At 36.4% G+C, this 115,243-nt stretch overlaps 2 protein-coding genes and 5 non-coding genes across 11 annotated transcripts; 5 read left to right on the forward strand and 2 right to left on the reverse strand.

The window, feature by feature from the left end:
• The first annotated feature begins 5,432 nt into the window (after nucleotides 1-5,432).
• On the forward strand, nucleotides 5,433-13,164 carry LOC138696429 (damage-control phosphatase ARMT1-like). Its single transcript, XM_069821395.1, has 6 exons — nucleotides 5,433-5,701; nucleotides 7,907-8,012; nucleotides 8,098-8,333; nucleotides 9,227-9,389; nucleotides 9,684-9,849; nucleotides 11,989-13,164. The coding sequence occupies exons 1-6, from the start codon at nucleotides 5,631-5,633 to the stop codon at nucleotides 12,570-12,572; spliced, it is 1,326 nt and encodes a 441-aa protein (XP_069677496.1). The 5' UTR covers nucleotides 5,433-5,630; the 3' UTR covers nucleotides 12,573-13,164.
• A 9,057-nt stretch (nucleotides 13,165-22,221) lies between these two features.
• Nucleotides 22,222-103,083, reverse strand: LOC138696430 (uncharacterized). 5 transcript variants are annotated; one of them, XM_069821398.1, is made up of 13 exons: nucleotides 102,666-103,083; nucleotides 92,223-92,462; nucleotides 74,755-74,963; nucleotides 65,314-65,503; nucleotides 62,184-62,389; nucleotides 49,259-49,440; nucleotides 45,837-45,933; nucleotides 45,622-45,727; nucleotides 40,236-40,361; nucleotides 27,682-28,026; nucleotides 23,705-24,004; nucleotides 22,846-23,004; nucleotides 22,222-22,757 (listed from the first exon to the last, which is right to left on the reverse strand). In XM_069821398.1, exons 1-13 carry the CDS (start codon nucleotides 102,928-102,930, stop codon nucleotides 22,516-22,518), a joined length of 2,667 nt encoding a protein of 888 aa, XP_069677499.1. In that variant the 5' UTR covers nucleotides 102,931-103,083; the 3' UTR covers nucleotides 22,222-22,515. The 5 variants fall into 5 exon arrangements, with proteins under 5 accessions (XP_069677499.1, XP_069677500.1, XP_069677497.1 ...); XM_069821399.1 differs by having other exon boundaries at nucleotides 27,901-28,026; nucleotides 45,544-45,727; XM_069821396.1 differs by having other exon boundaries at nucleotides 45,544-45,727.
• Nucleotides 32,968-33,039, reverse strand: TRNAS-GGA (transfer RNA serine (anticodon GGA)). The gene has a single exon. It is a non-coding gene; the product is annotated as a tRNA-Ser (tRNA).
• TRNAS-GGA (transfer RNA serine (anticodon GGA)) lies at nucleotides 34,742-34,813 on the forward strand. Its single transcript has one exon. It is a non-coding gene; the product is annotated as a tRNA-Ser (tRNA).
• Nucleotides 35,124-35,195, forward strand: TRNAS-GGA (transfer RNA serine (anticodon GGA)). Its single transcript has one exon. It is a non-coding gene; the product is annotated as a tRNA-Ser (tRNA).
• On the forward strand, nucleotides 35,505-35,576 carry TRNAS-GGA (transfer RNA serine (anticodon GGA)). The gene has a single exon. It is a non-coding gene; the product is annotated as a tRNA-Ser (tRNA).
• On the forward strand, nucleotides 35,887-35,958 carry TRNAS-GGA (transfer RNA serine (anticodon GGA)). The gene has a single exon. It is a non-coding gene; the product is annotated as a tRNA-Ser (tRNA).
• Nucleotides 103,084-115,243: the final 12,160 nt, after the last annotated feature.

A 115,243-nucleotide genomic window follows, 5' to 3' on the forward strand; every position in this document is an offset into this window, starting at 1 on the left:
AATAGTGATGAAATTTTTACCACAAGCCCACATTACCTAAAGGAAAAAGACTGTCACATGGATTTTTAAAATATTTATTATTTGCCAAGATATAAATTGATTAAGATGCAAGAAATTAATTTTTTTCTTTAAATTGGCACTCACCCAGTTTTGAATTTTTTTCTCAGTAACTAAGAAGTGCTAACTAAAAATCATGTGATAGATGTTTTATTATTGTTAGAGGAACTGTTCTATATTTTTTTTAAATTCATAATGTTAAGCGTTCATCATGCTGCATTTTTTAAATATTAATTAGTATTAATTGGTAAATAATTAATTTCTTCAAAACTAATTAAGATACATTGATAAAATTTATAGGGATGTTTTAAATACATATCAGCACTCTGTGGTAAAAATTTCAGTCCATTAGCATCACAAATGCATAATTTGAATATTTCACTTGTTCATTCCCTTAAGACGCCTTTGCCCACGAAAAAAAAATATTTTTAAATTATATGGTTAGATTCCGCATTGAAAGTACAAATAAACATATTTTTTACTGGTGCACCGTTGAAAAGAAAGTATTGAAAATATCAAATAAAGAAATAAATAGTAAGCCCGTGAACTAACCACCTGACTGTGAGACGGGACCTAGCAGAGACAAGCAAGGCCAGGAGACAAAACATGTGATATTTCGTCTAATAGCGCATAGCTGGGCTAGCTTTATCACAAGTTTTCATAAACACAGGAGTAAAGTGACGCCCAACGCTCGCTTATCTCCAGTGCGTGCGGTATATACTGCTCCGTTCAAGTCTAGGCGTGTGAAAATAATTCACTTTGTCCGCCCCTGTGTCTTGCTCTTATCTGTGTTTACGGCATCCCACTCCAGCACTTGAGCACGGGAAGGAATCGAACGTCCGTTATGCGCTCTTTCTTTGACATCACTGCTATATGCGTATTTATTATAATAAATAAATTCATAATGTACATAATATTTTAGGTATAATATGATTCATGATTGTGCTTGTTAAATAACAGTCTGTTCTGTGGCGTATTGATGATGATGATGATGATTATTATTATTATTATTATTATTATTATTATTATTATTATTATTATTATTATTATTATTATTATGTGTTTGTTACGAGTGTTGAAATCTTCATTACTGTCTTTCTGTTAATATTTTTACTTTTGAAGTTCAATCAAACCAATATTTTATGGTACAGTATTTCTGCTACAATTGTACTTGTCAACGTTTTGAATCATTTTTACAATGTAAGTTATTTAACATTCAAATATAACTTGTTCGTGGATAACTAACTGCTTCTATGCCTCTGCTAGTTATGTAACTGTTAAATATAACTTCTTCTTATGTGACTGCTATTTTGTCTCCGGCAGGAAATTGTAACCATAGACAAATGGTCATTGTGCCATCTGTTGACGATTATTGAACTACATCAAGCCGGCCTCGACTGCAAACTCTAAAGCCTATATAAAAGAGCTATCTGTTAGTATATATGTTCTAGGACAAAAGTAACGGAGACAGTTATAACAGTTACAAGAAAATAACCGTTTGTCACATCCCTGTATATACTAGACTGTATCACAGTCTAATACTTACAGTCGCGCAACTCATACGTATCAAATATGCCAACATTTGACATCTGGCGCGACAGTAGCCCTCTAGCGGCAGGCAAGTTAAAAGTGTGCACACGACATATGATAACACATCAGAAAACGGGTTTTGCGTAATTTATTTTGTATTTTTATGCTATACAGTAAGTGTATATGGTCCTTATTAATTTTACTTTAGAATCCTAAAAGAATTTCACACGCAGTTAATCTACAAGTTTCAGAAGCTAAGAATAAATGTAATTCCTTCTGCTCCTTACAACTGAATCATGTCCCTGATTACGTATCATGGTTTGAAATAATATAATTGTTCGTACGTGGACGGTTAATTCAATTCATTCCTAAATATATTTATGAATCATTGGAACTCTATATTATTTTCCTGTGAGAAGAGTCAAAATTAGTAGCTTCAAAATTGTAGGGCATATCTCGTAGGGTCCATCGCGTTGTGAACTCCTCTCCCTATTTCCTGAGAAATTAACTATTTTCCATACCGAAAATTGGGGTAAACTCGGGCGCTGAGGTAAACTTGAAAATAAAAAAGGGGAGGATTTAAACCTTAATATGATAGACATTGATTTATGAAGTTCATTATTTTTTCATTTTTTAAGAACCGGTATTTCCTTTATTATTTGAGTCACAAATAGTGCTGATATTATGGCTTAAATTTTTATGGCAAGTTTACCGCATTTTACATTACATTTCCCGTTTTCACACATAAGCTTAATTTTAACTTACCCTACAATGTATAATATGTAATTTACATGCACTTACTGTTAATATGACGTAGGTGAGAACAAATAAATGAACACAATTTTGGTGAAAAAATTGTAACTTCAATTAACTCAGAAAATGTAGGCCTAATTTTATTTTCAGAGCAGAAGTGGTGTAAGTTAAAAATGGGTAATGAGGGTTAAAGTAAACATTCTGTAAAATACAGCGCAAAGTAGCAGTTAATATTGAATTTATTTAAACTATTAGTAGACAGTGAATAGCACGAAGGATATATTAATTGCTCCTTTGTGCTGTATTTTACAGAATTTTTACTTTAAACCTCATTACCTAATTTTGACTTACACCACTTCTGCTCTGAACGGCTCAAATAATCACTAGGAATGTAAAATCAACACCAATAACAGCCATGCAAATTATTACAGAAAATTTGCTTTTTATATGAAATTTAAAAAGGCTCTTTTATTTCTTGAGAACTTAATACGTCTGCCACATGAATCCACGCCAACACATCAGAAATTTATCGACACAGTCTGGATTTATTCAAGAAGTGAATATTTTGCAAAAGGATTACAATACTCCATGAATTCTTGAAAAATTAACACCATGATTCTTATTTGAATGCAATATAACATTCAACTTTTGAAAAATATAAATAAAAAAACACGAATACAAAAATTATGGAATTACTTGCATTAAGAACTGTAGATACGTTATCCAAAATCGGAATGATTACACATTTATACATAAGATCTCTGCAAAAAAATAATATACTGTAACAGGTATTTACTTTGTTTTTATTTAAACTCTCCTTCCTGACATACAAATAGGTACCTGATAACTATAAATGTTTTATAGAACACAATAGTAGGGTACCTACAACGTGGATTATTGGTTATGACTGAGTTATGTTTTTCTCTTGGTCTTTAGGGAATCTGAAGAACGACAAATTCGGAGATTTAAACTTGTTGTTACTGCAATTTTCGTCATTGCACACATTGCCTTTATTCCGACGCATGATTAAAACGTTATTATAACATCTCGCATCCCTTTAAAGCACGTGCTGGCTGAACGAGACTGTATAAACCTTATGACCAGTGCCCTGCCTGCCGCTTGGGCGCTAGTGTCGCGAATGTTGGCAAAAAATGTGTTGAAGTTGCGCGACTGTAAGTATTAGACTGTGCCACTGCCGTCGTGACTGTGCTAATATATACAGTCGCACAACTTCAACACTTTTTTTGCCAACATTCACGACACTAGCGCTCAAGCGGCAGGCAAGGCACTGGTCAAAGGGTTGAACAGCCAGCACATGCTTTAAGGGTATGCGAGATGTTATAATAATGTTTTAATCATGCGTCGGAATAAAGGCAATTTGTGCAATGACGAAAATTGCAGTAACAACAAATTTAAATCTCCGAATTTGTCGTTCTTCAGATTCCCTAAAGACCAAGAGAAAATCATAACTCAGTCATAACCTATAATGCACGCTGTAGGTAGCCTACGTATTGTGTTCTATAAAACATTTATTAGTTATCAATTACCTATTTGCATGTCAGGAAGGAGAGTTTAAATAAAAACAAAGTAAATACCTGTTACAGTATATTATTGTTTTGCAGAGATCATGTGTAAATGTGTAACCATTCCGATTTTGGATAATGTATCTACAGTTTTTAATGCAAGTAATGCCATAATTTTTGTATTCGTGTTTTTTTTCTTCATATTTTTCAAAAGTTGAATGTTATATTGCATTCAAGTAGGGATTATGGTGTTGATTTTTTCAAGAATTCATGGCGTATTATAATCCTTTTGCAAAATATTCACTTTTTGGATAAATCCAGACTGTGTCGATAAATTTCTGATGTGTTGGTGTTGGTGTAGATTCATGTGGCAGACGTATTAAGTTCTCAAGAAATAAAAGAGCCTTTTTAAATTTAATATAAAAAGCAATCTTTTCTGTAATAATTTGCATGACTGTTATTGGTATTGATTTTACATTACCAATGATTATTTGAGCCGTTCAGAGCAGAAGTGGTATAAGTCAAAATTAGGTAATTAGGTTTAAAGTAAAAATTCTGTAAAATACAGCGCAAAGTAGCAATTAATATATCCTTCATGCTATTCACTTATTACTAATAGTTTAAATAAATCCAATATTAACTGCTACTTTGCGCTGTATTTTACAGAATGTTTACTTTAACCCTCATTACCCATTTTTGACTTACACCACTTCTGCTCTGAAAATAAAATTAGGCCTACATTTTCTGAGTTAATTGAAGTTACAATTTTTTCAACAAAGTTGTGTATTCATTTGTTCTCACCTACGTCATAATAACAGTAAGTGCATGTAAATTACGTATTATATAGGTAGGGTAAGTTAAAATTAAGCTTATGTGTGAAAACTGGAAATGTAATTAAAATGCTGTAAACTTGCCATAAAAATTTAGACCATAATATCAGCACTATTAACGACTCAAAATAATAATAAAAAATTTTGAAAAATAATGAACTTCATAATTCAATGTCTGTGAAATTAAGGTTTAAATCTTCCCCTTTTTTATTTTTAAGTTTACCTCAGCGGACGAGTTTACCCCAATTTGCGATATGGAAAATAGTTGATTTCTCAGGAAATAGGGAGAGGAGTTCACCACGCGATGTATCCTACGAGATATGCTCTACAATTTTGACTCTTCTCACAGGAAATATAGAGTTCCAATGGTTTATAAATATATTTAGGAATCAATTGAATTAACCATCCACGTACAAACAATTATATTGTTTCAAACCATGATACGTGATCAGGGCCATGATTCAGTTGTAAGGAGCAGAAAGAATTACGTTTATTTCCAGCTTCTGATACTTGTAGATTAACTGCGTGTGAAATTCTTCCAGGATTCTAAAGCAGAATTAGTAAGAACCATATACACTTATTGTATAGCATAAAAATATAAAATAAATTACGCAAAACCCGTTTTCTGATGTGTTATCGTATGTCGTGTGCACACTTTTAACTTGCCTGCCGCTAGAGGGCTACTGTCGCGCCAGCTGTCAAATGTTGGCATATTTTATACGTATGAGTTGCGTGTTATTACTGAAGACTGCTCGTTGACTGGATCCTGGATCCTCTATTCACTGGTGTTGGTGTCGTCTGCTGTTTATAGGAACAGAAAATGTGTACCAGACTATGTGAGATTTTGGTTGCAAGAGGATAAACACTTCTAAAGAAAGTTATTTGTTTATACCTGTAGTCGATTTGATATTAACGCATAGTGAAATCTAAAATAATAATGTCTTTTAATGACGAATGTATAGACGTTGTTACACCTGCGAATGCTGTACTATCAGCCAAGTACATGAGGTACCTACTTTAACGTTTCTTTTTTTTTTTTCATTATGAATAGGTGAAGGGTTATATGAAATAACAGTAAATTGCCTCTTGGATTTAATTAAACTATTTCCACACTTATTCCTGTGTGACTGCCATCCAGCTATGCTCTAAAACACCCCTCACTTTCCGGAACTGTTGGTTTCGTAAAGGTTAGATTGGAAGTGCCCATGTTATGTTAAAACAACACCATGTCACAAACACAATGCACACAACACTATGTGAATGATCTACAAGTTAAAACTACAGTGTATCGATAAAACATATAATGACCAATTATTGCAACATTTTAATAGAAATTGGGAAAATTTTAGTATACGGATTCCTCATAATTATATCTCAAAATATTAAAAAGAGCAGATTTATCTGCGTTTGTCGAATGCGCATCATCATGTTTACGAAAAGGCACTTTTCAGTGCCAATAATTTATTTTGTGTGCACAAGGTTGGAATTTTGAAATAAGAGGGAAAAGAAGGAATCCGTGTTCTGAAATTTATCCCGATCCATATCCAAAATAATGATTCCCTCTCCAACGATATTCTCTATCTTGTACTATTACTATGACACTATTGTTCCGGCCTGTGTTCAGCCACGACAATGCCATCCTATACTTCATGAGTGTTGTGCCGGTATTTCTGAATTTGTCTGTGCAGAAGAATCGCTTGCTTGGTTGTTTTATCTGAACGTCGAAAGCCAGGAATCGGATAATGTAAATTGTAAATAAGCTCTCCAAAGTTACAGTACTAACTAAAAGAGTACATTGCATTGGATAAAGCGTCAGCACGTATAGCTGAAAACCCGGGTTCGGGTCCCGGTGCCAGAGAGTATTTTTCTCTGTTCTACCCATCCTTCATCATATGGTAACGCAGAATTCATGCACGGAAATATCGTATGTACTTCGGTACGTCATAGGGTAATTTCCTAGTACCCGGTACTCATTACATAGGTCGTCTTTGTGTTTACACAGTGGTTCCTTTCTGAAAAGAAAAACGATAAAAATATTTTCTTTTGTCGGAAATGAGTACCGGGTACTAGGAAACTACCCGTCATAGTAATAGTACTACAAACAAAAGTCAACAAAATCATTCGGGTGCGCTTCTGAACAGGGGCAGCGGCATTTCCTCTAAGGTTAGAGCCCAGTTTAGGTGTGTACGTATTTATCGAAAAAAATATCATATAAACATGCGTCCTATTCTCAATATTTTCTAGCCCCCAATTTTCGATTAATATTACACACACCTAAACTGGGCTCTAACCTTACTTACTTACTTACAAATGGTTTTTAAGGAACCCGAAGGTTCATTGCCGCCCTCACATAAGCCTGCCATCGGTCCCTATCCTGTGCAAGATTAATCCAGTCACTACCATCATATCCCACCTCCCTCAAATCCATTTTAATATTATCCTCCCATCTACGTCTCGGCCTACCCAAAGGTCTATTTCCCTCTGGGCTCTAACCTTAGAGGAAATATCACTACCCCTGTTCAGAAGCATGCCCTCAAATTTAGTTTGTTTCTTTTTATTAATACCTATGTGCGGTAAGAGCCAATTTTTAGGGGTAATAACTGCATATCACCATGGATGTTCTTAAATATTCATATACGCAAATTAATGCATATTAGATGGTATATAACTCATAAATGCGACCTGATAAAGCAATTTGGATGCTTTTTCCTAATTCAGGAACTCAAATTACCTCTTAGTCACATTTTCGTCGAGGTTATCGAAAAAAAAAAAAAAAAAAGTTAAAATTTGTTGACTCATAATTGGTGGTTGTTATTGATCAGGTTGTGCAGTTCTTCCATTTGTCATATTATAACTTAATCAAGCTACATATAGTTAGATTTTTATTTCTTAAAGATCTCCAATGTAATGGAGAACTATCAGTGATCAAACTCTTGTCATTTAATGTAAGACTCCATTACTTAATTTTACTCTCCCTAGAATTTTCAACAGTAGTTTTTGTTCAATAGCTTTCTTTAAAATTAGTCTTTTCATGAATAAATGTGGAATTTGTAATAACTACCTTGTTATATTATTGTTTCTTCTTTGACTGAAAGAAGGATCAAGTAACTTACCTTTTACTTTAAAATTACATTTTATTACAGAATTTTGCTCTATGATGTGTATACTGTTATTGTATCAAGTATTATATATTATGTATATTATCATTTACAGGAGTTTTGCTTATATAACACTCAAAGATCGACTACCTGTTACCATTACGAAAGTGATAGACCATTTGGTTAGAGATAAGGAACAGATACTGAGTAAATTTGGGGAGGTAAGTGACATAAAATTGTTTTCAGTGTAACAGAACTTTACAAGAATAGTAGGCCTATAAGAAAGTTTCAAAATTATTATTTCAGATTGCGAGGGAGGAATTGAAGGAGATTATTGGTTCATTTTCAAAGTTGAAAAATGAATTGCAGACAAATAAACCATTTCAGTTGCTCAGTTCCGATAGAAAGGATGTTTGTTTATGGAATGCATATTACCAAAAGGAGACTGAAAAGGCAGGTGAAGAACCACGATGGTACCGAACTTCGTGGCTCTATTCAGAGTGTTACATGTACCGCAGGATGCAAGAGTCATTTGAACAAAGGTAATTAATTAAGCCCAGTATTATTAAGAAATTCTGCTTTATATATGTTCACATTTATATTATAAAATAAATAATATTCATTAAGTTATTTACAAAGGCATTGTTAAACTGAAACTGACGAGGCATTGATACATACTTTGAAACCGTTTATCTTTATTTCAATATGATGATTAAGTTTTCAGATATCATAAAGTTCATTCATGTTATGCATATAGCACGGGCAAAGCCGTATTTAGAGGTCCTTATGCCCCTGGACAAAAAAAAAAAAAAAAAAAAAAAAAGTAGCTTCTCTTCCATAATAAAAGATGCACAGGATTTAATTTAATTTTGACTTCTTTCACTTGCTTAAATAGAATGAAATTTTTTGCATGACCGAAATTGTAAACAAAAATGATTAGGCCTACATACTGTAAATCAGGACAGAATGACAATAGATTGTCATTTTTCAAAAAACATTAATTGAATGTACTTCATCTATAGGCTGTTGTCCTCTGTTTTTTTTAAAGACAAATTTTATTATTGCTGCTAAAATTCTTCTTGCCTTTACACTGATTACAACCCTTGTTGAAACACAATTATTCTGAAAAGATTACTTACTTCACTGTCATTCTACTCCTTAAAGTTACATGAGCTTACAAATTGGTTTCTTCAGGACCTAAAACATTATAGATCACAAGAGGCTTTCTTCTTGCTCTGTCATTGGCATACAACAATACTAGAGATATGTTCCACTTCACCTAAGTTTTTTTGTTCAAGTTTCCAGAAATTTGCTGCCTCTATAACCTGCCACTGTAGACAAGTGCCCATTTTGCCACCCCCTAAATACAGCCCTGAGCATGGGCATCAATATAACATTTAATTCATTTTTCTGAAGTAGTTATTCTTTTCTGCAGTGTCAGTATGAAAACATTTGATCCATTTCGGAAACAGAAAAGAGAAGCTTTGCTAAGTGCACTTTCTTCTGTGGTTATACTGGGAGAACATGTCCTGAAACAACTACGATTAAAAACTTCATCATCGTTAGAGATTAAAAACGAACTTCTCCGACTAGTAAAGGTGACATCTTTTTAGTGCTTTTGAGAATCTGTATAAATTAAAATATTTGTGAAATGGGGAAGGATGGACAAGTATAAATCAAGGTATTTCAATACTGAAATTTAATGAAAAATATACTTTTTGAGCCACTAATGAATTTTATAATATTTATAGAGTGGAAGTAACTTTTTATTTTCTCACCTCCCCTTCTTAGTGTACTAGAGTTTTGGAGTAGTTTATCTTTAGAATATTGATTGTGCAGTAATGATACTGTTACTCTCAGGAATGTGAAATAAAGTTTCATTTCAACAACAGGTGAATTTATGGGGCAATCAACATGATTTGTCTCTTCCTGTTGAGTCCCTCTGTTCTGAAGACCCTATTAAGAACATTGACCGGATGCAGGACTCAATTTTAGTTGATGACTCGGAATGCATATGGACAACACTAATGTCCCCTAACAGAGAGAGTGATATCGTAGGTAAGAATGACCAGAAATTAATTATTCTAATTTTACATGCTATTTCTATTTCATAGCGATGTTAAGATGGAATGGATTAGACGAGTTGTCTGTATACTACTTTTCATAGTTTTTTTTTACTCTTTCTATATTTATTTCGTCTTGTAGCTTGCTATCTTGCATTCCTGTAGGCTACAATAATCCGTCACCCTATTAATTGATCGACGGATTATCCGACTGTCTTTCTCTCATCATTTTTTTTTCTGCAGAAAAAGTATGTAAGAGCAGCTGAGTTAATCACACCACTGCCATATAACATTTCAGATACAGGAATAAAGATAATGAAAGCAGTACAAGAGATGTAGCAGCTGAAGGAATACAGAAATTTAATTTGTATGCTTCGACCAAATCTTGCCAGAACATGAAGATTAAAATACTGGTATAACATGACATATATATATATAGCCACCGGCATGGCTCAGTTGGTTAAGGTGCTTGCCTGCCTGTCTGAAGTTGCGCTCGGGCATGAGTTCAATCCCCGCTTGGGCTGATCACCTGGTTGGGTTTTTTCCGAGGTTTTCCCCAACCATAAGTGAATGCCAGGTAATCTATGGCTAATCCTCCGCCAAATATCATCTCGCTATCACCAATCTCATCAACGCTAAATAACCTTGTAGTTGATACAGCATCGTTAAATAACCAACTAAAAAACAAATTAAAAAAACATCACATATATTACGTATTCAAAATATATCTGACACTAAGCAGTAGTATGATAATAACTATAATAACAAAAATAGTAATTTGGCATTAATTTTATTCCCTTTTAAAATTCTATGGCCAAACTGCTTAAGAGCCAGTAATGATAATAATGTGTTTACGCAAATATTAATCTTCCAGATTTTGTCAGATACAAAATCCATCATAATTTGGAATATTTCTAGAAGTAAGATTCAAAATCTTTGTTTGGCAGGCCACCTGCACAAAATTAACAAGGACCCACCAGCATGCACCAACTGTAAAGACCAAACCTCCACCATGAATGTAGACCATCTGCTCCAATGCAGTGCAATTAGGGTTGCCAAGTCTTACGTTTCTCTCAAAAGTTGTACGTTTTTTAGTTCATTTTTACGTCTTACTTTTATTTTTCCCTAAGAGGCTTTCTTCAGTTTATTTACTTTTCAGGAAAAAATCTTGCAAGGCACTGATGTAGAAAAACGGATTCATTTTTTTCTGCAGTGTTCCCCAGAAAAATATAAATAACATAAGAAAAGTTGTAGGGTATTTGTTTAGCATCCCTGAGTCCAATGCGTTTGTGGAGAGAGTACGGTATTCTCTCTAATGAAACAAATATGGACAGATGTAAGGAATCGATGTACCAAACACTTGATTGAGTCAGAACTACAAGTTGTTACAAACTTTCATCTTCCATGGCAGGAGTTTTTCCAAAATTCAGAAAGTGATACAAAATTATTAACAAAAGAAAAATCAGTAAACAAGTATAAATAAACAATTGAAGTAAAACTTGTATCTGTATAACCTCATGTTATAGTAAATGGAATAACTTAAAATTTCAAAATCTAGTGATTTTCATTAAGCAGGTGAAAATCTTCCTTATTTTTTTCTGAAGAAGACCTGGCAATCCTAAGTGCAATAGAATGACACAAGAGAATAGGATCTAATTTATCAGCAATCTACTGGGATGTAAGAAAGAATCATATCTAATGAATGCTCCATTCTTCTACATATCCACATTTCAAATGCTTAGTCATTTCTCTTCACTTTGTTGTAACATTCATGTTTCGGCTCATACAATGCCACACAAAGGACTAGTCTCTTTCTTGGTTCTTTTTGTAGAGTTCTGCAGAAGATGCTCCTTTTTCTATTAAAAGCCATTGGAATAGAAAAAAAAAATTCAAAATCTCCTGTCTGCCACATTTAAGGTTCAGAACTCATTGTATGCATACCTATTTATATTTTTAAATGTAAGTGAATTTGTAATTAAGATGCTACTGCTTCTATTAATGTAAAAAATAATTCTTCTGCAAATTTTATGAGAAGGATTATAGAGGATTTTGAATTTAAACAATTCAACTTTACAATGAAATAGAATGCATAATTATAAACTAAGAGTACTTCCTCCTTTTTTTCTTTTTTCAGATTTTGTGAATGACAATGCTGGATATGAATTGTTTACAGATTTCTGCCTAGCAGATGCTCTGTGCACATTCACGTGTATACAAAAAGTTCGTTTTCATGTCAAAGCTCTTCCATGGTTTGTATCAGACACTACAGAGTATGACTTTCACTGGGTGCTGCGAATATTGCGAGAACTTTCTGATAAATCTTCGAGTTTGGCAGAACTTGCTACTAGATGGGAAGAGTACTTGCATTCAGGAAGATGGATTGTGGAAGTCGAAGATTTCTGGACGTTACCACATGTTTACCACGAAATGAAAGATGTAGACCCCAACTTATACACCAAACTCTCAGAAGCTGCACTGGTGATTTTTAAGGGTGATCTTAACTACCGGAAACTATTGGGTGAGACAAATTGGCTGCCAGCAGAGAGTTTCGCGACTGCTCTTCAAGGATTCCACCCTGCTCCTCTAGTGACCCTGCGCACTGTGAAAGCTGATCTTATATGTGGCCTAAAGCCTGGGCTGGCAGAGTGTCTGAGTGAAAAGTTACCAGACTGGATGGTTAGTGGGAAATACGCAGTAATACAGTTTCATGGGTTATAAATGTGGGAATTTCGGGGTCATACTTTTATAATATTTCAGTATATTTCTGCTCATCTTTAAATCTTCAAATAATGGGTGGGTAAATTATTGCCAGTAAGACGGCGGTTTACTTTTCAAAAACTCAGTGTATGTAATTTAACAAATCATACAAAATGATGCTTATTTTGAAAATGACATGTTTAATCCTTGATATCAGGTTATGCTCACTGTGATGTTCTCACAGCTTTAACCTTCTTACTGTCCAGTCCCTCTTATTTGACTGTCAGTATTTTCTGCAAAGTTTGTATGACTGTGAAAAGTAATGAGAGAAGAGAAGGTGATAGTCTCATTACATTGGTATCAGTACTTAGCAAGATTGTTAATTTTATCCAGATATATACTTCATACTTTTTGGTATCATAATTGATTTTTTCAAATAGTTAATTCTAACTTGCCTTGAACTGAGAATCATAATTATTACATAGACTGTGTTTATACGAGTAATTCTTATTCTTTTTGTTTTTTTTTTTTATTGAAATCACTGGTATCACATTATAATGTTTCATAATTTGTGTTTTGGCAGATAAATTACTGATAAACTTTTCTAAGAGAATTGCTTTTAATTTTAATTTTTGAATGCGTTTTTGTCTTTTTTTTTCACCTTCTTGTACACTTCATTGCTGCACTGAAGTACTTTGCAAAGTAAAATGAAAAGTGCAGAACAGTCTCTAATTTATGGAGGAACAGAAAAACTTTTCATTTGAAAATTGAAATGTTGCGAAGTGGCAAAGGTCAGTGGTGGAATAGACCAGGACATGATTGACATGTCAATTCAATCGACAACAGGAAATATATGAATTTCTAAGAAGCTTATACTGTATTTGATATGGACAGGATGGATACTTCAGTAATATACTTTATCTTACCTATTACTTTCTTATTTGACATGGACATTAAATTATTACTATTAATTTAGTGGTAAACATACCCATACTTGGTCCACACCTGTGGAGTAACAGTTAGCGCGTCTGGCTGCGAAACGAGGTGGCCCGGATTCGATTCCCAGTCGGGACAAGTTACCTGGTTGAGGTTTTTTCTGGGGTTTTCCCTCAACCAATTATGAGCAAATGCTGGATAACTATCGGTGCTGGATGCCGTATTCATTTCACCAGCATTATCATCTTCATCTCATTCAGATGTAAAATAACCTACATACACTTACTCATACTTCTCAGAACTGTGAACAGAAGAAAGGAACATTGATTGTTTCTGAATGACCTTATAAAATTCTCTGCCATTTACATTTTTCATATTATACTGTATCTGCAGAGTTGCCTTTACTGACGTAAGTGATAATCTATTTTTTTCTTCTGTCCACTGAGCATTCATCAAAGAAAATATTCCTTCATTGTTGGCATTATATCCAGGTGTTCAACAGTTCTGAGTACTGCTCCACAGAAAAACAGTATTGTTAATTTATGACAGTATTGTAAGTCTGTATTTTCGTTATCAGAAATTAATTTTTCTAATACTGCTGGCCTAACAGTTTCTCTGGTTTCCAAAGTAAATCCAGTGTCTAGTAAATGATTCCTCATTAGTTTCATTGCGTGCAGTATATCACAGAAAGCCCAGATTCTACTCTCAGATGTAACAGGATTTGAAAAATACGTTTGACCTACATTAATTCCCAAGTTTTTCCGTAGTTTCTGATTTTGAGGGGCTATGTCACTGACGAAAGCATGTACTTTAAAATCAGAGGCTTCTACAGAGATTATTTCATGTAATAACGAAGGCATGATAGCACAATCAAACATATAATACACTGGCTGCTTCCATTTCCCCGTCAAACTGCGAACAAGTATGATCTAAACATAACTGTGTGGCCCATAGATACAATTGCTTGTTGGGTCATAACAAATGTCACTATCTATTTTCATTTCGTCGAAACATTTTTTTCCATTTCATTTAAGATATGTGCATGCTGGGTCATTATGTCTAAGCTTATTTTAATCAAGCCTGGTGGACACTCAATTGTCGAAAAACGTCTACGTAAAGTACGTGCACTGGGTAAGGGATAATTTAGAATATTCCTTACATATTCTGAAGCTTTTTTCGAAATTGCACAATGTGTCACAGTTACTGCAATATCGTTACTGTCCCAAAATTTATATGAGCCACAAGTAATGGTTTTACGTTGGCATTCTGAAAAGAGTTGTTCATATTTAACAAGGAATGATTTCGACTTTGAGAGTTCATTCTCAAGTTCAGAATTTTATTTTCCAACTACATTATTTTGTTATTTGCTTCTTGTAGTTCTTTTTGCAGTTTATCGTTTACTGTTCGAATTTTAATAACTTCATTTACTTCCTCTTCAGTATTTTCACTTTCACCACATGTATTTGATGTACCTGGTTCCAAAATTTCACACAATAATTTTTTCATGTTTCTTAAGGTACAGCTTACAGCAGTAAAATTTTGGAAATATTCAACATTTTTTCTTCCATTACTGTATCTTGTACAATAATGAAAATTATATGTGTAAAACAATGTCCTTCTGCTATATGAAAAAAAATATATTTACGACTTAAAAAAATTATTTACATTTTTTTTTTTTTTTTTTTTTTTTTTTTTTCAAAATTCAGTTCACTGTGCAGTGATGAAGCGTTTTCCACATAAATAAAAAACTGTCCATTCTGTGATGAAATTTTTTGTTTGTATTTATGCGTGTCATATCTACAATATTATGCAAGATCACAAGGTCACTTCCATACCTTTGATAGATTGTCTGATAAAAAATAAATTCATTAAAAAATTGTCAAATATCCATACCTTCTTCTAACACAAAATAAAAAAAATATTATTTATTAAGGAATGTAGTTGAAAGAGCATGATATGTAAACATGAGTTTCAGCAATATAATAAAAGAGGGAGAACACGAAAAAGTTAACAAGTTTATGAGGGAAATGCTTCATCACTGCACAGTGAACTATCACTATTATGAATTTTGAAAAAAAAATATATATATATATAAACAATTTTTTTTTAAATCCTAAAAATATTTTTTTCATACAGCAGAAGGACAGTGTTTTACACATAACAATTTTCATTATTGTACTAGATACAGAAATTGAAGGAAAAAATGTTCAATATTTCCAAAAATTTTACTGCTGTAAGCTGTACTTAACTCCTTAAATGAAATCTTGTTGCGTTCGTCATTTTAGATGTCACACTGTTTGTTACTTGGCAACAATAAATGAGGTTCGGCCGAATTCTTTAGTTTCAATTTTGATGGTAACCTTAATAACTCTACTCTCGGATCAGAATTATCGAAATGATCAGAACAAATATACGGTATTTCAGGTCTGAAACTATCTGCTCTCTTTCACAAATACACCCACCTTTCACGAACAGCCTGTGACTTTGGAAATCGATGGTAAATTATGTTTTTTATCACCACAATTTTTACCTCTGATTTTACATGTCGCTACTGCACAAGTGCAAGGCATTTTTTATCAGTTAAACTCTTTTACACTCATTAATAAAACTATACTACACTACAAGTTTGGCAAAGTAAAATTAAAAAGATAAATTATGCTTTTCATCACCACAATGTTTTCCTCTGTTTTCACAGGTTGCTACTGCACAACTGCAAGGCATTTTTTATAAATGAATCCCTTTTACACTTTTACACTCGCTAAGAAACACTGAATTATCGAAATGATCAGAAAAAATGTACGATATTTCAGGTCTGAAAGATCTGCTCTCTTACACAAATACACACTGTACAACTGAACTACAAACTTGGCAAAGTAGCCTAAAACAAAAAAGAACTTACTAGGAAGGGCGAAAAAGAAATTGATGAGGGTAAAAGAAAAATTGACTTAACTTTACGATTTGCCCCATATGCGTTGACATATGAAGGTCTGCCAATATATGTTTTGCACTGCTTTCTCCAAGAAATGGAGTGTCATAAATATATCTGGTGCATTGCTTTCCCTTTCCATAGTTAAAGGCAGGGCCTATTCTATATTCCTTACTACTAGATTGTTTTGAATACACAAGCAAGTTAAAGGTCCCAGCCTTGACGGCAGTTGACGTCACAAGCAGTGTGTCTGTTCCTGATGGCCAGTACCTTCTATTCTGTTTTCCTTGCTTTCTCCCCATTTGTCCATGCAAACGTGGCATCAATAGTTATGTGGTGGTGGGGGGGGGGGCAGAGCCGTGACTCTTATAAAAAGAGAGCAGCAGAGAGGGACCAGCCAGAAGCTCTTCCACTTTCAAATTATCTGCTTCTCGTCTCCCTTTTATCGTCTCAACTAAAGCCAGGCAGACTCCTTATTATCGTCCAGTATTGGTTGCGTAATCTCCGCAGTCTCACTGGATGCACACGTACCTATCATAGCCAAATGACTCATCTATTGAGAACACGGAGATTTTCTTCATTCCAATAATGTCGACACCTCTCATTCTTGACAGCATCAGAAGTCTTGATAGGATTATAATAATGGTGAAGGCAAATGCCAGACAAGTTCCGTGCAGTTCTATAGGAAGCATGACTTATATTTCGCGTTCCTTTAAATATATATCATGTCGTAGCTTCTATGATAATCAATCATGCTGTAATTTTTTAATTGATAGCTCAATGTCTAATTACACCTTCAAAAGTTGGTAAGCAGCAAACCATTTTGTTTTTCGCTTTAGATGAGAGGTCAAAGCAAGAGAAATGTTGAGAAAGAATGAAAATTACTTTTAAAAGTGATTGCCACTCAAAATCTTTACTTGTTTTTGAATAACGGTGAGTTAAACAAAGATGCAGAACTCAAGACTCAAATTTTGTTCCGTAAAATTTATATGGAAGCCTTCAACATATAAAAAACCATGATTGCATGGATGGTATTAAATGTCATTTCAAATAGTAGAAAACTGGGCTATATATGTCAGGATGGTTTACGCTTTACAATAATTAGGCTATCTTTTATAGCAACTAAATAAAAAAGATTTTATAAGACAATAATACGAAACATAAAAATATTAACTATAAAAAACTACACTTTGTAATGGTGTATAAATTGTTACAGACAATCCTTATTGTATTGTAGACATGTTACAATATAAAATTATATGGGCCTACATGATTTACAATCATTAGCCTATATTTTATAGGAGCGAGAATAATAAATAATTAAGAATTAATAAAGTTTCTCATATGATATACCTAAGAATACAAGACAATAATAAATAATAACCATCATCATAATCATAATGATAAATAATCCTAATGATTACGATAATAATAATAATGAGTAATAATAATTATTATAATAATCCACCACTGTGAGTAACGGTTAGCACGCCTGACTGTGAAACAAGTGGACCTGGTTGGGACAAGTTACCTGGTTGAGGTTTTTTCCGGGGTTTTCCCTCAACCCACTGAGAGCAAATGCTGGGTAACTTTCGGTGCTAGACTCATTTCACTGGCATTATCACCCTTCATCTCATACAGACGCTAGATAACTTTAGCAGTTGATAAAGCGTCGTAAAATAACCAATTAAATAATAATAATAATAATAACAACCATCTTTTACTTTCTGTATTATTATAATGATGAATTTGTGAAAGAATTTCCTTGATTTCGTAATTTTGTCTTTCCTTTTGCAGAAGTATTTCCATTTCGCATTCAGCATTTTATCAGTTGGGAAACAAAAATATCTTATGTCAGAGCCTCTGGCCCTTTGATAATAATATTAATAATTATTACTTATTACATCCGTACACAGCGCAATAATTACTCATGTTGATGAAGATTCCGTTACATAACAGAACGAAACATCCAGATGTCAATGCGCAACATAATATATAGTCGTGTGATATCCATTACAATAGCGGTATTCAAAACACTATTGAATGATTAAAAAGGGAATGTCAACGAAATGCTGATAGCGAGAAAGCACATCATAGCTCCAGCGACAACTTATTATTTTAGACGAGCTTTGGCATTAGGCAACGACTGAAAGTACACTGCATTATTTTGCTTCCCGAAAAAGGCAACAAAATTAAAAATAATATGACTTCTGTAAGAATGTCGACAGTCACAATGTGTTGTATTATTGCAAACCACACTACTGTGCCTTCTTAAAATTACCGGTACTTTATAAACATTAATATTTCAGTATGAGTCACGAATTGCAGTGATGAGCGACAATTAAGCCGCCAGTCGGTGTACGTATTTCTTAAACAGACTGAGTATCAGTAGCGCTGTCTCGATAATAGAATTCTCGAAACTGGCGTTATTGGCCCACTAGTCTCGCCTACGAGAACGATCGGAACTAAGAGGCTGTTTGTTCGTCTCTAGTCTCAACTCTTCACCAGTTTTTCCTAGTTCATTTCCGATTTCGAATATCCCCATGTTTAGCCTGGCTTGCTTTACCCCAGTGCCTCCTTCGAAAAGTCGCGAAGCCAGGCTCGTTTGATTCACCAATGCCCATAGAGCTTGTTTCCGGTCAAAAAGTTGCCAAGCTAGGAGAGAACTAACCTCGACCCAGGTTTCATCTCTTGTTCTCCTGCTCCCTCATCATACCCTTTGGGCAAATTCCACACCCTACTCAAACACTCCATTACCCCCTCTCTCTTTCACACAAATTCTACCTCACTAACGATGTTAACTCCCCCCCCCCCCCCCCCCCACATCTTAAGCCTCAGGACGAATTTCTAAATTACGAAGTTCTATTGCGACACTCCTGTTTTCCCTCTCCCCAGGACCAGAGGGAAACATCTAACACTTCTTATTATTTTTTTAAAGAAACATAACATTGTTTGAAACAGGCTTTCTTTTTCTTCACCATAACATCTTGGTGGTGCTCAATCATGTTTATGCACACCAGGGACTAGTGCTGCCAACAGGATTGCCCCGGACAAGGCCAGTACTACATGGACTGCAGCACTTATCTCATCTTCTTCCACTCAGTGTGACTTGGGCTTGACGGACTCGTGAGGAAGTGCCCTGCACATCTGCAACTGGTGTCGCAAAAAGGGAGATGAAGAGAAGATGGAAATTGAGATGCTGCAGAGACTCACACGCAGTCTTCGCCCTATTGAGAATCCACAACCCTTTATGCTCCTTAAGTTCCATGGGTTGGAGCGTGAGGTTCCGGCCAGCTTCCATATATACAGGGTGATTCACGAGGATTTACTGCCACTTAAGGAGCTTATTTCTAAAGACATTTTGAACGAAAAAGTCATAAACAAATGTCCTATTCTCAATATTTACAGAGTTACACTAATTTGAAGTTGTTTGTAAAATACGTTTTTTCTTTAGTTTGAAGGTGAAAGAATATTACAAATAGAGAATGAACCACTCAGAATTATCATTTCTTTAATTGGCAAATATTTTGAAGCTAAAAATGTGCTGTGAACTCCTCAGTTGCTTCGTACAAAAATCCTTTTTAAGTTTTGACTAGAAAATAACATTATTCTTATGCACTTATCACAACAATTATTACAAATCACACCATTTCCACAGAGTTGATTCTATGCAGTTCAACTTTGCATCCTAATTTACAGTCTTAGACAGTTTACAACACATTTTTAAAAATGTCGCTGACCGCTTCGATATACTTGTCCGCATGCTTGTGAACCACACTAGTCACTCTATGTAACTGCATACGGCTATCTCTGATTTTCTTAGTGGCATGCATGATGCGCGCAAGTAGTTCTTCACATGTTTGTCACTTCGTTTGATAGACAAGATCCTTCATACATGCTCACCAACGTCTCCTGGATACTGAAGAAAGACATGATCGACTGTTCACATCAGTGAGGTGAAAATGGAAAGTGACAGTGCAGATGAATAACAAAAGTGGAGGTTTAATTTAAATTTTCGTCAAAAGAAAGAGAATGAAAAGTATTTGGGTATTGAAATAGTTAATTACATTTTCAACATGCAACTTTGATTAAAATGAAGTACATACATGAATAATTAAAAAAACTATTGTTTCTTTTTTAGATGAAAGAGTCCCTCAGTACATGACATCGAATTACCAGAATTCTTACCTTCCATACTTTGTAATCTTTTTATAGATAATTATTGAAATCATATTTTCTGCAATTTGAATTAGCTGCAAAACGATAATAAATTAAACAGCCCGATCTCAGGCAAAGATGATCACAGTTATAGCATCTCTCGATTAAGTACACAATGATCCGAAAAAGCGTTCCAACATCATCCAGATGTTTCAATCCCGTAGCAGATACCCAACCAGCGCATGTGCATAAGACAATACATGGTTCATACATGAACCGCTTGTTGGAACGAACCTCACAACATTCGCAACCAAAGGTAACAATGTATGACTTGTGGCTTTCCTGGCGTTTGATATAGAATAACTCTTCTCGGGTTCTCAGCCAGGTGAGTTGGAGATTAGATTACAAACTTTCGACGGCTAACTCTGCCATCTTCTTCAGGGCAGAGCTAGCCGTCGAAAGCTTGGAATCTAATCTCCAACTCACCTGGCTGAGAACCCAAGAAGAGTTATTCTAAAGGCAACAATGTTACTCATCGAGCATGAACCTCATCAGCTGCAGATATGGCATTGTCACGTTCTCGCGCTGGCCAAGGTCATGCGTTGTTCACAGCAATGCTTTCCAATAACGAAACGTAACTCTATAAATACTGAGAATAGGACATTTGTTCGTACGACATTTTTTGCTCAAAATATCTTCAGAAAAAGCTCCATAAGTGGCGATAAATCCTCGTGAATCACTCTGTATACAAGGAAAATGATTCAACAAAATCAGCTAACTAGGCTGTAGGCCAATCTGTAGATATTTTGCCACTATTTTCAAGTCATTATCTTCAGATATAAGCTCCATAAGTGGCGATAAATCCTCGTGAATCACCCTGTATACAAGGAAAATGATCCAACGAAATCAGATAACTCTGCTATAGGCCAATCTGTAGGTATTTTGCTAGCATTTTCAAGTCATTGAATCAGTTATAAAATCATGCTTGGTCGATTTTTTAAAAAGTAATTAATAATTACGTATTTAGTAGTGTCAGATTTTGATTTAGAAGTAGTTTAGTTTGTGTACTATTGATGCAATAAAGCAGTGGTTCCCAAACTTGTTAACACAAGTGCTTGTAACTAGAAGAAACGCAAATTATTAAATAACTATTGATTTTGTACGTCCAAGAAAACATAAGATACGAAAAATAATTTTGTCCCATTTTGAGTCAATTCTGGTCCACAGTGCATTGAGATTGCTTTTTATGATTTTTTTTTTTTTTTTTTTTTGTTACATATTGATACTAAAATTAATTTTAATGTATGTTTGTGTATTACTGTTCAATAAATGGCAGTCTTTTATTTTACACAGCTTAAAAATTTGTGTTGCTGACTTTGCTAGAAAATGGATTTGTAGGCTAAGTTATGTTTTAACTCATTGGACAAAACTCTGCATAATTAGGCCAGTGATGTTACTGGGTCAAAGTATACTACACCTGATATGAACCAATAAACCGAAATTGACTCTATTTTAATACTAAAGTGTCAATGACGTCATTCATATCAAATTAGTAAAGTGTAGTATAAATTTAGTTGTCACAAAAGAATAACAGCAGAGTTCTGAAAGTATAGTAAGTGATTTGATTAACTTTAATAAAAATAAACTATATGTAAACTAAGCCATTTTATTTAAATATATAGGTAGACAAAACAAGTTAAAGATACAAACAAGATCAGGTAACTTCCACGTGTACGAAGTTGCTGAACACACAGAAACAGCTGCAGTGACGTGACAAGCACACTTTTCTCAACATTTGCACATAAGTAATATTGCATTGAATACTACAACTCTCTAAATGATATTAAGACAACTTATTTGGAATGTAACGAACACAGGAAAATATATATGCATTAGTAAAAACTCTTATAATATATGTTCTGCAGATATTGCAAAGCTAAGATTTTAGCTTCGTCTTGGCCTGAAGTGTCCGTTACCAGTATGTCCCATGAAACCTGGCCAACTCTGCTGGCTAAATGGAAGAATGTTGGAGCATTTCTCCCCACTTCCTACAGTCCTACATCGGCAAGTAACCCTCAATCTGTAGACTGTGGCCTGCCCCATGTTCAAATCAAAGTCAGAGTCAGGCACTTTATCTTGCAATTTATAGCCCAAGCACTCCTTTACAGCAGCTTGCTGATACTTATCTGAAATAAAACATTTCCATCTAAATTAAGTTTCAATAGCTTGTGTGTTTCATAAGGGCCACTATTCTCACTTTTTAGAATCTCTTACCACTCGTGCTGTCAGATTCTGCATGCTTCTTTTCTATGCATTCTTTATCTTTCTCCTGTATTAACTGGGCGTCAGTCATTGGAGTTATCCAATATGTTACAAGCACTAGGTCGATACTATCATTCATGCGAGAAGGAATGAGAGGTGGAGCTAGTGTGCCTGTAGAACAGGAAAGAACTGTTAGTGTGATATTTCTTATACTAGTTTTATAATGCAGTGGCATTATTATGATCATGTGGTCATTCTGACCATTCAGTTTCAGTGAGTTATTCTGACTGAATGCTTATAGAATGCCATAATGTAAAATAGAAGAATAATACGGGAATATCTGTAGTCTGATTAGTGTAATATGTTACTAGTCAGTGGGTATGCAATGGAGGGAGAAAGGAACTGCCACACGACCCCATTACCTCCTGGCTTAGTTGCCTCGTGAACGATAACTTGAGATTCCAACCTGTCTTCGGACAAGTGACTAAACAACAACACGGGAAGAACAAATGAATCACTGAAAGGCAGGAGCAGTATGTAACACTGACAAAGTCTCTCTCTTAGATGTACGAAGAAAAGATAAATTTTTATGTCACGAACATGATGCTGGCAAATGGGTAAATGTTAGAACAAAATATTGAAGTAGTATGGTGCAATCAGATTTAAAACTCTCCAAAGTTACTAGAAGGTCAAAATTTGTATTTACACTGAAGTTTAATAATTTATATTAGCTCTGCAACATAACAGTAGGAATTTGGCAAAACTGCAGTAGTTCTGTCTTTTCCACGTGCAATGAGAATTGCTCATTCCCCTTAGCCTGTCTTGAGTCATAAGTATAGCCAGCTGCATAGGAACTATGATAAACACACACCTAAAGATGTGAGTCGTGGCAAGCCATGAGGATATGAAGCAACATTTCTCCTAACCCTGCTGTTCACTGTTCTCTTGTCTTGTTCAGTGCTCAAGGAAAAATCCTGCTGTCCACCACCCAATGCTTCTGCACTCACTGGCCCATACAAATCATAATCAGAGTCCCTGCTTGACCCTGGGCTGTTGTCTATTAAGCTACTGTATGCCAGTGGGATGTTCCCATCATCCCCTTGTTGTTGCCAAGTAGACTCCAGTGGATGCATACCTCCGTGCTTCCTCACATTTGGGTACTCGCTGTTACCTTCATAGGTAAACAAACAAGCAAAGAACATAAAATATAAATATAGAAGGACTGTTAATAACACACAAGATGAGTGAAACCTCTGGTAACTGCTAAGTATTCAAGGACTCTTATAAAATATTTTTAACAGAGCATTTTTTGGTTTCTCAATCATATTCCTGTTTGTGTCTATATATAAAACAACTAACGATGTTTTTTTTTTTTTTACAAGAAGAAAAATTGTATGAATGAACACTGTTTAGGGTGAGACTCCCATAAGGGTCTCATACTAATGAGGCTTCCATAGTAGTCCTATTACACGTAAGCCATAAAGTGCATATCTGATATAAGGATGAAGATGACAAAATGACTACAAGGGTCAATTGCTTATAAGTTGTTCCGAAAGTGGGTTGAGAAAGAAAAACTTAATAAACATAGCCGAGACACCTTGTTCTAAATTAATTTTATCCAGAACCAGTAACCTAGTAATCACATACACTGACTTCATACAGGTGGATAAAAAAAAACTGCACAAATGATGGCACATGCAGAACTGATAGAGTACTGTATACAACTATTTAAAATATACATATTATCCTCAATTTAACAAATGCACAGAATAACAATGAAATATTTTATTAGAATTTAGGTGAAATTTACATATAATTATATTAGGTTGATGCATAAGTTCGTAGCATTTTTTCGTTGTAACAAAACTTTTCTTCGAGATGAAGAGAAGACAGAAATTAATCAGTAATATATTCTCCTACATTATCTATGACTATCTGCCAACGCTGGGGTAGTTTTTTGATTCCAAGTCTGAAGAAATCTGCTGATTTAAAGTTAAAGTTTTCAAGCCAAGTTTGTAAAGTATCTTCATTGTAAAATGAGTTCCCTTGAAGATTGTTGGATAGAGAATGGAAAAAGTTGGAAATCTCAGGACGTAAGATAGGGAGAATATGGAGAATGTGGAATCACTTTCCAAACAAGCTCCTGGATAGCTGCTTTTGTTATGTTAGTGGAGTGTGGGCATGTATTATCATGTTACAGCAGCACTTGATGCAGTCTTCCTTTTCGTTTTTCTTCAATTGCAGCCGCAAGGTGTTTGAGTTGTTGGCAATAAATGTCAGCAGTTATGGTTACATTCCTGGGAAGCAATTCATAGTACATGATGCCTTCTTTATCCCATCAAATGCATAACATCATCATCATCATCTGTGGATGAACACTAACTTTTGTACAGGTGTTATGTGTTGAAATGACAGAACCATTTTATTACAGTTCTTTCTCATACACTGCACAAATGTTTCGAGCTGCCTCCACTGCCTTTGCTCCTCTATTAAACTCAAACAGAAGAATATGTCGAAAGTGTTCACTTTTTTCTCTCTCTCGCTCTCTCCTTATCTTTTTTCATGGTAGATAGTAAAAATATGTTGTTGATTTCTAATGGCAAACTGCTGGGTTCTGGGCCATGTCTTTCATTCATAAAAACAAAGCAAAATTCAAATTGAATTCAATCTACCACATGTATCAAACAAGAACATCAAGTCATATCCATTTGTCCACTCATAGAATTATCACAAGTTTTAAAAGTAGTTTACATAGAGGCATAAACATGTGTAATAAAATTCGAAGCTCCATAATAAGTAGTAAACAAAAGAAATTTAAAAGCTGCTGCATCATATGGCATATACTGTAGAGGAATTTATGTTTTTAGATCCTGCATGAAAGTACACAACATCCCTCTTAAACATTGGTCTGTCATTGGTTTGCTGTTTGGCAGTAGAGGTTCAATTACAAAATTCACATGAAATTATCTTAAGGAACTTCACATTCCTTTTGATTATGTAATGTCTATTCTTATAAATATTATCAAGGATTCTCTTCAAATATTACATAATCATCTCTATTTCAATTAATCCACTTATATTTGCCTTCAACAATTAATTTTTTTTTTTAATGTATCACATCACATTATATTCTACATGTTTATTGTATTCAGAACCCTTGTGGTCACTCAAATTCTTTGAGCTGATGTCTATAATTTAGAAAAATATATATGTAATTGTGAAGGCATATAGGTCGTTATTGTTATTAAGAACATTTCTATTATTATTATTATTATTATTATTATTATTATTATTATTATTGTTGTTGTTGTTGTTGCTGTTATTGTTGGTATTATTATTATTTTTATACTATCTTAGTTGTAATCCTTCTTAAATCGTGTCAGCAGATGTCCTACAATAACAATGTTACAAATTCATAAATATGCTTATAGTATAATCAGAAACTAGATTAAGACCTAGAAATAAGATTGACGAAGCCATGATTTGTAAAAATCTTTATGGTGAATAAATTACTATTACTATCAGTCTTCTGCAGGGGCGTATTTTGCGGGCTACCGGGGCTACCTGCGGTAGCCCAAGGAAATTACAAAGGAAAAAGTTTATAATATAACATAATGTAATAATTTTGTATTATTAGTTTTACCATAGTAATTAAAATTAAAGTAATTGTTAGATATATTTTGTGTAATAATAGGGTCAGCAGTAGCCCAAACCCTTTAACCAGTATACGCCACTAGTCTTCTGGCTTCTCAATATAGCTTGGTCAAATTTCCTGGAGGCTGCAAATGGATGTTTCCTGCATTTCATAAGATGATACTTATTCAAACTGTTTCTTCTTGAGAGCATACGGTGCAGATATGAATTACCAATGCCTACTTTGTACAGACCCAGAAACAAAATTTGAACTACCTGAATTTTCCAAGTTCCAATTCTAACATACTGCACATGCTCAGTAATGTTATAGCTTGAACTTGGAAAGTTACTGAACATGCGCAGTATGTTAGAACTGGAACTTGAAAAATTCAGATGGCCCAAATTTTGTTTCTGGGTTTGTACAAGTGGGTCTCAAGACAATCGTGATAGGTGTAGACTCTCTTCTTGGTTTGTTTTTGTTCTCTTCTCATGTGGTTTGTATATTATTCCAAAATTAGGGTTCTAAGTGCAGAATTTTTCTTTTCTTTCCTTTTTTTTTTTTTTTTTTTTGCATCTTATTTTTTTAATTATTTATTTAATTTTTTTTTGTCAGACTCAGTATTCAGAAGTGTTTTGTTTTGAATAATTCTGGTTAATTTTTTTTGCCATGAGATCTGTCTTCTCAATTCTTTTAATTCCTACATGTGATGGAACCCACTGAAAACTGATTTGTTTCCGTAAATTGGATATTAATTTCGAGCGAGGATGTTTATTTAAAGCTATCACCTGGATTGCTGTCTGTAAGTCAACCTAGATTACTGCTTTATCTAAGGTTTTTGGTTTGGATTCTTGCTTCTCAAAAATTTAATAACAATGTACGACACAGAAATCCAGATGTGAGAGCAGTCGATATGAACCTGAATAGTGACTTATAGAGAACCTTTTGTCATTGCCATATTTCAAAAAGATTTTTGTTATTTAAGAAATGTCTAATCAACAAAATTATACTAGGTATAACATACTGTATTTAATAGGAAGGGGAAGTTTAAAAAGTATTCTAAACTTTGTGAAAGAACTTAATCGTAATAAGGTTAATATAACTGTAGCTGTAAACATATTAACATTGTAATAAATTTTATGTCCTGGAGTAACAGTTAAATCCATGAAATTAAATTAAATTTTATCCTATATCTACACTGTGACTCTTGTACTCACCTTGAAAATCTGGAGACAGCATCTCCTCCTGCTCACCAGTTTCACTTGACACTCTGTTACGCCCATGATTTGGTACCAAATAATCGCCCTCATTATTGTTATTGTTGTAGTAGTATCCTCTATCTTTATTCTGGTTGTTTCCATTCAAAATAGAATTGCCTCCTCTGTGTCGAAAACTGGAAATACCCACTGTATCTCCTTCGAACTCTTTCTTCTCACCTGGCATTGTCTTGTATTCAGAGTTGTGACTGTACATCTCCATGAAGTCAGGGTGAGACTCTTTGTAGTGTCGAGCCTGTGCAGATGTATTCACAGAATTATTGTACTCCAAATCTCTGCGATCCTCTGTGAAGTAAAGAAAGTCAAGAGCCAGTTTAAAATTAGATTGTAATTAGTGTTGACAAATTTTATCCACAGGATGGTTTAAATAAACTTGGTCAAAATGGCAAAACTTATACTTAAGGATAAAATTATTAAAACATTAAAACACTTCTTAATAATAGTAAATTTAATGTAACCTCTATGCAGTAAAAGATAAATGACATACTTCTTTTGTATCTAACGTAATAGGTCACTACAAAGTTACAAAATTACATAACATGTTAAAACAACAATATACCTAAACAACATATGGGTATATGAATGACGAAATCCTCACAAGATCAAATGTGCATTTAAATTACAATTCCAGTTAAACAGTAATAATCTGTCAGTCAGTTTGCTTCCTACTAAGTTACTTAATAAGGTAACTGTCCAGAGTTATGTAATTCGATTTTAATGGAAATGCATATTTAAGCCAAATTTTGGATTGCTAAGAAATTCAGTTATAGTTGTGCGTTTCGATTTTTCCTCGTTTACGAAATATAATGATTTTAAATATGAATGATTCCAGTGCTTCATATGTTATTCCTGAATTCATCAGTCAAACATAAAGTACAGAGTATGAGAATATGTTTATATTCTTTTAGCAATTTTTTATGCACCCTAGTACTGTCTCTTCCTTTCATGAGCAGACAATGATTGTTGTTCAAAACTGATCAAACTCATGTTTGTGCGATCGAGTTTTATTAGTAAGTTTCTTTTGAATTTACTCTGATGTATGGTGAAGCGTTGCCAGTTCAAGTGATACAGTTTATATCAGACTGTTTTTTCATATACAGAATGACATGCAGGAACAGGAGATTTTGAATCAATTAATACAAAGTTATACTTGAAATTGATAAGACTGTGATACCGCCATACTGTTCCTTAGGCAATATAATTTTAGTTGCTGTGATGGAGTGGATGGGAAACCAGTAAATAAATTATTGTTGTGAAGCTGCAGGATGAGAATTTCTGCATCATTTTCAATTTCATCATGATACAGCTGTGAAGACATGGGTTCAAAGATTTTAATCAACAGGTTATATCCTGAGCAAGAAGTATCCAGGATCAAGAAGAAGCGTTGGAACGCCAGTAACAGTCAAGCAGTCATTGCCACTATCCAGCAGAGTCCACAATGTTCTGCACAGTGACATGCTGTGTCATTAGGTTTGTCTCGCCACATTGTGGCCAGAATATTATCTTCAGATCTCAAATTGCATATGTACAGTAGTGGCAAAAAAAAAATCGGACCAACCCTTTTAGCTGATTTCAGAGCCTTGTTCACTCCAGAGCACGATAGACTGGTAACAAAGACTTTCGTGGTTCGAATCCTTCCTGGAAAGGAAACTTTTTTTTGTTCCTTATTCAAATTTATTCCCAATACTTTTCGATTGCTGTTAAATTCATGTTCTGGGAATAATAAGTTAATTAAGTAGTAAAATATCGCTGCAATCGAAAAGTATTGGGAATAAATTTGAGTAAGGAACAAAAAAAAAGTTTCCTTCCCAGGCAGGATTCGAACCATGAAAGTCTTAGTTACCAGTCTATCGTGCTCTGGAGTGAACAAGGCTCTGAAATCAGCTACAAGGGTTAGTCCGGTTTTTTTTGCCACTACTGTACAAGCTTCAGGTCATTCAACAATTGCAAGCCAGCAATCCCAACAGACAAGTAACTTTTGCTGAACAGTTTTTAGCAAAATGTGAGGAAGATGAAATTTTCCTAAAGAACCTCTGGCTGCCTAACAAATCACATTTCCACTTAAGTGGCTATGTAAATAAACAAAATTTTCGCTACTGGGCTGCAGAGAATCCCCACTTTCTACACAAGAGACCGTTAACAGTAACAAAGTGACAGTGTGATGCATATTTTTATGAAGATGAGTACGACCGTACAATTACCCTGACTTCCCAATGGTACGTCAACATATTTGAAACATTCCTTGGCAATGCAATACTGCAGAATTATCCTATGAATGAGTCCATGTGGTTTCAGCAAGACGGAGGCACAGCTTATATGGCGAGAATATCCACTGCAGCATTACGACAGCTCTTTGGAGAGTGGCTCATGTCTCATGTCGGAGAACAGCAACAGGGATTGGTCCATGCAAACGCCTGAGATTTCAGTGTGTAATTTACTCTTATGAGGATTTTTAAAGGGTCGTGTGTATACTACTCGTCCTCACACCCTAACGAACTAAAGGCTAGAATTCGTGACAATATAGCATCAATCACTGTTGAGATGTTGTGAAAAGTTATGTCGAATTAGTGTTCATGAATGCAGGAATGTGTACACAGGAGGAGACCATTTACAGGACATTACCTTCAAGACATGACTGCTGCTGTAATTAGTGGGCAAATGGCATGGTTTTATCTTTCTGATGACCATGTGTATATACAAAATCTCAGTTCAAGTTGCATTACTGCCTTATTAAAATTTTGTGTTACCACGAAAGAGAGAGTTGAAAATCAGTTGTTTTCTTTTGCCAGTGAACTTTTTAAACTGATACATGATCAACAAAAACGTGGTACTTCGATTGCAGTATGCGGAACATTAAACATTGTCTGTAAGTCTGAATATGAATACATTTCTGATATATGAATCCGACACAGATTCATCCACAAGTATGATCTCCACACACACAATAAATGATTATTATAATTATTAGACAAAATAAATGAACAGACATCAGAAAATAAATGAACATTGTGAAAGAAGAAAACAAACACGCTAGGGTTTTTACAGTGAAGAAATTTAAATGCACCAATACTGTGTATTTTAGGCTCTACAGCAGTGATCAACTTGGTCGATAGCAGATGTGGGGGCTCAATACCGCTCCCAGGCATTACCTCATTCTTGGCATTAAGCAATCCTATCTCCCGTTCAGTAGCGACTCTGGGCAGGTGCTAGCTGCAATGTTGAAAAGAAGTATGTCTCATCAGTCAACGACTCTTTCAGGAGGAATTTCATTGACGATTTCAACACTTGGACGTATGGAGTCGGATTTTAAGATTTTCATAGCCTAGTGGTGGGAAAAGTCGTTTTTTTTTTTTCTGGAACTCTACTGAGTGTTCCAGTCCCAAGAAAGTACTAATTCCAAAGAACAGTTCCGAAATAACATCAAGCATCTGACACAATGTAATTATCACAAAATATTATACTGTTTCGGAACTATTTCCATTTCCAAAATCTTAGACCATATTGCAATTCGAACCACGACAGCTGTTACAGTCCGCTGTAAGTGTAGTAATTTATACAAGCTATAAAACATTGCAATGGTTTGATCATTCCTTCTGTTAAATAAAGGATATTATTACTACGTGAAATGTCTTTATTGTTTAGACAACTCGCTGGCTAAATGTTACAAGGGTGTATGTAGTAATATTTCTGATAAAGACATAGAACCTTGTAATATTGAGCCAGCGAACTGTCTGAAGACACATCTGAACCTCACAAGTGATATCAACAAGGCACCACTTATAGGCAACTAGGCCAGGAGATAATGGGGGTAGGGTGGTCAATTCCTTTCCCTCTCCATTGCATACATCACCGATTAGCTACATATTACACTAATCTGACTTCAAATGCATACAAATAATCATTCTTCCTCTTACATATTTCATCAAGTGAGATGTACGTATCAGCAGAACCTCTATCAGAGGTAATGTCTTTATTAATGCTTCATAATTTTATTTGTAATAAACATTGAAGTTACTTGGGCTACATTTGCGATGTTATGTTACCATATACAACATTTATAACACAATACAATGCGGGATATAAATTTTTATAATATTTTTCATTGGATATAATAAAACAATGACCTTGGAATAATAATAATAATAATAATAATAATAATAATAATAATAATAATGAGACAATCTTACAATTTGAATTTCTTTTTATTCTTGTTGCTAGATTAATATCAAACAATGTAACTGAAGATGATTGGCCAATTAGACTCATTGTTTAATATTGAAATTCATTGAAGTTAAAAATTGTTGCGCACCCCCCATCATACTCACCTGTGATAGAACTACTGTGCATCCTAGAACACTTTGGCTGGAACTGTTATGGTCTCTGAGAAAGTATCTGAGTGTCCCAGACAAGATGGTTCAATGGTAAGTTATGTTATACAGTACTCCAGTTTCCATGAATAACAGTAGGTCAGAAACTCCTACTGTTATTTTAGAACAGTGTTTTCCGACCTGCTATTCTTTTTTTGGAACTATTCTTTTCTCGGAACTGTTCCAAAAGTACTGTTACATTATTTTTCCCTATCTCTATCATAGACCCATCCACTGTGGATGTAGATGGTGCTCCTGCTGAGCTTTAGCTAGAAATTACATACTTATAGTGTGATAGCGAACTGAAGGTGAAATATTATGATGGTAGGAAGAAGTTTGTGTGATTTTTTATTCACATTTTTCATAAATCAGATTTCTCAGGCTTCATGAGAATGTTTCTGACATACTGTGCATGTGCATACACATGAGAACATAGTTTTCGTTAATGAAAATAAGTAAATCTCACAACAGAAGTAGCTAATTCATCTGACTACAATCTACAAAGTTTCCTCAGTTCATGCACTGTCCAGATCATGGAGCGTAATACCGAGCAATTTGTATGCAATGAAGGGACCAAAAATATCGTAACACTAGCATTACAGAAGATCAGGAAATATTTTCACTAATGGTCCATTAATATATCTGTGTCTGTTTCATTTTATGTTCTATGTAAATATAATTTAATGAAAGAAGGAGTACAATTCACTGTAACTAAATTCAATAGTATCAGTAGAGGGACAGGCTTTCAGTTGTCATGTTTTATACTGTAACATTTTCTACTATATATTTTGCAATGAAGTTCACATGTGTAAAACTCATTAACTAATGATGAGAGAGAGATGGAACGGAGAAAAATTCTCTCCGGCGCCGGGATTTGAACCCGGGTTTTCAGCTCTCCGTGCTGATGCTTTAACCACTAAGCCACGCCGGATACAATCCCGACACCGTTGAGAATCGTCTCAGATTAAGCTCCATCTCTTGGGTTCCCTCTAGTGGCCGCCCTCTGCACTACGTCATAGATGTCTATGCACGCAGGACCGAAGTCCATACATGTGTAGAGGTGCACTCAGATGAGTGACTGGTTGGCCGGGGTCCGACGGTATGGGCGCCGTCTTTAAATCACAAAGTGATTTATTACGCATATCATATTTATTTTGATGTACCGAAGTACATATGATATTTCCATGCAGATATTCTGCTTTCTCAGATGATGAGAGAGAGATGGAACGGAGAAAAATTCTCTCCGGCGCTGGGATTTGAACCCGGGTTTTCAGCTCTCCGTGCTGATGCTTTAACCACTAAGCCATGCCGGATACAATCCCGACACCGTTGAGAATCGTCTCAGATTAAGCTCCATCTCTTGGGTTCCCTCTAGTGGCCGCCCTCTGCACTACGTCATAGATGTCTATGCACGCAGGACCGAAGTCCATACATGTGTAGAGGTGCACTCAGATGAGTGACTGGTTCTCAACGGTGTCGGGATTGTATCCGGCGTGGCTTAGTGGTTAAAGCATCAGCACGGAGAGCTGAAAACCCGGGTTCAAATCCCGGCGCCAGAGAGAATTTTTCTCCGTTCCATCTCTCTCTCATCATCTGAGAAAGCAGAATATCTGCATGGAAATATCATATGTACTTCGGTACATCAAAATAAATATGATATGCGTAATAAATCACTTTGTGATTTAAAGACGGCGCCCATACCGTCGGACCCCGGCCAACCAGTCACTCATCTGAGTGCACCTCTACACATGTATGGACTTCGGTCCTGCGTGCATAGACATCTATGACGTAGTGCAGAGGGCGGCCACTAGAGGGAACCCAAGAGATGGAGCTTAATCTGAGACGATTCTCAACGGTGTCGGGATTGTATCCGGCGTGGCTTAGTGGTTAAAGCATCAGCACGGAGAGCTGAAAACCCGGGTTCAAATCCCGGCGCCAGAGAGAATTTTTCTCCGTTCCATCTCTCTCTCATCATCTGAGAAAGCAGAATATCTGCATGGAAATATCATATGTACTTCGGTACATCAAAATAAATATGATATGCGTAATAAATCACTTTGTGATTTAAAGACGGCGCCCATACCGTCGGACCCCGGCCAACCAGTCACTCATCTGAGTGCACCTCTACACATGTATGGACTTCGGTCCTGCGTGCATAGACATCTATGACGTAGTGCAGAGGGCGGCCACTAGAGGGAACCCAAGAGATGGAGCTTAATCTGAGACGATTCTCAACGGTGTCGGGATTGTATCCGGCGTGGCTTAGTGGTTAAAGCATCAGCACGGAGAGCTGAAAACCCGGGTTCAAATCCCGGCGCCAGAGAGAATTTTTCTCCGTTCCATCTCTCTCTCATCATCTGAGAAAGCAGAATATCTGCATGGAAATATCATATGTACTTCGGTACATCAAAATAAATATGATATGCGTAATAAATCACTTTGTGATTTAAAGACGGCGCCCATACCGTCGGACCCCGGCCAACCAGTCACTCATCTGAGTGCACCTCTACACATGTATGGACTTCGGTCCTGCGTGCATAGACATCTATGACGTAGTGCAGAGGGCGGCCACTAGAGGGAACCCAAGAGATGGAGCTTAATCTGAGACAATTCTCAACGGTGTCGGGATTGTATCCGGCGTGGCTTAGTGGTTAAAGCATCAGCACGGAGAGCTGAAAACCCGGGTTCAAATCCCGGCGCCGGAGAGAATTTTTCTCCGTTCCATCTCTCTCTCATCATCTGAGAAAGCAGAATATCTGCATGGAAATATCATATGTACTTCGGTACATCAAAATAAATATGATATGCGTAATAAATCACTTTGTGATTTAAAGACGGCGCCCATACCGTCGGACCCCGGCCAACCAGTCACTCATCTGAGTGCACCTCTACACATGTATGGACTTCGGTCCTGCGTGCATAGACATCTATGACGTAGTGCAGAGGGCGGCCACTAGAGGGAACCCAAGAGATGGAGCTTAATCTGAGACAATTCTCAACGGTGTCGGGATTGTATCCGGCGTGGCTTAGTGGTTAAAGCATCAGCACGGAGAGCTGAAAACCCGGGTTCAAATCCCGGCGCCGGAGAGAATTTTTCTCCGTTCCATCTCTCTCTCATCATCTGAGAAAGCAGAATATCTGCATGGAAATATCATATGTACTTCGGTACATCAAAATAAATATGATATGCGTAATAAATCACTTTGTGATTTAAAGACGGCGCCCATACCGTCGGACCCGGCCAACCAGTCACTCATCTGAGTGCACCTCTACACATGTATGGACTTCGGTCCTGCGTGCATAGACATCTATGACGTAGTGCAGAGGGCGGCCACTAGAGGGAACCCAAGAGATGGAGCTTAATCTGAGACAATTCTCAACGGTGTCGGGATTGTATCCGGCGTGGCTTAGTGGTTAAAGCATCAGCACGGAGAGCTGAAAACCCGGGTTCAAATCCCGGCGCCGGAGAGAATTTTTCTCCGTTCCATCTCTCTCTCATCATCTGAGAAAGCAGAATATCTGCATGGAAATATCATATGTACTTCGGTACATCAAAATAAATATGATATGCGTAATAAATCACTTTGTGATTTAAAGACGGCGCCCATACCGTCGGACCCCGGCCAACCAGTCACTCATCTGAGTGCACCTCTACACATGTATGGACTTCGGTCCTGCGTGCATAGACATCTATGACGTAGTGCAGAGGGCGGCCACTAGAGGGAACCCAAGAGATGGAGCTTAATCTGAGACGATTCTCAACGGTGTCGGGATTGTATCCGGCGTGGCTTAGTGGTTAAAGCATCAGCACGGAGAGCTGAAAACCCGGGTTCAAATCCCGGCGCCGGAGAGAATTTTTCTCCGTTCCATCTCTCTCTCATCATCTGAGAAAGCAGAATATCTGCATGGAAATATCATATGTACTTCGGTACATCAAAATAAATATCATTAACTAATGTTATACCAGGGACAGAACATCTAGAGGCTTGGGTGACATCACAGCGGAAGAGCTCGCACACAGCAGAATTGTTCATTACACTACTAACTGAAAATGTTGACCACTTACCTCGTGCTGCTAATCTGTGTTCTCCAACTGAACGTTCTCCATTTCATCGCTGCTGCTGGAGTCTTCACTTCCGTCATCACTCACACCTCCTAAATTTATTATGATTGGATCTAAAATGTTGTCGAAATGCACCTCTTTTTCCATGTACTTGTCTTCAATTCGCTTTACTCGATTGCAAATTGGAACCCAGTCATTTGCAGTCATCGAACTGAACTTTTCTTCGCACAGCTGCTGCACACCAGAAAGAGTAAATGTTGTGTTTCTTGATGCAACCCACCCTTTCAAAATGGACCAAATTGTTTCTATCGGATTTAATTCCGGCGAATATGGTGGAAGCCTGAGGGGAGTGTGTCCTGCATTAATAAAAATTTTGTCTACCGAATACGTAACTGTTCTAGGTTTGGCAATTTTAATTAGTTCATACAGCGTAGGTTTTAACATTTTTGCATCGTATGGAATTCATTCTTTGTCGAGCCAGTTCTTCATTTCTTCTTTCGGCGTGTTGGATGTTGGAGCTTTATTCAGTATCACATTATGATAGGAAGCATTGTCGAAAATGACTACAGAATTTGGTGGTAAATTTGGAATTAATTTTTCTTGAACCCATCTCTCATAATTCTGTTGGTTCATTTGGTGGTGATAATCCCCCGATGCCTGATGAGATTTCCACATGAGTAGAGCATTAGGTACGAAACCAATTTCTCCACCAGCATGTATTATAATCAGTCTTTGTCCTTTTGACACAGGTGAAAGAAGACCATTGTTACTATCGTCACACCAGGATTTCTGATGCACGTGGGATGACAAGATATAAGACTCATCTAGATAAACTATATTGCGTCCATCTGATCTGTATTTCTTTATAAGTTTTAAATAATTTATTCTCTTCGTCCTTATATCGGACTTTTCTATCAGCACACATCTGTTTGATTTAGTTTTCTTCCATTGAAATCGTAGGTTTCGCAATAGTTGTTTCAAACTTGAATTTCCACTCTTAAAGCCTATTGATTCTAACAATTTACGCCTCAGTAATTGAACTGTAGAGACCTGTTTCTCTGTAATATAAAACTCATATACAGTTCGTCGCACTACACTCTCGCCGAATTGGTCTAGGTCTAACACTAGCTTCTTCACGGTTCTCTTCTTATCTGGCGTTTCAAATCCAACAATCTGACCACTCGCAACTTTTTTTGCCTCCGCACTGATTCTTTGAACACTGTTGCGGGACACACCAGTAGCTTTCAGAACTTTCTCCTGAACTTTTTCTAATGGAATTGTAATTCCTTCAAGTGCTTCTTTCTTCATGAATCCAATACATTGTTTATCACTTCTTTTGTTTGATTATGCAATTTTTTTCCTTTTAATGTCGGTCTTATAGGAGGCATTTTAAATTATAATTTCAATTTTTTATGTACACTTAATTCTACTAATGAAATACTGTGTAATTATTAATTATATTTTTAAACTTAACTTAAATGTTACTCACACTGAATAAATGTCACCACTATATACAGAGCGTTATACCTAAATTCACACGTATCTAAGAGTATTCTTATATTAAAAATCACAGTTTCACAGTACAATTATACACAATAAGTAAATTATTAATTTACGCTAATACTGTACGCTGATCACACCTACTGTATATAACTACTGTATTCACAATATCATAAAAGAACTTTTATTTTAGTGCTGTTACACACAGAAAAGGCTTTCACTGATCTGCTGCGCTCTCACAATACAGTAACATCCGTTCAGAAAATGTTTTGCAGCTGAATGGTACTGTACCTGCTAGTGTGGGAGGAGGGGTTGGTCAGACCGCTTAAAAGTAATGGTCTTCAAGCTTCTAGATGTTTTGTCCCAAGTGTACGTTATATTATATTATATTTTATAACATAATAAAATAAAGCCACTGGTGTAGCTCTGTCGGCTAAGGCACTTGACTGCCGATTCGGAGTTGCGCTCGGGCGCAGGTTCGATTCTCGCTTGGACTGATTACCTAGGTGGTTTTTTTCCGAGGTTTTCCCCAATCGTAAGGCAAATGTCAGGTAATCTATGGCGAATCCTCGGCCTCATCTCGCCAAATATCATCTCACTATCATCAATTCCATCGACGCTAAATAACCTCGCAGTTGATACAGCATCGTTAAATAACCAAGTAAATAAATAAAATAAAATGAAAGGAAAAGGTAGAAATTTAAATTCCAGTACCGGTATTTTGTTTTATTCAGCTTTCATTTCATCCCTAACCTATCAATCAATTGGTTTCACACACGTAAATATCAGTATTAGACATTCACATTACTTTAAGTTTAATTTGATCAATATGAGAAATGATAATCACTAAAAGGAGCCACCACCACAAGTCTCTAACAGTCTCTTTCATTAGCACTGTGCTTGCAGCAACAAAACATGAGTGCAGTGAGCACTAGGGTAGACTGAGATGATGTCATAGGGCATCAAGTTGATGATTACTCTCTACAGTATTTCAGAACCACTTCAAAACTTTATGTTCTATACAAAATAAAGGAAGAAATACTACAGGCATTCAAAGCTTTCGACAACAGGATCTGTGTACGATTATAATATTAAAACATGAGCAAAAAGTCACAATCATCACCTCCTAGTATCAGAACATTTCCTTCGACGGTTCAATGAGAAAAATAAAATATGTTCCTATAAAGTTATCAAATTTTTTACACAAAAAGATATAGAAAGTCCGAATTGATGAAAAAGCCATGTAAATAATGTAAATGAAATGATCACAGAAACACCATACATAGTGCAGACAGTTTGAATATGATGACATCTGGCAAAACGTAATCATAAGTGAATTCCTAACAGTAGTGCAAATCCATGCTATAAGACACATTCTTACACTACCCAAATCCATACAATATGGCTGCAACTGGAAGACTAGGAACACTACTGTACATATACTACTTACAAGAACCGAAAGAAAAATTTGGACCTAAAGTAAAACAGGTTTCAGAAAGAGATTCGCCATTTAATGTCGTGGTCAATGCAAGTAATCCCATGGAAAGATGGTTAAGAGTTGCATTTACCCCGGATATTAAGAAAGACACACTGCTGCTTCTGGATTCACTGAGTGGTCAGAAAGATGCAACCATGATGTTATTCTAGAGCATGGTAACTATTATGTGAGAAACCTTTGAGAAATGAATGGAGGGCCTGAAAACAAGCAAAAAAGTTTACGTAAATATATAGTCAATTTCGCTTTGTTTTTTTTCAATTACAGGTAGTTTTTATTTCATGTAGTTTAGTTCTTACATTAATAGCTCATGTTTATTAAATCAATATGAATATGAACATGAAAAGCCTGAAATCCCATAAGGGCAATGGCGTCCTACAGTAGTGTAGAGTGAGCTGAAGGTCCAAGAGAGCTTACAATATATACTTACAATCTAAACATACAAACTAAACATAAAAAACTATACAACTAAACACAACACAAAATTATACCTGCTAAACACGCACACAAAAAGAACTAAATAAACAATACGCAACTATACGCAATTTACATAGTGTTCGTAATTTCTTCCAGTTTTTTCCATGCCTCCCTGTCCCTCGCTGTTCTCTTCCACTGCACTTTAGTCTCTCTCCGAAAGTGTCCGACCACCTTCTCCTTGGACATCTTCTGCTCCTTTTCCCAATGCATGGGTCCCACATGGTCGAGGCATAGGTCCATCTGCTGCAGTCCATTCTACTCACGTGTCTGCCCCATTTCCATTTGAGACGTTTGCTATACATCATTGTTTCACTGAAGTGGTTCAAATGTCTGACTATTACTGTCACCTGAGGGTGATTATTCGACATTCCAGTGTTTTTCATGTATAGGGTGTGCTATACATCGATGTTCCATTAAAAACTCAACTTCATAAAAAATGTGCTATACAGCGTTGTTCAGGGACGTACTTCAATTTATTAGTTAAGGATATAGGATTATAAAGTATGTATGACATGATATTCTTAACAGTTTCAAGTTTTCAAGTAGGCTCTTTGGTATAGAAAGTACTTTCAATCCAATTCTCCCAACATACCTGAAGAATACAGAGGAATACCAGGGGGCTCCACATGCTGACTAAGAGCTACAAACTGCGTATAGAGTGTTGAGTTATACAACAGCCTGCACACGTCTGCTCTGTTCTGGGCCTTGACGGTACTGCCTGCAAAACAAAATATGTAGAGCATTTATTTCTGTACAATATAATCCAATCAAATATTAATGCTTATTATATGTACCAAGTATCTTATTAGCTGACCCCTGGAATCGAAGCTCGGATGTCCCGAATACAAGGTGGACGTGTTAACCATTACACCACTGTGCTCGATAATAGTTTTTTTTTTAATACTCGGTTATTTAACGACGCTATATCAACTACAAGGTTATTCAGCGTCGATGGAATTGGTAATAGTAAGATGGTATTTGGCGAGATGAGGCCAAGGATTCGCTACACATTACTTAACATTCACTTTGCAGTTGGGAAAACCCTTGGAAAAACCCTGCTTCTCATACACGGATATGGCTACAACACAGGTGCAGGTACAAGAGAAATACAAATATCATTGTCATCATCCTGGCAAGTATTAGGCCGAGTGGCCTGTTACGATCTTGTTTTCTGTCCATCTCTTTTGAAGTCTGCACAAATAATTAACCTAATTTAACATATTTCTCCTGTAATTTAAGACAGAGGTCGGCAAAATGGTTATCACGATGACAGGGTCGTCTTGATGTCAGTAGGAGCAAAGGTGGTCAGTCATTACCTTTACCCCTTCTCTTGTACCCAAATACAGACATTCGTAAACAAACCAACAGGCATTAGTGATGTGCATCTACTGTTCGCATAGTGGCAAGACTGTCAAGCATTCAAGAAAGCATACAATATATTTCAGTTCATTTTAATTGATAATGAAAGTGAGTTAAAAGTACAAACATTCGTTACCTAGTCTTCTGCTTTAGGTGAGAGCACTTACATTAATAACACAGTCCAGTTTGCTATTTTCATCCGGGAAATAACCGAGAATTTTGCTATTCATGATTATTTCCTTTATATTGCTCCATTAAAGCGGAAATTACGAGGGGCATTCCATATTGATTTACACTTTCAAATTTCCCACCATCCATGGTCCGCCATTTGACTTGTCATTACAGTTGCAAGCATGTAGTACATTGGTCTGCCCGCAGGTGGCACCACAATACATAGGAGTGTAATTCCTGCAAACTACAGCGCACTTCCCCAACTGCTGTCACTGCAAGTGGCAGTGTGTGGTAAGCATGTACCATCACGAAACTCGGTGGATGGCTGGAAATGTGGTCGCACATCAACGGAGAAGGGAACCAGTTCTGGAAGGAAAGTGACTGTGACAATGTCAGTCAACATCTCTAGAGTGGAACGACATATTCTGGAGAACAGGTGCAGCACATTCTCGGAGCTGGAGACAGCCACAGAACTTGCCAGAATCACTCTGCACTGCAAAGTGCATGAACACCTTAAGATGGGGAAGGTGTCTGCCAGGTGGGTCCCCAAATCTCTGACTGCAGCACACAGACAACAGCGCAAGGACGTGAGCAATGATCTCTTTCAATACCACAGCCAGGATCCAGAAGCCTTCATGTCCAAACTCGTGACTGGCAATGAGACTTGGCTTCATTACCATGAGCCAGAGGCCAAAGTCCAATCAATGGAGTAGAAGCATAAAGGTAGCCCCATGCTGAAGAAGTTCAGGACAGTGCCGTCAGTTGGCAAATGCATGGCCACAGTCTTTTGGGACAATGATGGAATCATCCTCATTGAATGGTTCGAACCAGGACCACCATTAACAGCATGGCATATGTGGCAACCCTCTGGAGCTTGTGCCATGCAATTCAAAAGAAACAGCCAGGTGCTGTCATTCTCACAGACTTTGTTCTTCATTCTAACTAATTTTACTTTTCAGTCAGTTCATATTTCGCGCTGTTATGTAGGAGAAAACTGTGTGTGGTAGACCTGTATAGAAAGGAAGGATATTGATAATATACCATATATCTGTCTTGTATGGGAAAGGTTTCCAAAGGAGGTGTTCGGATCCTTGAAAAAGATTGACATACCAGGTACTTCAGCAATTAGTGTATTCAATATGGGGTCTGAAGTAACTGTAAAAGTGAAGGAAGGTGTGACTGGGCTGGGCATAAGTGACAGAGCTAAGAAATTAAGGCAGACAAGGGACAAGCATCGAATTCAATGCAGCGAGTTTTCCAACAAAGCAGCACATAGGTTAGCATGTAAGAGACTCAGACTGACCAAAATATCTGCAGAGGAACAAAAAAAGAAAGAAGGTCCAACATATGGAGGTGGGCAGTTTTAAGCTACAGAATTTTCTGCACATGAATGTTGTACTCTAACACTCGTTTTCTCCATTTTCCAATTTTTAACATTTTGGAACATTCAAAATGCTCTAATGAATGTAGTTTTTATCTACTCTCAGTGAAACTTCGCACACAAGTCCACAAAAGCATGTGAAGTAAACTGACATATGTGTTTTCATGTGCTATTGAAAGTATTGGAATCACCATGCGTTGAGGACATGATAAGTTTTAAAAAATTGAAAAAGTAACAACTAAAAGGGTGAATATTTTTTTTTCTCAAAAAGTAACTGGAAAAATATGAAAAGCATGTGTCCTATTTTACATAAATGTATTATGTCATGACTTTATCATTATTTATTATAACATTAAGTTTGCAAATGGAAAGAAAGATTGTATTCTCAACAAAAATATCTTTCGTGGCATAAACAAAACATACTTACTGGCATCTGCCTTAGAAAATTCAAACAATTAAAAGTTCAAAAAACAAAACAAAAAGCCACGATTCAATGTTCAGTCCATCTTCTTTCCATCTTGATCACATCTTGCAGTCAAGTGGACATGGAATCGATTAGTCTTTTCAAATAGTGACTGTTCACAGCCATGGCATCCCAGGCATCCTGGACAAGCTTCCACAAATCATCAGGACATCTTGGAGGGTGATTGGGCCAATTTTTTCGCATATGCTTCTTTACTCGTGCCATGCCCCTGTAGCTCAGTCAGAAGAACGTCGGAATTTAGATGTCAATGTCTCAGGTTCAAATCCTCTTCACTCCTTTTCATTTTATTGTGTTTCAAGATAGTATAATATAATAATATAAGAAGAAACAATGGAACACTAGTATTATGCAACTGTACTGTTCCAATTCTAATATTAAATTTATATTATTTATATTGCTAAAGAACAATAACAAAATAAAATGATAACTGGAATATTATTTATATTATAAAAGAACGATAACAAAATAAAATAACTTGAATATTATTTATATCGCTAAAGAACGATAACAAAATAAAATAACTTGAACAAGGCTCGAACTCACAACCTTCGAATCATTAAGTGAGCAAGCTATCACTGCTCTACAAGACGCAGATATCGAATGACTCTATAATTACGAAATTGCTTCTACAAGCACATCCACCGTGTAACATCACCGTGACCCGAAACTGACTTAGAAAATATTTGCTATTCACAAGTGTGACCACTTTTTTTTTGACAGATGTACTCCACACAATTAATGAAAAAGCATCAGTACACAGTGTGGTGAGGGGTAGATGTTCATATGTGGTGGTATTTCTGAGAGAATCATGGCTCATATTGTGGTTGTGTACAAATGTTTTCCAGCATTTATTTTCACTTTTAAACTCATATTTATTTCTGATCTCTTTATTCTTTCTTCTATTGATAAATAGCAAAATCAAAATATGATGACCTTATGTTCTTACTACCTTCCATTTCACCAGTTTCCCATCAATTTTTTCAAAACTATAAGTGGAAAAGTAGACACTGAGACAGCTTTAGGAGAAGGCCCACTAGCACATTTTTTTTTAGACAAGATAAATGTAGAGCCATAGAAGGCCAACTCCAAGACTTTGAAAAGATAAATTGCAAATTCGAAATGAAGCAGTAGAACAAGAGCTTCAAATACTTGGGATGTGCTATAAGCAGTAACATTAGCTGTTGCCAGGAAGTCAAAAGTCAAAGCTGGATAGAATGGCAAAAGAAGCTTTTAATACAAAATGAATGATCATCCTGGACGAGTTTCCACAAATCATCAGGACATCTTGGAGGGTGATTGGGCCAATTTTTTCGCATATGCTTCTTTACTCGTGCCATGCCCCTGTAGCTCAGTCAGAAGAACGTCGGAATTTAGATGTCAATGTCTCTGTTTGTCGACAGTCTTTTCCAGGTTCATCTGCGGACTTCTCAAGGCTCTGAGTGGAGTGTGGCATTGTTTGGGGCAGAAACATCGACTTTTCAATGAAGTGAAGAGAAACGAATAGAAGCATTTGATATGTGAAAATGGAGAAGAATGAATCAGTTGAAATGGTCAGATAGAATAAGAAACGAAGCTGTGCTAGAAAGAGTGGATGAAGGAAGAATAATTCTGAAACAGATCAGGAAGAGAAAAAGGAATTAGCTGGATCACTGGCTGAGAAGAAACTGTCTACAAGGATGCACTGGAAGGAATGGTGAACGGAAGAAGAGTTCAGGGCAGAAGAAAATACCAGATGATAGTCAACATTAAGATATATGGATTGTATGCGGAGACTAAGAGAAAGATGGGAAATAGGAAAGATTGGAGAATACTGCGTTTGCAGTGAAAGAGCAGAAAACTATGAATCAATGAATAACACAACTTGGGAAATCTATGAGACACTCAGAACTACTATTTCGTTAATAATGTGGCATATCATGTTACTGGCCCAAGCCCTTCACATAGAGAAACATATTGGAAAAAGGATATCCCTCCTCTGTAGATCTAAAATCTGGCAACCCTGATCTACACCCAGCCTAATATTGACTAACTTTGGAAACTATTCTTTCAAGAACCATTTTCTTACAGAATTCAGAGGCTCACTAACACACTCACATAAGCTCATTACAGGATACTGCACTGATCAAAGATGATCCAAGTCACAATCTCACAGTTCAACTCTCTTGGAATCATCTTAATAATCGAATTATCTTCCGACTTGAGTTTCGGTTTTTCTAATGACTTTTTCCCCTCAAGTCTTTTAACCAACACTCTGTAAGTATTTAATCATTAAATATCTTAATCCTACCTTTCGCATTTACCTGGCTCGAAAGCATGACATATCTATTATATGCAGAATTAAGCTTATAATTAAGTAACATTCTTCATTCTCTGTTGTTTCACTTCTCTATGACCGATCAATTTTCCTAAGCATCCTTTACCTTCATCTTCTGCTCCAACTTGAGAATGAAATTATTTCATTGACAAGAACACAAATGAGAAATTTATGCTAATTTTATGAGTTACCTGGCAAGAAAATAAATGGTTTAGTAGGACCTTCATGGTGCAAACAATATGCGGTCCAATAAAGTATCAGGTCATTACCCAAACTCTCCACACTGATACTGAGTCCACCCATCTGAGAACCTGCTGTATCTACAACAGGCTTATCCAGCAGAGGAACTCCAGTCTTCCCATCCAGAACTGTAGCCTGCATAGAATAAAATAAAGGTTATCAATGAGCACAGTTACACTACTGGCAATACCAACTTATCTCAACTTTCCTTGGAAAAGGTGAATCCTCGAAAACGGATGTATACCTGTGATGAGTAATACACTGGAAATCCAGGTCCAGTTTGGTATTTGATCAAAAAGTCAGGAATACTGTCGTCATTGAAATATCCTGGGGTTGGAGCGCTGAAACAGAGTCAGTAACCCATAAAAGTTACACTGAGTAAATACTTTGAAATGAACGGATAAAGTATAATTAATTCAGAACATAATATTCATTGTAAGTTTTGCAAAACAAGGTAATATGTTGACAAAAGCTTTGTTTTAGATAAGAAATTACATAAATAAATCCAAAAAATCAAAATATACTAGGAATATCTGAAAAAAAATTACCACTGTCTATCCATCCAAAACTGCTGACTGATCATAGTGTATGAGTATGAGTCCGTACTAGCACGTAGTATGTAGGAGTTTCTTCTGATTTTACAAATATCAGTGTCATGTTTATTCCAACCAATGGGGCTGATAACTCAGGAGTAATAAAACACTGCACTTTCTAAATAAAATAATATCAATAGTTCTGACAGATGTTAAATATTTTGTTTGCTATCACATCTTACTTATGCTGTGTACAAATCTGAGAAGTAAATACAGCTGCTATCCTGAGGATGTGATACTTTCCATTATGTGTACTGACTGTGATATACAAGGTGGAAGTGGCATAACCCTGTAGGTTTGCAGAGCGAATTGATCATATTGAGTATAACAAAGTCTAACACCACATCAGTGGAAACTTTTAGTTTTCGAAAAGAAATGTTTTTTTTTTTTTTTTTTTAACTTTAACGTCATCATTGTGCATAATTACTATGCATAGGATCGTGATTTATGTCAATACTAATACTAATACTAATACAGAATGTAATAAAGAATATTTCTTTCCTTTGTCATATTTCGATAGAATGGACAGTTTTCGTGTACATTAAATAAAAGTATTGCAAATTTGTTGCCTGACTAACAAGACTAGATGTGACTACTGATCAGCTGTTCTCGACTTTCTTTCGATTGGGTAAGGAATAACTGGTAGTTAAGGTCGTTTTGTTCCAGTATTATGTGAATATCCAGTGAAAGTGGGTGTTTGAATCTTCCAATCTTAAGTGAAGTTTGTATTGCCATTCAATTTAGCATATCACAATGCCCAGATTTTCTAATTCGAAATGTCTGGACATGATTTTAATTTACGGAGAGACGAAACTTGAGTGTCGTTCAACACTTGTAGGCTTTTGGTGGATATTAAATATTGTAAATAATAAAATCAGTAATTTTGAAAGTGTTAGTTGAAAATAGCAAACATACGTGTCTAAATATTGTAAATAGTAAAGTCAATGTTTACGAAAGTTCCAATTAAGATATTGCAAATAGTAAAGCCAGTGTTTGTGAAAGAGCTAGTTAAAATATTGTAAATAGTGAAGTCAGTGTTCATGGAAGTGCTAGTTAAAATATTGTAAATAGGAATCTCAATGTTTGTCAAATTGCTGGTGTTAGTAATACGTGACCAGTGCATAAAAGGACCAAAAAACAAAGTGTTAAGACTAGTAAAATTTTAACAGGGTTAATAACCATGCCGCGACAGTATCCACAACTCGCCTGAATTGGCTCACTAAGCGAGTACTCATAAGCCACCCCTGTAAAGGGGATCCTTACCCCAGCACAGAAGGTCTTTGCCCAATATAGGACATTTCATTTTTCATTTCATTTATTGTATTCCATAGATCTTACATTAGCACTGAAGCTTTAAGATGTGGAACAAGTCAACATTTTTAAATATTACAATTTCTTGGCTTTATCTTTCATTCATTCATTCATTCACTCATTAATTACCCAGTGCAGAGACATTCATTGCTGTCTGCTAGCTGGTCCATGACATGGGCAGCATAATGGCAACATTTCGCAATTAAGGTCGAGAATGGCCAGATGAAATTGTTGACAGGAAAGAAGAGGTTTTAAATTTGGTCGAGAAAAACCATGGCTGAAGCAGTCACTTGATTATGCAATACGTAACCTTTTGTTTACATCTCACATCAGATGAGTTCAAAGACTCCATGCGGAATCTTGGACATTGTGACATTGCCAGTGAGTTTAAATTTTCGATGCAATTATTTAATTAACCATACACTTAATCTCAAAACAAATAATACATGTTTTGTTTATTTTCATGTAATCTGTCCCTCCTTTCAATGTGCAGGGTTATATCACTTCCACCCTGTATATTTATTTTGCATTATAGTAAACAATGTTTTCAAGTTAAATGTACTACACCAGTGATCGCCAAAAGCTGTGTCGCGACACATGCCCCTGTCTCCACTCAAGCGTAACCATGACATCATATCCCCACCCTCTGTTTACAGCCATCACTTCGATATAAGTAAAGACATTTATCAGCAGCGGACGTACACATGTAATGTTACAAGTGTGTAGGATAATATGTTTCGATGTCTTTTCGAAAATAGAGAGAGTAATAAGTAAAAACTTAATTTTAAGGGAGGAAAAGTATTTATTTTGTGCAGATGGAAAAAATATGAGATACTTAATTTGTTGTAAAATTTTAAATGAAGTATAAAAGAACAATGTACGTTGTCATTATTTTTCTTGTTATGAAGACTACCACGCCCTTACCTGTAACTTGAATAATAAACGAACAATAAAAAGTAACAGCTTCTATGTTTTAATCGGGGTAAAATACTTCGACGTTTTTTTCGACGTATGTAGCGTAATTTGTATATTTCATTAATAAATAAACAATAAACAGTATCGGCTTCTATGTTTTAATCGGTGTAAAATCTTCCACGTTTTTTTCTACGTATGAGTGTAATTTGAATATTTCATTAATAAATAAACAATAAAAAATATTGGCTTCTATGTCTTAATCGGAGTAAAATACTTAAACTTTTTTTTTAAGTATGTAGTGTAATTTACAACTGCGTGACCAGCCTGGTACGTTTTTCTAATTTCAAATTACTGCTGATGTAAAGTACACGCTCTTTCTATGTTAAATAAGAAAATAAATTTATGTTATTTTATTAATAACACAAAAATAATTAATAGCAGGATAAAAAATTAACATGAAAAACAGTATGTATAGTTAATAAGTAGAAGAATATTATATCGCTTTCGTTTTTTGGTCACAGTCAGTCTCTGCACTGTTATTCACTGCATGCATTTGTATTACGTCACAATTTCGTGGTGTTCGGCAACCACTGTACTACACGGTATTTGTTTGGAGAGTGCAAAGAAATTTACAAAAATCTCTGTTAAGAATAAAAAACTTGAATTAAAATAACAAAAATACATTTAATACCTTCATATACCAATGAAAAACATTCCACATAACAATTGAACTTAGTCTGTGTACCATCATTTAAAAACTATACCCTAGCTGACTTAATACTTACAGTGATAATACGTACCACATACTGTAATCTAGCACTATATTATAATTTTTATGTCAATTTACCTGGAAGTTTCAGATCCTGGAAATGAGAAGTTCCAGAGAGGCTCAAATGTTAGCCCATTGAAAGCAACAACCATCGAGTTGAACATTGCTGCCACAATATCTTCAGAGCCATCCTGATTAATGTCAACTAACACTGGTGGAGACATTATGCCCTTCCCTTCATCTCGATACAACTCTCGCACCTGAAGGACCAATATTCCATTGCATAAATACATATCTGCATCTCAGAGATATTGTATATGTCCACTTTATCAACTTTAGGATACAGAAAAAAACAAATTTCACGTTTTTTTTTTTTCCTTTCATCCCTGGTAAAGTTACAAACCTATTCCTTTTATTTTTGATATAGTTGAACCGTAGTAGATCTTGGAGGACACAAAGAAGTAAGCAGAGTGGGAGTTATCGTAGTATATCTCTAATGTATTTTAATCTTCTTTTGAAAAAAAAATCATTAAATCGTGTATCAGTCATCTTAGGACTTAACAAAGTATATCTTTAGACAGACTTCACCGTAAGGAATTCAGCAGTGATATAATCTCAAAATCGCAAAATTTGGACATATACACTACCTTTGAGGTACAGATATTATAACTGATAACACCCTTGTAAGTGATAAGAATAAAATTACCTAACTCAAAAGACTATGCCATTAAACAATTTATTTAATCCATGTTGAATCATTCGTACACTACTTTTAACACTTGAATATAAATAATTGATTAAATGGCGATCTTACTCGTGTTAATTATGTAAGCATGTGTGGCTTACAGCTATTTCGGTGCTATTCGACACCATCCTCAGAGCCTACTAGATCTCGGCGCTATCTCAACTTTGCTGCCTGTTGTGTGGGTGCATTTGTGTGATGAAGAGTTGTGTCAAATATTGTGTGTGTTCTGAAATTGATCTGTGTGTTGAGAATTAGATCAGGGTGTGTTTTGGTGTGTCTTTATATTTCATATTGTTCTAGTGTGTTGAGTTTTTGGTTTTTGGGTTGTATGTGTAGGATTTCCATGTCTGTATTTATGTTATTGTATGTGTGGTTAGCATTAGTTATGTGTTCGGCATATGTAGATGTATTGTGTCCTCTGGTTATTGCTTTAATGTGTTCTTTGTACCGAGTTTGGAATGATCTCCTGTCTGTCCAATGTAGAAACTGTTTGTAGTTGATTAGAGGTCTGATTGGTCAGGCACCAGCACACAAACTAGCCACACACATGGACAAAATCATCAGAAACAACATAAAATTCAGAAAACAGACAACAATAAAAAACACTATAGACCTAGTCAACAAAACAAAACAACAACACATTCCACACAGTGCAACACTAGCATCTTTCGATATCACTAACTTATACACTAACATACCAATAAAAGACACATTACAGATACTAAAACAAATGCTCACCACATCACACCACAAGAACACATCGAAGAAATCATCCAAATCACAGACATCATAACAAAGCAAAACTATTTCACATACAACAAATACTACACCCAAACAGAAGGATTACCAATGGGATCACCCATATCTAGCATACTAGCAGAGATATTTTTACACAACATAGAACAAACATACATTCTCAACAATGAACACAACAAATATGCAGACAACATAATATACTGGCACAGATACGTAGACAACATACTCATACTATACAAAGGAAACAAACCACAAATACACAAACTACACCAATACATAAACAAAATACACCCAAAACTCCAATACACACTGGAACTTGAAAACAATAACTCCATAACTTTCCTAGACATCACCATAACAAAAGATGACAACAAACACACCTTCAAAATATACAGAAAACCAACCACCACCACCACACACATACACAACACATCTAATCACCCCACACAACACAAACATGCTGCATTCAGGACAATGGTACACAGATTACTCAACATATCCATGAGCCAACAACACTACAATGAAGAAGTGAACACAATCAAATACATAGCACAAGAAAATGGTTACAACTCAAACATAATAGACAACATCATAAGGTAGACAAAACAAAAACTCAACAAACACAAAAACACACAAAACACAACACAAACACAACACAAACACAACACAAACACAAGAACATAAGAAATATATCACACTAACATACGAAAACAAAAACACACACAAGCTCGCATCCTCATTCAGAAACAGAAATACAACATAGCATACAGAACAGAAAACACACTACAAAGACATCTCAACACACAAACAACACAAACAAATGAATACAACCACACAGGCGTATACAAACTCACATGCAATAGTTGCGACAGTTTCTACATTGGACAGACAGGCAGATCATTCCAAACTCGATACAAAGAACACATTAAAGCAATAACCAGAGGACACAATACATCTACATATGCCGAACACATAACTAATGCTAACCACACATACAATAACATAAATACAGACATGGAAATTCTACACATACAACCCAAAAACAAAAACCTCAACACACTAGAACAATATGAAATATACAGACACGCTAAAACACACCCCAATCAAATTCTCAACACACAGATCAATTTCAGAACACACACACTATTTGACACAACTCTTCATCACACGAACGCACCCAACACAACAGGCAGCGAAGTTGAGATAGCACCGAGATCTAGTAGGCTCTGAGGATGGTGTCGAATAGCACCGAAACAGCTGTAAGCCGCACATGCTTACATAATTAACACGAGTAAGATCACCATTTAATCAATAATTAATTTAAAATCTTTCCACCCAATTTCACATGCTGAGTGGACTCAACTAATGCATGTACACTGATTAGAAAAAAAGTGGAACACTTAACTTTATTCAAGAAATATATTTTTATAGCTTATGTTCTTTTTTTCCTCATTCTCAGAAACGCTTATTACAAAATGAAATAACATATATCCTGTGCCCTCCATTCCCGTCATCAAAATGCTTTTTGCTTGCAGCTGTTGTTAAGTTCTGTTGGATGAATGACGAAAAGTCAAGTACCTACCATCAGTAAAAAAAAAAAAAAAAAAAAAAAAATTGTCGGCATCAAGGTAAAAGATCGTAATCCTCGGTTTAAAAACATTTCAGGAGAGCTAAAAGATGAATACGTATTTTATTCTAATTATTTTTTATAAGTATGCCACATGACTTTACAATGTAACCTCATTGCCATTAGTAAAATGCTAACTCAACATCAAGAAGAATACAGCATTTTACCAAGCTATGTATTAAGAGTGAGAGTCACAAATTCTAAGAATTGTTATTGATCCCAAAAATAACTATCTGGAAGCAAAGTCCTTTTACATACATGTAGAATGGACATAAACAAATAGTATAGTGTGAAAATCTCTATTTTTCAATTTTTTAGAGTTACGACATTTTACCTTTAGACCGTCGAGAAGAGAAAACTGGCATGGTGGCCCAAAGTCAGAGGGTCCATGTTCAAATAGTTCCTTTCTACCCTGAAATTATAAAGGCAACACATGGTTTTTCTACGAGTACTCCGGTTCCCCTGTGACATTCCAACAATTCTCCATCATCGCCATCATTATTCATTACAAGTGTAATGTGGAACACCACCTATAGTGTGGTGCACACAACCTAAGTCGTCTAAGCTTTTTGGCACTAGCAACATCTATGAGCCGCTCATAGAATCGGGGGGGGGGGGAATTGGAGATATTACCAGTGAATAAAAGCATTGCATCTGTTGGTGTTGATTTAATTCCCCTGTGATTAAGAGTGATGTGTGGTTGTATGTTTTTTTTAGTGGTTTATCTTACAATGCTGTATCAACATCTCAAATATGAGAAATGCATGTTATTATTTGGTTGAGAAGCTTTTATTATCCAGTCTACTCTCAAAAAATCTGAAAGTTATAATCTATAAAACAATTATATTATTGGTTCTTCTGCATGATTGTGAACCTTGGACTTTCACTTTGAGAGAGGAAGAGGTTAAGGGTGTTTGAGAATAAGGTGTTTAGGAAACTATTTGGGGCTAAGAGGAATGAAGTTACAGGAGAATGGAGAAAGTTACACAACGCAGAACTGCATGCATTTTATTCTTCACCTGACATAATCAGGAACATTAAATCCAGACGTTTGAGATGGGCAGGGCATGTAGCACATATGAGCGAATCCCGAAATGCATATAGAGTGTTAGTTGGGAGGCTAGAGGGAATAAGTCCTTTGGGGATGCTGAGACGTAGATGGGAGGATAATATTAAAATGGATTTGAGGGAGGTGGAATATGATGGTAGGGACTGGATTAATCTTGCTCAGGATAGGGACCGATGGCGGACTTATGTGAGGGTAGCAATGAACCTCTGGGTTCCTTAAAAGCCATATGTATCAACATCTCAGGTTATTTAGCATCTGAATGGAATGAAGGTGATAATGCTGGCGAAATGAGTCCAGGGTCCAGCACCGAAAGTTACCCAGCATTTGCTGATATTGGGTGCACTAACCATTACTCCACAGCTGTGGATGGTTGTGTTTTACAGCAATGTCAAAGGTCTAAGAGTCTGATCAGTGCAATTAAGTTACTAAGGATTTAGAGCAATATACAGGGTGATTCACAAAGAGTTACCGTCACTTACAGAGCATATTCTTGAAGACATTTTGAGCAAAAAAGTCATATAAACATGGGTCCTATTCTCAATATTTTCAGTTATACTAATTTGAAGTTGTTAAAAATTTTTTTTTTTTTTTTTTTTTTTTTTTTTTTTTTTTTTTTTTTTTTTTTTTTTAGGGTAAAAGAATATTACAATTAGAGAAGGAACTATTCAGAAGTATAATTTCTTTAATTCGTATTCTGAAGCAAAAAATGTGTTGTTAATTCCATAGTTGCTTTGCACAGATATTTCTTTCAATTTTTAATTGCAAAATTAAGTTTTTCTTATGTACTTATCACAAGATTGTTACAAATCACGTTATTCTTGTAAATTTTTTAAGACTGTACATTGGGATTCAAAATTAAACTGTAAACAATGGTTCCAACAGTTCAATAATGGAGGAGATATTAAAGATTTACAATGTCCTAGAAGACTTAAGATATGGCATATTGACGATACATGCAGTTTTGGAAGAAAATTCGCAAAAAGTACTCGTAGGCTGTTAGAAGAACTTGGTGCTTCAAAAGATACAATGTATTGCCAAATAATTTCTGTTGCATAACACAATTTTACTATTTTGTCATGACTAGCATATTTTACAAGTGAAAGGCAGCCATATTGATAAATTCTGTTTTAGAATACTGTATTGCGAAAAAAGTAGTGCTATAACAATATAATCAGATTTAAGTATTATTTAATTTCGCATTTATTTAATTAAGAAAGAAGAACTGTTAAGCAGCATGTCGCGCACTCGTTTTTTTTTCTCCTCTTTAAAACTATCGCGGGCTGACAGTATTCCCTTTCAACAATAGAATGGTTTATATTTTAACAGCAAAATTCAAACTGACTGCCAACATTCCACGCATTTATTCGGTTCGTGTGTTTCATGGTGGTTTGTTGTAATATTCGTTATGCCTAAAGACAAAAGTTCAAGTAGTACTCTTCTGAAAAGCTGGATTGATGGAGAGAAGACTTTAATATCAGACGGAAAACGTATATTTTGTCAAGTTTGTTCGAAGAAAGTAAGCTTCTGCACTTTTTAAAAATATTTATCCACCAACACTTTTAATTATTTTATTTACAAAGACACATTATATTACATACAGTTGCGTATTTTAAAGTTCAATAATGTTTTAATTAATAGGTGAACTGCACAAAAAAGTTCCAAGTGGATCAGCATTTGCAGACTGTCTCTCACATAAAAAATGCAATGAAAAATAATTATCAGCCTTTGCTTAATTTGAATCCAAAACAAAATTAAAATGATACATTTAGTTCGAACCTCTGTGAAGCCCTAGTAGCAGCTAGTATACCTTGGAGGAAACTGGACAATCCATTACTTCGCGGATTTTTGCAGAAATACACTAAAAGGCAAATTCCTGGCGAGTTCACATTGAGAAAGAATTACTTGGATCCACTGTATGAAAAAGTAAGTTCAGTTATTTAATAATGTTTATTAAAGCTAACTGCTTAAAACATTTGTGTAACTGATGTGTACTTTAAAATAGTTGTTTTCATAATTATTGAAAATAAATTATACAGGGTGGATCGCTCGAATGTACCTGGTAAACGGTTGAAGGTAGAAACCTACAGTAACGTTTATATGAAAGGAAAACTCAACAAGTTTCGATATGCACATCACCATATCTCTACGTGAGCTCCAGCTGTTACTGTAACGATAACAAGGTGATGAACAATTTCTTGCCAAACACGCTGGAGCATGTCTTCTGGAATGCTCTCAATAGCCTCTGTGATGCACTCCCGAAGGTCTCTGACTGGGGTGTCGTATATTCTATCTTTGACATAGAAAGAAATCGAGCGATGTTAAATACGGAGACAGTCTAGCATCGTATTGGCGAATTCCACTCATTTGGGATTCTCATCCGGCTGCAGACGTTGCATTAACTGCACTCTGTATGCATACAGTTTGAGACATTTGTGGACAATTCGTTGCAATGTTGATTTTAGTACTTGAGGTTCCCCAAAACTCTTCTTAATGACTTCCGCAGGCTTTGCTCATACTCGGCTTGAACATTTGCAACCATTTCGTCGGATGTTGTAAGACCACCACCATGCTTCTTCAACACCGACCCTGTAGGTAAAAATGTATCATGCCACTTCTTAAAGCTTTTAGCAGTTGGAGCATCATGGTTAAACACTCGCCGATACTCACTTTGAATTCTAACAATTGAAGAGTCCACTGCAAGAATAATGGATGTCACTTTCTTGTCGAAAATGAACCAAGACTGTCAATGCATAGCATAACACATATAGAATGTACATACAGAGTTATATGGCACAACACTGATAGTCACTGTCCAGTAATGATCGGAAAATCACAGTTAAGCTTTGAGCGCTAAGCATTTCAAACTTTCAATTGCTTCTCCTGCAAAATATATTCCAAATAACATCCATCATTCTTGCAGTGAACTCTTCAATTGATTTAAACTCCGCATACCTAACACAGTTTACACTTTCATCTGCGGAGTCGCCATTTTGACAATCAATACAATCTACGAAAAGAAACCGTGTCTGCGCACCATCTACCGACAGGATTCGAAACTTGTTGAGATTTCCTTTCATATAAATGTTACCGTAAGGTTATATCTTCAGCCGTTCACCAGTCACATACAATTGAAATTAGGTACATTCAAGTGGTCCACCCTGTATTTTAGGTCCTCCAAGAAATTAGAAACGACATAGGAGATTCACTTATTTGGGTTTCTGTGGATGAAACTGCAGACTCCTGTGGGAAATATGTAGCTTATGTAGTTGTGGGGAAAATGGACTCCATAGACACTGGATCTCCTCATCTGATTATGTGCTCTGTCTTAGAAAAACCAATCATGCTACCATTGCAAGGACAGTGAGAGATGCATTGTGTAAGTATATTATCCTGAAAATGACTGAAAAAAATAGAGATATCAGAGAATGACTTGAGTATAAATTTTAATTTGTTTTTAGGTTTACTCTGGCCAACCAAAGAACATGAAGAGAGATTCTTAACTGACAGTGCAGCATATATGCTGAAAGCAGCAGGGGCACTTCAAGTTTTCTACCTCAAAATGATCCACATTACTTGCATTATCTACGGCCTACATCGTGCTGCTGAAGAGATTCGTTCACAGCATCCTAAGGCTAACAATTTGATTTCTTCAGTTAAAAAGGTGTTTGTAAAGGCTCTGGCAAGGACTGCACTATTCAAAGAAAGAACTACCAGAAATTCCCCTTCCATCAGAGCCTGTATTAACTACATGGGGAACCTGGATCAATGCTGCACTCTGCTACTGTTAACATATTGAAGATATTAAGAAGGTTGGTATTCTGAGTTATCTAATTTCATCATTATCATCATCATTATCATCATCATCATCATCATCATTCGCCATCATGTATTAGACCTTTGTGGGTCTGTTACGATCTCGTGCCACATATTTTTGGGTCTTCCAGTTATCTAATTTAAGTTTAAATATTTGTGCTTTTCATTGATTCATAGATCCAAGTTTCACTGTAAATACATTTCTATAATTTAAATAGATAAATTATATAATTAAACAAAAATAGTAAGGGTTTTTATGCACTACACTGTATTTAGTTTTAATTTTTCTTGTTTACTAGATAAACAGCAATTTATTTTTACTGAATTTTAATAATAAATTTCTTGAATATATTGAAATATTAGATTTTAATACTAGGACGCAGGCCTACAATGGTCCTTATTTTCTTCATAATTAATTTATTATATGTTTGTTCTTAGGTGCTTCATTTACTGAATCCAGAAGATGCAGCCTGTATTAATTCAACAATATTGGCAGCAGATGATGTAGGAATTCAAAATGAACTTTCGTACATAGGTGCACACATCAAGACACTTCATGAAACAATGACCAAACTTGAGGAATGTGGTCTTCAGCTGACTACTGCAGTGAGTTTGTTGAACACTGTCACAACATCTTTCAACAAATTACCAGGTCATTGGAGAGAATTCTAACAGAGAAGATGAAGAAAATTGAGGAACGAAATCCAGGTTTGGAAACAATGAAAAAGATTAGTGGAATTCTACAAGGTGAGCCCCAGACTGTTCAGAATTACACACCTAAAGAAACAGCAGCTTTTAAGTATTGTCCCCAAATTCATGTGAAGTTGAAAGAACATTCTCTGTTTATAAGAACATACTTGCTGATAACCAAAAGAGATTTACATCTGAAAATTTGGAGAAATATATTGTAATCTGTTGTAATACCAATAAGCAATGAAGTTTAATGTTAATGCAAATTTACATCCTCCAATATATGGACGAAACTTATTGGGTCATTACTTTATCGTTGTAAAATAAAATACTTTTGACTGCATATTTTCAAGTTTTAATGCATAATTTCTTAATTTTTTGAGCATATTTGCATGCATATTTTCACAATTTTTAGTGCATATAAATCCGCAGCCTACTTATGAGACACTATCAGTACACAGAGTAATCTGCTTAGGGGTATGCAAGATGACTCCTTGTTGCGTCAAATGATGCATATCTATTACTTACTTACAAATAGCTTTTAAGGAGTCCAGAGGTTCATTGTCACCCTTACATAAGCCTGCCATCAGTCCCTATCCTGAACAAGATAAATCCAGTCCCTACCATCATATCTCATCTCCCTCAAATCCATTATAATATTATCCTCCCATCTGTCTTGGCCTCCCCAATGGTCTTTTCCCCTCAGGATATGCACAATCTATATGCATTTCTGGATTCAACATACTACATGCCCTGCTCATCTCAAATGTCTGGATTTAATGTTTCTAATTATGTTACATGAAGAATACAATGCGTGCAGTTCTGTGTTGTGTAACTTTCTCCATTCTCCTGTAACTTCAACTATCTTAGCCCTAAATATTTTCCTAAGCACCTTGATCTCGAACATCCTTAACCATTGTTCCTCTCTCAAAGTGAGAGTCCAAGTTTCACAACCATACATAACAACCGGTAATATAACTGTTTTATAAATTCTTCAGCTTTTTCGAGAGCAAACTGGATGATAAAAACTTCTCAACCAAATAGTAACAAGCATTTCCCATATTCATTCTGTGTTTAATGTTCTCTCGAGTGTCCCTTATATTTGTTACTGTTGTTCCAAGTTACTTGAATTTTTCCACCTTTTCAAAGGATAAATTTCCAATTTTTATATTTCCATTTCGTACTATGTTCTGGTCACGAGACGCAATCATATACTTTGTTTTTTCTCCTTACTTGCTTCAAGTAAAATTGTCGTGTTTTCCCTAATAGTTTGTAGATTTTCTCCTAAGATATTCATGTCATGCGCATAAACAAGCAGCTGATATTACCAGTTCAATTCTAGATCCTCTATGTTTTCCTGGATTTTTCCTTTGGCATATTCTAGAGCAAAGTTAAAAAGTAAAGCATATCTTTTCTTCTTCTTCTTCTTTGGCACTACGGCCCTTGTAGTCTAGCCTTGGCCTCCCTTAGGATCTTGGTCCATTCCTGTCCAACCTTCTGCCTCCATCTTCTCACGCCTAGAGAAGCATATCTTTTAGCAGATACAAAAATGCAGAAAAAACATTACGTAAAAAAAAAAAAGTCACTGATCAATTGTTGCACCAAATTCTACATTTCTCTATGGCTTAAGCTTTATTAATATATTGTGGAATATGTACCATGTGTTGAATTGTGGACCTGTAAATTTTGAAGTCTGACTGCTCAATAGTTAAAATGTTGTGGACTTCGAGATACCTGCTTAACCTGTTGTTCAGCATTGTTTTAGCAATGATACTGGTAAGGAATATAGGTCTGTAAGTATTAATCTGGGACAGTCTTTGTTTTTCTTGAGAACTCGAATAACAATAATTGCAGTTCTCCACTGACTGGGTATGAGTTCAGAATCCCACGTTTTGTTGAATAGTTTAAGAAGAATTCAAGTAGGCACTTTGCAAACTTTTTGAGGAATTCATAATGGATGTAGTCTGGCCCAGGTTTCTTTGCCTTCATCTAGTTTATACTACTGCTACTTACAGACCTGTTACTAAATCTACGTATTACTCTGTGAAAAGATTTATTAAATCTACATACTTAGACTTCAACAAACAAAATTTTATAACACAATCCAAGGGAAAAAATGGAACTCTCTGCATCATAATCCACAGTTAATTCCCGATTTACCACGAAAATCGTCTGTAGCTGCATTTAGATTGGCAACAGGTCATGATTGTTTGGCCAAACACCTGCATAGAATTGGAATATATCAGTCCCCTAACTGCCCATTGTGCAACTCAAACCAAGAAATGGATTCGGAACACCTCAAAATCTGTGCTTCAGTGGCCGACCATGATAATATCTTTGAAAAATATTGGAGTGCAAGAGGTCAAATGACTTTATTGTCAAACACCTGGCATTAGAAAACAACAACAGTTTATAATACGTCTCAATTCCCCTTTGGTAAATGGAACCTAGAATATCTGTATATATCTTTGTCACCTGTGTCAGGTTATTAAAGTGAATATTTCGGTATCGAAAGTAAGTCACTTTTGGCCATACTGCATTGTGTTCTTCTTAGGGTAGGAACATTAACTTAGAAGTCTAGCCAAATATTTATGCGTGCAAGGACCATCTGTCTGATAATTAATATTTGATATAAAAATGTTGAAGATATATCTGTTTTTATTTAACATTTATAAAAGTAACATACTATCTCTAAAAAAATATAGGTTACAGAATATTTCACATTTCACAGAATTAAGGCATTCCTTGGAATAAAAACTTTGCATACATTATGTCGTTTTTCCGTTTCCAGCACACAGATTCCTTAATAACACATCTCTCTCCTGACAAAACATTATTTCCCTCCAACAAATACAGCACCCTCTAGAAACATTTGAATATCGTTCTGCGCAATGCTGTTATCCAGATCTAAAATGTTTGAGGCTTTGTATCTCAAATTCAAGATTTTGTAGTGAAGTTTTTGTTCCAGAGAATGCCTCAAATGTTATGGTCGGCATAAAATAGAAATATACGCCCTCACACTACACAAAAAAATGTTGTATTCATATTATTTTTAAATATATAATGCAGAAAACTCCTGCAAGACAAGTTTGGCTGTAAGTTTCTTTTATTCACTCTCCTTCCCTCAATGCAGGCATTGACCTCAATTGCAGAAATTTCCATGGTCTGCTTGTCTCATGGGATGTACTTCACATTGTTGTCATCAAAGACATGATAAAGTACAAGCGTTTCCTTCAGTTTTCTTTAACCCTGATACAAATAATGAATTATACAGTCATGGCGAAATGATTTAGTGTACCATGAGAAAATCTGTATCAATATGTCTTGTTTAGCACACTTCTCAATGTAACTAAAAAATTATTACATTAAATATGAAGCAAACACCTAATAATTCATTTCATGATATTTTGATGTACACAAACTGTAAAATGGATATTGAATTTACAAAGGCATTGGAAAGAGTGGAGGAGGAAACTTATTTATGCCTATTTTTCTAAGAGTAAACTGTTGTTGTTTGCTAATGCTTTGGAATTTGAATTTTTTTTTCCATTTTCCATCTAGCATGCCAATAGTACTTCCTTAGGTGAATTAGTGTTTCTCCTTGGATTTTGGTTATTGCTTGACACTGTAGTAAATGTTCTCCATTCATTATACGGGATGGGGAATAGCCTCTCTCAGAGAGCTTAGCTTCTCCCATTAGTTGCTGTTGTACTCATGCTGACTGTTCTGTTTACAATACGAGTTCTCCATCCTTGCCTACGAGTAAACTAACCAATTATAATTAGATATGTGCCAAAAAATGTTCAATAAAGTTCTGATTCTTTTTGCATTTTTTCTAGCTTTTATTTATACTAAGAATAAATACAAAGTTTATTGAGTCTCAATGTTGCTTTCTTGTAGATATCATGACACATCTATGTGGTGCCATCTGTCGATTCAGCCATGTTAGCGTAAGATCCAGTGAAATCCTATTAGAACACCCTTTCACCCCCTGAGAGTGTACTACACTTCCTCAGACTGATGTCATCTGTATGCCAGTCACAACATTACATCCAGCTGCACTATTTTCGGTACACACTACTGAAATGATAGTAATGAATGATGAAATGGAGAGTGATGGTATAAACGAGAGAACCCAGAGAAAAATCCTCAAAAACTATGGCTTTGTTCACCACAAATACGACTCAGCCATCACCAGGATTTGAATCAAGGTCCGCAGTTATCGTAAACCAGTGCTTTGCCAACTGAACTACCAAGGCAGCTTACATATAATTATGGAGTAAAATAAGTTACTTGTCAATACCTGTTTCATATTTCCCTTTATAAGATGGTGCAACGGCAATGCATACACACCCCCAGGGCTTGCCTGACCTCCAGTACCAAACACCACAATGCTAACACCATCCATATGCACTAATACCTGTGGTGCATAATAAGTTTCTTCTCCATGTGGAGTTGTTACCTTCTGCAGAAATTTTCCAGTACGTCCATTCACCAACAACAAGTTTCCTGTCAGAACAATGAGAATAACATAAAGATCCACGTGGTAGTGGGTCAACAGCAACACTTTTCAAAATAAATCTGAAAAAATTTCAATTGTGTGCCAGACTTTAGTGGATCAAATATCACATGTTGTTTAGTCAACTGTCCGAAGACAGGTTGGAACCTCATAAGTGACACTAATAAGACATCACTCATGAGACACAGGAGATAATGGAGTAGAGTTGCCAGTGCCTTCCCCCCTCCATTGCATATATCACTAACTAGTAATATATTTCATTAATCAGTCTTAAGAAAATATCATATATGCTATTGAAAAACTACTGAATGAATAGATTGTAGAGAAACCGCAATGTGGCAACCTGGCTTTCAGCCGTGTCGCTCTTAAGTTCCAGTTATGCAGAGATCATGTTATCAGTGATGCCGCACAGTAAAAGTAATTTGACACACCACAAACTATTGATATTAATAAGATAAGCAGTTAAAACATTATTTACTCACCCAAATCAAGAAAGGAGATGCTGAAACTGAATGTCTGCTTGTTAAAAACATTTGTCACGTCTGTTTAAGAAGTGACGCATCACATGTTGCAATTCCTGTTGAGAAATGGAAGTGATGTTTTCCTGGATGCTATTTTTCAGTTATTTCAGGGCATGCGAACTTTTTGTATGTCTTTTACGGTTCCCCAGAGCAGAAGTCACAAAGGATTAGGTCAGAGGATCGAGATGCCAACAATCCTACTGATAATTCTATCTCGAAAAGCTATTTAAGTTTGAAAACACAATATATACTGTACACAACAATTATTCATATCCTTTCATTGGCAATAAGTATAGTCGAAAGAGAGGCAGAAACAGGTTGAACAACATACCGCCATTAGCAAGAGGAAATGCACATGCTGAAATACTCTACGAAATTCATCCATAAAATACAGTCAACTGTATGTGCTGTTGCAGAATCCTGTCAGAAAAAAATCAAAAGCATGCTCCCTCTCCATAACTCACCAATAAAGGGGTGCAAAATAATTTCCACGTATCTCCTGGCATTAATAGTTCATTAAAAAAATATAACCTATTATCCTCTCACCACTCATAGTACACCATTATTTTCACATCATGGAGAAGGTTGGGTTTCTCGAAGTTCTAATATCTGTTGTTTTGGGCATTTACGTACCCATGAAGATGAAACCAAGCCTTGTCCGAGAATATGAGGAGATTAAGGTCAATTTCGCCATCATGCTCTCCATTTAAAATCCACTTACAAAATTTACATCTGATTATAGAATCACTGAGTTGTGGTTTTTGCACCACTGTAAATTTGTATGATTTTAACTTCAAAAGTTTAGTAGCAACTCGCACAGAACTATAAGGTATAACCACCCATTTCCTGCAAAAGATAACTAATTTATGCTATATATGTGTGCCATTAATAATGATCACACCAACACAACTGTGTCAACTTACTTCCCCAAAAGACTCAATACAACTCACATGAGCTGACATTCTGAGTCAGCGATACATCATTAGTAATAGCAAGCCCTCTCCATAAATCGAGCCTACAAGCGACTCAGCTGGAAGCCAAGTTAGCTTACTGAAATTTCTCTACAATCTAATCACCCATTAGTCTTGGTTAAACAGGGCTCTTCTCAGATATTCGAACACAAGTAAGAAATTACGTATGTGTCACAGAGGGTCTGACTCAAACTTTATAACACTTAGAGAGAATCAATTAGGACAATTTTTGAATAGAAACCCATGTTTGTAGACGCCAAACTGATGTCCTATGTTAAAAAATTGGCACCATGATTTCGGACAGTGTTCACATGTGTCAGAGTTATTTGTGCTGTTGTGTGTAGCGTTTTTAAAGCTCAATGGTTTAGTTCTCCTTCTGATTTCCTTCCATTAGCTTACATTAAATGTTATCTAACAAATAGAACCATACTTTCACAGAGCTCAAAAATATGCATTCTGTGAACGAGACAGCTGAAGAAAATGCACATGAAGTAGAATGATAGCAGAGAATATATCTACTTTTTCATTGGATGACATCCAGCTCGAAATATGTTCAAAATAATTTATAAGCAATTAGGAGAAATGTTCTCTACATCCACAGCAGGACGATCACAAAGACGACAAATATCAAAACACATACTATTCACTACCTACTCAATTAAACAGCGTAAGCACATTAAACACATGAACACTGTTAAAAACCTGGGGCCAATTTTAAATATTCGGAATTTCTTAACAACATAGCACATCAGTAGGCATCTTTGCACGTGGTTTCCTGTTCAAGAAATGTTCCAATCAATCTTCTCCGTGTTCGCGAAATTTGGAACAAACTTTTCAGAACGTCCTTCATATACATATTTAATTAGATTCGAGTAATATATTTTAAGATTTCTACTTTGTACCATAACATATCCATGCTACTTTATACTATAACATATCCAACTGACTAAGACATCATATATTTCTGAATTCCAGAACATTAAAACTTATACCTATAATCGAAACACTGATTTTGAATTGTTCAGAATAAAGGAAAGATAAATTGTAAAGAACTGTCAATGGCTGGTTTTTAAAGCCCTGATCGAAACATTTAAACTGTCAGGCAATATAACATTCTATAAATAATATAAGAAAGTGTAATGCATACACGAAACAATACTATGAACAGTTTTTGCATCTTTAATTGCATCGACCTTATGGGACTGAACCTTATAGCACTTTTAATAATCAGGAAGCATGAAAACGTCAGTGAAGATTAGTAATGCAATAGATTTTACAAAGATAAAACAAAAAACCGTAAGGACCACACCTCAGTCCAAGACTTGAGCATTAAAGAACTGTAATTGCAGTTGGAAGATTACCGACTGACTTGAATATAAAAGTTAGTAGCAACATTTTAAGTAAAATTTAACATGCATGCACCTAATAATCCTGAAGGTGCATCTTGAGTGTGGCCAGACAACACATCAGGAAATCCATCGCCATCTACATCTTGCACAAACTGAGCAGCAAAAACATCCACAGATAATTCTGCATGGAAGTCACCATCTTCAGCCTGTTCTGCAAACTGCCATATTCTACTTCCATCATGACCATTCACCAACTGGAGGACCTGTTAAACATTCCAAATCAATTTTGGATGACACATTTCCTAAATAAAAGGTATTATGAATGACACAGTTCCTGAATAAAAGGTATTATGATCTTTTTAATTCACAGTGTTCTTTGTAATATTTAACACAATTTATTTTATAAATGTAGTGTTAGAGTATGCATATGGTTTCACTATAACTGGAAAGAGCATGAAAAATTGTATAAAAAAACCACAGCTATCTAAATTTCGATTGAGGTCAGATGTCCGTCTTTGATATTAAGCTACTCATATATACATAATATATTCTCTTATTATACAGTTTACACATCATCTAATAATTAAGTTCTTTATTATGCAACCAAATATACTCTACATCAGTGGTCGTCAGTACTCGCTGAAATGGGTAAAGTGCAAGGAGTGCAACAAAATATGCTCCATCGTGCAGAAGGGATAGAGAGACAGCATACCTGTCAGCAGCCACAAGTGAACACTCATGCGGTAAGAGACCTGCGGGTAAGGGATGCTAACCCAAGAGTGCAGTATGCTGATGACCGGTGCTCTACATTACATTTTCCCTTGTCTATCATTGAAGAGACCAGTGGCAAAGCATAACAAAAAAGTGTAGGTAGATACAAAATATCTAAATCATTCCGAGAACAAAAATTGAATTACGGCTATATCGAAAGACTTCAACTTTTTAGAAGATTTTAATGATTGATGTTCTTGAGAAGTTGTCATTTCTTTCCTTAGAACTTCAGAATCAAGATACAACCATATAGTGAAATGTGACAGGCTCATAAAGAGATCTGTATAAGGACTCTGTACCTTATGGTCGACAACAGAGAAAGAGCTACCAGCGTAGCTCAGTCAGCTAAGGCACCTGCCTGCCGATCCGGGTTTGCGCTCGGGCATGGGTTCGATCCCTGTTGGGCTGACTACCTGGTTGGGATTTTTCTGAGGTTTTCCTCAAACATAAGGCGAATGTTAGATAATATATATTATGGTGAATCCTCGTTCTCATCTCGCCAAATATCATCTCGCTATCATCAATCCCATTGTTCTGAATATCTTGAGATGTGCCTTTAAAAACAGAACCGCTTTCAAGTTAGTCTTTCTTGGAAGGCTTCTTCCATTGCCATTAAGTCTAGAGTTTCTAAGTAACTGTATTTACTTAATGATTCTTGGACTCCTTGATTTCCTGCAAAGACTAATTTATTCTTGTCATCCGAGGTGTCATATTACATCAACAGTGTGAACAAATATTTGTCTATTACAAGTTACATTTTCATTATGTCTAACAGCTTCTAAGCATGATGTTTCCACCAGTGTTCTATTGTTTCTTCCCAACATGTGGAACATTTCTGCATTTTTAATATGTTTTTCTCTCTACATACTTTACAGCAGGGTGGAAGCAATATAAATGCGCAAATTCAAAGCAGTGGTAAATTACACTAAAACAAATAAAACTTTTATCATGCAGTTTATGATTAACCCCATGGTTAATGAAATAATTAAGACCAAAATCTGTGCAATATGGCAACAATGCACGAGACTCACCCGACCCCTGTGACAGTGACCTAAGCATGCTGACCTGAGATGTAAACAAACGATGATTGCATTACTTTTGCTAGTGTGATAATGTTAAATGAAACGAAACAATGAATGTAAAAAAGAAGAAAAAAGTTGCAACTAAGAATCGACACAATAACTAGACTTGGAATTGACTGAATGTGTCTTAACTTAGCTATGAACTGATATGAAACATGTTGATCACAGAAGATGTTCAAAATGGGAACCATTTGCCTGGATATATGCTCTGGCCCTCCTTATCCAATTTTCACGCACTCTTACAAATACGCCGTTATAGTTTCTGATCTCTTCAGCTGCTTGCAGAATATGCTAGTGAAGATCTTCTTCAGTAGCTATTTCTCCCATGTACACTTTACTTTTCGTATCACCCCATAAATAAAAATCCATGGGGTTTACGTCAGGCAATCTAGCAGGCCATGGTATGGGCCCAAGGGTTTGGAAATTTCCGGTTTAAATACCTGTACACTGCATGCGTAATATGAGCTGGTGTACTATCATGAAGAAACCATATATACGTTTTCTTGTCTGATAAGGGACATATCCAACAGATCAGATAAATTATACTTCAAAAAACGCTTGTACTACCAGCCCAGACATTGAGAATCTCTGTTGAAAATGTGTTTGCTGTATCGTACGAGAATTCTCGAAAGTATAAATGTGTGTATTATAAAAAGTCTGTAATTCCCTGTCGAGTGAAACAGACTTTGTCGGTCACAAGGATATTGCTTAGGAAATCTGGGTCCTGCGTATACAGCCATTAACAAAATACCACACATGGAGGAAAATCATTAAGTAAAAGAACTGAACGTGTTGTATGTGATATGGTCGCAGTAACTGCTCTTTAAAAGTTCGTAAAACAGTGCAATGTGATACACAACTTCATGGCTGCTACATCCTGAATTTTGCTCCACTAAATTCAAAATCTCGTCTTCCTTATTTACAATTTCATCCGATCTAGTACCACCACGATTTCGACACTCTGATATTACACTTCCTGTGTCACGAATATGCTGACACACTGCAATAAATGTCTGTGCATTGGGAACAGTCTTGTTTGGAAATCATACTTCATACAGTCACTGAACTCCATGACTAATACAATGTGATTCTCCGTAAATTTAATGTCAATATATTTCTGGTTTGTAACTTTGGCATTCTTAAAATAAATGCATTCAATTACACATACTAACAAAACTGCACTTACGGGAATGTAAGACAAATTCCTTCTCTTGAACATCAACACACGCACTGACTGCTTGCTTCTGTATTTTTGAGTATGGAGTAATGAATGCAGAGCTGCTGTCTTACCTGTAGTTGATGAGGGGTAGATGTTGCCAACATTCACTATCAATATTCCAAAACATGTCAGATTTTGTATTTAATTTGCACGAAAACTATCACTGTTATTGTAAAACTGCAAAAGTAAAAATTAGACTTACTGAATTTGGTATTCCCAAGAAGCTAGTTTGATTAATTAAAATGTGTCTCAGTGAAACATACAGCAGAGTCCATATAGGCCAGTTTCTGTCTGACGCTTTTCCAATTTACTGTGAGCTAAAGCAAGGAGATGCACTATCACCTTTACTTTTTAATTTTCCTCCAGAACAGACCTGTGCAAGCTTTGCCCGTATGATCATACTCTTGCTCCTGATGAAGCAAAAGCAGTAAAGGTCGGCCATGCAATGAACGGGCTGGATGCAGCATCAGTGATGTATACGCTGTAATCGGACACATTGTGAACTGTGTTATGCAAGAGTTCTATTCTCAAACATGGATAGTGTATTATTTTAAAACTATTTAGTCTTAGCTATCTGCTTAGAGATACGGTAACTCAGCCTGAGAGCTGACTCATTGGTAATCAAATTCTGATCTTCAATCTAAAAATGAAATGAAATGAAATATATATATCAGCAAGAAAGGTCAGTCTAAGAAGCAAAAGAGAATTGGAAAATAGGTTTCCATATTTCGATTTTTCATGTTATAGGTAGTGATACAACAGAAGTTTGGCGGTATCCAATGGTTTTGAGTAAAATAATCGTTTTCTTATAGCACATATTGAATTGAAATTTTAGCCACTTACTAATAGATACTAAAACAAGCATTACCAAAATTATTAATATATCTGCAATATTGTGGAAATTGGACTTATACCAATCTCCATCGTTTTCGATTTTACTGGAATTTGCATTTTTCGAACACTCTGAACCAGTTAAAAGATTCAATGTTAAAGGACATTATATGTTGTAGCATAGTAAGGACTATGCTGAAATCAAAGGTGAACAACATGTCGTACAATTAGATCAAGGGAAGAAATGGAACTCTGCATCATAATTCACAGTTAATTCCCGATTTACCACGCAAATCATCTGTAGCTGCATTTAGATTGGCAACAGACCGTGACTGTTTGGCCAAACACCTGCATAGAATTGGAATATATCAGTCCCCTAACTCCCCATTGCGCAATTCAAATCAAGAAATGTATTCGGAACACCTCAAAATCTGTGCTTCAGTGGCTGACCATGACAATATTTTTGAAAAATATTAAAGTGCAAGAGGTCAAATGAATTTATTGTCAAACGCCTGGCATTAGAAAACAACAATAACAACTAACTCAACTAAAGGCAGCACTAACAACACAGAATGTAAGAATAATCTATTTGAACCTAATGTACATTTCAGTTAGGTGTAATTTTATTAAAGTGTTATCCATATTGTTGTGATGATCTACTAAATGTGATAATTTTATTTATTTATTCAGTCATTCATTTACTTTTTCATTTATTCATTCCTTCACTCATGCACTTATTAATTAATTTAGTAATTTATTTATTTATTTGGTAATTAATTTACTTATTTATTTACTTTAGTGTATTTTATGTCAAAATTTTTTTTTATTCTATAGCGCATTTATGAAAAATAAGTCTATGACTGCAATCAAAACAAAAGCAAAAAATATCCTTCATACAAACAAAAATTTCAAAAAAGCGATTTTCGGTCTCAGGATGAATAATTATACATGTTAACACCAATTATTTATATTATATTATATTATATTATATTATATTATTATATAGACTTGGAATATATCAGTCCCCTAACTGCCCATTGTGCAACTCAAACCTAGAAATGGATTCGGAGCACCTCAAAATCTGTGCTTCAGTGGCTGGCCATGATAATATCTTTGAAAAATATTGGAGTGCAAGAGATCAAATTACTTTATTGTCAAACGCCTGGCATTAGAAAACAACAACATTATATTATACTCGTATTATATTATATAGTAGGAAGCAAAGATATTGGCGGGTCGTACTTAGCACATTTTTGCACGTACCATCCCCTCTCTTCTGACCTGTCCATTGGGATGACTGACTGGCAGTGTGTCGATGCGTTCGGGTGTAGTTGCTTGCAAGCCAATCATTGGGTATTGAGAGAGTAGTCATCGTAGCTGTTGTCTGTTCACTGTGTACATATTTAAACAGTAATTTTCAATACTAACACTGGAATTGCTTCTGTGCCTAGTTGAGCGACATGTCTAGAAAGGGAGCGGATACGCAGAGCCAAGCAAAAGGAATTATTTATAGTGTTTACGAATACTTAAAAAAAAAAAAAAAAAAAAAAAAAAAAAAAAAAAAAAAAAAAAAAAACTATAATTAATACAACAAATTAAAATTTTCGTAATATGATTGAAATTCTGGTTATTAAGAGAATGAGGAAAACAGGAATTAGGTCACTATAAGTTTAAGTGAAATATTTTAAGATCTGATAGTATATTGGCAATATACTCATTGCAGTGAAGTAAATCGTTAAAAACCATTGTGTTATTATTATCATTATTATTATTATTATTATTATTATTATTAAATTTGCACTGATGGATTTCATTTAATATAGTATTACTAGCCATTGTTAAGTCAATTATATTATATAAAATAAAACCTGGGTACGGACACAATACTATTTACAAATTATTTACATCGTCAACACCAGTGATTTTACTCACGGGACTGGCTTCATCTTTTCTTGCAACCCTTGTTTTGTTCAAAAGGTCTCTGGTCACTGCTGTCAGTTGGTCACCTGCTGTGATTCTTCCTGCCGGAAGGTCCCTGTTGACTTTCTTTGTCGCAATCCCAGGACCGCTGCCATCATTTTTGGCCTCATTTCTGAACAGCTGGAGCCATTCATCACGACTTCTACTCTTTGTGAAGCTGATGACAATAGGACGCGTCTTCCCTGGCCTGGATGGTATGCTATGTGCTACGCTTACATCATGTTGCACCAATTCACTACCGCTTATGACTTCCGATATTTGGTCAATGACTTCATAAGTTGATTGTTCGTCGATCTCCGAAACTCCAAATAGCATTATATTGTCTCTGCGTGTGTACTGCTGCAGATCACTCACTTCCTGTTTGAGATGGTCATTTTCTTGCACTAGCCTCTTCATCTCCTCCTGCGTGGAGTTGAGTTCATGTCTTGTGTGCGCCATTTCCTCTCTAAGACTGTCGAACTTGGAAGATATGAATTCAACTGATTTTCTTAGTTCATTCACCTCAAAATACGAATGCTATTCGATATCAGTATAGTAGTTATAAAATCATGTCGCATATTGTATACCAGTAGTTTATATGATAACAAATGAAGTGTTCACATGTGCTGTTGTTTAATGAAATAATTATAATGCTGCGCACAGAAATTACACTAAATACTGACACACAGACAGTGTTTATATATAAACACTATTTCGATGTTACAGACTTTAGGTTACGTAGCGAGGAGTGAAAAATGTTTCGGAAGAGACCCTTCGAAGAATGTTTACAGTTAAAGTAGGGGTGGAATGTGGGTTGGGTTAATATGAAGGGGTATACCTCCATCCGCCAATATTCCTGCTCCCTACTTTAGTATATTATATTATATTATATTATATTATATAAAAAAGTGTGTTGTAATGGATGTGTTCCAACATGTAAGTTTTTAATTTGCTGTGGGAGCTCTAGAATCTCAGGAGGAACAACTTTTACAACAGCGCAACATAATCTGCTTGGTTCATTACCCAATTTTTTTGCATTGCATTTATTGCATATATATTTTATGTATTTTAACACGATTCAATTCAGCATAGTTAAAATTTGAATTATAAAATAACGGATTGCAAAGCTAACATACTAATACTGCATACTAAATCAATACACTCTCGTTGTTCGTTAATTCTCTGAGATGAAAATGAATGTGTACATAAAAATTATTTTAGGAAATACAGGAAACGAATGTACAGAATAGCCTATCAAGTTTTCTGTGCATAAGAAGCTATTTTAATCTTACCTGTCCTCGATCCACTCAGAAGTTACTGTAATAACATTATAGCATTATGTTCAGCTAGAGAAACTACATTTTCCAATGGTGAAATAATAATTAATTATACAAATCGGTTAATTTAGCTTCCGATATTACTTCATACAAATACAGAAACATTCTCTGTAGGCTATGTTTCATAGCTTTCGATTGTTGTTGTCCAAGTCATTTGTTTTTTATTTCATTATACCACCTTAGATGGCAGTTATATTAATTTTAAAACTCATTTATCTCATTAAATATCAGTCCTAACAAAATTTTTCAAAGAATAAAACTTATCAGAAATCATTTTTAAAGAAACTTTTGTTATGTAACATTTTTCACAAAAATCAATAATAAGCGAGATATTTCGATTTATTTATAACCCCCCTTTTAAATAACATATTTTGAATGCCATATAGCCTAAAATCTAAGTTACAACGAACTTAATTTATATTCCAATTTTCATCGAAATTCGTTCAGCCATTATTGCGTGAAAAGGTAACAAACACCCAGACAGACAGACAGACAGACAGACAGACATACATACATACAAAAATTACAAAAAAGCGATTTTCGGTTTCAGGATGGTTAATTATACATGTTAACACCAATTATTTTTGAAGACCTGTGAAGCATTAAGATCAGAAGAAACTACAGTTCAAAAGTATTGGAAAGCACGACTGCTAATGGCTTCATTGCCAAATGCAAGGCACTAGACAACAACAACACCAATTATTTTTGGAAAATCGAAAATTACCAGAAAAATGTTGGCTACAGATTTATTATTAGTATATAACTATGGGAAATGCCTGTTATTATTCGGTTGAGAAGCTTTTGTCATCTAGTCTGCTGTCAAGAGATCTGAAAGTTAGAATTTATAAAACAGTTATATTACCGGTTGTTCTATATGGTTGTGAAGCTTGGACTCTCACTTTGAGAGAGGAACAGAGATTAAGGGTGTTTGAGAATAAGGTTCTTAGGAAAATATTTGGGGCTAAGAGAGATGAAGTTACAGGAGAATGGAGAAAGTTACACAACGCAAAGCTGCACGCATTGTATTCTTCACCTGACATAATTAGGAACATTAAATCCAGATGCTTGAGATGGGCAGGGCATGTAGCATGTATGGGCGAATCCAGAAATGCATATAGAGTGTTAGTTGGGAGGCCGGCGGGGAAAAGACCTTTAGGAAGGCCGAGACGTAGATGGGAAGATAATATTAAAATGGATTTGAGGGAGGTAGGATATGATGGTAGAGACTGGATTAATCTTGCTCAGGATAGGGACCAATGGCGGGCTTATGTGAGGGCGACAATGAATCTACGGGTTCCTTAAAAGCCAGTAAGTAAATAAGTAAGTAAGTAAGTAAGTATATATTATTCAATATTTCTACATACAAAAAATGAAAACTGTGCATCAATTAAGAAAACATTTCAAAATAAATGTTAGTATCTCTTCCCTTAATTACTTTCCTTTTTCTTTAAATTTAAAATAAATGATTGTTAGGTTGTTCGTTATTAAATTACCAGTTTTACTGATAGAAAGTAGCACATTCTTCTCTCACTCAGTGTCTTTAAAGTTATGATAAAGGACATTTATAATAATTTTAATAAAAGGTGCATAAAACTTAGTATTGAGCAGTTGTGGTATTTTACTTAACGTTGTTTTCAATTGCAGATGTTATTCAGATTCGAAATTCAGCATGGCGAGAAGTGATCGACAAATTTTCCCTGGATCCCTCTATTAAGGCTAAGGTTCTTTTATGTGTGGTATACTGGCTAAATCTAGAGCACAGACATACCAGTTTTACTTCCCTCCCAGAGGAAGCTGTGCTACGGATTTGATCACCCTTTAAAATCAATCGCCCTTAGCTAATTTTGAACCCACAAACCTCGGATCTAACAACTAGCATGGTAACCATCAGACCAAATCAAAAACATTAATATATCTTAAAGATACTATTCCCAAAATTAAATCATTAGAATAAAATCCAGCTGAAAAGATATTCCACATGAAGCAAAATTAGAAATACATAAACAAGTAGAAGTTAAAGGCATCTGAAAAGATAAATTCTCTATAAAATGAATGAAACCATGGTAGGTTATTATCAGATTGTGTCTTCCTTGATTGTTCACTGAATATCGCTTTACTTTACTTCCGGATACTTGAACAACAAGCATCTGAATGAACCCAACCATTCAACCAGAGAGCAAGCATTAACACGAAACGGAGAACAGAAACCACCCTGAACAAAGCTGAAACTTGTGTGGTGACATCACGTCTGTTTTTTTTAGATTCCTCGTGGAAAGTTGAAGTAAAATTAAGCATGATTTGAGAAGGTTACTTACACCACCCTTTCCTGAGATCAGACAATCATTTGTCTTGTCTTCTGTAAGATCTGCACTACAATCCACTAAAAACACGGGATGAGGTGTCCAGTGTTGCCAGATTGTGCGGCCAGTCAATCCATCAAGTGCAATTACACCTCCTAGGCAAGGTGTAATACCATCAAAATACAATGTACACACAAAATCAGGTACATTATGTCCATCCGCGCCTGTAAAAATAAATATATAATTGACAATATTACTGATCACAAAATTCAAATATGGTATTGTGGCTTTCCAAAGTGATAAAAGAATTATCTGTTATAATTTATTAACAATCTCTTCGTTATGAACATTTCGGCCAGACTGCACTATTCAACATAATGAATGATTTGTTTATAATTAGTAGCTATACTATATTACATTTATAGTGAGTGTGAAGGAAGCAAGCCATTATGTAGACTATATTAGCCTGCTGGCTTTCTGTATATCCCAGAGTGAAATATATTAACATTCTATGTATTTTAGCTTAATTCTGCTACACAGTTTATTTCAGTGTTTAATTAATAGTTCATAGTATTTTGTTGTTTAATTCGTAAATAAATCTTGTATACATGTAACTCTCACCTAAATCAAATTGTTGAATTCTTTGTAAGTTCATGCAAATGTATATACTCTTTTTGCTGGTTGAGTGGAAGAGAAGGCCTTACGGCCTTAACTCTGCCAGCTAAAATAAATCATTATTATTATAGTATCAACTCTCTTAACTCAGTTTTGTGCCTTTTGCAAGTCTTACAGGTATACAAAATAGAAAAGAACCTGTGACACAGACCGCTTATCGATACTGTGCAGAATGTAGTGGTGGGAATCAGTTGTGTTCTAGAGGTACTTCGTGACAGACCTTCTCGCATCAAGTACATTTTACACAGTACTGTATTTTGTGATTCTGAGTAGGCGCTATTTATAAATTACAGGTTTAAGCTGAGTTTTTCATTTTCTATTAATCTATTCCTTATCCATCTCCGTATCTGTTTAGTATTTTCAATTGTCTATTTCTTTTGACATCTTGATCTTAAATAATTTTTTTTGTAATGACTAGTTTCCTTCCATTTGTTTAAAATTTTCTTTTTAACTCCTTTTGAAAACCAAGTTAAAATTTTATTTTTAACTCCTTTTAAAAACTAAGTTCTCAAAATGTGTGTGTATCCAATGCCTACCCACTTCACTTAGGTACGTGATTCAGGTTAGTTCTGAAAATTATTACTGGCATCTCTTTTTATATACTTAATACTTCCTTATTTATAATTAAATATCAATTAAGGTGTAAGAATAAATAATAAGCCTAGTGTTGTTGGTAGACCATTGAAAAGTGACACTAGGGCAATGTAGCAAAATATTTGAAAGAATAAAAGAGTTCTTATTTGAAATATATAGTGCATACATTTTATCTTTCCACACTCGCATGTGTAGCTATGTACACTGCTATGTTTGCTCTACATCAGTGAGCATGGAAAGCTAAAATGTATGTAATATATTATTTAATCGTCAAGTAAAGCTTCGGGAGTTTGTATCATCTGGGTGAAGAGAATACTAAAGGAACAACTGATCAAGTCAAATTTTCAATGCCAAAGGGGTAGTCTGAAGAGAGACAGAAGAAAGTGGAAATTAATTACTTTACTGAGGGGTCGTTAGAAGGAAATTATACTATGAAGAAAATTGTGCAAACTTTGGTAACACTGAAAGCTGATTTACAGGTGGAAGTTCAAAATGCAGCAGGAAGTACCTGAGGAAACTCATTCTCTAACTAGACTTCAAATGGAAGAAATGTGTGATAAGATTATTTCTTGGCATGCTAATTACCTCCGAGCAAATCGAAAATACTGTCAACAGAAGAGGGTCATTATATATTCAAACGAGACATATGTAAATGCTCGCTACATGGTTGGTTTATTTTGGCAATATATTCAGATGTTGGCAATGTTATGACGAAGCAAGGGTCACAATGTAAAGAACGAAGACTGATTATAGCTCATGCAGAAGGAGAAAATAGCTTTGTGAAAAATGCTATGCTAGTTTTCTGATCAAAGCAGAAGACAGGCGACTATTATGACGATATAAATGCCTCTAATTTCACGAAATGGCTAGAAATACATGTTTTGTCTAATATGCCCTGTAGGTCAGTCATTGTGATAGATAATGCGAGCAATCACAGAATACAGATGAATAAAATGCCTGTATCAACGACTTATGAGATTCACAGTAAGGATTATAGTCCGACACCTATTAGTGTAACCCAGCCTAACATACTACTTGCCTGTGACACTGTCTTCTCCCTTTTCAGTCACGTGAGTATATCATATGAAGAGCTCAAATACAAAACAAGTTATATCCATTTTTTTTAATCGAGTTCTTGCTGCTACTGCTACTTTAGGGGTCCCCTACATCTATATGTGTGGTATTCTGTGCAGAAAAAGTTATATCCTCCAGTTGACAGGATGATAAAAACCTGCGTTTGAATCAAAGTAAGTTACATCCAAAAAGCTGTTTGCTTCAGTTTAAGTTATATCCATTCTTTCGTTTTATTAGCGTAATGTGCAACAGGTTTTTTTCATTTTGCTACTTTAAATAATTTTAATTGTTGTCTACCATTGTAACAGTCAATGTGATGAGAGCAAACTGAATTTGTTGTATTTATGTGTGGCAAGAGAATGGAAAATATGGAAGATATGCTGACAATTGGGGAAGGAAATGTGGGTTCCCGAAAGAGGAAACGTAATGAAACAGACAGGCAAAGAAGAAAGAAAGCCAGGTATAGTGATTCATTTGCTTCTTTAAATAGTACCACACTATTTTCAGTAATCATGTTGACTCTGTGTTCATTTACTCCAAATTACAGTCAACGCCAGCAGCTAGGAAAGACCATGATGAACCCAATGAGAACTGTAATTGTGTTGATTTTGAAATTCTCCAAAAGAACAGAATATTGGTTAAAGTCTGGAAAGGACTTTCTTCGTTACTCATTTTTAAAATGTAACCAAAATTAGGACTGTATTCTGAAAATTTCAGCAAGCAGGCTTAAAAATGTTATATTTTTCAGTAATTTTGTATTTTATGGAAATAATTTGTATAATTTGCAATGATAACAACTATGTGTATAATTTTCATTGGTAATCATAAAATTAGGTCTTTATTCATGTGAAAATTTCAGCAGGCAATCTTAAAAAATGTTATATTTTTCAGTAATTTTGTAAAATATTATGAAAAGAATAATGTGCATAATTTTAACTGATAACCATATTCTTTGTTCAATATTTTACAGTACTAGTAAGTTCAAAATTAATATCTACTCACATCATGATTAAGTGCAAAACAAATTATACACGCAGATCTGTGCAAATCAAGTCATATCCACTTTTTAAATTTAAATAATTTAATGAAGGAAGAATACTGAAGGCCAATATTTGCTCTAAAATCTTGTTACTATAGAAGGAATTGGATGATGAAAAAGAATTATGAAATACAGTGTAAATATACTGTGTGGCACTGTAAATATACTGTGTGGCACGTTTTGCTCATTTCTGAGAAAAATTTTCTGGGGATATAACTTGTTTGGCATTTGAGCTCTTCATATAGCCAGGATTATTTTATATTTTGTCGACCTATAACCACCTTGTACAAATCTTTCAAAATTTGTGACACAATAATAAGATAATGGTAGGATGATAATTTTCTGATTCAAGTATTAGGTTGGTCTATGCAAAGCAGGCAACTTGAACAAAGAAAACAGGCACAAGATTTTCTATATACTATAAATTTACGACACAGTCCTCTCAGCTTCACTTCCCTTTTGAAAAAAGCCATGCAAAATATTTTTAATATTAGACTCTGCTAGTATCTGATTCACAGGCAAGCATGGTAACCAGAAAGCCACTGGTACCTGGTAGCTACGTCTATGATTTAATTAATTTAGTCAGCAATAATAACAAATGATGTTTAATCAACCTTGCAAGAGAATATCATTTGTTCCTTACAAGGATGACACATTTGATAGATTTGTTCAACAATATTATTTAAGGAAAATAAACCAATATTACAGAGCAACCATTTTTTATCGGTTACATAACGACCCTTCATCATTTATCAGATTATCTATAATTGGTGATAGTGAACAACAGTGGTGTCAACTTATATGGGCCCAAGGAGCCCGAGCCCACTCAATAATTCGTCATATTATTACTATTATTATTATTATTATTATTATTACTATTATTATTATTATTATTATTATTATTATTATTATTATTAGAATTATTGTAACTTATAACTCAAAGTATTTGAGCCCACTCAAGGTTTTCCAAAAGTTGGTGCCACTGATAGCAAAGATGGTATCTGTCTAATTGGGAAAACCCTCGATTAAATTCTAACCAGGCATAGGCGGAATTATGGGGGGGGGGGGACAGGGAGGAGCACTTCCCCCCCAAACTTGGCCGAACTCTTTTTTTTTTTTCTGTTAACGTTAGAAAATATTGAATTCAAAAGATTTTTTTGGCACTTCTTTATGATTAAGTTGCAGAGCTTAAATTTATGAATTAATGTCTTCAGACCATGTATCTGGACTATAATATTTATTTTAAATTTCTGAATGTATGTGTCAGAGGAAGAACAATTGTTTGTATACATCTGAAATCTGATCATTGTAATATGTAACTAGTCAGCAATGTAGGCAATGGAGGGGGAAAGGAACTGGCCACCCTACCCCATTATCTCCTGGCTTAGTTGTCTCATGAGTGATGCCTTATTGGTGTCACTTGTGAGATTCAAACCTGTCTTCGGACAGTTGACTAAACATCATTTTAGGAGTTAAGAATTAATACTAGCATACATACATTTTTATTATTTTTTTTTTTTTTACTAATAGCGGGTACTTGACTGTTTGTCATTTACCCACATGAAGCCAGTTACGTAGCCCAATTTACCGACAGAATAGTTGCCCAAGAAGCACCATGGGATGTTGGTGATGGAATGAGATGATTATGATTTGTTGGGATGCCACTGGGGAACCTGAGCTCTTGGGGAAAACCCCTGTGTTGCCAGGGCAACAGGCTTGCCCAACACAAGTCATAAATCGGGGTCACACCAGGGTTGAACCCGGGTTCACAAGATTATGAGTCCAGCACTCTTACCACTAGAGATGAGATTAATATGGTACCATGAAAACATGAGATATTCTTTATTTACATTTTGTATTTAAAAATCACAACATTACAGACACTCAACTTACATACCTATCATGGGCAATAACATGCCAAATGCATTCCAAGCTAAATATAAGGATACCAAATAACCATGCAGAAACATGGGATGTCCTTGAGGGAAACAAAAAACTGAACAAAAAGAAGCCATTATTTGAATGACCAAACTAAACTAAATCAATACTTACAACACAAACAAATAAGTAATAATAATGTAAAACGCCTTCAAAAAGCAATAATATGGTTCCAAGTTGCAAACAAATCCTGTGAACAAAATAAAGCTGAATTAAATAAACGTAATAAAATTAACATGTACATGCAGGTGATAGTGCACAATGACACATATACTGTTCAACTGTCTCAAAGTTTAACCCTACTTTCATCAACAATGCATATGAATCCGTTATTGTTGAAAGGAACTAATTCCACTTTTTAAAGTTTTGAGATAATCGAAAAATACTGTTTTGTGGATATCTATCGAAGATTAAACCAACATATATTGTACACATAAAAAATATGTGTACGATATATGTTGGTTTAATCTTCGAAAGATTATCTACAAAACAATATGTGTACGATATATGTTGGTTTAATCTTCGAAAGATTATCCACAAAACAATATTTTTCGATTATCTCAAAACTTTAAAAAGTGGACTTAGTTCCTTTCAATGATAACCGATTCATATGTTGATACAGTAAAAACTGGATTGTACGTAATTGAAGAGGAAAGATTTAAATTATACACAACTCAGAAGTATGTATAAATAAGATTTGAATATAAAATAATTTCCAAATGACTAGGGATTAGTTTAATAGAATGTTGAGAACTGGGAGCACTTAAGGATTCTTTTAATTTGTCCTCATTCATTTATTGTTTTCTGCCCAAGGACAGATCTTTCACTGCAAACTCAATATTCTCTAATCTTTCCTATTTTCTGCCTTCCTCTTAGTCTCCGCATTGACTTGTCAATAGAAAGTGACTAGAATATTAATGTTTAATATAGGCTAACTGCATTACATAGAATTACTATAATTTTTTTTCTTTAGTCATAAACTCAGACTTCAAAATTCCTTATGTATGAATTGTTTATTATTATATATTACAATCCTCTTCCAATTTCAGTTTTTGTTTTGTTGGAATTTGCCTCAACTTCTTTCATAAATCTAACTTTGTCTTCTAGCGAGTAGCTCTTCTCTTTATTGCCACATGTGATTCTAGACAGATAATGAGTGACCTGCAACAGTTTTCGAATTTCTGTAATATGTCCCATAAGAAATAAGATAAGGTAGCATAAGGTAAGAGCAGGCTGACTCTGTATTCGCCTGGTGAGTTTGCTGTTTTATCAGTACGAATCTCATAACCTTGAGATCACTGATGTACAGAAGCAGCAGTCTTCACTGTCACATAGCTTATATGTTCCCTGTATCCTGCAGCAGACTTTGAGGATAATACAAAATGATTAAAATATATTCAAAGTAATAAGACAAATCATGTTAAGTTAAAATGAAACTGCTGGGTAACTTTCGGTGCTGGACCCCGGACTCATTTCACCGGCATTGTCACCTTCATCTCATTCAGACGCTAAATAACCAAAGATGTTGATAAAGCAGCGTAAAATAACCTACTAAAATAAAAAAATAAAAAATGAAACTTTATTACATATCGAACAGAAAAAAAATTCGTACAATTAAAAACTCGATTAAAAATACTTACAAAAGTGAATTGCATACAAATCATTACAATTCAGAATTCATTTATATGTAATTCAATATAATTTTGCCAGGACCTGTGTATAATTACGTACAAATGAACACTACATATAAGTGGGTTATAACCCATGTTCTACTATATATTCACATTTGAGTTATATGTACAGTGTTCAAACAAATTTTATTTGCAAATTTCATGAGATATCAAATTACTATTACATCTTACGATGACCACATCCAGGTTTGATTTTCTGTAATTATACAAATTACTTCATGTAGTTCGAGACAACTTTAATGCCCTCTTTTCGAGTATCATAAAGACCTATTCACAATTCCTCCTAAGTAGCAAGGAAATACTGACAATGTCTTAAATAAAAAGTAATGACAGGTTGGTACTGCTAATTATCAGAAGAATCAATTACTGTTTGATATTTCAAGAGGACGAATTCCGATCATTAGTCGCTAGAATAATATTCCCAAATAAACAGATACCATTAAACCCAAAGTTTGACATATCGTCGGCTTAGAGTGTAAACCTGCTAACTACCAAAAAGGAAATTTTGCAAGGGAAGCAAAAAAATTGAGTTTAAATGAACTCTGAAACTTTAGGACCAAATCCAAAGTACAGATACAAATATCACCTGTACTTTGGGTTTGGTCCTAAAGTTTCAGAGAGTTAATTTAAACTCAGTTTTTTGCTTCCCTTATAAAATTTCCTTTTTGGTAGTTAGCAGGTTTACATTCTAAGCCGACAATATATAAAGTCATGCAATTTTATTTTTCCTCTAATCTAATCTAACAAAATGCCACCACTGCATAGTAATTCGAAAAGCGAATCTGGCAGGACAAAATTAACTTTGGTCACGCTCGTGAAAATATCTTTCATTGATGAGATAGTATTGTAAACATACTGAACCTTCATAATCTGTAATCCAAACTACAATAAACAGCAACATATCAGCACCATGTTGTCATGAAGTTGGATCTGCAGGCAACCTGACTTTGCATGTAGTGCGAGATAGTTATTCAGTGTGAAAGAAAGGAGGTGTGTATGACAATATGAAGAACTAAATGTTAAATTTCTATTGAAAGTTTTAGCTTTAAGTAAGCAGCATGTTTAAATATAATATTGGATGAAATGTGGAAACTGTTGTGTGCATGCTGATGACTAACATTCATTAAAGAAAAAAAATCATAATTTTGTGTTAAGTACCAATATTGAAACAGACTTTTAAAAAGAAAACAGATCGACAAAACTTTTTTGTGCTTTATAACAACCCTTGAACTTCAAAATATTTTAGGTGCAGGTTTGTAAGATATATGCCAGTCTTCACAATTTTGTTAACAGTTGCAGGTCTTGCTAGTGAGATAATTGAAGTTAATATACTACCATAATAATAATAATAATAATAATAATAATAATAATAATAATAATAATAATAATAATAATACTAATACTAATAATAATAATAATAATACTAATAATAATAAATTCCATAATCCTATAGACATTTCAAGTTCGTTCTCATTGTTTAATAATTCCGGCATGTAATTTATTTGTACAATATCGAAATATTAATTTATTTCAGGTAAGGTTATGTCGCGCAGAGCAAAAGGTGATTTACCTGTTATAACACTCATGGAACTATTTGAAGTACTGTGGGGGGGAAAAAAAAGACATTAAATGAACTGGGATTATGTACAGAAAAAATTTAGATTACAGGACTGCAGAGTTGCCACTTCTGAAGCTATCAAAAAGACAATTAGCTATTTTAAATCTGATTATCGAAAGTTCTGAAAACAGTTGAATAAGAAGTAGCATACATTTACTGAAGCCTCAGGTTCGTGAAGTACCTATAAATACCACAATATTATCGAAACCACTTTATGCCTTCAGCCTACTATCTACTCTTCAAAAATAGAAAGACCATTTAAATTTTCGTGCGTGCAGACAGAGAGAGAGAGTAAAACTTGCTCAAAGGGGAATCACATGGGGCCAATTTTTTTCCCGCATTAAACAAAATTCTGTAATATGAGAAACAAACAACATCTACATATTAAAGCAATTTTAGAATATACAGTACAGTATTATTTCTTTTTACATACTTTGGAGTGACCGTAGTTCTGCTGCAATTGAAAAGTAAAGTATGTAGCTGGTTACTACAATGTACTACAGTATTTGCTTCTGGTTTATTACTATTTATTATACCGTACTGTGTTAGCACTTTAACTACATTACATATTGTTGTACTGTATTATACACAATAATAGGACATTATTGATGTTCCAGTAATCAGCTCTTTCAAATATCTAACAGACACTCGTTTATATTTTTTCATTGTTAAGTCTTTCTCGATGCAATCTTTAGCACTGTACAATAATTTCACACGCTTAGGATTATTTGTGTTAATGGCAAACTGAAAGACGTCACGAATACACTCAATAGCCTGTCCAAGGGTGCGTATTTTCGACTGAATAAGTTATCCTTCAGATTCTTCTTTTTCTTCCTCCTCCACCTCTTCCATGTCTTCTGCCTTATCACCAAATCTGCAGTCAATTGAAAAGTATAATGGGTGACAAGATGTTCAGCACTGCAAATTAAGTTTTCTGCATCAGTGGAGAAGTTCATTTCCTGACAAAGATTATTTATTACTATTGTGTTTTCTCGCACTTCGATCATTGTTTCAGTATTGCCATCTTCACCAAGCCCTGCTTTATTGAAGCACTTAATGATGGTCTCACTTTTAATTTTTTTGCTGCCAACCCAATTCAATTTACTGCCTCCAGAATGGAAATTATTGATCTTGCCAAAGTATAAGAGCAGTCAGCAGTTTCTACATATGCAATCAAAGACTGCATTAAGAACCGTCTATAATAAGACATGAACATATAAATCACGCCCATATCCATATGTTGCAGTATACTTGTTGCATTTGGGGGAAACCAGGCAAGTTTCACATGAGAAAGACTTAGCTTAAGGTGAACATGTGGTGTTGTATATAAACCTAATAACCTTCCAATTTTCGCTCTTCATTCTTGAATTAAATCTGTTTAGCCACTCTTCCATTAATGAACTAGTCATCCATGCTTTTTTGCTGTTTTGCCAAATCACCAAGAGATTATTAATGTTCAAGTTTCAAAACATCTTGTTTAGCTGACTTTCCTATAACTAGAGGTTTCTCCAGTTCTCCTGCCATATTTCCACAAGGACCGTTAGTCTTTCTTTAGACACTTTTCCCTCAGAACCTTTTCTCCTTTCAGGGTGGGTGACTTCGACGATAATGCATGAAAAAACAGTCCCATTTTGTCAGTATTAAAAATGTCTGTAGGCGTATAGACTGAAATTAAAGTCTGCAGTTTCGGTTTCCACTCATTCACTACACTACATCCGTTGATTCCTTGTTTCATTCCACACTATATTGTGTCTTCTTTTAAAACTGTCTAGCCAACCTGAAGATGCCATGGACTCGTTATTCTCCAGGGATTTAGCAACAGCTACAGCTTGGCTTTGGAGCATTGGTCCAGAAATTTGAAGATTTTTTTATTGTGCACTTGTAAACCACTCACACAATCCTTGTTAATTTCTTCATTTCCTGTTTTTTAAGCCTTTCTTTTTATTTGAACATTTCCTTGCATCACTCATTATTTTTTCTTTGTGCTTTAAAGTTTCGTAAATTTGAGTTTTTTCATACTTAAATTTAGTCATTATTTCATGCACTGAGAGTTTATGTTTTTCTTTATCTTCAATCACTTTCACTCTTTTGTTTAACAACAAAACCGCATACGATTAAGCCATCTTTATTCTGTAAATTCAGAATTCTAACAGTGAGAGATACACAATCACACAAAACTCAAACTGATTTTAGATTTTACAATGCACAGATATTCTTTCAGACACAGATCTCATGTGTCAAAGTTTATTGTTATTTTGCATAACGTGAATGTAATGAAGTGAAAGAAAATTAGTGGACCTACCTCCTTGGCGAAAGGATGCATCCCTTATAGTTATTTGGCCTAACAACAATTTAATGAAGTTGAATACATTTTTCATGAACTATACAGAAACATCTTTCCATTTTCACACTGGACAGATTCCACTTTATGCAAAAATAGTAATATGCATTACAAGAGCGATATGTTTAAGTTTTCATGTTCGAGGGAAAGTTTGAAAAAGCGAAACGTAGTTGAGCTTTTTTAATTTCCGAGAATTGAAAGAAAACATACCGCTCGTGTATCGTACATTATTTTGTGCGAAGATCGTTTATTACATACTTGAAAGAGGAATTTCTAATTAGTTTCAATGAAATCTCCATCTTGGTTTCTGTTCAATGACGGCAATTTTGGAAAACAAAAATATCTATCTTCAACATTGTTGCTTTAAAATGTTTTCTGTGTTTACTATACTCCAGCAGGCCATGATATACGTCTGTCTTTTTTTTTCCCCCAGTCTATAAATGCGAACTTAAAACAAACGGCTTCCTTAATGTTACATGCATCACGAAATGCAGTAACTTTAGTGGAGTTGTAGAGTTTACTTAATTATTGAAAATATTTAAAAACAATAATTAACAGTGCAATTTAGGTGAAATTGCAGTGGTAAGTTTCCAATTTATAATTATTACTATATTCAACGTCTCTAAAAATAATATGTTAAAAGCCTAAAGCAGTAAAATCAATATGTCACTTAAGCGGTAAGAAGAGGGAAATTGTTATGTGTGTTCAGTTGGGAATACTGAATGTGCAATTTTAGACTTACCGCGGGTTGGTTTTGTGCAGAAACCAAGCAAATACGCACGATCTCGCACAAAAATACATGTAAAATTACTATTAGTTCGCCGGGACCAATAAATTTGTTCACATTGAATAGATTTTTTTTACTATATATATATATCTTAATAGATAAAATTGAATGTGGGTATGTATGTATGTGTGTATGTTCTCTATACATATCTACACGCTTTGACCGATATGTGCCAAAGTTTGCACATTTAACCTTCATAACCAGGAGAAGAACATAGGCTACATTAAAATTGTGCAAATGGAAGTTAAATTAATTAAAAATATAAAAAATAAAAATAAATAGATCAAATATTCATGTATAATATTAAAATGCAAAATCTTCTACAGTCAATTGTTCTTTATTATTGTCTGTTGTATTCAACATTGACTTTCACGGGGCCATGGAAATTAACACGAAATTAAATTTCATTGTTGATACATCATGAAGGCAAAATCTAGAAGACAATTTATTAATAAAGTAAGTATATTTACGCAGTCCAGGACCATATTATGAATTTCTCGATGCAGTTGTACATAGTGAGCAGGCTGTGTTTATCCAAATGAATTTTTTGAAACCACAAGTATTGCTATTACATGATTGAATACTTAATATTGAATCACCAATAGTACTATTGCGAAAAATATTGACCCACCAAAATTATGTAATGGAACAAGAATTGGTGAGAAAAAACTCATGAAAGATGCAATAGAAATGACAACATTAACTGTCAAAACGAAAGGAGAAGATGTTTTTATCCCATGTATTCCTATGATAGTCACTAAAATGCCTTTCGATTTTAAGCAACTGCAATTTCAATGCGACTAGCATTTGTAATGGCCATTTATTAAAATGAAGCTCAAGGACAGTCGCTCAAAGTTGCAGACATTAACTTAAAAACTGCGTGATTTTCACATTCTCAACTATATTTTATACAAAGGAGTGAAAAAAAAAAAACATTTTACACATATCAAAAAGCACTTCAATGATACTTTTGTCATGTAGTATGTGACTGTACGTAAGCTCACTGAAAATAACACTAAGTGATATTAATTCTAAGATATACGTATTGTTATTCATGTCCGAAAATTTATTACTGCGAAATTCTATCAGTATAACCACGTTACCAATGTAGTATGTTATGAGTTGTGGAAAGAACAATCTCTTAATTTCTAAAATATTGGAATACGTCTCTCAGAATATTAGTCTCTATGTTAAAAAAATGACTTACTGCGAGTTTATATTGTATCTGTATTATGTGTATAAAAATAATATAATTAATATGTTCTGAATTTGTGAGATACAATTTCTCAAGTCATAATTAAAAAAAACTGGGTATTATATAAGTGGGCGTACAGCGATCAAGGGTTAAAAAAATCTTACAATATAAATTAAATTATATACGTATATATTGATTCTTTGATATGACCAATACAGAGAGAATTCCTTGTTCATCGTTAGCTGTCTCTGAAATTTAAGTGAAAGCATACATAGACATGAAGTTACGTGAAATGTATGTTAGCACAGCATAGATCAATGTACAGATCTTATCTCTGCTTCTGTGCAATATCACATTTGCGGTGAGGAGGAAAGGAGACGGCAAAAAGGTAATGATTTTTAACATGCTGATTCCCACGACTAAGGTAAGCCATTTGAAACTGAACAGTCACTGACTGACAGAGATAAAATATAAAATCTGTAGAACACTGAGTTAACGTTAAGTGGGCCGAGGGGTGCGTTTTTGTTTTACTGAACTTCAAGGCAATGCTGGAGTTGTGCTGTGGACAAGAAAAATTGGACGAGAGCTGTAGGAGAGGCCAGGGTACTTCATGGAGAATGGAGAATGAAAATCTAAGCAATGCTAACTCATTTAAAAATTTGGCTGGCTGTAGCCTGTATATATTTTCATTTGGTTTTATTTTATTTATAGTTTTTCTACTATTTTATTTGTATTTCTGGTGATGTGAAAGAGAAGATCTGATAGCCTTAACTACGCCAAAATAAATAAATAAACACACACATGTATATATACATTCAGAAGAAAGCAATAAGAATTATCACAGAAGTACCAAGCAAAGCACATTGTAAACCACTGTTCATACAGGAGTCCATCTTAACAGTTGTTAATGAATATATTCTGGAACTCCTTCTTTACATCAAGAAAAATCTTTATGGCTTCACCAGTAGGATGGATAAACATGAATATAATACTCGGAATAAAGAAAAACTGGACATACCATTTTGCAGACTATCCAAAGTTAAAAGTAGTCCTAACATGTTGGGCTGTAGAATGTTCAACATGTTACCACAGGAAGTGTCACTTGACATATTTAAAGTCAAAGTGAAAACGTGGCTTCTTAGAAACCCATTCCATTCTGTGCAAGAATATTTTGAATCAGAAAATCAAGCTGTAGATATTTTTTAGGTTTCTTTCTCTGAATTGTATTATTATTTTGTAATATATTAGGAAATTCTCATAAATTGTTTTTTTTTTTAATTAGGTTATTTTACGACGCTTTATCAACAACTTTGGTTATTTAGCGTCTGAATGATATGAAGGTGATAATGCTGGTGAAATGAGTCTGGGGTCCAACACCGGTACCTAGCATTTGCTCGTATTGGGTTGAGGGAAAACCCTGGAAAAAACCTCAACCAGGTAACTTGCCCCGACTGGGAATCGAACCTGGGCCACCTGGTTTCGCGGCTAGACGTGCTAACCGTTACTCCACAGGTATGGACCATAAATTGTTAAGTTAATTCTTGTTTTATTGTGTGGGGTGATTAGATGTATTGTGTACGTGTGTGGTGATGGTGGTTGGTTTTCTGTATATTTTGAAGGTGTAACAAACACACCTAATCACCCCACACAGCACAAACATGCTGCATTCAGGACAAAGGTACACAGATCAGATTACTCAACATATGCACTCAACATACCATGAGCCAACAACATTACAATGAAGAAGTGAACACAATCAAATACATAGCACAAGAAAATGGTTACAACCCAAACATAATAGACAACATCATAAGGAAGACAAAACAAAAACTCAACAAACACGCAAAACACAACACAAACACAAGAACACAAGAAATACATCACACTAACATACGAAAACAAAAACACACACAAGATCGCATCCTCAATCAGAAAACAGAAATACAACATAGCATACAGAACAGAAAACACACTACAAAGACATTTCAACACACAAACAACACAAACAAATGAATACAACCACACAGGCGTATACAAACTCACATGCAATAGTTGCGACAGTTTCTACATTGGACAGACAAGCAGATCATTCCAAACTCGATACAAAGAACACATTAAAGCAATAACCAGAGGACACAATACATCTACATATGCCGAACACATAACTAATGCTAACCACACATACAATAACATAAATACAGACATGGAAATCCTACACATACAACCCAAAAACCAAAAACTCAACACACTAGAACAATGTGAAAGATAAAGACACACCAAAACACACCCTGATCAAATTCTCAACATACAGATCAATTTCAGAACACACACACTATTTAACACCACATTTCAACACTTTTCAACAATCGAACGCACCCACACAACAGGCAGCAAAGTTCGAGATGATGCTCTGAGGATAGTGTGAAGAAACACCGAAACAGCTGTAAGCCGCACATGCTCACACAATTAACACAAGTAAGATCGCCATTTAATCAATTATTTAAAAAATCTATGCTACCTGTAACTCCTGCACAGAGTTTTATAAAAGGTATTAGGGGAGAAGTCTAATTTTGTCTAAATGCACCACCTTAAAAGGGGTAGTTACTCTAATACAATCACAATCAGAATTTGTACACAAAAATTTATGCTACATGTAATTCCTGAACAAAGTTTCATAAAAATCTGTTGGATAGGAGAGAAGTTATTAATTTTGTCCAACTGGTTTTGTGTTTTGACCCACTATGCACTGGAGACGATTTGAAATAGTAGCTAGTTCTTAAAATAAACATTGCTGATTTTCAAGCAAGAGAATATAATATGGCAGCATATGTTAAATTAACCTGCTTGCTTATGTTATAGGAATGGGAACAGGTGTGACAGGAATGGGATGGGAACATAAAATCATGTTCTCAAATAGGCCTATATATTTACTACTCACAACAGACGGGATTGGCTCTTATACCCTAAGAGAGAAAGTGCCAGGCAACATGTCCTTCCTATTTCGAAGATATACATAGCTGGCCAGTCAACTGGTTGGTGTATAATATTCGTCAGCCATCTTGCAAACCATTAGCACTAAAAAACGTTATTAGTCTAAGAAGGAGTTTCACAAATCAAAAGGTGGTCTTCCTCCACTGTTATATCCACTTTGTAATTTGATGAAGTCAAAATAAAATCTCTTTTTTAGATCTGCCCGAATCTGCTTATCTTGAATATAACAGATAATGGTGTTAATCTCTACAAGACAACATGGTAATAATCTCAAACACTCACTTGCAAATAACTTTCCTACAAGATAAGTAATTTTGTCCGAATCTGTGGAAATCTTAATTAGCACATGCTCCCTGGATGGTAACAAATGAGCAACAGATCTCCTCAATGAAGCAACCCAGAGTGGAACACTTGACTTGGAAAAATAAAAGTATTTTTGTACAGGATTTTATAAGTATATTATTTGATATTTTAATGATTATGAATATGGATCTGAGTTTCACATAGAGACAGAGGAATTTACAGTCAAATGGTCACACTTAGCACAAATTGAATAGAGACGAAATTAAATACACATTATTTGTGATTACATTCGCGTAAAGAGGTTTGGCAACACTGCAGTAACGTTTAGCGTGGCTTGTAGGATGGGGGATGGTTTACAAGTCAGGATTTCAGTTATCTGAACACGTCATCAACACAAACTGTATTTTTTTAGTGGAGCGAGTAAATCATCTGAAAATTCCCAAGTTTACAAATGAAGAGTATATAGAAAGGATTCTAAATTATGGTGAAGTTAAATGCAATTCGGATAAAGCACAGCTTCTATACAGTGAAAAATTTCCAGGAAGTACAGCTACAAATTCAAGAACATTTAGGCATCATCCAGTATGCCAGTAAATTCTTAATACCAGTCGTGTATCCCAGAGTTCTGTAACAGTGGTAATCTGGAAATATGAAACAACAGAGGGACTTTCACACTGATGCATCAAAACTAGTTCAGATGATCTGCAGCATGCATGGAAAATAATGGTACTCACATTGAAAATTTTCTATATAGATTGCATACTGCCTGATGTTCCAGTAAGTTGTAGGCACACATAATAGAAAGTTAATGATAAATTAAATGCAAAAGTCTTGAATAGAAATGAATGTGTGGTTAATTTTCCTACTTTGTTTCTTCCTCTGTGAGAACTGTGTGCTGTTGTCTTATATCTTTTACCTTTAACAACCACTATCTCCTGAAATTTATTCACAAATCATTAATAATTTTGCTACATATAACATTAATACCACGAAAACTTTCCCGAAATTCTCTATGAATTTCACTAGTCGACTCCAATAAGAAAGCATGAATCTTAAATAAATAGCCACGCTTGTGTAATAGAATATCTAACTAGGTGATTTAACATTAGTGATTAAGCAGAAACATGAGCCTGTGTGACAATACAGATAAGAATTACTCAATCAGTAGCTGAAAAACCAAGGAAGTCAAAAAATATTCAGTAGTACTGTGGTGGATAAAAACCATCACATTACAAACCTGTTCCATATCCTACAATAACATCCAATACTCCATCTCCATTGACGTCATTTAGACGTACAGCTGTTTCCACTGTTAGTTTTGATAAGGTTTTCGTCCACACATCTTCTACGACTAGCTCTGTGCAAGGAACTATGAAACCTCCCGAGCGAGACCCTTGCCTAATCTTCCAAAACTCTGTCACTTGGTCTAACGGAAATGGAAACCACATCACTAATGACACCACCAACACTATTAAACCTGCAAAGTAAAGGGAAAATAATAAATATGGCTCCAGAATTAAAGAAACAATTACTTTCCGAGAAATTCATTTTGCAGCAGGCCACAACAAACAACAAACATGCATGGAAACGTAACTTTATACCAAGATACATCTCATACATCAGGACAATTTCGTACCAAAAATATAGAGAAAAAAAGCGCGCACGCACGCACGCACACTAAAAATGCGAAAACTGAATTATGTTAGATGACAATGCCAATCATAATTCTAATGATATCTTTGCAATCACAAATGTTAGTACCTACATTAAAGAAGTATTGTTAAATTAAATTAACCTAACATAAATTTGTCATTTCCAAGAATCAGCTCCATTGACAGTTAAGCACAGTTAGATGATTCAAGTTGAGGTTGAATGTAGAAAGCTCAGTTACCAACTTCCAGTATCGATGCACTTCCAATCCTCTCTCTCAACACTGTATGCACATTAATATTAATTCCAGTAATTCTGCAAAAAAAAAAAAACTAGATCAAAATAGGCACCATTTTTCTTTAATAATTGCTTATACAAATAGTATAGTGGTTTTACTTTCCAGTACCCAATACTTTCGACAGAGTAACTATTGTACATAATAATGAATAGATGTATCACTGTTTTAATAGCAAGTGCTGATGAGACATATAATTTAAGTACGTAAGTTTGCTCGAGAGAGCCAGTGCAAATTTTTGGACAGTGAAAGTTTGGAAATCTGCACCTCGCTAGCAAGAAAGCATTTTTAGTGTCAGTGGAGGTACAAATTTCTGGACAGTGGGTGTTTGGCAGCCTGGACCACATCAGTAAGAAATTATTTTTAGTGCCAGTGGAGACAGATTATTGTTGAAGGAAGTCGTTTTCGACATACTTAACAATCGAGTTTTACATTTAAATGATCTGTTCACTCATGACGTTTGATGTGGTCAATATGGCGGTGATATCCATTCATTACTACATACAACAAGAGAATCATTCTAGTTTATTCTGTGGAAAGTATTGGGTGCCACAAAGTGAAACCACGTGCTTAGTAGGCTACTTTATATTATTCATAGTACGCAATTGTTAAAGAAAAGATTGTGACTCCTTTGGTCTAGTTCTTCTGTAGAATTACCTTAATTTCATTTTGTCATTTATGGTTTAGTCACTCAAGAACTTACGGCTTACCTTATTCCCAGATGTTACAGAACTTCCGCTGTCATATAGACCACAAGCCATACTATTACTCAAAGTAGCTAAGTATGACATTCGTTGCTCATATGATTTTTAACATATGGACTGCTACAATTAAGATTATCGTATTCTTTCTAGGCTTAGTTATAAAGAATACCGTACTAAGTTTCTTATGTTACATTAATTTATATTTGGTTAGCTTAGATTAGAACTTGAGATAATATTTTGGTAGTAGTATTTATTTTTAGAGTCATTTTATTTTTTCATATAAGTTGTGTTGAATGCTTGTAATTTTAATATAATGTTGTTTCGTCATTAAACTTATCAAGTATAATAAAAGGTTAAAAACCCATAAATTTATTCATGAAGTGGTTTAATTAACTAATGTTTTCGACCAAATATTGATCATCTTCTGGTTGATATATATATATATATATATATATATATATATATATATATATATATATATGATTTTCAACACAAAAGTCAGTAGAATATGGTGTACTTACTTACAAACGGCTTTTCAGGAACCCGCAGGTTCATTGTCACCCTCACATAAGCCCACCAATGGTCCCTATCCTGAGCAAGATTAATCCAGTCCCTACCATCATATCCCACCTCCCTCAAATCCATTTTAATATTATCTTCCCATCTACGTCTCGGCCTCCCCAAAGGTCTTTTTCCCTCCGGCCTCCCAACTAACATTCCATATGATTTCTGAATTCGCCCATATGTGCTACATGCCCTACCCATCTCAAACGTCTGGATTTAATGTTTCTAATTAAGTCTGGTGAAGAATACAATGCATGCAGTTTTGCGTTCTGTAACTTTCTCCATTCTCCTGTAACTTCATCTCTCTTAGTCCCAGATATTTTTCTAAGAACCTTATTCTCAAACACCCTTAATCTCTGTTCCTCTCTCAAAGTGAGAGTCCAAGTTTCACAACCATACAGAACTACCAGTAATATAACTGTTTTATAAATTCTAACTTTCAGATTTTTTGACAGCAGACTAGATGACAAAAGCTTCTCAACCGAATAATAACATGCATTTCCCATATTTATTCTGTGTTTAATTTCCTCCCCAGTGTCATTTATATTTGTTACTGTTGCTTCAAGATTTTTCCATCTCTTCAAAGGATAAATCTCCAATTTTTATAGTTCCATTTCGTACAATATTCTGGTCACGAGACACAATCATATACTTTGTCTTACTTCCAAACTTATTGCTTTACTTGTTTCAAGTAGAATTTCAGTGTTTTCCCTAATCGTTTGTGCATTTTCTCCTAACATATTCACGTCATCTGCATAGATTAAGAAGATGATGTTAAAGTATGAAATCACATGTTTACACAAAGTTAAGGTCTAAAAACATAGTTGATAAAGAGAGTACATATTAAAATGAATGACAGGTAAGTAAATATCAGTATATAACAAATTATTTTATCATGTTACTTGTGGAATACTGATCACAATGTACCCATATTTTCACAAAGTTAAAAATTAAAACCTAGTTGATAAAAAGTTACATATTAAAATGAGTAACATGTGAGTAGATATATATCAGTACATAACAAATTATTTAGTCAAGTTACTTGTAGAATGTTAATCACGAAGTATTTTATATTATGGATTTTAATGGAAATTACATGGTGTATGCCCACTTCGAGGAGATCTAGTAAGGGGCATGATGGTCGAAATATGTTGTTGACAGAAGAGTCAACAGGCATCTACTCTTCCAGGCATCCAAAAGTGGACATATTCATATTATAATTTTTTCAAAAAAAAAAAAAAAAAAAAAAAAGAAAAAGAAAAAAAAAAAAACTGAAACTAGCACTCACATGAGAAAAAATCTGGGGGAAAAAAAAAGAAGATCTGGTTCATTCTTACTAATCGAATATTTCATTAGTAAAAAAATACATTAATTTGGATTTATCCACTTTTGATTGAAAAGTGTAATTTTATTCAGCTTTAATTGGAAATTCCATCAATATTCCCGTTTTTATAATTCTTTTTTTTTTTTCGTGTTAGAATATATTTTCATCTTCTAGTTGAACATCGTTACATGGTTCTAATCCATTTACCTATCTACTATTCCCTTTAAGGGGAGGGGCACGGGTTGGGAAATGCCCTCGCATGTAGGCAGCTTGGGTGGGCCCGTTATACTACCAAGAATGAAATGATGTGCATTCCCTAAGGCCCTCCACACTATAGATTCCCCTGTGGGCCACCTCTGAACTCTCCTACAGCCTACAGAATCCCTTTACCTATCCACGTAGGTATCACTGTGGTTTCTTAACCCCAGGTCCCACGAGCACTATGAGCCCCAGGGGAGAGCCCATAGTACACAGTACTACTACCAGCAACTAATGACCACATACCACACGGTCCAAGATCAGTGGCGGCCTGCAGTTGACTCTACATCACAGCAAGCCCTAAATATGGAAAAGCAACAGAGATGATGATGATGATGATGATGATGATGATGATGATGAAAGAGGGGAAGTGTAATTATTAACATAATTTGTATAAAATAAATGTTGACAATGTTTTATGTTTTTAGACAAATTGGAGTATGTCATAGGAGGCCTATTAGGAATCTTTACATAGATATCAATTTATGGGAATTGAAAAAAAACAGCTTTCCACTTCAGATTCACTCTTACACGGAAACAGCAACATGTGTTTAGTGTTTACGATGCACGGAATGAGGAACACTGAAATGAAAATATGAGATTGTGCTAACATCTTAATAATTTGGTAATTGGGAGTGTGACTGATAAGGAATATCCATCAAAGTTAAAGTTATTCACTCTTTCTAATAATTTGTTACTTAGGCATTTAAATTATAAACAGTCTAATAGGGGGAGGGCAATCCATGTTCTTGTCACACTGCTGGTTTCCAATCTGACAGATATTAAGTTATTTCTGTATAATTTAGACGGGTGAAACTTCGATATCTCACCACTTAACAGCCATTCCATGCCGAAGGGTGTGACATTTGCATAACATTTTTAACTAGTTTACTGACCCCTGACTTTTTGCATTGCATGCTACAACTCTCATACCTGGATCACAGTGTAGTACATTAAACCTTGCACCTGCTGTGTAAATATTGTCGCAGAATTCTAACTATACTTAATCGTAAATGTCCGAGGATGGGTGTGACAAAAATATGCACTTGCAGTGAACACTCTAATGAAAACAAGAAAACTCTGTGAACTTAATAAAACAAATATCTTGAGAATTTTTGTACTAAAAGTTATTTAATGTTATACAATGGGAGCCAAGCTGGCCCAGGGACTTCTAAAAGAACTAGGACCAATATAGACACACCACCTTCACCTAAAGCTAAACCTGTTGAGAGATACAGAGGTACTGAACCTGGAGTCTCCTACAGGAAAGCCTTGGCTTCATACAAGATGGCCATCATTGGGGTATCTTATCCTGATGACAAGCTTGTAGTAGATGACGTCAAGCATATTCAGGCGGCAATCCTAAAGGGGATAGATGAGGCGCAATCAGGCGAATCTCTACCACGCCTCATGAAGTTCTCACTTCAAGATGGGGCCCTGATCTACCATGTGAGAATCAGGAGTCCTGCAACTGACTCCAGAGACATCTAAATGAACAATTTTGTCCTTAAGGTGGTGGAAGCTGGGACTCTGTACAGAGCACTGGAAAGTAGTTCACTGGCAGACTGATTCTACTGGACAGCGATTAATAATGATAATTGACCAGGAATCATCTGCCAATATCACGGACAAAGGACTGGCTGCCTTTACTGGGATGGGCAGGAGTCTCTTTAAGATCCTATTCAATCCCAGTAGAAAGGCGGCTCATGAAAAACAGGAGGCAGCAGCTGAGGAGGATTCTCCAGAGTCCATGGATGTTGGAATCTCTGGGGAGATTTCAACTCAAGAGGCTGTTGATTTGTTAATTATGAAAATAATTCAAATTAATTTATAACACTATAAGGTAACTTCTGCCATACTGAGCAAGAAGCTAGCTGAGGAAAATACTGACATTGTTCTCATTCAAGAACCTTGGATATACGAGGGTTTTATAAGGGGAGTTAACTGTACTGGGGACACACTCAATAGTCCCAATACTGAAAAGTCAAGAACCTGCATTTATGTTAGAAATTGGATTAATGCTTTGCTCCACGTGAAGTTTTGTTCTAGAGATGTGACAACTATTGAAACATCCATAATGGAAGGGGGCACAAAGAGAACTTTATTGTTCTCCTCTGTGTACCTCCCTTATGAAGAATCCAACACACCATCGGAGACAGTGAGGAGATTAATCGCCCATTGCAAGAAGACAGGTAAGGAAATCATCTTAGGGACTGATACTAACCCTCACCATGTGCTGTGAGGAAGCACTGACATCAATCCAAGGGGCGAATAGCTGGTGGAATATCTGGTAAGTACTAACCTAAATATTCTTAACAAAGGTAACAAATCAACTTTTGCTAATTCACAGAAGAGGGAAGTTATCGACATGACACTAGGGACTAAATTAGCTGAGGACTTGTTTCAAACTGGCATGTATTATCAGACACTTCACTATCTTCAATTGCCAGAACCTCGTTTCAAGATTTCTTCCTTTTCTTGAACACTGTACTTGAAACATCTGGATTTACTTCCATAAGTTTTTTAGTAACTGTCTGTTTCTATTCAGACTTGTAGGAAGCTCCTTCTTCACTCTTTTAAGTGTCTTACAAACGAAGTGACTGCATACACTTGTAAGAACCAAGCTCAGGAGTTCCATTTCCAGTCTTTGCCTATGACTCTCTTCTATCTTTCAGCACAGTCTAGTATATACAGTCACGAAGCTTGAGTTGTGAGGGTACTAGGAACAATAGACTGTGCCGGTACTATTTTGCATTGTCTGTGATGAGGCGATAATAGCGATCCTAGTGGTTAGCAACTATCTATGGATGCATATTCCCTATGTATTGAGCTTCGTGACTGTATATACTAGACTGTGCTTTCAGCATCCTTTCGTCCTTAGGCCTTCAGTTTGTTCAGTGAGTGAAGTGGGGTTTAAAAAGGGCGCATCAGCATCTATGGCTATTTGCGCCCTTATCTAAAATTCCTTACAGAACAGAGACATAATACAATAATCAGAATGCTTAAAAGAACTAAAAAAAACGTTGTCACGATTAAAACGAGGTACACAAATGGAGTTTCAACAGGGTGATGCATAAAACTCATAAAAATCTCAGACCTTAACTAGTATTTAAAAAGAGACAATAAAATAACAATACAAATGCTACCATAAATAAATTATCTGGCGTATTTCTAAAATACTCAGATGTAAAAGGTCCGAATGTCAAGTTTGTTAAAATACTTATATACTAAATAACAAATGTAACCTCCGGATGTAAAGGGTCCGGAGGACAGGAAAACGGTCCAATAAAAAAAAACTAAATCACCCTGTCAAGTCCAGTACTCGATAAAAATCTCAGGTCTGTATTTGTACAATTAAAATCATTTCCAAGAGCATCACGAAGAGTCGGCCGAATTCCATATTGCCGACGGACACGGTCATATTTTCTACAATACAATAAAAAATGTCTCGGCTTCCCAAAAGGTCTTTTTCCCTCCGGGTCTCCCAACTAACACTCTATATGCATTTCTGGATTTGCCCATACGTGCTACATGCCCTGCCCATCTCAAACGTCTGGATTTAATGTTCCTAATTATGTCAGGTGGAGAATACAATGCGTGCAGTTTGGGTTTATTATTATTAGTCTCCAGAAAGAAATACTAAACTTTAAAAATAATGTCCAGGCTCAGATTAGCATGGGTTGACTGTTAAATCAATTAAAACATTTTCACAATACTCTGTCTCATGTCACTTAGCTATCCCCTCAACTAACCCACTAAACTTGTCACATAGGTATCTCGGCCTCGTGTCAATTAGGCCTAGTTATCCCTTCATCCGATTCCTAACGAAACGCAAATCAGATGTTAATTCATTAATATCACACTAGAGGAACAGAAAAGACAATGAAGAATATTAGCCCCTTCTTTGTGAGACGCGCACTCGACAGTCTTGTGGGGAAGGTCAAGAACGCAACTAGACTTCGCAACAGCAGCTTACTGGTTGAGACATTGTCTCCGAAACAAAGTGAAACGCTGCTGAAGGCGAAGTTGCTGGGGTCTTACTCTATAAAGGTAGAAAGACACTCCTCGCTGAATACCACTCTGGGAGTGGTACACACAGATGCTCTGGACGGCTTGTCTGACGACGAGATACAACAAGAGCTCACGGAACAGTCCATGTCCAAATCTTATAGTTTGTTACGTAAGAGGGACGGACGGACGTATCCCCTCAGCACTGTGTTCTTGACCTTTGAAACATCTGTCCTACCTGAGTATATATTTGTTGGGTATGAGCGTGTCCCTGTCCGAGCGTGTGTGCCGAACCCAATGCGGTGCTTTAGGTGCCAAAGGTTCGGACATACGCAGAAACGGCGCACGAACAACATCATATGTGCGACGTGTGGCAGTGGTGACCATGGGGATTTCCCATGTCCCAACGCCGTACACTGTGTCAACTGTGATGGGGACCATAGCTCAAATTCTAAAGACTGCCCGAAATATATCACAGAGAAGATAATTCAAGAACTCCGGGTAAGAGACAATATTACCTTCTTCGAGGCGCGTAAACGTATTTTTGAAGACAAAAAGAAACGCCGAGAAAAATCGTATTCTTCAGTATTGCAGAAAGCAACAGAGGGAGAAAGAAAACTACTGCTGTAGATAAGACGACACCAGATCAGCTGATTGATGAAAAGAGAGAACAATTCAAGGACCTCTCAATATTGATAATTTTTCACACAAGTTCACCATGTACACACTTCACATTTGTTCATAAAATAAACACATACACAGTGAACTAAGTTGAAGAACTTATTTATACTGTAAAATATAAATAAGGGTTTATTATTATTACTTATTACTTACTGGCTTTTAAGGAACCCGGAGGTTCATTACTGCCCTCACATAAGCCCGCCATTGGTCCCTATCCTGAGCAAGATTAATCCAGTCTCTATCATCATATCCCACCTCCCTCAAATCCATTTTAATATTATCTTCCCATCTACGTCTCGGCTTCCCAAAAGGTCTTTTTCCCTCCGGGTCTCCCAACTAACACTCTATATGCATTTCTGGATTTGCCCATACGTGCTACATGCCCTGCCCATCTCAAACGTCTGGATTTAATGTTCCTAATTATGTCAGGTGGAGAATACAATGTGTGCAGTTTGGGTTTATTATTATTAGTCTCCAGAAAAAAATACTAAACTTTAAAAAATAATGTCCAGGCTCAGATTAGCATGGGTTGACTGTTAAATCAATTATTAAAACATTTTCACAATACTCTGTCTCATGTCACTTAGCTATCCCCTCAACTAACCCACTAAACTTGTCACATAGGTATCTCGGCCTCGTGTCAATTAGGCCTAGTTATCCCTTCATCCGATTCCTAACGAAACGCAAATCAGATGTTAGTCCCATATAGCCTATGATGTGGGGAGATATCGAAGATTGGCCTCTAGATATACTGTTGAATATCTGTGGAACTTGCGTCCAAAAGCAGACAATCATTTTTAATGAAAATTGAGTTTGATATCATTTTAGTATAATTCGACTGAAAGGAATCAGATTTTTTAATTACTTTCAATCAAACACGGACAAAACCAGCACTAAAAAGGCTTATAAATTTCTGTTTGCATTCAAATGCGGACATTATGAAACACATTTTTTATTATTCGTTAATCTCCCTTTTTCAACCAAACACGAACATTTCCCATAGTTTACTTATGGGAAGCTATAGTAATCCATACAATCGCGAACTGTAAAATAATTCTATGGGGCGCGCTTCCGTAAAGGGGCAGTGGTATTTCCTCTTAAGGTTAGAGCCCAGTTTAGGCGTGTGTATATTAATCGAAAATTAGGAGCTAGAAAATAATGAGAATAGGACGCATGTTTATGACATTTTTTTTTTCGATTAATACACACACACACACCTAAACTGGGCTCTAGCCTTAGAGAAATGTCACTGCTCCTGTATGGATGCGCGCCCCGAAAAATTTGGGAGATACATGAATGTCTGATAAATCACTTTCTTCGTACAAGCATATAAACATTGAATGTTCGAAAATGATGAATAAGAACAAGAATAGGAATTGTGTACTGACTTGGAGATTGGGAGTGGAATGAGATTTTAGAATTGATACTGTATGGAGTATTTTTAACATGCTGCTCAGTGGATTTGGTTTGCTTAGGAACCTTTACAAAAAAATTTTCCGGTATTAGTTAAAACATTTTCAGTACTGGTATATTTGGCAAAATGAAAAAATGTAAAGGGTTTTCACAGTAAAAATTATGACCTAATTTTGATTTATAAATATTATAGACCTATTTGCAATATTTCATTCAAAATGTAAATCATGTAACAATCCATTACTGTGAAGTGAAACGAGCAGGCCCAGATTCAAATCCTGGTTGGGGCAAGTTTCTTAGTTGAGATTATTTCAGAGATTTTTCCTCAACCAATTGAATAAAAATTTCTGTATAACTTTCGGCGTTGGATCTCTAACTCATTTCACAATCATTCACACTCTTTGACTCCACATTACACCACACAAACACACCCTCATTGGAAACAAAACAAGAGACGCCAAGACCAACAACGACAAGTTCTGAGGATGACCCATAATAGATCGAAACATGTAAACCAGGTACGATAGAATTTAACACAAGAAAGTCATATAATATATATTCCGAAGTGATACAATGTTAAAAGTTGTGTAATCAAGATGTATCACAATCATAATTACACTTCCCCTCTTTCAGCATGAGTTATGTAAAGATTTCTAGTAGGCCTATGACATAATCCTCCCATTTGTCTGAACACATAAAACACAGTCAAAATTTATTTTATACGAATTCTGTTCATAAAATAATGATTTAAAGTCGTCAGAATAATATAAACTTGCCACAAACCTAAAAGAGCAGCCAATGCTATACATCCATAGCAACATGGTGCACATAGAGCTCTACATGGAGGCCTTCTACCAACATCACCGTGTAATTGATTAGGCTTCGTTTTTCGTCTTGGGGCCATGAGAGGTCGTTTAACCCCTCTTTCTTCATCAACCTTAAACCCATTCCTTCCGTCACGAATAAACACTTCATCTTCGACATCATCACTGACATCTTCATCATCAAAACTGTCTCTGACAGCTAGTTTCGATGCTGCGTATGACATGGTACAGTAGTGTGTCCTTCTTATACTACTACTTTAAACCATCGCAAGTGAAGATTCAACAATATGTGAAATGATATACAAAAATGGAAACTGATTACTTCCACACCATATTGCAGACAACCATTTTGAAACTTTTTTTGGTTCTGTAACTGTGCATTTTTTTTTACAGCGCTTCATGCAGCGCTGCAGCAAAGAGGGTCGAAAAAAGAACTCAATTCTGCCAGCTGACTGTATGGCTGCTGTTATTACAGTATTAAATTTAAACTTAAAAGAACCGAACATCTTTAAAAATAGTTTTGACTTCAATGATAATGACATGGAATTATTATCATTAATAGGCAGTTTTAACAATAATTAACTTTGCAAAAGATTAAAACACGCATTCCGCCATAATGAATTGAGCAGCAAACTTGTAAACAATGTTAGGATATGCTGTATGGTTGCTGCAGCGCTTCACGTTTCTCTTAAAAATAACACGCATTCCACTGAAAGTGTCAAACAGCAGTTGCAACAACTGTGTAAGAATTTATTACCACGGTCTAGTATATACAGTCGCGAAGCTCAATACGTAGTAAATATGCAAACATTAGGTAGTTGCTCACCACTAGGATCGCTGATATCGCCTCATTCAGGCAATGCAAAATAGTACCGTCACAGTCTATTGTTTCTAGCACCCTCAAAACTCAAGCTGTGACCGTATATAGTAGACTATGGTATTACCCTTAATGAGAGTAACTAGAATGGTAGGCCAAGACCATAGTCCTAGATCATCTACAATAATCAAGCTGCATCTACAGGTTCAATTTTCCATGCGAGTACGCATTGACTCTGGGCAGTATATTGAAAGAATTAAGTTGAAAACTCAGTTTCCGGTTCCCACGGTGCTTGTTTCTGCGATGGATTGCATGCTGGGAGTCCTGATGACAGCCTTAAACTATAAAACGTCTTTGATGACAGCTTTGCACAAGGCTTCTATCTTGAGCTTTGCATGCTTGTACTCATGATTACGTTATACCACTTACTTACTGGCTTTTAAGGAACCCGGAGGTTCATTGCCGCCCTCACATAAGCCCTCCATTGGTCCTTATCCTGAGCAAGATTAATCCAGTCTCTACCATCATATCCCACCTCCCTCAAATCCATTTTAATACTATCTTCTCATCTACGTCTCGGCCTCCCCAAAGGTATTTTTCCCTCCGGCCTCCCAACTAACACTCTATATGCATTTCTGGATTCGCCCATACGTGCTACATGCCCTGCCCATCTAAAACGTCTAAATTTAATGTTCCTAATTATGTCAGGTGAAGGATACAATGCGTGCAGCTCTGCGTTGTGTAACTTTCTCCATTCTCCTGTAACTTCATCCCTCTTAGCCCCAAATATTTTCCTAAGAACCTTATTCTCAAACACTCTCAATCTCTGTTCCTCTCTCAAAGTGAGAGTCCAAGTTTCACAGCCATACAGAACAACCGGTAATAGAAATGTTTTATAAATTCTAACTTTCAGATTTTTTGACAGCAAACTAGATGACAAAAGCTTCTCAATCGAATAATAACAGGGATTTCCCACATTTATTCTGTGTTTAATTTCCTCCCGGATTACATTATACCCCTGTACATAAATACCATATGTCTACATTACAAAATTCAAAATTTCATCTGCCCTCCAATAACTGTGATAAAAATTGGACTCAGCAGGAAACCGCTTGTAATATCAGTTATTAGAATAATTTATACTTAATCTACATCAACATTCTCCCACACACCTTTTTATCCTTTCCAATAATAGTCACCTATTGAGAACTATAGCGGAACCACAGTATATACAGTCACGAAGCTCAATATGTAGTAAATATGGATCCATCGATAGTTGCTAACCACTAAGATCGCTAATATTGCCTCATTGCAGACAATGCGAAATAGAACCGGCACAGTCAATTGTTCCTAGCACCCTCACAACTCAAGCTTCGTGACTGTATTATTTTATATATATATATATATATATATATATATATATATATATATATATATATATATATATTGTGAATTTTATTTGTTACAACAATGTAATTTATTCGTCACAACAATAATTCCTTTCTACAATTCACCTTAAACGCTCTCGTCAACAATTGGATCTTCACTCAACAAAGTATTCGTTATAGCACTCCACCGACGACAATGACAGTTTACTTGGATTATTACGCACAACAATGAACTGTTAATCTTAACTAATATTTACAAAGCACTATTTACAAATCAGAACTACCAGTTCTCAGTTCACAGTTCTTCTATCTCAGTCACTCGAGTTCACGGTATCTCGAACCACAGACCTTCAGAGACAGTTCACTGTACTCGAACTCGGGTCCCTCCAACTGCGGTCCACTGCACTCGAACTCAGGTCCCTCCAACTGCGGTCCACTGCATTCGAACTCAGGCCTTCGGATGCTGACGCAGATGCGGACGCACACTCGAGTCGAACTCCGGCTGGCTTGCTTGCTCTGGCTTTCTCACTGACTGAATAACTGAAAACTCTGAAACTCTGTCTAGTTCGCTGGCGCCTGCTCTTTTATAGCAAAATCATAGTTGCGAGAACCTTCTACAGGTGTGTAGAGAATTATCTCAATATCTCTACATCGACAGACGTCTGGAATAATCGGGAAGGTCGTTCCACATCCACTGCGAAGCAGCTGCGCGAGCAGACTCGTCGCGTGACGTAATACACCCTCTCTCTCTTCTCTCCACCGCGCGACGTCACTCAATGTTCCGTGGAGCCCGTGCGATCTGCTTTCTTGCGGGACGCTGGTCGTGAGTTCGATTCTCACGTCGCTGTCACATTGCCCCCTCCTTAGGGCTGCTCGTCCCGGGCAGTCCCTTGGTAGGCTGCTAATCGGTCCAGATGCACCACCATCATCTTCCCTCGAGGTTGTCGCTGGATCCGGTACACCACGTCGTTGATCCGGGTCACCACGCGGTATAGTCCATCCCAGGCACGCTGCAGCTTTGGTGATTTCCCTTTGGTCCTGGTAGGTCGATACAGCCACACCAGGTCGCCCTCCTGGAATCCTGCAGAGTTGGCTAATCTGTCGTAGCGCACCTTCATCCTGTCGCTGGCCATCTTGAGGTGCTCTCTGGCCAGTTGGTGAATTCCATTCAACTTCTCGGTGAGTTCTGCCACATAGTCAGTCGCTGGCTGGTCGGCGCTGGGTGGCGTGCCAAACAGCAGATCACAGGGCAGGCGCAGCTCTCTCCCGAAGACCATGTTTGCCGGTGTCATCCCTGTTGTATCGTGGACCGAAGCTCTGTAGGCCAAGAGGAACAGTGGGACTCTGGCATCCCAGTCTCGTTGATGGTTGGACACCACCTTCCGCAGATGCTCTTCCACGGTTTTGATGTAGCGTTCCACCATACCATCGGACTGTGGGTGGAGGGGAGTGGTCCTGGTTTTATGCACCCCCAGACGCTCGAACAATTCTCCCATCAGGTTGGATTCGAAGTTGCGCCCCTGATCGCTATGCAATTCCCGGGGCACACCGAATCGGCAGATGAAGTTGTCAAGCAGCGCGTCGGCCACCGTCGAAGCCTCTTGGTTGGGAATCGCGTACACCTCTGGCCATTTTGTGAAGTAATCCATGGCGACTAGCAGGTAGCGGTTCCCGCGATCCGTGACCGGAAACGGTCCAGCAACGTCGATGGCGATCCTCTCAAAAGGAGCTCCCACGTTGTACTGCTGCATGGCTCCCCTGCTGCGGGTCCTTGGTCCGCGACTGGCTGCACAGGTGTCGCATCTTCGGCACCATTGTTCCGTGTCGGTCCTCTGATGCAACCAATAGAACCTCTGCCTTAACTTGTCCAGCGTCCTGTTGGCTCCCAGGTGGCCTCCAGTCACTCCAGCATGAGTCTCCTCCAGCACTTCCTTCACCTTGCTCCTGGGCAGGACAAGTTGTTCTATGCGGGTCCTTCCATCGGCCGACTCCCAAATCCTCTTCAGGATACCGTCCTTGACAGTGAAGGATTCCCACTGGGCCCAGTAGCTCTTGTAAGTGGTGCTACGGTTGGCGATATCGGCCCATACTGGTCTCTGGCCGGACTCCACATCACGCAGTAGCTGTCCAATGTTTGGGTCCTCCAGCTGCTCCCTCCTTATGGCGGCGTTATCCCATCCTGGGCTCGGCTGGGCGGCAATTGCTCTTACTGCGTGGGCGCCATCCCGCTCTTCTACTTTCAGGCAGTGTTTGCAGCCATCCGGGCACGGACGTCGTGACAGGGCATCAGCGTTGGAATGTTTCTTCCCTTGTCGGTGTTCAGAGGTGAAGTTGTACTCCTGCAGACGTTGAACCCAACGGGCGGTCTGCCCCTCCAGATTCTTGAAGCCCAATAGCCAGGTGAGTGCAGAATGGTCTGTCCTCAGATGGAATTCCTGGCCATACAAATATTTGTGGAAGTGCTTCAGGGCTTCCACAATGGCAAGAAGTTCTCTACGCGTCACACAGTAGTTTCTCTCAGCCTTGGATAGTGTTCGGCTGAAGTAGGCAATCACCCTCCCTTGCCCGTCCTGTTCCTGAGAGAGTACTCCGCCGATGCCTACGTTGCTAGCGTCCGTGTCGAGCGTGAACTTCCTTCCAGGGATGGGATATCCCAGTACAGGAGCAGTGCAGAGCGCCTCTTTCAGCGACTGGAAGGATGACTCCGCCTCGTCTGTCCACTGGAATTGTCGTTTCTCCTCGGTCAGCTGGGTTAGAGGCTTAGCGATGTTCGCGTACCCAGCTACGAACCTTCTGTAATAAGTGCAGAGGCCGAGAAAGCGGCGCAGCTCCTGCTTGTCCCTCGGTCTCGGCCATCCTCTGACGGCTTGTAGCTTCTCCGGGTCCGTGGCCACTCCGTTGGTCCCTACTACGTGTCCCAAGTAGTTGACCTTCTTCTGGAATAGATGACATTTCTTCGGGTTCAACTTCAGTCTGGCTTGTCGCAGTCTCTCGAACACTTTCCTCAGGTTCAACAGCAGTTCGCCGAAAGTCTTGCCCACCACGATGACGTCATCAAGGTACAGCAAACAGGTGTCGTATGTCAGGCCTCTCATTACGGACTCCATTAGTCTCTGGAATGTAGCCGGGGCGTTGCAGAGGCCGAACGGCATAACGGTGAACTGCCATAGTCCCTGGCCTGTAGAGAATGCCGTTTTCTCCTTATCCTCCGGATGTAGCGCCACCTGCCAGTATCCTGACTTGAGATCCACCGTCGAGAACCACTCTGCTCCGGCCAGGGTGTCCAAGGTGTCGTCAATTCGTGGAAGGGGAAAGCAGTCCTTCTTGGTGACGTCATTCAGTCTTCTGTAGTCCACGCAGAAGCGCAGGTCCCCATTCTTCTTCTTCACCAGCACCACAGGTGATGACCAAGGGCTGTCGGATTCCTCGATGACCCCTCTTGCTTTCATGTCCTCCAGTTGGTTGTCAATCTCCCTCTGTTTAGCTAGAGGGACGCGTCGAGGAGGTTGTCTGATTGGGCGAGCATTTCCGGTGTCGATGCGGTGCTGGACTTTCTCCGTTCTCCCGTAGTCATTTTCAGACAGACTGAACACGTCCTGAAATTCTGTCAGTAGATCGTGGACTTGTCTTCTTTCTCTTTTGCTTAAATTCGCCGGCAATTCTCGAGCCAGCTCTTTCAGTGATGGGTCTAAATCTGGACGTGGTCGGTGACACTCCTCGTTTTCTGCCAGCGACGTCACAGACACCACCGGCTCGACGTTACCTAGTACAGTTCCACTAGGCACCTCCTTGTCCCGATTGGTGACATTCAGGACCCTCACCGGTACCACCTTCTGATTCGGGAGTAAGGATCTGGCCACATAAACCCCATCTATCGGAGTTGTTTGCGAATCGAGGAGCAGGTTTCTCTTAGGTTTTCCGTCCAGTCTTGCCGTCACCACCATCTCGCAGCCTGCTGGGATTGTCACTTGATTCTCCAAGGTGAGTCTGCTGGCCATGGGTTGGTCTTCGACGTCTCTCAGGAACACTTCATCCTGACCAAAACGGAGGATACGGCGCCGGACGTCCACCGTTGCATCGAAGATCCGCATGGCGTCGAGTCCCAGGATGACGTCTTCAGTGATGTTGGCGACGAACACCCACATCTCCAGTCTCCTCTTTCCCAAGGTCAAGTCCAGGAAAACCTCTCTTTGGATGGGCAGGTTCTCGCCTGAGGCAGTACGTAGCTCATACCGGCGCAGCGGCGTCCTCCCAGGTAGTCCACGCACGACTTCCGGTCTGGCGATAGTGAGCGACGCCCCGGTGTCTACCAGTACTCTGCATGGGCGGCCTCTTATCCATCCGTCAGCAATCAGCCCATCGTCGCATCTTCTGTTAACCGTCTTCAAGATCAGCCGAGGGGATGGTGATGACGGCGCCGACGTGCCCCTCATCGCATCGGCCCCTTTTAGTTTTCCTGTTTGTGACCAGATCGGTCACAGTCCCTCCTCAGGTGTCCAGGCTCGCCGCAGGACCAGCAGGTAGGCACTCCTCGTCTTCGTCGCTCGGGTGATTTCGGTTGACGTTCCTCGACGTCGGCCGCCGCGACGCTCCTAATCCGGTGCGATGCCGAGACGTTCGCCGTCAACTTGGCTGCCTCCATCCTGAGGGCCGCCGCCAGAGCTGCATTGATGGTGCGATGCTCTGCCAGGAGTAGCTGTTGCTTTATTTCCGGGTCTCGAACTCCGCTGCCGAAGGTGTAGGCCGCCTCTCCAGCGATGAAGTCATTAGGTAGGCCCCTGAGCGCCTTATGGGCCAGTTGTTCCACCGCCATCGCGAATTCTTGCAGGGACTCGCCTGACTGTTGGACCCTCGTTTTCAGTTGGGTCCTGAATGCTGCAGCAAGTTGATGGTCACCATAACGTCCCTCCAAGGCCGCCATTATCTCAGCGGCTGTCCCACCTTCTGGAACGCTGTGAAGAATCTCCGACGCCTGTCCTTGAAGCGCGGTCAGCAGCTGAGTAGTCTTCTCCGCTGGGGTCCACCCATTATGTGCTGCGGTGGCCTCGAACTGGCGACGGAATATCGCCCAAGACGTCGTACCGTCGAACTTCGGCGTCTTGACGTTGTGATGTCTGGCTGAAGGCGATGATTCCGCAGGGCCACTATATGGAGTCCTCAACTCTGTGGCCGCTTCTTGCATGGCACGTCGAACTTCCTCGGCAACTATCTGTTTATGTTCTCTAGCCTGGCGATCCACCAACGCGAGAATGTGCTTGTTTTCTTCAGCATGTCGGTCCATCACCTCACTCGTCTGCTCTTGACGACGCTCGAGATCGCGGATTTTTCCGTCGAAATGGTCTACCTCCTGTCTCAACTCGGCTACTGTCTCGTTTATAGTTGTAAAATTCTGGTTTAATTTATCCAGATCGGCCTTAAGTTCGTCTTTCACAATGGCGACAATTCCATCTACGTGGGCCGAAACACTTTCGATTTGTGTAGTGACGTCATCTTTCACTCCGCTTATGTCGCCTTTCACTCCGCTTATGTCACTTTTCATCTCTGTTTTCACTTCGCTTATGTCACTTTTCATCTCCGTTTTCACTTCACTTATGTCGCCCTTCACTTCACTTATGTCGCTTTTCATCTCCGTTTTCACATCACTTATGTCGTTCTTAACCTCACTGATGTGCTTGTTCATTTCTGCTTTCATTTCTGCGATGGCTTGCAGGATCTGCTGTAGGTTCTCCATTGTCGATAATATCCCGATTCTGACACCAGTGTTAATTTTATTAGTAACAACAATGTAATTTATTCGTCACAACAATAATTCCTTTCTACAATTCACCTTAAACGCTCTCGTCAACAATTGGATCTTCACTCAACAAAGTATTCGTTATAGCACTCCACCGACGACAATGACAGTTTACTTGGATTATTACGCACAACAATGAACTGTTAATCTTAACTAATATTTACAAAGCACTATTTACAAATCAGAACTACCAGTTCTCAGTTCACAGTTCTTCTATCTCAGTCACTCGAGTTCACGGTATCTCGAACCACAGACCTTCAGAGACAGTTCACTGTACTCGAACTCGGGTCCCTCCAACTGCGGTCCACTGCACTCGAACTCAGGTCCCTCCAACTGCGGTCCACTGCACTCGAACTCAGGCCTTCGGATGCTGACGCAGATGCGGACGCACACTCGAGTCGAACTCCGGCTGGCTTGCTTGCTCTGGCTTTCTCACTGACTGAATAACTGAAAACTCTGAAACTCTGTCTAGTTCGCTGGCGCCTGCTCTTTTATAGCAAAATCATAGTTGCGAGAACCTTCTACAGGTGTGTAGAGAATTATCTCAATATCTCTACATCGACAGACGTCTGGAATAATCGGGAAGGTCGTTCCACATCCACTGCGTAGCAGCTGCGCGCGCAGACTCGTCGCGTGACGTAATACACCCTCTCTCTCTTCTCTCCACCGCGCGACGTCACTCAATGTTCCGTGGAGCCCGTGCGATCTGCTTTCTTGCGGGACGCTGGTCGTGAGTTCGATTCTCACGTCGCTGTCACAATATATATAACACTAGACTGTGGCGGAATCATTTCAAAGTTTGTCAATTTGTTTTATCTTTGGTTCTGACTTTTCTTGTGGTTATAAAGTCAGTGGCGTATACTGGTTTAAGGGTCTGGGCTACCACTGACCCTATTATTACACAAAATATATTTTTAAATCCCTATAATAAAATTCCTTACCTATTTATATGTGAATTCCAGACGTCTTGATTGGGACGAAAATATTTTGATGACTTCGTCATTGAAATTACAGTTGGGCCGCTTGCGAAGTTTCTGTAGAAATGACTTTTCAATGGACATCAGTGCCAAGCCGGATAAACGTTCTTGTGTATGAGTTGATCTACAGTAGGATTTTATTCTCTTCAACGCAGAAAATGTTCTTTCTACCGATGCTGACGTAGCTGGTATTGTCACAATTAATGTTGCCAATTTAAGGACTGCAGGAATAACTTGGTTCAGCTGGTTTTCATATATGGCAGATAATATTTCATGGATAGGTTTGTTCGAAAAATCAAAGACTTCTGCTGAATATATTACACTTAATTCATTTTTCAAACGTACTTGATCAAAGTGACTGTTATAGGACTGAAATAATTTGTTTAGTGCCTCATTCGGAAAATTTTCTCTATAAGCAGAAAATTTTTGAGAATCTGGAAGATGTGTGAACTGAAGCTTTCCATAATCAGAAAATCTGTCAGTAATTTCCATGTGCATACGATCTAGTATGCTGTAGTACAGCTGCCTGTATTTCAATTCATCATCTCCTTTTCTTCGCTTTAATGGTGGTTCCATTGTATTGGCTGAAGAATTTTCATTTTCCATATTACTCCATATGGATGGAAACCCACTACATCTGAACTCGGATATAGTATTTTTTAACTTTGATACCTCTTGCAAGCAGTATGCTATGTCTAGACTTTTTGTCTGAAGAATATTGTAGAGCACATCTGTATGTACGAACACTCTAGCATAGATTTCAAGAAGAAATATATTCTGAAACTGTGTGAAAAAATACAAATATCCTTGAGCCTGCACAATTACATCATCATCCCAGTTTTCTTCAGAGTCATTACAAATGATATTTTCAAAGAAAGCAGTCAGTTGTTCTCTGTATTCCTTTACTGTATTTACAAGCCGAGATGTAAAATTCCATCTAGTTGGTGCTACTTTTGGGAGTTTCTTTTTCATAAATTCCTTGAGTTTTTCTGATTTTTTAGGAGATGATGAGAAAAATGCAGCTAACCCGACAGTGTTTTGAAAAAAATGCGGCATTCTGGAATGGATAAAGTAGTTTGTTGCAAAACTAAATTGAGAACATGGCTGTAACAATGGACAAATAGTGCTTGAGGATACTTTTCTTGAACTTTTGTTTTTAAGCCATTAATATTTCCCGCCATAACTGAAGCACCATCGTATGTCTGTGCAATTAACTTATTGCCGACATTGTATTCGGCTATAACACCTTCCACATGCTGAAACAAAGCAGCAGCAGTTTTGCCCGAACTGACATTTGTGAATCCTATAAACCGTTCTTGAACATTGGCAGTACTGTCGAAGTATCTTAAAACAGTGGACAATTGACTCTGATTAGAGCAATCACTTGTTTCATCAACAACAATGGCCACAAAAGGTGCTTCTTCTATTTCAGATTTTATGTTCTTTATCATAACCCCACTTATAGCAAATATTAAGTCATTCTGAATTGCGGGAGAAGTACCAAAGAATACTGTTGAACTCTCAAGATGATTGGCCAGTAAATGGTCAAATTCACTTAAGGAACTTAAATATTCAATATAATTTCCTCTATTGTCTGATTCCACACTCTCATTATGACCCTGAAAAGCCAATTCTTGTTTTCCTAGAAAGCAGACTGCGTTAATAAGATGCAGTAAAACTCCCGATTTTTTTTCACAAGAGCATTGTGTTGGTTGATGTGTAGAGCTTTTTGCTTATCTAGCTGTAAATCAATTCTTGTCTTCCCAAAGTTTGCAAAGTTCATGCTACTACAAATATGAGCTTTTGATTTGTCGTGTTTTAGGACTGCCGTTCGAAGGGAGTTCATATTAGAAAACCTCTCTTTTGACCACACATTAGTTTCGCGGCTAAATAACAAACATGGCCAGCAAAATAGTTTAGACAATTTAGAACTACCACACAACCAATTCCACTTACCATATGATGTTGAAGTGAAATGGCGTGTGTACTCACGCTGTTTTTCTTTTACATCCATGGACAAATTTAACTCAGGAGTTGGTCTTTCCATTTTCACAATTTCAACATTCTCGTTGTTATGTACGACGGTTAAAAGGCACTTTTAATAAACCTTCTATTACACAGTCATTTTCAACACAAACCTCTCCAGAAACTTGTTCTACCATATTTTTCACAATATCACTTAATTGGGAAATTAAAAACTTAATAATTCACAATTAATATAACTCTTAGACACTCGAACAAATCACAAATTTAAAATACTGCACTGCAAGAACACAATGACAGTCATGAGCTAGCGTGCTAAGCGTATTGTTGCTTCGCGCCTGTGAAGAAACCGATCACGAGAGTGGCAACTCACCCGCCTACAGTGCACGATGGAAACAGAAGAGAGCGGGGGGATGGGCAGTTGTGTGACAGGACAGCGTACGCGGTACGGTCACAGGCTACCTCACGTAGCAAGCGGTTTCTCCAGCGATGCTGCCTTGACAACTTGTTTCTTTTCGAGAGCAGAGAGCGCATATAAATCTAACAATTACTTTAATTTTAATTACTGTGGTAAAACTAATACGGTAATACAAAATTATTACATTATGTTATATTATAAACTTTTTCTTTTGTAATTTCCTTGGGCTACCGCCGGTAGCCCCGGTAGTTCGCAAAATACGCCCCTGTATAAAGTTCACTCACACGATCAGAAAACTGGAGGTCCGATATCTTTGAACGTCAGTGTACAATTGCACAGAGTGAAGCCTAGATCTTACGATATAGGAATCCCAGAAATCCCTAATTTCCTGGAAGAGTCACATGTTTTTTTTTTTTTTGTTTCAGAACACAAAATCGCTAAGCATATATTTTTAGCAAAAATAGAAGAAACTGTCATCGATAAATCATAAGTTGTTTAAAAAAACGATTTTACCTTATTTTACCCCTAGTCCAATAAAAACGTTGCCCTACAATTATTTTCATAGGCTGAATCAATTGCTTACAGTTAATGCAACTTGTTCCTTAATGTAGCCTACATTATCAATGTTTCCCATTCTCTTCCTTCGCCAAATATTCATTAAGATGTCCTGATTTTGTTTACAGAAAGTGGAATCCCCTTGCATATGAAAATTGATGGGCCTTTCATTAAAGATGTTTTCCTATAGCATTTGTACAGTGCGTAATGAAATAGGCAATTAAAAAAATACGAAATGCTACCATGGTTATTGCATTATTATTCATGTTTGCGAATGTAAGTATTGTATGAAATAAAAGATTTCAAGAATATTGAAATTGATTTCTACTAATTGCTGATTGCAATTCTTTCTATTAGCACAGTACCTATGCAGATTAAAATTTATAGAAATACCGCTATTGTAAATAAAATCAAAGAATTCATAACCAACTGTCATGTAGCCAATACATATTGATGGCTCAGAAGTGATATCTCATATCCGTGAATTTCAAGGTGAATCAGAAAACTATTTTACAAATTATTTTCTCTCAAAATAGACAAACTTTTTTTATATGTTTCTACTAGTGGCATGCAGTACATGGAAGACGATGGAAGCATTGCTTGTC

The sequence above is a fragment of the Periplaneta americana genome, chromosome 3, assembly GCF_040183065.1.
Source record: "Periplaneta americana isolate PAMFEO1 chromosome 3, P.americana_PAMFEO1_priV1, whole genome shotgun sequence".
In the NCBI taxonomy this organism is placed as follows: domain Eukaryota; kingdom Metazoa; phylum Arthropoda; class Insecta; order Blattodea; family Blattidae; genus Periplaneta; species Periplaneta americana.

What these genes read in the sequence shown, in the direction of transcription:
- LOC138696429 (XM_069821395.1), top strand. Translation starts at nt 5,631, where the DNA reads ATGTCTTTTAATGACGAATGTATAGACGTTGTTACACCTGCGAATGCT. An exon ending in CTATCAGCCAAGTACATGAG is followed by an intron (nt 5,702 to 7,906) that starts GTACCTACTTTA and finishes TATCATTTACAG; the next exon opens with GAGTTTTGCTTATATAACAC. An exon ending in TACTGAGTAAATTTGGGGAG is followed by an intron (nt 8,013 to 8,097) that starts GTAAGTGACATA and finishes TTATTATTTCAG; the next exon opens with ATTGCGAGGGAGGAATTGAA.
- LOC138696430 (XM_069821396.1), bottom strand. Translation starts at nt 102,930, where the DNA reads ATGTCATACGCAGCATCGAAACTAGCTGTCAGAGACAGTTTTGATGAT. An exon ending in TGCACCTTCAGGATTATTAG is followed by an intron (nt 62,390 to 65,313) that starts GTGCATGCATGT and finishes TTGTTCTGACAG; the next exon opens with GAAACTTGTTGTTGGTGAAT. An exon ending in GCTGTCTCCAGATTTTCAAG is followed by an intron (nt 24,005 to 27,681) that starts GTGAGTACAAGA and finishes TTACCTATGAAG; the next exon opens with GTAACAGCGAGTACCCAAAT.